At 30.2% G+C, this 110752-nt stretch overlaps 25 protein-coding genes across 25 annotated transcripts; 9 read left to right on the forward strand and 16 right to left on the reverse strand.

Annotated features, from left to right (window-relative positions):
- Window positions 1-492: 492 nt before the first annotated feature.
- On the reverse strand, window positions 493-1119 carry PGO_051830 (coatomer subunit zeta; the record flags this gene model as incomplete). Its single annotated transcript, XM_028686561.1, has 1 exon — window positions 493-1119. One exon carries the CDS (start codon window positions 1117-1119, stop codon window positions 493-495), a length of 627 nt encoding a protein of 208 aa, XP_028542362.1.
- A 1515-nt stretch (window positions 1120-2634) lies between these two features.
- On the forward strand, window positions 2635-3506 carry PGO_051840 (nuclear cap-binding protein; the record flags this gene model as incomplete). Its single annotated transcript, XM_028686562.1, has 2 exons — window positions 2635-2790; window positions 2952-3506. The coding sequence occupies 2 exons, from the start codon at window positions 2635-2637 to the stop codon at window positions 3504-3506; spliced, it is 711 nt and encodes a 236-aa protein (XP_028542363.1).
- A 947-nt stretch (window positions 3507-4453) lies between these two features.
- PGO_051850 (adenylate kinase 1) lies at window positions 4454-5134 on the reverse strand (the record flags this gene model as incomplete). The annotated part of the gene is made up of 1 exon (XM_028686563.1): window positions 4454-5134. The coding sequence occupies one exon, from the start codon at window positions 5132-5134 to the stop codon at window positions 4454-4456; it is 681 nt and encodes a 226-aa protein (XP_028542364.1).
- Window positions 5135-6247: 1113 nt separating this feature from the next.
- Window positions 6248-7681, reverse strand: PGO_051860 (hypothetical protein, conserved; the record flags this gene model as incomplete). Its single annotated transcript, XM_028686564.1, has 1 exon — window positions 6248-7681. One exon carries the CDS (start codon window positions 7679-7681, stop codon window positions 6248-6250), a length of 1434 nt encoding a protein of 477 aa, XP_028542365.1.
- A 1595-nt stretch (window positions 7682-9276) lies between these two features.
- PGO_051870 (hypothetical protein, conserved) lies at window positions 9277-11601 on the forward strand (the record flags this gene model as incomplete). The annotated part of the gene is made up of 1 exon (XM_028686565.1): window positions 9277-11601. One exon carries the CDS (start codon window positions 9277-9279, stop codon window positions 11599-11601), a length of 2325 nt encoding a protein of 774 aa, XP_028542366.1.
- A 1992-nt stretch (window positions 11602-13593) lies between these two features.
- PGO_051880 (60S ribosomal protein L15-1) lies at window positions 13594-14529 on the reverse strand (the record flags this gene model as incomplete). The annotated part of the gene is made up of 2 exons (XM_028686566.1): window positions 13594-14119; window positions 14438-14529. The coding sequence occupies 2 exons, from the start codon at window positions 14527-14529 to the stop codon at window positions 13594-13596; spliced, it is 618 nt and encodes a 205-aa protein (XP_028542367.1).
- Window positions 14530-19777: 5248 nt separating this feature from the next.
- On the reverse strand, window positions 19778-22486 carry PGO_051890 (RNA-binding protein; the record flags this gene model as incomplete). Its single annotated transcript, XM_028686567.1, has 7 exons — window positions 19778-19833; window positions 20033-20096; window positions 20256-20345; window positions 20515-20621; window positions 20825-20911; window positions 21155-21295; window positions 21553-22486. 7 exons carry the CDS (start codon window positions 22484-22486, stop codon window positions 19778-19780), a joined length of 1479 nt encoding a protein of 492 aa, XP_028542368.1.
- Window positions 22487-28373: 5887 nt separating this feature from the next.
- On the reverse strand, window positions 28374-29341 carry PGO_051900 (RAD protein; the record flags this gene model as incomplete). Its single annotated transcript, XM_028686568.1, has 2 exons — window positions 28374-28994; window positions 29234-29341. 2 exons carry the CDS (start codon window positions 29339-29341, stop codon window positions 28374-28376), a joined length of 729 nt encoding a protein of 242 aa, XP_028542369.1.
- Window positions 29342-33673: 4332 nt separating this feature from the next.
- On the reverse strand, window positions 33674-34773 carry PGO_051910 (RAD protein; the record flags this gene model as incomplete). Its single annotated transcript, XM_028686569.1, has 2 exons — window positions 33674-34288; window positions 34687-34773. The coding sequence occupies 2 exons, from the start codon at window positions 34771-34773 to the stop codon at window positions 33674-33676; spliced, it is 702 nt and encodes a 233-aa protein (XP_028542370.1).
- Window positions 34774-39819: 5046 nt separating this feature from the next.
- On the forward strand, window positions 39820-41271 carry PGO_051920 (RAD protein; the record flags this gene model as incomplete). Its single annotated transcript, XM_028686570.1, has 2 exons — window positions 39820-39891; window positions 40252-41271. The coding sequence occupies 2 exons, from the start codon at window positions 39820-39822 to the stop codon at window positions 41269-41271; spliced, it is 1092 nt and encodes a 363-aa protein (XP_028542371.1).
- A 3021-nt stretch (window positions 41272-44292) lies between these two features.
- PGO_051930 (RAD protein) lies at window positions 44293-45379 on the reverse strand (the record flags this gene model as incomplete). The annotated part of the gene is made up of 2 exons (XM_028686571.1): window positions 44293-45018; window positions 45272-45379. 2 exons carry the CDS (start codon window positions 45377-45379, stop codon window positions 44293-44295), a joined length of 834 nt encoding a protein of 277 aa, XP_028542372.1.
- A 2976-nt stretch (window positions 45380-48355) lies between these two features.
- On the reverse strand, window positions 48356-49368 carry PGO_051940 (RAD protein; the record flags this gene model as incomplete). The annotated part of the gene is made up of 2 exons (XM_028686572.1): window positions 48356-49096; window positions 49249-49368. The coding sequence occupies 2 exons, from the start codon at window positions 49366-49368 to the stop codon at window positions 48356-48358; spliced, it is 861 nt and encodes a 286-aa protein (XP_028542373.1).
- A 2441-nt stretch (window positions 49369-51809) lies between these two features.
- PGO_051950 (glutamyl-tRNA(Gln) amidotransferase subunit A) lies at window positions 51810-53909 on the forward strand (the record flags this gene model as incomplete). Its single annotated transcript, XM_028686573.1, has 1 exon — window positions 51810-53909. The coding sequence occupies one exon, from the start codon at window positions 51810-51812 to the stop codon at window positions 53907-53909; it is 2100 nt and encodes a 699-aa protein (XP_028542374.1).
- Window positions 53910-54356: 447 nt separating this feature from the next.
- On the reverse strand, window positions 54357-55013 carry PGO_051960 (hypothetical protein, conserved; the record flags this gene model as incomplete). Its single annotated transcript, XM_028686574.1, has 1 exon — window positions 54357-55013. One exon carries the CDS (start codon window positions 55011-55013, stop codon window positions 54357-54359), a length of 657 nt encoding a protein of 218 aa, XP_028542375.1.
- Window positions 55014-56277: 1264 nt separating this feature from the next.
- On the reverse strand, window positions 56278-60342 carry PGO_051970 (DNA helicase MCM9; the record flags this gene model as incomplete). The annotated part of the gene is made up of 1 exon (XM_028686575.1): window positions 56278-60342. One exon carries the CDS (start codon window positions 60340-60342, stop codon window positions 56278-56280), a length of 4065 nt encoding a protein of 1354 aa, XP_028542376.1.
- Window positions 60343-64274: 3932 nt separating this feature from the next.
- PGO_051980 (histone acetyltransferase) lies at window positions 64275-69002 on the forward strand (the record flags this gene model as incomplete). Its single annotated transcript, XM_028686576.1, has 4 exons — window positions 64275-64559; window positions 64792-68274; window positions 68712-68764; window positions 68963-69002. 4 exons carry the CDS (start codon window positions 64275-64277, stop codon window positions 69000-69002), a joined length of 3861 nt encoding a protein of 1286 aa, XP_028542377.1.
- Window positions 69003-70162: 1160 nt separating this feature from the next.
- PGO_051990 (repressor of RNA polymerase III transcription MAF1) lies at window positions 70163-70936 on the reverse strand (the record flags this gene model as incomplete). The annotated part of the gene is made up of 1 exon (XM_028686577.1): window positions 70163-70936. One exon carries the CDS (start codon window positions 70934-70936, stop codon window positions 70163-70165), a length of 774 nt encoding a protein of 257 aa, XP_028542378.1.
- Window positions 70937-74015: 3079 nt separating this feature from the next.
- PGO_052000 (prohibitin-like protein) lies at window positions 74016-74897 on the forward strand (the record flags this gene model as incomplete). The annotated part of the gene is made up of 1 exon (XM_028686578.1): window positions 74016-74897. One exon carries the CDS (start codon window positions 74016-74018, stop codon window positions 74895-74897), a length of 882 nt encoding a protein of 293 aa, XP_028542379.1.
- Window positions 74898-76288: 1391 nt separating this feature from the next.
- Window positions 76289-76552, reverse strand: PGO_052010 (hypothetical protein, conserved; the record flags this gene model as incomplete). The annotated part of the gene is made up of 1 exon (XM_028686579.1): window positions 76289-76552. One exon carries the CDS (start codon window positions 76550-76552, stop codon window positions 76289-76291), a length of 264 nt encoding a protein of 87 aa, XP_028542380.1.
- Window positions 76553-79052: 2500 nt separating this feature from the next.
- PGO_052020 (small GTP-binding protein sar1) lies at window positions 79053-80308 on the forward strand (the record flags this gene model as incomplete). Its single annotated transcript, XM_028686580.1, has 3 exons — window positions 79053-79069; window positions 79291-79352; window positions 79812-80308. 3 exons carry the CDS (start codon window positions 79053-79055, stop codon window positions 80306-80308), a joined length of 576 nt encoding a protein of 191 aa, XP_028542381.1.
- Window positions 80309-81661: 1353 nt separating this feature from the next.
- Window positions 81662-89494, reverse strand: PGO_052030 (hypothetical protein, conserved; the record flags this gene model as incomplete). Its single annotated transcript, XM_028686581.1, has 2 exons — window positions 81662-81712; window positions 81938-89494. 2 exons carry the CDS (start codon window positions 89492-89494, stop codon window positions 81662-81664), a joined length of 7608 nt encoding a protein of 2535 aa, XP_028542382.1.
- A 2831-nt stretch (window positions 89495-92325) lies between these two features.
- On the forward strand, window positions 92326-93447 carry PGO_052040 (hypothetical protein, conserved; the record flags this gene model as incomplete). Its single annotated transcript, XM_028686582.1, has 2 exons — window positions 92326-92845; window positions 93146-93447. 2 exons carry the CDS (start codon window positions 92326-92328, stop codon window positions 93445-93447), a joined length of 822 nt encoding a protein of 273 aa, XP_028542383.1.
- A 1227-nt stretch (window positions 93448-94674) lies between these two features.
- On the reverse strand, window positions 94675-96936 carry PGO_052050 (mRNA-binding protein PUF2; the record flags this gene model as incomplete). The annotated part of the gene is made up of 4 exons (XM_028686583.1): window positions 94675-94715; window positions 94973-95118; window positions 95370-95456; window positions 95648-96936. The coding sequence occupies 4 exons, from the start codon at window positions 96934-96936 to the stop codon at window positions 94675-94677; spliced, it is 1563 nt and encodes a 520-aa protein (XP_028542384.1).
- A 4179-nt stretch (window positions 96937-101115) lies between these two features.
- PGO_052060 (bifunctional dihydrofolate reductase-thymidylate synthase) lies at window positions 101116-103044 on the forward strand (the record flags this gene model as incomplete). Its single annotated transcript, XM_028686584.1, has 1 exon — window positions 101116-103044. The coding sequence occupies one exon, from the start codon at window positions 101116-101118 to the stop codon at window positions 103042-103044; it is 1929 nt and encodes a 642-aa protein (XP_028542385.1).
- A 1307-nt stretch (window positions 103045-104351) lies between these two features.
- PGO_052070 (hypothetical protein, conserved) lies at window positions 104352-106963 on the reverse strand (the record flags this gene model as incomplete). The annotated part of the gene is made up of 4 exons (XM_028686585.1): window positions 104352-104411; window positions 104606-104700; window positions 104814-104869; window positions 105093-106963. The coding sequence occupies 4 exons, from the start codon at window positions 106961-106963 to the stop codon at window positions 104352-104354; spliced, it is 2082 nt and encodes a 693-aa protein (XP_028542386.1).
- Window positions 106964-110752: the final 3789 nt, after the last annotated feature.

Consider the following 110752-nt stretch of genomic DNA (forward strand, 5'->3'; position numbering starts at 1 on the left):
TGTTTTTGCCTCGTCCTGTTTTTGCCGCGTCCTGTTTTTGCCTCGTCCTGTTTTTGCCTAGTCCTGTTTTCCTCTCGTTTTGTTTTTTTCTTTTTCTTAATAATTGTCAAATTAAGAGGAGAGATATGCATAAAATAACACGTGATGTGGGCGTTCACAGAATGGGAAAATGGGTAGGTGTGAAATGCACTTAAAATTTTTGGGTACTTGAAAAAAAAAAAAAAAAAAAAAAGGAGATATAATGGGAGCGAAAAATTTCTCCTATGTTGTTATTAATATGTTGAATATGCAGTATAAAGGTGGTTATACGTAAGCGTATTTATGTATGTACACTGCTGACATGAGTTACTTGTACACATGTACCATGCACATCCAGTGAGAAGTGAGTGAAGGTGACAGACGATTAGATTTATCTAATATGTATACACACACACATATATATATATATATATATACATAGATATATATATATATATATATATATGTATAGAACTAGGTCCCACTAAGCAAACTGCGAATTATGTTTTCTTTGGCCGAAGATATGGCCTGATTAAGAGGAGTGTGGTCCTGCAATTCTCCCTCATTCATGTAAAGTCTGTTGATAATTACATTTGGATTTGTCTCCATTATAATTCCACTGTCAGCTATTTCGTCTAAAATTAAATAAACAGAATCTAGTTTCTCGAGTAGTTGTTTTTTTCCAATTTGGTTATTGGTTACGCTATTGAGACATTGTTGAACCGTTTGCATTATTTCGTGTAAAATAATTTCGTTGTCAGTTTCGTCACCCACTATATATATATTAACATCATTTATTAATAAGTAGAGAATGATATATTTATTTAAGACTAATATTTCTGTTTCGCTTGAATTTCCACCAAGTTTTTTTGCTTTATCTGTTATGTCATTTTCAAATAATTTTTGATCTGTTACCGTTCGTAAATTGTTGTATGTATCTTCAAGGTGATAATTCATGGATTCTTTACTTGAACTTTTATGGATCATTTTATTTTCTCCCTTAAATGGAAACTTGTCATTGTAATATTTCACTGCTATTCTCTTTCCATCACTATCTAGGATTATTATTGCGTCTAGTTGCTTTATCGAAACTGTTTTCATCTTTTTTCTTCTTTTTGATGTATTCCTTCAGCACCCAAACAATGGATTTGTGAATGTCAAGGTGTGTCGATAATTAATCACTTGGTGTGTTGCGGAAATTATGCAGACAAAAAAAAGATAAAAAAAAATGGGAAAAAATGGAAAAAAATAGGAAAACAAAATTATCATAATCGCAGCAACTTGCGCACTGTACAATTGTGCCCTTCTACCGTTCAGCCAAAATGTGCCAAATTGGCGTGGTATATATAAAGTATTCTGTTTGGAAATGCAAAATATATGTACATATATGTGCATGTATATATTTTTTTATTTTCCTTTTTTTTTTTTTGTGCTGGATTAGCAAAATGGACATGCACAAGTTATCACTTTTATGCGTGCATCACATGTTCAAAATTTATGAACACGTAAGTCCCGTTCCTGCTTGGGCCTGATCACTGATTTGTGTGCCGACAAGCAGAATTGACGATTTGTGTTTTTTTTTTTTTTTCTTTTATTTCTCTTGCGAAAATGCAAAAATTTTGGAAGTTCAAATTCGTGTGAAGTCAAGTGTGCTACATAGAATAAAAGGGTGATGAGCATTTTTTTTTTTTTTTTTTTTTTTTTTTTTTTTCCCTATCTTTCGTAAATCAGTCAATCCGTCCATTTTATTTTGCTTGACTGTTTTTGCTTCATTTTTTTTGCGTATTTCACCCCCTTTACTATTTTTATAACCGTTCTTGTGATTTCTTTCGCACAATTTCAATCGTTTCAATTTTTGCAGAAACAAAATCGTTGACACACTTACTACTGTTTGGTGCATTACTAAACATGCTTGCTGAAAACAACTCTCTCTGTGAGTATTTTTTTAGGAAAAAAGGCCCTCCCATTTCAACCCTTGTGGGTCCGTTTCTTCTCTCAGTACGTGAATAATGAGGCAATTTTACTTCCTCCAACAGGGAGGGTGGAAAAAGAGAATATATTCTATCCTCGTCGTTCACTGAGAACATATACATATATATACATATATATATATAGATATATGCTAAGCTATAATTTCTCCATCTTTATCGTAATACAAGCCCGAGTCATTTTATATACAAAGTTTTTATCAGAAGAGGGAAATCTTTTTTTTTTTTTTTTTTTTTTTTTTTTTTTCTGTTGCATGATATATATTTCTCCTTTTTTCCTGTTTAAGTTTTTAATTTAAATAAAAAAAAAAAAAAAAAAAAAAACATGAAAGTAAGAAGAAATAAAAAAAAAGAAAAAAAAAGAAGTTAATTAAATCTCCTTTTTGTATATTCTACTGAACAGTAATTATCCCAGTTTCACAAATGTAGTTTTATTATTTTATTTTATTTTATTTTTTGGAAGAATTTCTTAACTATGAGCTAACATTTATTTCCAGTTTATTCCACTTGACATTGCAAATGTATTGGGTACCGTATCTAAGAGGTATTCAGATTATACGTATAATAATATCTGGTCTATTTTTGTAAAGGAGCGCATTTTTTTTTTTAAAAAAAAGCATAACAAAAGATGTCGCATTTATATGAAGAAGTGTATAAAAAGAGAAAGTATTACGACAGGGCTTTATGTAATGATTATGAGGACTGGTTAAATAAAATCCAATTTTCCAAAACTGTGTATATTGGGAATTTGTCAATTTACACAACGGAACAGCAGATTTATGAGGTAAGCAGGAAACAAATTGATCAATCGTAATTTTGTCTGACTTTGTCAGGCGAAAAGCAGTTCATTAAGGTAGCTCACGCTATATATAATAGCTCACAACATAAGAAACACGAATTTATTGAACTCACCTGAATCTTTCCACCTTTTATACATTATTGCAGCACATGTGTCAAGCAGGAAATGTAGAAGACATAATTATGGGATTACATAGAACAGAGAAATCTCCATGTGGTTTCTGTTTCGTTGTCTATAAAAGTAAAGAAGGATACAAACAAGCAGTTAACTTTTTGAACAATTCCATACTAGACGGAAGAATTATACGGGTAGATGAGGATCTGGGTATTATTGGAAGAAGAAAATATGGAAGGGGAAAAACTGGAGTGCAAAAGAGGGATGAAAGAAATAAATATTATGATGAGGATAGACCCAAAGTTCTCGATCAGTTAGCTGACAATCATTTAATTTCAAAAAAAAGAAAACTTAACAATGCTAATATGAATACTATCCCTACCTACTATGAAAGAAATGTCAAGCAGAGAACATTGTACAATAATTATGCACACTCAGGTGATTTCAGAAATAACAATGCAGTTAATTTAAAGCCCACCGTTAAATTATACCCGAATGTTCAGCATTTAATGACATATAATAGAAATAAAAATAATAGCGGACTGTATAATTTGCACCCCAAAATGGGGAAAAAGAGACGGTTGTAATTTTTTTTTTTTTTTTTTCCGCACCCTGATTTTGGCTGCTTTTGCAAATTTGGCTAGATCTTGGTTATAGCAGTAGTAGCAGTAGTAGAAGTAGTAGTGCTCTGCTGTTTTTCCGTATCCCCATGTGTGATACAAAATTTAAGAATTATTTCAATTTCTTTATGGGCATTCCGTTTTCGTTCTACTTGAATTCTTGCACTGCCATGGAGAGACAATTAGTCTTATTCAGTCTACCCATTTGTTGTTCTTATTCAATATGCATATACCTATGCTGCTTATTTATTCGTCTAATTAGTTTGTCTCATTTGTAACACTCCCCATGTTTGCGCCTTCATAATGCACGTCTCACGACGTATGCATATGTTAGGCCACATTTTTCTGCCCCCTTTTTTTTTATGTTTTTATATGTGTTTTTTTTTTTTTTTTTTTTTTTCTCCAAATTTGGCACTCAAAAATTTTACAGAATAGCATTCATTATGCAGTTTTTTTTTTTTTTTTAAAGCTTTATAAAATCGGAGTAAAAATTGCAAACAAGTAAAAAAACAAATATGCATATATGTGTATATATATATATATATATATACAGACATATAACAAAATTTGAAACTGCTTCCTCCCCTTTTTCCTATCGTACGATATATTTCATCCACAGATATTAGCCGTTTTCTCTCCTGCTGTTAAACAATTTTTAAAATGAAATGCATACAGAAAAAATCAGAGGGAATATACAAAAGCCGGGAAACGGCAAGGGGAGGGAGGGGCCAGCTGGGAAGGAAAAGCCATAGTCATACGTGTCACACCACCGTGCATACGGTCAAACGTACCATCAAACATACGATCACAAGTACGGTCAAACGTACCACCACACATACGACCACACGTACGGTCAAACGTACCACCCTCAGCGGGACCGAAGGAAGGGAAAGAGCGTAGCTCCTTCGGACAAACTAAAAATGTTTCACGATAGTGTTGTAAAAATTGTCGAAATCTTTTATGCCCCGCTTGATGTCAAAATGGAGGACGTTACAATTCAAATTTTTAAAAAAATTAATAATTGGTAAGTTAGTCGATTGGTATGAATCCAATCTGTGTGCAATAATTTCGTTATTATCATCACTTCTTTTGAGCAAATTTGCATTTCCATTACAAATTTTGCATTCTGTAGATGGCAAAATGGGAGGCATATCATAGTTATTGTCTCTTATATCAGCAACATTAAAATTGTTATTACATTGAGCACAAATTCTTCTCCCACTCAATTTTTTAATTAATATATGTTTTGGCAAATGTATGTTGACAAATAAATCAATATCTGTGATTTTCACTAATTCGCTGCTTTGATATATATTTCGTGGAAACCCATCCAATATGAACCCTTTAAAATTGTTATAACCTTTGATTATTGTTTTGTTTATTTCATCCTTTACAATATTTATGATTAAGTCATCGTTCACTAAATTTCCGCTCGTGACTATTTTCTTAACTTCTCTTCCCACACAGCTTTCTTTTTTTATTTCCTCTCTCAATATGTTTCCTATATTTATGTGCTTTAACTTTTCTTTTTTGGACAAAATTTCCGCAAAGGTTCCTTTACCGACTCCCGGTGCACCGAACAGAACGATTTTCATTTCCACATTTATTTGTTACCACGATTTTTGCCCCTTCTCCTGCTTAGCTGTTTTGCTGCTTAGCTGTTTTGCTGCTTAGCTGTTTTGCTTCTTAGCTATTTTGCTTCTTAGCTATTTTGCTGCTTAGCTATTTTGCTGCTTATCTGCTTCGCCAGTTTATGGGGGATATTCGTTTTGTGTGCCTTACATACTACTTCTCTCCTTTCGGATTGTTCGTATATTTCTGTAGGAACATTTCTGAACGGGAATTTATATTTGCGAAGTTTGAGATATGTCACAACTTTTTTCTCAGGCAAGGGGGAATGTTATCAAAGTTTCCATCTTCTGTATTTCCCCCATCCCCCATATATACATATTCATGTAAGTAGTTTTTCTTTTTTACCTCTTCAGGTATGAGCCACGAGTTGACACGATTACGTGTAAATTACATGAAAAATGATGCTCTACCCCACTTGTACATATATTACATATATATATATATGTATAAATACATACATGGAGAGATTTATTTATTTCAAAACTTGTGGGTGCATTCCTTCTGAAGTAGATTCGAACTAATTCATCGGGTTCCTTTGGTAATATAGAAAAAAAAAAAAGTGCTTCATGAGTACACCTCAAAAAAAAAAAAAAAAAAAAAAAAAAAAAAAAAAAAAAAAAAAAAAAAAAAAAAAAATTATAAAAAAAAAAAAAAAAAAAAAAAAAAAAAAAAAAAAAAAAAAAAAAAAAAAAAAAAAAAAAAAAAAAAAAAAACTCAAAACACATAACATAAAACACAGGGAAAATGTTCAGAACGATTTCACCATTTTTCACATAACTATTTCCAGAATTGTTTGTTCGTGTATATAAACTTATTATATTTATCTCTTTTTACGTTATCTCTTATGCGTATGAAAATTTCATATCTTAATTTTGTAGAAAAGTATAATTTAATGAGATCATTTTGGCAATTCAGCAGTAGGTGCACTAGATGATTTACATTGCTTTCCCATTTGGAAACTGGTCCTTTGTGTTCCGATATGTATACATAAATATATATATATATGTATGTATATTATTTTTTTTTTTTTTTCGCATACCCCCATACTTGTTACACATTCCCATTTCGGCCATCCGCTAATCGTACAAATAATCCGATATTAAATAGTTCATGTTTTTTCTGAACGACCTGAACAAGTCATAATTAATTCTCTGGAAAAGCTTTTTCGCGTAAAAGATGAAAATGTTAGTCTCCTTATCAATCAGTTTGTCATCATAGGAGGTGGTCATGGGTACAAAAAAAATGTTATAAAATGGATGAATTTTATTCTCATTGGCCATTTTTAACATAGTTAATAAATTCTCAAATGAGTTTAAACTGATGTTTGGTTTGGGAAGACAGTATTCGTGAAAGTGACTTTTGAAATTGTCTAAAAAAATTTTGTAAAATTGGTAGGCTTGCTCAAATGAGAAGAAAATGGGAATGTATTTTTTCCCGTCTTTCGTTTCTAGCTGTATGATGAGAGTATCTCGATCAATCAATTTATATTCTTTCGTCCCATCGTTCAGTTCCTTTAGACTTTGTCCATCTGCCCTCTGAAGCGTGTACGTCAAAAAAACGCTTGGATACAACTCAACCTGAACTTTTTTCTTTAAATTGTGTGGAAAAAATAACTCATAAAAACTCTTTTTAATCACAGATTTGTGGAGAATTATCTTATTAATATAGTATACAGGGGTGCCATAAAAAACCTTTTTATTTTTCAGCACATGTTGTAATTGGTTGTAGTGAGGTATTAAGACAAAATCGATTCGAGAACTGTGGGAATCTTTTAGCTGGAGAAAATATTTTAAGTTGGTTAATTTTATCTTGGTTCCAAAGAAAAGCTTATTATTTTTTTTTTCCTTTAGATTTTTATTATATAAATGTAAAATGTCATCTTTGTAAGCTTCAGCAGTTTTCAAATCAAAAAAAAAAATTCCAAAGGTGTTATAGTTGTGTACATTGTCTAAATTTATTTCTCTTCTTCTGTTTTGATTAAATTTTATCAATGGGAATAGTTCCTCTTTGTTATGGTCACTTTTTTCGAAAAATGTGTAGTCGTGTTGATTGTCCCCACAAGAGATAGAATGTTCCTCATGGGAATCGTTACGGTGATTGTAACTTGAATTCGTGTCAAGGTTAGGTTTTACATTAACCTTGTTTTCTCTTTTTTCATTTTTTTTTTTACTCTCCTTTTCATCCTTATTATAGTCTACATTAAACGACAAAATTGCCTCGTCAAATTCGTTGGTTACAACAAAAAGAGGAACATTTTCCAAATTTTTCATTTCATATTTATTCTCATTTTTTTTAAAAAAAAGAAAATTCAGTTTTCTTAATAATTTATATTTATATGAATTGTTTGTTATTTCACTTTGTATAGGGTTTATTACATGCACAGGTTGTTGTTTGTTCAATGTTACAATTTTCCTACCTTCCAAAAGTAAACTATGATTTGGTGACAAACTCAAGTAAAGAAAACTAATTAAAAAGTACAGTAGGAGTCTATTCAAATAGAGTAAATGCATTTTAATGCATAAAAATTACATTCCTTTTTTTTTTTCTTTTTTTTTTTTTTTTATCATGCCCCTCCAGGGACATTTGATGCGCCGTGTGTGTGTCAGTAGCTAGCAACGAGAGTGTGGAGGGGAGGAGTTGGCTCTGCTAGCATATATCCTATGATGTTTTCTTCACATTAGAAGTTATATCCCTTCACCGTTGAAGTTGTGCCTATTCAACAACCAGATAATTTATGAGAACCTCCCCCCCCCTCGTATCCGAATCTCCTGAAAGAGATAAAAGGTGAAGTGGAACACAGAAAAAACGTTACACGTTTGTGGAGTGGTTGCAGAAAGAGATCGTAAAATTGCGAAACCGTGCTTTAGTCATGTTGTGTGTAACTAGTGTTTTGTTTACTTTGTTCTTCACCCTTACTTGATTTTACTTCATTCTTCTCTATTGATTAACTTCTCTTTTTTTTTGTACACTTTTTTTGTTTCTGTTTTGTTTTGTTTTATTTTATTTATTTATTTTATTATTTTTTTTTTTTTGCTATCCTATTCATGCTTTCATACTTTTTTTTTTTTTTTTTTTTTTTCTTCCTGTTCATTTTTTCATACCTTTTTTTTTTTTTTTTTTTTTTTTTTTTTTTTTTTTTTTTTTTTTTTTTTTTTTTTTTTTTTTTTTTTTTTTTTTTTTTTTTTTTTTTTTTTTTTTTTTTTTTTTTTTTTTTTTTTTTTTTTTTTTTTTTTTGCTATCCTATTCATGCTTTCATACTTTTTTTTTTTTTTTTTTTTCTTCTTCCTGTTCATATTTTCATACCTTTTTTTTTTTTTTTTTTTTTTTTATTTTTTTTTATTTTTTTTTTTTTTTTTTTATTCTTTTTTTTTTTTTTTTTTTTTTTTTTTTTTTTTTTTTTTTTTTTTTTTTTTTTTTTTTTTTTTTTTTTTTTTTTTTTTTTTTTTTTTTTTTTGTTTTTTTTTTTTTTTTTTTTTTTTTTTTTCTTTTTCCTGTTCATATTTTCATACCTTTTTTTTTTTTTTTTTTTTTTCTAATCTGTTCATAATTTTTTTTACTTTTTCATACTCATAATTTTTTTTTTTTTTTTTTTTTCTCTATCCTATTCATAATTTTTTTTGTTTGTTTTTTATCTTTTGATTCTCTTACCCTTAGATTACCGTTTTTTTTTTTTTTTTTTTTTTTTTTTTTTTTTTTTTTTTGCCTTTTTAAATTTCCGGTGAAGTAACGCTTTTTAAACCAGAATTACACCTGAACTTTTCTCATTAATATTTTTTTTTTTTTTTTTTTTTTGTTATTTGACTTCTACATGACGTGCTTGTGTGAATAAATGCATACCTAAAACACACATGTAAATGTACACATTTATTTTTTTTTTTTTCACGCAAACATGTACCTTTTTCATCGTGAGATTTCCACACGACGTGATAAGTAACCGGTGTTCATTGAATTTCCACATGTGTAGAACTAACCTGATGAATTCCGAGTACGACTCGTTGCATAGTAATGTAACTCTTACCGAGAAGGAGGACACAGCATAACTAACATACTCTTCCTTCCATCCCTCTCATACATATAATCCTAATTACCTCATCACACTAAGCCCATGAGAGAGTTACCTCGTCCCTATCCCGAGCGCAATGGGAATAACAGCACACTGGAAAATCCACTTAACACACTAAGTAATATACAAATTGACAAATTTTATATTCAGAATATAAGATGGAACATAAAAAAAAAAGTAGATATGTTAATGCGTAAAATATTTCCCATAACGTTAAAAGAAGAGGAAAAAAGATTTAAAGTAATCATTGAAAAAAAAAAAAATTATGATAATTTCCGATGTCCTATATGTATGTTAATATTGTACAAACCAGTGAAAACAAAATGTAGTCATTTGTTTTGCAAGGAATGTATAGAACAAGTTTTAAAAAAATTTGATTATTGCCCAATGTGTAGGGAAAATATAAAAGAGTTCAAATTAGAACATGTACGAAATAGTTTCTTGGGGAATGAGTACACAAGTATAAAAATTAGATGTTGGAGTTGTAGCCAGATTACTGATATAAAGAATTATGAGACACATTTGCAAAATCATTTGAATAAAACAGAAGATGCAGTTATGTCTGTTCCTTACTGTTCCACTGTTCCTCCAAGTGGGAATAGCAGTACCTTACTAAGCACAAGCACAACAAGTGGTACTCTCATCGACAGTGCATTAGGCAGTATCTTGTGCTCAGGTAGAAATATTCAAGAAGATCTGACAACAACCCTTCTCATTCGTACATTGAGTCCGTTTTTTAATAAACGAATAAACGTACTAAATCGATGGAAATTTGTGAAAACTGTGATGGAGAATGAACTTAACATGGACATTCGCAGCCTGCATCTACTATACGGAAAAATAGCAAAAGACGAAGCACAAAATGGGAAGGATGCCAGAAATATAAACGTGAATGCAAGTGTGAGTGTGAATGTAAACACAAATACAAACTCAAGTAGAAGTAGAAGCAGGACTGTGGACCCACGTGAGTGCCACTTCGAAATAATGAGCATGGATGATATTACATTCGACACTTTCATACTTGTGCAAATAAAATGGGGAAAAAAAAAACAGACGTACGCATCTGAGAGAAGAGACAACGACAATATATGTGGCTCAAACTTATGCGCCCAATTTGGAGATCTCAAAGAAGATGAAGAAAATAAGAACAATTTCCACGAAAAGAGGGAGGGGTACTACAATGGACAATCAAGCAACAGTGGTAAAATACACATACTAGACAATTTCGAAGGATATCAAAAGAGGAAATTAAAAAAAAATAAAACAAACAGATATTTTTATGTCTTATGTGAGTATAATGCAAAGGGTTTGTTTTTTACCTTAATAAAAAATATCCCCATTTTTAAAAACATGAATATGGCAAAAAGTGTTATTTATAGGAGAAGAAAAATGTATGAACATGCGCAGAAAGAGGAAGAAAGTAAGGATCTTCACCCACCATATGATGAGTTAATTAACTTCTTAACAGAGTTAAACGAGAAAGTAAAAAGAAAAACGTATCATAAGTACTTTTATAATGCTATCCATTTATTTTACGAATTGTTAAATTCATATTCGAAGCATCAACTGTCTAACACAAATTTGGATGTAAAAAGGATCCATTTTAAAAATAATCAATTGGAAGACGTGGAATTTATGCTTCTACTTTTTTACTTGAAATATGAATACTCATTACCAAAACATGTTGATTACAGTGCTATGTATTACTGCACAAATTTTTTAGAGAAAATAATGAATTCTGAAAAAAAAGTTGATTATACCATATTCGTGACTAATATATATACATATAATCAGAATAATATAAGCACCCTGGATAAAAAACGATGGATAGATGACCAGCAAAACAAATCGAATTTGATTGTAAATGCTGCCAACTATTCATTAAGAAAGGCAGACGTCGATGTTCATTTTGTGCTTCGCGTGAAGAGAGGAAAAATAAATATTACTGAAAAAAAGCAACAACAAGAGTGTGTAAACGAGGGTGATATGGATGGTAAGAGTTGCAAGAATGGCAAGAATGGTGAACATGGCCAACATGGTGCTAACCAACGGACGAGTCAAATGAATGCAGAGTCTTTCCCTTGCAAAGTTAATTATAACTACTATGATTCTGTAAAAGATATATGCTATATTATGTTATCTTACACGCACATGGGATTTCAGTGGGAAGTTAACGAATCCTTGGATTTTTTAAAAACAAAAGATATCATTCCTAACAAAACGATGGATGTATTTTTTAGTATTGAAAAATTGATACTCTGCTTTTTCACTCTTCGAAATAAGAAGTATAATCCTTTATTTTGGAATTCCACTCATCTTCTTCAGTACCTTTTGCAATTTTGCATGGAATCATATATGGGAAAATAAAAAAAATATGTACATGTAAATACACAGGGATTGTGATAGAATCCATAGCACAGCAATGATTCATCAAGGAAGATTAACCTTCTCATTTATTGAGTTCGAGGATTTTCCCTCTTATAACAAAATCTCACCAAAAAAAAAATAAAAGCCACTTACAGCTACACATATTAGAAGCAACTGTGTTATCCTCTCTCTATGATACGCTCCACGTATTTCAAGTTCATTTGGAACCCATTATTTGAATCCGTAATTTTTGGAGGCCACTTAAAATCAGCCTTCTCTTTCCTTTTCTCAAAAATATGCATGAACATAGAAAATGTACTGTATTTATATATATATGTTCACATTTCGTAAGATGAGAAGAATACACTCCAATACAATAGTGTAGTGTAGGTGTCAAAAATGTACAAACCTTTTTCTATACATCGTTAGTGTATTCCTACATTTATGTTCGCACATGGTATTTTTTTTTTTTTTTTTTTTTTTTTTTTTTTTTTTTTTTTTTTTTTTTTTTTTTTTCTTTTTTTTTTTTTTTTTAGTTTGTTTTTTTTTTTTTTTTTTTTTTTTTTTTTTTTTTTTTTTTTTTTAGTTCTTTCATTTTCCATGCTGTTATACATACACGAGGAATGGGCAGTTTTTTATGATTGTCATTTGGTTTTCCAAATGGGTTAAAAAACAATCTACACCTTAACTACTCTTTTTTTTTTTTTTTTTTTTTTTTTTTAACATTCATTATGTTGACCATTTCGGTTGAACTTTTAAAATAGACAGTTGGATTTAATGTATTCCTTTGTTTTTCCTTTCACCCCCATTTGTTGATCATACACTCATTGGTGGGAACATCATTTTACACAATTCCTTTCATACACATGGGTAAAAAGCTGCATATCCAAGGGTTTTTCATTCTCTCCTGTGTAACACCTCTCATATAGAAGAAATTATATGAATGTCATATATAAGACAGAACCTTTTTATATCTACATTATTATCAATAGCTTTTAACTTACATGATCTCGTGTAGTTATTAACAATCCATGGCAAAAAAAAAAAAAAAAAAAAAAAAAATTGACCTCAATTTCTAAACTGCCAATTTGGTGAAAGCTTGAGAAGAAGGGGATTTTTTTTTTTTTTTTTTTTTTTCATTGCTACTTTCCATTTTTTAACTATACATAAAAACTTTTAACTTTTTCCTAATTGGCAAAAATTTGCAAACTTACGTGGCTCTAACGTGTTTACGCAGAAGGACAAAAAGTCGTTTTCCATTTTGGATACTCTTAAAATATATACATATATATATATATATATATTTTCTTTTTTATGCCATATTTTTTTTTTGATGGAGAATAGTATTTTTCAAGGTTTCTGCTCAGGCAAGTCATATGTACATAACAAAATAAGACATTTTACGTCCATATATAATACATACACATGTGCACGTAAATAAAAAGAAGTACATGTGTGGGCTTACATAAATGCATGCATATATGTATATATGTGTTATGCAGAACGCACATGTTGGAAGCATACACATGTCATTCCCGTTTGTTGCAATGTTATAAATTCCTTTCTAATTGCCACATAATTTCTCATGGGTTAAATTTGAAAAAAAAAAAAATAAATAATTAAAAAGGAGGAGCATGTATTATTTCTATTCTTGTTCTGAATCTGGATTAAAATGGGGTAGCTGTCGTCACTGCCATCGCCATTTTCATCATCATTATGACCATATATCAATGTCATCAGAAAAAGCTTTTTTTTTTTTTTTTTTTTTTTTTCTTCCCAACTGTTATGGGGCTCGTGGAGTGTTTTGTTTTTGCTACACACAAGGATAACGGCACGTTAATGGTGGTGCTCTTTCTCTCTATTTACTTCTTTCATTTTTCACTCCTGCTGTTTATACCCTCTACTGTTGCTTATACCTCTACTGCTGTTTATACCTCTACTGTTTTTTCATACACTCTATTTCTTTTCTTCCCTTACAGAAATTACTCACATTCATCTACATTTTTTGAGTTTAATTAACTGTCTTCTCTTCCAGTTTGCCCTGATTGAAGGTCTACTCTTAGCAGACAGATGACCTTTCACTCGTAATCCTCTATATTTCTTACCAGCAGATGTCAATCCTCTTAATTCTCTATGTTTATGTACAGGGTTGCAAATCCAATTAATTTTTGCATTATTTCGTATGGCCTTATGCATGGGATCAACTAGAATAACTTCATAATATTTATATACAGCATCTTGACCAACCCAATAGCTATTTAAAACTCGTAAATTTCCACAAATACTTTTTCCAACTTTTCCTTCAGCAACACTTTTTAAATTTCTCGTTGACTTTTGTTTGTGCACACCTTGATGTTTTGGTTTTCCATGTACTACACCTTTTCTAACTCTTTTCTTTCTATCACCTCTTCTAACTCTAACACGATATATTACAAATCCTTGTATTGCTTTATATCCTAACCTTTTGGCTTTATCGGGTCTACTGGGTTTCGACACTCGGTGCACTACTGGCAATTGCCTATCAATCGGGGAGGGGGAGAACACACACGCAAATACACAAATGAAGATGAAGTAGGTGAAAAAATGTGACAATCGTGAAATGTTAGGAGTTTACAGTTCAGTATCATGCATTCATTCAGATAATTCTACGCTAGTACAGGGTATAACATATCAAGTCCGATGAAAACTGCTAACACGTCATGTATGTCTCTCATGATCGAAAAGAGGAAAAAAATTTATATATGTACAAAGATGAATATATATTTCAATATATTTTCCTCTCCTTTTCTCATTATCAGCACATTCTTCTATATTTCACTTCGAATGGAATTTTTACCTGTATTCCCAAGTTCTAACCCGAAGCAAAAAATGCATGGCATCCGATTGTTTCTTCTTCCATATTTCTTGAATGTACTTATAAGCTCCCATTTTTTTTTTTTTTTTATTCCTTTACTGTTATGTTAGATGGTGTATCTGCAAAAGGATTTTATTTTGGAACGAATTTATATTTTAAGCAGAATTTGTGCTTTGCGAAGAATTTATATTTTGGCTCTTCTATTGGATCGTAAAAAAAAAAAAAAAAATGGCCGAAGTATTGATACAATTGTGTGAGCCAGCAAAAAGGCGAATGGGCAAAAATCTTTTACTTTTATCTTTATCTTTATCTTTACCTTTACCTTTAGCAGAGGAGAAGGTATATGGTTCATGCATGTATATTTATCTTTATTAGTATACAACAATGATCCTCTGAGAAAGTTGCTTTTTTTTTTTTTTTTTTTTTTTTTTCCTTTTTACCCTTACTCTTGTTTTTATTCTTGTTGTTTTTTTTTTTTTTTTTTTTTTTTCTTTATAATTTTTTTTTTTTTTTTTTTTTTTTTTTTTTTTTTTTTTTTTTTTTTTTTTTTTAATTATTTTTTTTTTTTTTTTTTTTATTCCTTATTTTTCTCTTTCGAGTTCTTTTTCTCCCGCTTTCCTTACTGCGCATATATATATGTATGCAAGTGGGGGAAGAATTTTTTATCTTTTTTATATTTATATAACTTTTTTTTTTTCGACCGTTGAGTTGGCAACTACTGGATTGGATAATATTAGATATGACGACGGGGACACGACCTGCACCCGAATCAACAGTTAATTTTTTTTAAGTGTTTACATAAATGTATTTACAATCCATAAATAATCATACCATATATCGTGTTATATTTTATACACATATAATATTATATGCGCTTCATAAATAGATATGTATAATATATATATAATGCATTAAGTAAAATAAAATATATGCCTTTTTTTTTATGCACAACACATAGTTATTTTGAACGATTTTTTTTTTTTTTTTTTGTTGTTTTTCCCATCAACCTTTGCTTCACTATATGAATTTAAAAACTAAAATTGAAAATGTACAAAAATATACACTTATGAAGATATTATTATATATATATAACCAACATTGTGTCATGTTCAGAATTAGGGGGAGTAAAAATGTATAACGACGGTGTAGTTATATATATTAAGAGAGATATGGCATTTATATATATATTTAAAAAAAAAAAAAAAAATTTACGTCACTCTGTGTCGTTTAAAAGGGTATATGTTTTTTCTCTGCATTCTTTTCCCTAGTTATATTTTTACTACACATAATAATATATATTATATTCATAATTCATACCTTAATACAGTACATTATATATCGTGTAAGCTTTTTTTTTTTTTTTTTTTTTATTGCCAAACTGCTTTCCATTGAATATATGGAATTGCACGGCTTTATGGGGACGCACTCAGTAGATATATGGATAGATAAAGAAAAAACATATAACTCCAACCGTATGTTCTCATAATATAATGACAAGAGGGACAAGGTCATGAAATGGGGATGAAGGAATTGAGCTACTTACAATCTTTTTTGAAATTTGTCCTCATCTTATCATTATCAATATGTTTTTCCTTTTTTGTAATATGCTAGTACGCTTTTTTTTTTTTTTTTTTTTTTTTTTTTACGCTTGTTATATATATACACTTTTTACCTTTTTATATGTACCAGTTGAGAGCCCTGCTTGTAAAGGTACATATTTCGGGGGGTATATACATATATATATATATATATATATATATATATGTGTATATATTTATATATCTACCTTACCTCCATCCCCTTATTCTAACTGAGATTTAGAATGTTTATTCAATTGCATGTAATATATAGGTGCTGATATCACTGGTTTCGTTGTTGAGAAAAATCTTTTTTTCATTTTTTCATTTTTTCATTTTTTCATTTTTTCATTTTTTTTTTTTCGTTCAATAATTGTACGAAATATTTCATTTATTTTCTGATTCATTAATTTTTTTTTTTTTTTCATGTTAAATGGCTTTCATAAGTAGTTCAGTTCTTATGCAGTTACTTTTTGAAAACCTGGTTTGACAAAAAAAAATAGAAAGAGATTGAAATTGAGGGGGTGGTGGGGGGGAGACTGTAAAATGGGATTATTCACACTTTTCATTAAGAACAAATAAAAATGCAGTATTCCAAATGTTGTGGATGTAATGTGTATTTAAACCTGTAACACAAACGTCTGGATATGGGTACACATCGACCATTTCGCGTGGTAATGTTGCTTTTCGTGCAACGAACAAATCTAACATGTATATATATATATATATATATACATATATATACTTGCACAAACACATGCACACTTAGAAGTCTGCATAAGTAAGCACAAATTCTATACACACAACACTATGTGCATATGCCATCTGCATATAATCACATTCATCATTAAAAAGGATTAAACTGTTTTTTCTCCCCTAAGAAAATAAACTCTTAACAGGGGAATACAAAAAAAAAAAGAAAAAAAAAAAAAAGAGTACCAATTAAAAAATTTATGTAGGCATGGATCATTATATATATATATATATATATATACGAATTAATACATTTATATGTATATTCCTAGTTTATTTTCTTTAATACACCATCGCATACAAATGCATAAGTATTGATTTGTATTTATATATATATGTAGATAAAACATGGGCTCCTTCTTCTCCCTTCTTTGCGTAATGTGAAGGAGAGGAAAATCATGTGAAGCCTTCTTCATACGTAGTGTTAGAATGTAGGTTCATGTTAAAACACCGCAGTGTGCAGAAGATATATATACTCTTTATATATATATATATATATATATGTATATACTTCTTGACCTTTCGAATTACTTGAACGAATTTCGAAAATGCAAAAATGTGTATTGATAAATACTACCAAAAAAAAAAAAAAGTTAAGGGGGAAGTGCATATTCTTGCAATATACACTACATAGAACTGGTATAGAATTACAATTCTTCCAAAAATAGACGCATCGTCCAATTTTGAAAAAATTGTGCACCTGTTAACAGGTTAGAACAGAGGCAAAGGGAGAATAAAGGAAAACAAAAAAGGGAAGAAAAGTATCTTGTAAAAAAAGAGCCAACATAGAAGATGTCTTCCCTTTCAAATGAACAAATTGAGACAATTTCTAAATTAAAAATGCACAAGGTGGAGGAAATAAAATCTTAAAAATGGAAAAAAACAACAGCAAAAAAAAAAGAAAAAAAAAAAAAAAATATATATATATGTATATAGGGAAATTGCTATAAAATAGCTCTGCTGTGCAAATCACAGCATTATGGAAAAAATGAATACAGGAAAATAAATGGTACCGGGCCGAAGGAAGGCCTAAAATAGAATTAATAAACAAATAAATAAAAGAATATATGTACATATATAATATAGGCTTCCCTTTCGACGTTGGCTCATTTTTTTATTCCCTTACTATTACGTCTTTCTTTCATTTATTTTATTTTATTTATTTATTTATTTTTTTTTTTTTATCTATCGACGTTCACAAATTCATTGATCATGCCTAATGCATTAAACAATGTTAAAAAAGAGAATGGTTTTAACTATATTTCTCTGCTTCTTTGCCGCTTTTATAAGAAGAACATAATCATTATACATTTTTAATAAAACGTTATAACGGGTTTGAACGTTACACTTTTGCAACTTCCCTTAATCTTTTGATTATGCTATGAATAACTGGACATGTGCAAAGATTAGCCAAAGAAAAGCAACAGTAAAAATGGTAGTAAAAATGGGAACAAAAATATAATTTTCAAAGAGCAACAAAATTAATAAAATAAAAAATATGGGGGGAATACAAGAACTCTTCCCCCACACAAGAAATACACATGATCTATAAACACATAGATGGGAGCAAACGACAGGGATAAGTGTCTATACAAATTGCATTAATTTAATCCATGTGTAATATAAGTTTGTTTGTTAACTTGGCAATTGCTGAATGGTGCATTTGCTACGTATATAATAAAAAAAAAAAAAAAAAAAAAAAAAAAAAAAAATTCACACACGAGTATGAATATGCACGTACTAATGATGTATAAATGCATGCATATATCCATACATACGAAGACAAGTGCATGCATACACACACAGACACTTTTTCATGTTTGGTCATGCTGCACTTGGCTATATATATATATATATATATATATAAACGTTGCTATACATGATGCCAACTCACTCCTAACCTTTATCCAACGGACGCGTACGTGTATAAATACATACACATGAAAACACATGCACGCATACACACATGAACACATAGATACAAAAAATGGGGAAATAATTAAAAAGCATCAAATGATTTAAAATTCGCAAAATTCAAAAGAAGGAAGAAAAATGTATTAATTCACATTAATAATGAGATCTTCAAAGGCATGTATGTGTAACTTGTTTGAATACAACTGGAAGTGAGTGCTCGGGGTAAATGAACATTCGTTAACTTTAATTTTTGAGCAGGTACGAAAAAATAAAATGAAAATGAAGGGAACATACAATTTTCTGCATTTGCAAGTATATACATATGTATACATGCATATATATACATATATACATATACACGGGGGTGTTTGCACATTTTACATACACCAAGCACATAAAGTTATCGATGGATGGCGCTATATACATGTTGGGATACTTCTACAACCTCATTCATATGTGTTCATATGTATGTGGAATATGAATGTTCATGTGCGTACATATAAGCACAGAGAGAATGAATACATACATACATGTCGTCCACAATGCTGTCACTTTAAATGTTATACTGAGACGTTTCAGAGCTCTCATGCCATTTATGCACATGTATCAGAAAATATAATCATATGTGTGAGATATGCACATTGTAAACAATATATGTGAAGATACATATATGCACAATACCTATATTAATATACGCAAATGCCAACATAAAATATACACTATATGCACTATCTATCTCTGACGTAGGTATTTATATTTAAATATATGTGATGTCTTAACTCATTGGGATGTGGGAATTCAAATTCAACATCATCACATTATTATAAAAAATTAAACATAACGATGAAATTATACAAAAATTGTGGCCACTAAAGCATGTATGAATGAATAATTTCTCTTTGCGAACATCGCACTACTATGGTGAGATATTCATATTCCACGATCTTCTAAATAACTGTAAAACAAGCACACATAACATATATATATATATATATATATATATATATATATATATATATGCATATACACACACAAAGAAGTATGAGAAGAAAACAACAATATTCCTCAAGTTATATACTTATTCTACAAATATCTTTATTTTCTGATTGTTCAACATGCCACCATCATAACGACCTACAATGAAAAAAAAAAAAAAAAAAAAAAAAAAAGGCATGGATGGATGAGTGGGGTAGACGGATGCGGAGGAGATATATAATTTCCAAGTATACACTTATATATAAACACAAGAACAAAAAGTACAAATCTTTCATATTCGCAATTTTTCCTAAAAAAATGCTTTTCTTTGGATAGTCTTATATTCTTAATTTATTACTAGCTGCTAGGGATGCTGATTCGAAATCTGGGAATGTTAGGCAAGCACAGCCTGAGTGTTCTCCCTGCAAAGTACAAAAAAAGATAAAAAAAAAAAAAAAAAAAAAACGAAAAAAATATGTACTAGCTATTTCACATGGAAAATAAAAAAAAAAAAAAAAAAAAAAAAAAAGAAGTAAATAACATATACACGTCGTTGCATAAATGCTAAAAAAGTATCGTACCTTGCTGGTTAACATAATGTCTGCTCGAAGAATATTTCCCATAAATCTGAACGTTTCCAAAATTTCTCTTGAATTTAAATTTTTCGGAATCTATAAAATCAGAATCAATGAATATTCGAGAGTTAGTATGCCCGTTTACACACATGTATGGACATGCACATAATGCATATGTATATACATAAAGAGTACATTCATTCGGGGAATATTATTGCACATGCGCGTTCAAAAGAGATACATGTAAATAATATGCAATACTAACATTTGTAACGATTATGTTGTGTGGCCTACTGTCATAGGACTGATTTGGCATTCTTCCCATTTTATCTTTGTACTTGTTGAACTTCATTTTGTCAACGTTTTGTTCATCTAAAAAAAAAAAAAAAAAAAAAAAAAAAAAAAAAAAAAAGGAAGTAAATACAGGAAAGAAAAAAGTATGACATGATAAACGTGGCAAAATGTACACAAAATGATATGATAATGTATAAACACGCGAAGTCTAATTAACTGCAATGTTTGGCCTAAACATGCAGAAAAACTTTCTACTTGCACAATAATGAAAATTTTCTTACACATTGGGTATTTCATATTTGGTACGTTGTTATCGTATTGAGAACTAGGAATGGGACCGTTCATGTTGCTATTCCACATATTCATGTCTGCGCAGGGGGAGGGGGAGGGGCAAAAAAACAAAAAATAAATAAAATAAATAAGATAAATAAAAACAAAAAATAAATAAAATAAATAAGATAAATAAAAATAAAAAATAAATAAACATTGCATAGTAAGGTTGCATTTTTTCCCTTAAAATACTCATTTTCGTAACAAAGTTTACAAGAGAGAAAAATAAAATTAAAAGTCTCATTCGCACGATTGAGCAATTTAAACCACTGTTGTATTACTTGGATCATTGGAAAATCCTCTTGGCTGAAAATACTTGGGAAAATTGCTGTCTTCAATGCTACTGGGATAATTCCCATACATTAGTTTATCCTCTACGTATTCGTTCATCCTCATTTCATTTGGGAGTGGCTTGGATAAAACTGCTATGTGGGGAACGGACGTACACTTTATATACAAACACACACACAATGTACACACAAAACATATACACAAGCGTGTGTACATAAAATGGATCAAATTTTTATGATGACACACCATGTGCTCATAAAAATGCACATCGCGGGAAAAATGTTAAGTAGAAAATATCCAGCAACATAGCAGAATGCAAAGGACCCACACATAAGAACAAAAAAAAAAAAAAAAAAAAAAAAGGGAGAGCGTGGAGAATTGTTTGTACCTGCATCTCCCTGGGGCTTATACACATAATAGTTTGGATTTGGAGGAAGTGACATATTTGCGTAATTTGGTTTGATGCTTGGGGGATGCGTGATATTTTTTGTGATGTTATTCTGATGTTGTTGCATGTCCATATATGAATAATCCGAGCTTTGATTCATGTAGCTGTTGGATATTAGTATATTTCTTTTATCAACGTTAATGTTAAGTGAATTAGTACTACTTTGATGATGTGGAGCCGATCTCAATGTAGGAGTTAGTGCATAATTTTCCTGTTCTATTATATTATTAATTTTATAATTCTTTTTAGAAGGGTTACTATAATATAAATTTGGTTGGAGGTTCGAATTCATGTGCATATTACTATTTGATATGCAGTTCATATTAACATTGGCTGTTTTTATACCTATGTTTGGGTTATGATTTGGTGGGTTTGGATTGTGAGAAGCACCATGTCTTGGATACATAGGAGTAATTAGGTTTGTCGTTTGTGAACTTAAATTATTGTTGTGATGATACGTAGGTTGACTCAAAATATGATGACTTGGATTGTGAACTGGGCCTGACATAGTGTTTGGCATTCCTCCAAGAGATGAACACGAGGTTAGTAACCCCATGTTCGTATTTTTTCTAAATTTCCAATTATCCGCATTTTCTTTTGTTATAGGAGGGGGTGGTGGTGGAGGAGGAGGGGGAGGAGGGCAAATGGGTAAAGAATTTGGAGTACTTGCAGGATTCTTTTTTGACATTTTCTTATTGTTCTTTTGATTATTCTTCGAAGATATGGATGCCTTTTTTTTTGCTTTTCTTAAAGAATTTTTTTTTCTATTTTTTTTCGCATTTCCTGATTTTTTTTCATTTTTCCCTCCACCCTTCTTTTCTTTGTTTGTGCCTTCAGTTTCTGCTTTTTCCAGGTCACCCTTGGGCGATTCCATTTCGCTTGCACTCTCGCATATATATCGGTATATATACGTATACGGGTATATATGTATATGTTTTTATGTATATGCAATTATGTATATGCAATTATGGATATGCATTTATGGATATTCACTTATGTATATTCACTTATGTATATTCACTTATGTATATTCACTTATGTATATGCCACTTATGGATAAGCATTTATGAATATGTGTATTGGTGGCGAAAAAGAAGGCACGAAGCAAACCAACAGAATTGTGTACCATATGGGGTTCAGGGAAGTATGCACAAAAATTTACATAATACTAATACGCGTAGTCAAAAATATAGTTTTTATAAAAAAAAAAAAAAAAAAAATGAAACAAAGTCAGGCAAAATGATGACATATAAAATTGTTATGTAATGAAATGTTACTAGGAATGCAGGAGGGGGAAGAGAGGGCTGTTAAAATTTTCTCACATCCGTTTGTATGCGTGCATAAAGTGTACATATATATATATATATATGTGTGAATCAATTTTTGCTCCGCTGAATTTCTCTTTCGTGAGGGTCACAATATGTAATAAAATAACAATTTTCGCCTTTTTCTTCTTCGAAAAGATATTGCTGCTTATCGCTGTTTCTCCTCACTTCTTATTACTACATGAGATTGCTTCTCCTACTTCCCGTTAATCATAAAATTCGGATGGGATTCACATTGAAATGTTTTTTTATAAAGTCCACTTCCACACTCTATGCCTTAAGTTTGTTCATAAATTAAAAACCTGTTTTATTTTATTCTATTCTGTTTTATTTTATTTGGTTTTCTTTTCTTTTCTTTTATTTCGTTTTACTTCGTTTTATTTTGTTTTATTTTGCTTTATTTTGCTTTATTTTGCTATATTTTGCTATATTTTGCTATATTTTGCTATATTTTGCTATATTTTGCTATATTTTGCTTTATTTTATTTAGTTTTTTTTTTTTTTTCTTCTGTGCGCATAAATTTTCACGCGTAGGTATTTGCCCCAACTCATTTAATATATATATCTCTTAAAAATTCAAGTAAAAAAAAAAAAAAAAAAATGTTGTATTACATGAAAAAAAAAAAAAAAAAAAAAAAAACATTGACGTACATTTCTCACCCACTTGCTATTTAAAAATTGAATTTAGAGTTGAATCTCCAGATCCTTCAAGTACACATGAGCGATTGATTAAAAAACAAATACATCACATATAATAAAAGCCATGTTACGTATAAACATATTAAAATATATATGCTATAACAAGAATGTGACATTTAAAAAATTACCACCGAGCTTGAGTCGTTGAAAACAAAATAAAACTATTACACACATCCATGTATACTTTTTTACACGTATAATTTTATTTTACAGTTTAGTGTAAATATTAAAAAAAAAAAAAAAAAAAAAATGTATGTGGTACTATTAAAAAAAGTTTAAATGTATGTCGTCAACCCGTACAAAGATTAGGAATGTCAGACAGTTCATCTTGGGGACCAAGTCTCAAGTACATTGTATTTGAACGTATACATATGTATGTATATATATGTATAATATATACATATTTATACCGCTGCCCATACTACTTCTATGAGCAGTTGCAAGTTTAAAATGGAATTTAAAAAAAAAAAAAAAAAAAAAAAAAAAGAGTGGAAGCATTTTTATTTGGCAACCGAAAGAGGTCAAAGAGAGAAAACATTTTTGTGATGCACACATACATACACATGTATGTGTTTATGTACTATTATTTATATGCTCATTTACATATACATGTAGCTAAGCGCACACAGTGGCATGCAAAAATAAACTATTGCTACATAAATGATTGCGAACGGTGGGACGTGGGGAAGCGTATGCACGTGGATGTGATATATACATAAAGACGAAAAATGAACGAAAAGGAAAAAAAAAAAAAAAAAAAAAAAAAAAAAAAAAAAAAAAAAAAAAAAAAAAAAAAAAAAAAAAAAAAAAAAAAAAACACAAAAAAGAAAGCACAAAATTGCAACACCACGGATATGTAGAAAGTGCATACATAGTTGTGGCATATGCAGGAGGGGATGGATAAAGTTCTTGTTTGTTTGTTTGTTCCGTGGCCTTTATCCGTTTGATGTATTTTCTGCTAATTAATCCTTTTTCTTTTTTACTTCATTCCTTTTTTGCTTCCTTTTTTTTTCTGTCAAAGGGAGATTACCAAATAATCAAACAATATCACAACGGCACATTCGACAACTCAAAGTACAAACACAAGAAATCCCCCAACGCAGCTATGAGTCTTTCATATGTTTATATATATATGTATATATTTATTTTTTTTTTTTTTTTTTTAATTAATTTTAAATGCATTTTAGAGCAATTAACCGGTCACATTACATTTATGTATTTAAACAAACTTGTGCGCTACGGCGTGCATGTGGTGATTTCCTTTTCTTCCATTTTTCCTCTCCATTTGTTATATTTTTTTTTTTTTTTTTCCATTTTGTCCTTTCCTCATATGAGCACTTTAAAATTTTTCAAATCCATGTCACACACACACTGAGGGCACACGATGGATTCCACGTAGAGGTGCATACCTGTCTCTATTATCTCACAAATAAAGACATGCATATAATAATTGTTACTTTTCTCCTTTTTTGATGCACTCCTAGGAGGGAAAGAAGAGAGACTGGTTTAGTAGTCCCTATGAGTTGTTCTCGCACCAAAGTGGCATCTCCCACAGTGTTTTTGTGTGTTCGTGTGTGTGGTTGTGTATGCTAAGGGCACATACAATAAATCCAGCTGCGTATGAACATATTTGTGCAGCTTTTTTTTTTTTTTTTTTTATCCCCCTTTTGCGCATCACTCGCTTGAATATCCAATAATATCTCTCATCTCAATCAATGCGTAAACTTCCGTTTCATCTCATTAATCTCCTCCTCTCGTTGTGTCTCACTTTGTGCTAAGAGCATCTTAGTATTCATCAGTTCTATTACAAGTTTGGAAATTTGTCTCTCGTATTTTTCCACATCTCCATACGACAAATTGTAAGCGTGATTATAGCCTTCTTTCTTCTGATTCATTTCGTTTATGTTAGTATTTATATTTTTTTTTTTTTAACTCTTCTTGAAAAGGAGACAGAAAAGGAAAAAAAAGAATGAGGAGAATTATTTTCTCTCTGTAAGTCACCCTGCGCACCCGTGTGTGCTTGTTTATAAAGATTTTGTACTCCATTCCCGTTTACCAATTCGATTGCCCCTTTTCGTGCACGGGTTCAACCTCTGATCGAGTATGTTACAAGCGTGCTGATCACCACTTTCTTCCCTGTAACCATCTTTTTTAAATGTATAAATTATTTCTTCAATAATATGATGTATATATTTCCATATCATTGAAGATGTTGTTTTTTGTGGATGACCTGTTCATGTTTTTATTTTCCCAATTTTGTGTTTTCTTATTTCCACAATGGATAGTAATACTACTACTACTACTGCTTCTCCTTTTATCATTTCGTGAATTTACATGATCATTGTTGGATGATAGTGTTCTTTTATATGTTAAAGATGTTTTATTGAGTTTATGATTTTCCTCATCCAAATATGCTGAATTTTTTTCCGTTGTAAGCTTTATACACAATTCATTTCATCTTGTACATAATTCCAGATGAAGTTGTAACAAAGATCACTGTCCTTCATGTATGTATATCCGTTCTTTCTTGATATTTCGTTCACTTTCATGACATATGTAGTCTAACCAACCACTAATGAATTTTCTCAAAAATTCCACCTTTTCTCTCACTCCTTCGTTTGTTGTGAAGGAATGGACAAATATTCTATCCCTATTATTCCACTCAGGTAAATGCATATTGGCTAGTTCCAACATAGGTAGCTTCTTATTTTTGTAATGTTCCATATCTTTATGGAGATAAGACAAATATTTATTCTTTTTCTGAAATTCTCGAATTTCATTCTTTTTTGAGATGTTATTATATTTGTACTGAATCAAGCAGGGGTACCCCCACCCATCTTGATGTGCTGTTTCATGTATTTCCAAAAAATTCTCGTAATTGCGTGTACAATTATACTTATTTATTATGTCACTAATTTGTACATCCAAATGGTGGTATCGCCCTTCCTATTCATGGGGCGATTCAGCACTGATGAAAAGTATCAATTTTTTAAGCTATTCCAGGGAAGATTCTAATTGTTCATGTCTTTCAGCATAATACTGAGCTCGATTATGCATAATTGTCAACTTAAGATGTTCTAATTCATCATTATCTTCTTCTTCTTCTTCTTCCCTTTTCCTATATTGCGAGTTATTTTTTATTGAAGGTTTTTTACACTGTGATGGGTTTTCGCTTCTTCTCGTCTTTTCCGACTCTTCCTCTCTCCTCTAGTGCATATTTTCATGGAACTGCAAACGATTTTCCCATTTTTTTTCTACACAGGAGTGACATACCACCCTTGCATGCTCGCTCTTCACTTCATTCCGTTCAGGAATATTTTTTTAATTTACTCACTGCTTCAAAGTTGAGTGCTTGGGTTTTCTTCTTATCCTCATATGTATTCTTCTTTTCTTCACAATTTTAGCGTAAAATATATAAGTGTTTATACTTTGAAAATTTTCAGAATTTTTTTATTTGTCTTGTCCATATTTTTAATGATCGATTGTGCATCCAATGTGGGAGAATTATTGCCCTTTTTATTTCCCTTCCCTATGAACTTTCTGAAAATAATATTTATTTGCACAGGTCTTATGGTATGAGTAGTATCTATCCGTGGTGACTTGCTTTTCCTCATTTATGTGTAGCATTGTATTTGTAATTTTTTTTGTCTTTTTCGAGAATTCTTGCCATACTATGCGAATTTTGAGAAGATATTTTAATCCCGTTTTGTTCTGACCTGTTAATGTGAAAAGGATTGAATTGTGATGAACCATTCATCCGTTTCATCTTTTTTCAAAGAATTATATATGTACCTTTTTAAGACAAAAATGGAGTCGTTCTAAGTGCAATTTAGTGGATCCATATGCTTTCCTTTAACATTCATCTGATTCATCTTTTCAAAACAGATGATGTTGTGCACGCTTCCTTTGTTCATGTTTATTCCATTTGGGCATTTTTTGTCACTCTTTTTTAGAATGAGAATTCAAATTGTATCTCTTAAAATTTGTCGCGTCGTTCAACCTCTTTTCTTTGCATTTCCATGTGCGTACCAACTCTGGGCTCGTTAGATGTCCACTACATCCACCCACCCTCAATTGGTTCGCTCCTCCCAACCAGTTCATCATTCCCAACATGACCAACTCCATTAGCAGAATTTTTCCTGTCCATGGATTTGCAACCGGCATGTGATAGTAGCGAAAACACAGTTGGTGCGTGAAAATTTCAAAGAAGTATTTATCAGAGTTGGAATAACATTGTGAAATTTTTCTCCATCTGCTGTACTCTCTAGATTTTCATGAAATATCTTCAAATGGACAATTCCATGATGCCTTGAATTTTTAGATATATCTAAGGATACATTATGTATCTGATTTGTTGTGCAGACAAATTGACTAAAATTAATTTGAGACTTTCCTATCAGATATTTTTTTATTTTCAATAATCGTATACAAAATGAAAAAAAAAATATATATTTTACTTTCAAATGAGTCTTTATGTTCTTTTTTTTTTTTTTTTTTTTTTTTTTTTTTTTTCAAGCACAGCACTTTTATTATTAAAGAAAGATAAGTTCCACTTTTTGTGTAACATTTTGTTAAGGATAAGAAAAAAAAAAAAAAAAAAGAATGTAAATGCGTGAGAAAAATAGAGGAAAAAAAGAGTGACTGAATAATTATCAATTCAAACAAACTCTCCAATGCAAGAATTATTGAGATAGACATATATATATTTTTTTAAACTTCCTTTGCTTTTTTATTGTATTAGTTTGGATAATCCTTTATAGCATTAGTTAGAGCCATAGTCCATATGAATTTCTGTTCTCGTAAATTTTCTTTCCATGTTCTTTTATACCTACCTAAGAATTTATATAAACTTATATTAAGTATTATTGATCTACACAAAAATCCTACAAACCTTTCTATAAAAAAATTATCCATTTTTCTAAAGTGATCGATAATTTCAACATAATATTTCTTCCAAATTTTCAATTGGATGTCATTTGGTATGCCATTTTCATTTGCTAATAAGGTAAATTTATTCCACATTCTTTTAGACAAATCTTTGAATAATTTTCTTTGATATCTATTATAGTGATAAAAAACAAACCTTGCCTTTTTCTTACTTACAAATAAGTCACATGATGAAAGAAATTTATTTACGTCATCAGTAGTTATTTCTTTTTTATTAGATGGATGATTTTGTAACTTTTTTAGGAATTTCTTATATTTGATAGTCTCATAAACATAATGATCGCACTCATGGTCTAATTTTATTCCTTCTGGAAAAGTCTCATTTGAAGCAGATACATCAGTTAGTATCCTTGGGCATGTTCTTAGCTCCACTTCTGGGTTCTTCTTTCCTTTGCATCTGAAATCGGAACCCTATAAAAATTGGCAAATTTAAATTGTTACATATGTTCGTGTATGTGAGTGCACTCCAGATAAAGCTACAGCAAGGACCAACACGTTCTGCATCCAGCAGATCATTCAAACACTTTGGATGTGAAAAAAGAAAAGAGACGAGACGGGACAGAACAAGACGGGCAGAACAAGACGAGACAGAACAAGACGGGGCAGAACAAGACGGAACAAAACGAAAACAAAGGGAGAAATTCATTTACACAATTCTTAAATAAAGATTTTTTCATTACTAATAAATTTATGACCAACAGTAGAACCAACAACTTGATGGAGAATCCAGGTAAAATGCGGTTTTCCAAAGAATACATTTTTTTTTTTTTTTTTTTTTTTTTAAATATTCATTACAAAAAGTAAAAATTTTCTGCTAGTACACTCTTTAGTAGAGAAAAAAAAAAAAAAAAAAAGAGAAACCTTTTATAAGCATGTTATTACAAATTTGTAAAAATTTTTGATGGTTTTATTTTTTGTTTTGGAACAAATTAGTTCTTCTTAGTAAAACAACGTAAAAAAAAAAGTATGTCGTGCGCGCAAAAAAAAAAAAAAAAAAAAAAGTCTACAAAATATTATGCAAAAAAGTAACAGAAGTTGCTATTTTATAACATATCTTCATAAATGCAAAAAGAAGAACACTCTCAATTATGCCTAAAAGTTCAATCGGGAAAGCAACTAATTTTTCCTGTGCAACAATAGAATATTATTTTTATAAAGATTATTAACTCGTGCAATTTTTTTGAACTTGAAAAAAAAGTTGCAACTAATAGATGATAACAATGCCTGAACGTCAGAAAAATCCTTGGGTTATATATAATATTAGGTGCACTAAGTGTATTAAGTTTTTATGCAGAATTAAGCAGAACAAATAGAATAAAAAGAAGTAACTGATAAAATAACTGGCATATATAGCAGCAAAATGAGTAACTGCACTTTTTGCCCATTTGAAAAAATTACAAATTTGTACCGATGCACTAAATTAGTTTAGTTAGGGCTTCTATATAAATACCATATATATAGTTTGTTACCCCTTTAGCACAGCTTTCTTTTTTTCTTTTTTTCTTTTTTTTTTTTTAGGTGCCAAAGCAGGTTCTTTTTTAATTTGTTCACATAAAAGTATACATATACATCCATACAGAATTCATACAATACTTGTACATGTATACGTGTGCATGCATTTAATGCACTGCTTAATCTTACAAGTGAACCTTACAACACTTCATAATAACCTTGGTACACTAACATATTTAATGCGTTTACCAAAAATGTGAAAAAATAAATTAAATAATAACGAATATTATACTATATTATGTTATATTGTATTGTATGGCATTATATTACATTATATTTATTTATTTTTTTTTTTTTTTACCTCATTTGGCAACTTTTCGCTGTTCCTTTTTGTCTGTCATAGTTTGTCGTTTCGTCGTGGTTGTGTTATGCCTCAGTTGCAGGATTAGAAACAGATCATCACCACCCATTAATTCAACAGAAGAGTTTTTTCCGAATGCCTATATACACATACACATGCATTCATTTATTTATTCATTCATATATTTATTCATATATTTAATCAATCATATATTTATTCATTTATTTATTCATTCATATATTTATTCATATATTTAATCAATCATATATTTATTCATTTATTTATTCATTCATATAATTATTAATCTATTTATTCATATATTTATTAATCTACTTATTCATATATTTATTAATCTATTTATTAATCTATTTATTAATCTATTTATTCATATATTTATTAATCTATTTATTAACCTATTTATTCATATATTTATTAATCTATTTATTAACCTATTTATTCATATATTTACTTAGTTTGTTTTAAAAAAACAATAAAAAAAGTGCAGCAAAATTTTGAGACAATTATTTCTTTCTTTTATTTTTTTCATAAATTCCTTTCCTTGCCCCTATGCTAAGAGAAAACTAAACGAAACTTACACAGGTTAATAAATAAGGGGAGAAAAATACAAAATAGATCAAGTGAAAATTTCTGCGTTTTTGTTCTTGTTCTGTGTGTGGAAAAAAAGTAGGGAGAAAATAAAAAAAAAAAAAAAAAAAAAAACCTACATGCATATAGAAAATATATGTATGTACATGTACATTTGTAAAAAAAAAAAAAAAAAAAAAAAGCGCTTTTTTCCTGACCTCCCCTCAAATGTGCATAATTTTTTTTTTTTTTTTCTTTTAATTCGAAATAAAATAAGATAATTTATTTCATGATCCTATTTGTACATATTTCGAAACACATGTTCAGTTTTTAATTACGTATATTATTATGTATGTTGTAAAATTGGTTCCTAACATGTATATAACATGTGTATACATACATGTGTGTTTGTATAAACACATATACGTGTTAACTCACGCGAAGTGTGTCGTTTTTATAACGATACAACTTATTTGAGTTATTTTATGTAAGTGATGGCTCTGCTACTCTCGTTCACAAATAAAAAGAGCTAATCATTATTGGATTCCCCCACTTTTGACATGTTTGCAAAGAATTAATTGTGTTTAACTTTAGTCACTGATGCAAACCTCTTTAGAGATTGCAAATGGAGACTTTTCAGTAAAAATTGATAAGATAAATATGAATCAAAAAAAAAAAAAAAAAAAAAAAGGGTGAAAAGGTGAAAAGGTGAAAAGGTGAAAAGGTGAAAAGGTGAAAAGGTGAAAAGGTGAAAAGGTGAAAAGGTGAAAAAGTGAAAAGGTGAAAAGGTGAAAAGGTGAAAAGGTGAAAAGGTGAAAAGGAGAAAAGAAGAAAAGAAGAAAAGAAAAGGCTTCATTAACACACGGATATTACAAATTGTCTATTTCTTTTCTGCTTCACCCTTTATCGGGTTTACATAACTTTTTGAGGTGTTACACGGGTTAGAACCAAATCAGAAAAAAAAACTAACTCGTGGGAAAATTTGCCATGTACAGCTTAGGTATGGCATAAATATTGTCAATTTATTAATAGCCGTATATTTTATATTACATGTATACAAGGATTCGATAGTTTTAAATAATTACAAAGGATAAGGAAAGGACTTATGTGATCCAATATTACTGCGTATGCGTGTATACATATATATATATATACATATATGCATTTGTATGTATCTATGCATGTATTTATGCAACACACACATGTGTAATGTATGTCTGCACACACGCATGGACTTAATATATATGATCTAATGTAGGCACCTCTATTTGCCTTATTGATAAGTATAAATTGAAATTCACACTTATTCATAATGAAAATTTACAATTTTCATTTAAATGAATTTCATAAAACTTTTGCACGCCTTATATACATATATTATACGTGCATGTGATGCACAAATATATTTGCACTTTCCCATTTATTTAGTGCATGAATAACAAAAAAAAAAAAAAAAAAAGTGTATTACACATTAAACAAAAAAGAGCAAATGACAAGAAGCACAGTGCTATACAAATTGTTTTATATGTGTGTGAACATCATACAAATACGGTAAAAATAATTCATACACATATATGATAAAAATTCTGTATTTTTTATTTTATTATGTTATTTTTTTTTTTTTTCATTTTCGTAATGTGTTGTAACCAAACATTTTTCAAGATGATATTCCAAATGATTTCCCAAATGATTTCCAAATGATATATTGTTTTAATAATAGAAAAAAAAATAAAAAATTAAGTGAAATTAAATAAATGTTGTATTTCAAATCTTGCGCAAACTGTGTTAGAAAATAAATTTCAAACATTAAATAATTTGTCTAAGTGTTTTGATGAGATGAGGAAAGATGTATAGCACGTTTGTAATGGGAGCTGAGAATTTTGTTGTATTTATTATATAATTATTATACAGTTATTACATAATTATTATTCGCAGTTTATCCCTATGATTTTTTTATATGTTCATTTACTCGTTTGTTTATCTACTCGTTTGTTTATCTACTCGTTCGTTCATCTACTTGTTTTTTGCTCATTTATTATTATTATTATATATATTTTTTTTTTTTCTCCTTATTCCCGTCCTACCTAAAAATTTGGCCATTTTATTTGTAAAGGTGAATAAATTAAAAACGAAGTATTCTAATGAGAACTCCTTATCAATTCGCTCTTCCGTCTGTGGCTATTTTTTTTTTTTTTTTTTTTTTTTGTCTCACTTATTTGTGCATTCATTGGGCTGCTAGTAGTTCTAAATACAGCTGAATCTGTAACTGATCAGGTCGCCAAATATTTAACTAATCAGGTCTCCAAATATTTAACTAATCAGGTCTCCAAATATTTAACTGATCAGGTCACCAAATATGTAACTAATCAGGTCGCCAAATATTTAACTAATCAGGTCGCCAAATATGTAACTGATCAGGTAGCCAAATCTGTAACTGATCAAGTAGCCAAATCTGTAACTAATCAGGTCGCCAAATCTGTAACTGATCAGGTAGCCAAATCTGTAACTGATCAGATAGCCAAATATGTAACTAATCACATTCTTCAACACGTAGCTGAGCACATCACTAAAATCATGACTGATATATAGCGTTGTTTAAATTGTCAATCAAAGAACTAAACAGCCCATCGTGCCTCTCTAAAAATAATAGATGATCACAGTTGTGCACTCATTGCGAGGTGCCCAATTTTTATCATACTGTGTTATAGTTATCTATTATGTTTTTCAAATTTTTTGTCCACTTTTTTTTATTTGCGTTTGTTAATTTATTAGAAGATCTTACAAAACTTGAAATGAATAACCTGAAAGTTAATTGTAACAATGATTTATCGTTAACCATGGAAAAGAAACGATTCTCAAAAGATTCATCTAAATTATCTATGTCCCGGGTAAGAGCTGAATGACATTCCATTAGAAATTGTAGTCTATCTTCATCGGACATTCCAATTTTTGCTGCTGATTTGGTAAAATTTAGCCATAATTTATTTATCATTTTATTATATTTACCCTTTTGGTAATCACTATAATAATAAAAAGCAATAAATGCTTTTTTTTTGTCTGCATAAATAAATCCTGCGTTATTGGTTAAATTGTCAATTTTTCTTTTTGACAATTTTTTATTAAGATCTTTCTGTTCGCATCCGAAAGGTAAAACTTTAGTACTCACATATGGCTCATAAGTATTTCCATTTTTACTTTTTTTAGTTATATCATCATTTACATATAACTTTAATTCGACTAATAATCTTGAATTTGTTTTTAATTGTAACTCTAACAACTCTCTTGATTGGGGAAATCTAACAATCTTCTAAAAATGATGTTTAAGCATGTATACGTATATATATATATATATATATATGTGCAAAATGATATATCCACGTTAGCACATGTATGTAGGTATATTTACACACCTCTGTGGGAAAAGCTGTGAGTGTTTGTTTGTCTACAAACAGTGGTAGTTCGTGTTACATAATTCAGTGCGTAAAACTAAGGAGATAGCAGTTGCGTGTAATTAAAATGTGGAAAAGTGGAAAAATGGGAAAAGGAAAAACGGGTAACAGCGGTAAAAAAAAAAATGTGTTTTATTTTATTTTATTTTATTTATTTTTTTCATATTTTCCTCTCTTCATATATTCCGCTCCTCATTTATTCCTCTTTTCCTCTCTTTCTCTCTTCCTTTTTTTTAATTTTTCGTGGAAAACTTACTAATAGTGTGAAGATTAAGAAAAAAGGCGACATCAAGATCATGTATCTTACAATATGTTGACTTTTCGAGTTTGCATTTTTTTTCATTTTTTTTTTTAAAAGCATAAGTTATGGGCTGGTTGTAAGTAATAAAATGTATATATATATATACATACATATATATGTATATATATATACATATTATTCCTACTGGTTTTTGTACAAGTTTGGAGGAGTGCGTAAGGAAAAATAGTTAGCACTGACTTGGGAGGGCTTGGGGGATATAAAGAATTTGCAATATGAAATATGAAATAAATGGATAGCCAAGTTAAAAAAATTATTATATATGCATGTATTCTTCGTTCCATATAAAATTCAGGAAAAGTTACATAAACTTATCCCTTTTAAAAATATGTAAAAAAAGAAAAAAAAAATAAAATAAAATAAAAAATAAATAAAAAAATTAAAAAATAAAAAAAAATAAATAATAAAAAAAATATACAAAGTGAATGAGTGGGAGAAAACAAATGAAACAAAATGAATGAAAAAAATGAAATGACAAATGAAATGAAAAAAGAAATGAAAAAAGAGATGACAAATGAAATGACAATGGAAATGAGAAAAGAGATGATACTGGAAATGAGAAAAGAGATGATAATGGAAATGAGAAAAGATATGCACCAACGAAATTCAACAAAGAAATTGACCTAAGGAGAAATGATCAAAGGAAAATGATCAAAGGAAATGATCAAAAGGAAGTGATCAAAAGAAATGATCAAATATAATAATATTCCAAACAAAAAGAACTAAAAAATAAACAAAAAAAAAAAAAGAAAAAAAAAAGTGGTAAAAATTAAATTGTTAAATCTAAATGGTAAATAAAGTAATGCAACAAATCAAAGCGGGTAACCTAAAGTGGTAAATAAAGCGACAAATCAAAGCGGGTAACCTAAAGTGGTAAATAAAGCGATAAATCAAAGCGGGTAACCTAAAGTGGTAAAAATGTTAAGATACTGTTTGAGCGAAGAAGGGGACACTGTACATAAAATTATTACCACACTTGTGCATTTCTAAAAAGTTGCAGAAAAAAAAAAAAAAAAAAAAAAAATTTTTTCGCCACCCTGAAATTTATGCAAGTGTTATATGTGTTAGTTAAGCAACTAATGTTCATGGAAAAAAAACAATGAACCAAAAAAAAAAAAAAAAAAAAAAAAAAAAAATACTGGAAATGAACAACACAAAAAGTCATCTGTATATATATGTATATACATATATATATATGTAGTATATTATATATATATATATATACATATTACGTAACCAATACTGGGTTCAAAAAAAACATCCAGAATGTAAAAATAATATAGTATATGAAAAAAAGCAGTGAATGTAGTGGTGGTGTTGGTGTATACATCTTTAATATTTCGTGTTTATTAATTCTTAAAACCTGATACAGCCTTTTAAGTGCTATCGCAAATATCATTAGAACTATGGAAAATGAATAATACATAAACATAAAATACTTAATGCAAATCAAAAACAAGTAAACGTTCAATTTGAAAGTAAAAAGGGTTAAAGAGCTGAGGCCTTTTTTTTTTTTTTTTTTTTTTTTTTCCTTTACACTTCTGCATGTTCGTTGCCCTTACCGGTTTTAGTTAAACATTATGATACCTTCTTAACACGCCAATGCATAAATGCACAAATTTTTTTGTTTTGGAAATGTTAAGATTCAAATGTGAGTGTAGTAGATTGCTTAACAAGATTCGAAACACTTTAATGGATCTTTTTGTTTTGAGTAAAACTACTTCTTCCCTTTTTTTTTCCCGTGTTCCAGATCGAATCAACATGTAACAAAATTGAATACATATATACATGTAAGAAAAAAAAGTAAAGGGATATTAATACATATTACCACAACGGAGGAATATTTTATCATGGAAAAAAGGAAAAAAAAAAAAAAAAAAGAAACTTTTATTTGCCTCTAGCCCCTACTTCACACGTCACCCCTTCCTCGTTAAAGCATAGCAAGAAAATTTCTACCATTCATTTAAAAGCAGCTCAAATAGAAGTGGAAGAGCAGCAAAAGTGCATCTAATGAGGTAGTAGTGTATATATATATGTATATATGTATATGTATATATGTATATGTATATATGTATATGTATATGTATATATGTATATATATATTGTGCACCATTCCAAGCATTTCTTCTGATCACACAAAACTACTGTGGAAAATTATTTTGTTTTCCAAATAAAAGATAGCATAACTGTCTCTGTCGATTGATAAAGCAAAAGCCAGCACTTATAAGGACAGTGAAGGTGCATGCATTTTATATAGATGCATGCATACCTGTGTAGATGTGCATGTACATGTAAATTTTGCTAGGCACGAGGATAATAAAGTGTTGTAGTTGATTTTCACGTTTGACCCATATTCAATATATTAAGTTGGGATGGTTAAGCTAAAGAGAATGGATGGGATAGACATAAAACAAGATTCGTATGTACTCTTCTCCCATGTCTGTGTGTCGTTACAAAAATGGGAAAAATAGAATATTCTCTTGCGGGGGTGTAACAAAAACGAAGAGACTGATTGATTGTGCAGCTACTTAGAAACACAGATGTAAATACAAAATAAAAAATCTTCGACTTTATAGTGATGTGAGAGAGAAATAGAAACGTAAACACGTGATAATATCTGATTTAATTCGGAAGGATTGTATTTCTAAAAGTTACTTTCATAATCATGGCTAAGTAGCGATGGAGTAGAAACTCCTAATTATGTCTTTAGAGAAATAACTTGATTTCATTGTTTTTATCACTTTTTTTTGTCACTTTTTATTGTCGCCTTTTTTTTGTCACCTTTTTTTATCACTTTTTTTTGTCACTTTTTTTTGTCACCTTTTTTTATCACCTTTTTTTATCACCTTTTTTTATCACCTTTTTTTATCACCTTTTTTTATTTTTTTTACGTATCACAACTTTGCAAAAATTGGCTTTTCTCTGTAAATACATTGATATACACATTGTGTGTTAGAGGTAAAATTAGTTCTTCTATTCACGAAGAACCTAGCTGTATTATTTTATGATAAAAAAAGAAACCCCAAAAAATATCAGAAAATGCAGTATGCTTAAAAACCATACACGCTTGTTTATGTATGCATATATATATGTAATGTATGTCAGAAAATTCTTGAACCGGTGAGTATGTTTCTATGTAAATGTGGGTGTAAGCGAATGCATGCGCATTGCCACAATTCTGAAGAACGATGTATCCAATTGTCATATGCGTGAAAATGTTCCATAATTGCTGAAAAAAAAAAAAAAAAAAAATGTCAAATAGAGTTGACGCATTTCTTCTTTAAAAAAGAACGGATTTTTCTTTTTTCAGTTCATTATTAATTTTAATTTTTATCATTAAATTTGGATTCTTAATTTGGATTCTTAATTTGGATTCTTAATTTGGATTCTTAACTTTAATTTCTAATTTTAATTCCTAATTTTAATTCTTAATTTTAATTCCTAATTTTAATTCTTAATTTTAATTCCTAATTTTAATTCTTAATTTTAATTCCTAATTTTAATTCTTAATTTTAATTCCTAATTTTAATTCATAATTTCTAACTTTTAACCTTTTTAATTTACTTTAGGGGGAAAAGATTAGTATTATTGTATACATTATCATCTGAGTCGTTTTCGATTTTACTATCATTTCGGATAAATTTATATTTATAAAATACTATTTTTATTTTTACATTTTTCCATTAAGTTAAATATTTTTAGTTTAAAAATATCACCTTTTTTTTTTTTTTTTTTTCTTATTTTTTTTCTTATTTTTTTTTTTTTTTTTTTTTTTTTTTTTTTTTTTTTTTTTTTTTTTTCCTGCTTTAGCCTGTTTTAGTAAATGCTTGGTGTTGCAGAGATGATATAGTACTAATTACTCTCATTTTTACATTTTTGAAAAAATTTCTCAAACAAGTGGTTCTTATTTATTTATTTTTTTTTTTTTGTAACTACATCGAAGTGAACCATTGGATGATGAATCAAATTACAATTCTCTGTCGTATGCCATATATGGGAACAAGATTCATGTATATGCGTATCCCCATGCACTTACAATTTCTTCCTGTTTTGTGTTAATCATACTGATTCGAAATGCTTGTTTAGTACATATCCGTATAAGTGTACATACGATACATTATATACTACACATACATACACATACATATGCACATATATACATATGTATACAATATATGTTGTATGTGTATCAACTTTGGAGAGCTCGGCACGAGTCGTGCACCTTTTGTTATAACTTCAAAACTTATCTTTTTGTTTAATTTTGATGCTTTTTTCTCAACTAGTTTCCTTTTTTTTTTTTTTTAATTATTTTTTTTTTCTTCATTCTGCAGCACACCAAGTTATTTAAAATAATTTAACTTGATGCAATGCCATTTAATGTTATTTGGCATTATTTTGCACAACAGAGCATTCTTCAGCATTGCTTCTATTCATTTTGTGTTATTTTATTTTATTTTTTTTTTATTTCTCATGACTTTGTGTCAATTTGTTTGTTCCTCCTCATCAGCGTGTACACCATTTTGTGTGAATTTTTTTTTTTTTTTTTTCTTTTGTCCTCAGTTCCATTTCTTTCGTTTTCTTTTTTTTTTATAATCTAACCAGAGAGACGAGTAAAAATGAGAAAAAAAAGCACTATTTACCAGCTCATAAAATATAAAGCACAAAACATTTTGGTCTCCTTATGAACACCTGTTCGTGTATAAAAACTAAGCATTAATATATTAGCAGAACCCATATCCAAAAATGTAAGACATATTCTGCATATGTATGTATGTATGCATCCATGTATTATGTAAGAAAGTGTGCCACTTTTGCGTAACATTTTAATGAATATCGTAAATAGATAATTTTACTAATGAAAAAATGAAAAAGTTAAATTCGTACAAAGTGTATACCGTGCGCATACCATGTATCAATCATTACAATTCATGTTTATTCGCTTTTATTCACGTTTATTCATTTTTATTCACTTTTATTCATTTTTATTCACTTTTATTCGCTTTTATTCATTTTTATTCATTTTTTTTTTTTTTTTTCCCCCTTCCACTAACTTAACAACTGAAGGGAAAGATGCTTAAATTAAAAATGTTCATACTAACAACACTCATATTCCTGTCAATCAACTCAAATATTCTGATATTAGTAAGAAATTATTACATTTTTAAGAGAGAATAGACCTATTACCCAATTGTTATAATTATTGCATAATTATTGCACAATTATTGCTATTATTATTACCCGTACTATTAGTACAATTATTATTTTTTTCTCCTTTCGATGCTCACTGTGAACAAATTGTATAGTTAATTCCTTACTTGCATATTTGTGTAAAAGGCTTCCCCTTTTATGAGACAAATTTTTACGGAGTTTTTTTTTTTTTTTTTTTTTTTTTTTTCAAAGCATGTACTACGTATATGCATATATACATGTATTAATACACATACTGAGATATACACACTGACACATCCATCCCCTTATTCACGTGCACCTACATATTCTTAGAACACTCTGTGGAAATCCAAACCCATCTCTTTTCCAAAACTGAAGATAGCAAGATGTTTGATAAATATATACGATTCATCATATATAAGAAAACTGCTTTTTGATAGTAACATTGGAGGAAATCAAAATTTGCAGCTTGGGTTAAACAGAAAGAAGAAAAAAGATGAAACGGGGGTACCAAAGAAGTATGAGAAATATACAGGACAAAGAGATAATAAATTGGAAGTGAAGAAGACTCTCAAGGATGTATTCAAAAAGTCTTTCACCATTAGAAGCAGAGATGATGAAACGAGAGGTTGGAGTAGTGCAGGAGGGACACGAAAAAATGAGAATCAAGTAGGAGCAAAAATGGAGGACAAAATTGAAACCCAAATGGAGGACAAAATGGAAACCCAAATGGAGGACAAAATGGAAACCCAAATGGAGGACAAAATGGAAACCCAAATGGAGAACAAAATTGAAACCCAAAGTGAAGACCAAAATGACTTCGAACAAAAACATGAAGACGAGCCACATTTATTTAAAAGAAAAATTCCATTTATCCCCAAATTTCCAATAGAATGTGAAGATTTGGGAAGTATGGAAAATGTAAACATAGATGAACTAATGAAACAGATTGATATTTTGCGTCTGATTTCAGTTAGTAAGAAAAAAGCTTGTGTTATTTTTTTTAGTCAACTTAAATATAAAAAGAAAATATTTCGTGACATGATAAATGAAATTTGGGAAAGATACAAAGAAACAGCATTAAAAATAAACGCACCAGAAGAAATTCAAATGGAGATTTGGACAAAATGTTATGATGAACTTATGGATGATATGGAATATATGGAGATAATTTCTAAACAACATTTTTATCCAATATTTAAAAAAGAAATAATAATGAGAAAAAGTTTTCTCGATTTTGTAAATCGTTTTAATATTTGGTGGGATGCAAGTATGAACAAAAAGAAAACCATCTGGGATGTCATTTTGAAAGAGAAAATTGAAAATTATAAATTACAAAAACTTCCTGAGTAGTAACCAAATTGGTTGACGAAACTGAGTGTCTTAAAAAAGTATTTTTTTTTTTTTTTTTTTTTTGAGAAGGGGGGTGAATAATGCCTGTCTATATTGGATTTTTTTCCGAGGTGTAACAATTGTATGTCTTTCTAGCTTTACATATTTTGTTTATACACTCCTGTGGTACCTCTGCTTCTTTCTCCAAATGCATGAGACAGGAAAAAAAAAAAAAAAATTCTAGAAAAAGAAGCTTTAAAAGAAAGGAAAAAAAAAAAAAATAAAATAAAAATTTATCACAGTGGTGTATATTACTTCCCCATCTGTTTACGACAAAAACATGGTGAGGAATGAAATAAAAATGTATTTTTATTTAATTATTTTGCATATTTATTAATATGTCTTCCGTCTTTTATATGAAAATGTACACATGATGTATCTGAACATGTACATATGGAAATGTATAAAAGTGTTCATTAGGGGTTCACAATACATATATATTATTACCCTATATGGAATATTGTCCCTCTTTTTTTTTTTTTTTTTTTTGGTTATAACAAAATTATTTAATTCATTTCATATATTATGGCATTAGTTTGTACTTGTGTAATCTACGTAATTTACACATCGTTTGATATCCAAAGTACTTTTTTTGTTTCAGCTTTTTTTTTTTTTTTTTTTTTTTTGTAAACATTACCTACAATTAGTGCTGGACCTATGTATACCTTCGTGATCTTCGATCTGTATTACGCGAGTTACATTTTGCAAACTTAGGGTTAATGAAAACTTACTTATGTGTTTTTGTCTCTTATGAATATGCATCGACATATGTATATATATATATATATATATATATATATATATATATATTTCCTCATATATGTTCATATATCCACCATGCTTTTTTGTTTTCAAAAAATAACGTTATAATGAGGAGATATATATATATGATCTATGTTAGTATGCACACACATCACTTAATATAGAATTCATAAACCGAACTTTATTTTATTTTTTAAATTTAAAAACATTACATTTTCATTTGTGTCAACACGTTCGCTTAATTTTGGCATTTTGACCACGTGGTTAAAGGGTAGTTCCATGCATACACGGAAGGGAAGGAGAAGAGAGAGAGAAAAAAATTTCTCCTTGCAAGTCACCCGCTCAAATTTCAAAGTTTAAAGTTCAAATTCTAAAGTTCTATTTTCTAATTGCCCTTCCAGGTTACTCTCTCCGTTTTCTTAACATTCAAGTAGCTAAAAATAAGTGCAGTGTGAACAAGCTGTGCATTTTTAGTTGACTATTGCAAAAATTCTGGAGTTTAAAAAAATGAAAGCTAAAGTTGAGAATTAAGTTTGTTGTGTGTTAAGCGAAAGACATACCAGAAATTAATTGTCTTCTTAAAATGGGGTGCGCACACATACACACATACACACACACATATATTTATATGTATTAAGTACACATTTGTTGAGCCTTCTCTCCTGTTCAACTCCGAAATAATTCACCATGCATGTGGAAGTAAAATTACCTTGCACTGTTGCACAATGAACGGACAACCAGAGCATAGAGTAATTAAAGCAAGCACTAAAAAGAGTAAGGAAAAAAAAAAAAAAAAAAAAAAAAAAAGAGGGCCATTTTTCTCGTTTTTTGATGAATTCCACATTTAAACAATTTTATAATTTGTAATGTTGTACAATTTGTGATGGCTTCAAATTTTCTTCTGACTCTCCACGACTCTCTCGTTGAATTTTCTTTTTTTTTTTGCACCTTTGAAACTTTTATTTGAGCACAAATAGGTGAAAACATTATGTTTGTGCAAATATACACAAGCAATCGATTTTCCTTGGAGTACAACATGGCTAGCAGTTTCAACACTTCCAACAGTTTGGCAATTCTAACGGTTCTATTTTACAGTAGACATATTTAAATACGCTTCTAGAACAAATGTCATTTTGAGTAGTAGGAGATTCGCACGCACGTACTTTCTGGACAAGGAAAAAAAAAAGAATTCGCTTCTCCCCATCAGTTTGCATGTGCAACACAATTTGAGTAGCATGTTTTGGGACTATGGAACTAGAAACACCACTTTATTATTTATTTTCAAATGCAAGAAATGAAAATATTTGTATCCTAAAAGGTGTTAGGGACACTGTAAATGAGTGCAGATATATATATATATATATATATACATGTATATTAGCACTGAGTACCATAGCTAACCACAATTGATTTTTTCTTCTATTAAATAGAAACACAAATATTTCAAATAAGAAAAAGTCTGTGCATAAAAACTATTGTCGGTATTGTAAAACTTAAGATGATAGAAGTTATTTAAAAATTGGCATAAAAGTGCATTGATTAGAGGTCATGTATAAATCAAATTAATAAGGAAAATAAATGTGTCTATACATGTCTACATACACATGTATATCTGTCTATGCATGCGCTTGTATTTTTTCCACACACGTATGTGTGTATTTGTTAAATATACATATGCATACGTATCAGTTTAAGGAGTTCTATTAGATACATTCCCCCACTTTATTCTGCCAAGTGTAGAAAATGCTCGATGCATGTATGAATATATAACCATACATAACTGTGTTTAAGGAATTATACAATATGTACCGTGTGGTGTTTCTTTACTCTTTCACATACTTCTGTTTTGAGGTTGCATGTAGGTTCTATAGCAATCCATACCAAACGGAGGGGAAGCGGAAGAAGGTAACGGAGAAGATATAAACATATAACAGTTCTTCAAATGTTGGTCACACAAACACACAAAAAAAAAATATAATAATGACAGAAATAATAGTAACAACAATAGTGACAGAAATAATAGTAACAACAATAGTGACAGAAATAATAGTAACAACAATAGTGACAGAAATAATTGTAACAACAATAGTGACAGAAATAATTGTAACAACAATAGCGACAGAAATAACTGTAACAACAATAGTGAAAGAAATAATTGTAACGATAATGGGAGTAATAAAATTTAGAGGCCACCTGAGGGAAAGGAAACCCAGGGAGACCCTACCCTAAGACATAATTATTGATTCTGTCCTGGAGAATTCTATTCCACTTGAGCTCCTTTTCAAACATGTCAGCAAACCATGAAGCCTCATGTGCAGCAAGAGTCCAATTAAAATGTAAGGTGAAAATTACTTTATTATCCATTAGCAATTTAAAATGCTTTTGAGATATGTTTTCAGCTACTTTTAGATCTCGTATAAGTTCATTTTCACACTGTGTCCAATATATATTTTGAAGTTCTTCAGGTAATCCATGTGTAGATGCTAGATTTAGAAAATTGTTCTTTAAATTTGCTAACATTTTATAGTATTTTCCTTTTAAATAATTAATATACGCATAAATTGCAGCATGTGCCCTTTTTTTGTTAATAACAAGCATACCACAGTATGCAATTCGTTTGTTTAATTCCTCCCTAGACACTTCTCTGATTGTATCTGGCTCGTAAATTTCTAGTGGTGTCTTCCCACCATTTGTATTGCTCCTTTCTGCATTGCAACATTCTGCATTGAAACATTCTGCATTGCAACATTCTGCACTGCTCCTTTCTGCATTGCTCCTTTCTGCACTGCTCCTTTCTGCATTACTTTCCCACTCATTTAAAAAAGTTTCTAAAAGTGTATTAGCAAAACTTGGAGAATTGAAATTACCGCTTTGTACTCTTCGATATTCCTCCTTGGGTTCAAGGTTTGAAGCTAGTGTTCTTCCTTTTGAGGTTCTCCATTTTTTCTGTGAAGGGAGTGTAAGTGTGTAATCGTCATAAAAAAATACCATTAGGCATTGTTATTGGTGCAGTGTATGCAATATGTCGTGTCATCTTGTATCTACATGTACATACACGACAAAATTTAGTTCATCCAAAGCGTGTAAATCTTCATGAGAAATGTGCATAAATTGTGCATGTGATTGTATGCACACGAATATGTGAAAAATAATACATGTACAAGTAGATGTAAATTACTTGGTTTAGCATGTTCTTTACCACTATGATGGGTCTCCATGGCAAAATGGCCAGAATTAGAAAAAGTAAGATGTAGATTGTGTGTCTCGAGAACTTGCTGAACGCCTTTAGATTTCCCTTCGTCAACATTTCTTCCGTAAACCAAAAATGTTTTCTTCCAAGAAGGTTAATATGATTTCTCAGCTTCTTTAGATTTCCCAGCTTCTTCCACTTTCTGTACTGCTTCTCCCTATGGGATATAAATTTCTACTATTTGAGATTTGAATGTTTCACGTCTAAGATGAGGTAGGGATGTGTTTGTTCTATTACGTGTATTTAATGGGAATGCAGCTGGCATTTCTATGAATCATGAAAGATAAGGGGAGCGCTCAAAATTGAGGGATACTAAAAAATGCATCAAACGGGTAGGCATAGGTGCAGATTCAGATGTAGTTCTAGATAGATGTGCGTGCAGGTTACTTAATATTTATGGCACCCGTTTCTCCCATAACATAGGGACGATACTTTTCGAAAGTTAGTTTATTCATCAAAAGGAGAAAGGATGTAGCAGCAAATCGAAAAAGGAGAACATGTGTGCAATCCTTGAAGGTGTACCACAACAAAATGAATGGGCACGATTAAAAAAAACTGTTAATTTGAAAAACAAGAAAACATGGGAAAATGTTATTAAATAATAATAAGTCAAATGAAGAAAAGAAGGGGGAGAGGGGGCGTAAAAAAAAAAAAAAAAAAAAAAAAAAAAAAAAAAAGAAAAAGAAAAAGAAAAAGAAAAAGAAAAAGAAAAAGAAAAAGAAAAAGAAAAAGAAAAAGAAAAAGAAAAAGAAAAAGAAAAAATATAAAGAAAAAATGTAAAGAAGGAACTATTTTTCAAGCATCCCAATTATGTAACTACTTAATTACATTTTTTTTTTTTTTTTTTTAAAATAGAAGAATTGTGCACTACTGAATAAAAAAGAGATTAACCTATAAGTGTAACGTCGACACGCTATTATGGATAAATGCAGAACAAGATTTTTTCTACCATCCCTCTGTTCAGTTTTTAAGGAGAAAAGAAGCTGAATAGTTAAATAAATAAAAAAATGGGAAAAGGCAGTAGATAGGGGTGTGGATGTTCTCATTGCAAGAAAAAATATGCTCATAAATGGTTGTAGAAGTATATATATATATATATATATATATATATATATATATACGTGCACATATAAGGCATAGATTTTTTTTTTTTTTTTTTTTTTTTTTTTTTTTTTCTCCTCTGCTACAAGCTCTTGACAATAAATACAACCACCGTTGCATAGATCATGTGCGTGTATGTTTCTATATAATTGCAAAACTAAACTTTACAAATATTCTTATGCACAAACCTTTGGCCACAAAAAAAAAAAAAAAAATTCTTAATAATGAGGATTTAAAAAAACATTAACTTTTGTTTTTTCACTTTTGTGTTCTACATTTTTTTTTTTTCTTTTTTTTATGCAATTAGTGAATTGTTCTATGATTTAGTATAAATGGCATTTTTTTTTTTTTTTCCCCCCTTTCTCTTTCTCTCTCTCTCTCTCTTAAACGCTTTGAAACACGTTTTAAAATGTATCAACGTTTTTATACCCTTTTGAAGAAATTACCGTTATAAAAAATACAAAGTTTTAAGAAAAGAAAATTCTATCATTTTTGCAAATGCAGATTGTTTCTTTTTAATCTGTTACACACATTGTTTTAGCTTGACATGAAAGCAGCGGCTACTTTGTTATATTTATTATTTTTTTAATTTATAACATCAATATAATCACACGAAAGCCGTTTAATTGAACTTATTTTTCTACTCTCTATTCTGTTACGCTCTATTTTGTTACGCTCAATTTTGCTAAGTTTCATTTTACTTAATTTTTTTGTAGTTGTGCCAAAATGAGGCATAAAAGCATGTGCATATTTCCCCTCCTCCCCCTTTTGTTCATTTTATTAAGGGGCTAGATTATTTTTTGTCACCCATACATTTACCTGATCCATCATCCCTCGGATTGTCCATAATTTTTAAAAATATGTAAATTTTTATCAGTTTTCTCCTTTTGTGTACATATAATATGAAATTACTTATTCAATGTTTTCTATGTTCAACATATTTTCTCTTCAATATAATGAGAAATTGGTCTAAAAAGTTTATTATGTCAATCTACTGATGGAAACGCTTCATTCGGCATATCATTGCTCAATTTTCTCACGAGGGTCCGTTATTTTGAATTTATCAAAATTTTCACATGTTCTGCTGTATCAGTGGGGTGTACACACATGTGCACATATATGTATACATATTTGCGAACTGTGCAGATGTAAAAGCATAAACAGTATCTATCCACTAGCATCAGTTCATCATTTGTTTTTTTTATTTTTTTTTCCAAGTTTCTCCCTACGCACATGTGAAAGAAAAACACAAATGGAAACACACCCAGTTGGAAAACCCCTACACCAGAGGAAGAAGAAATACTACCATTCTGCATGTTTAAATCAACCGTACTTGATTACTACTACTTCGGTCTAATGTTTAATGTTTATTGCATATATTTAATTGCTAATTTTTATGAAATGAAATTAACATAAATATGTCTTATTCCGTTTCGATTATAGACAAAATGGTGTAAAAATAAAAAAAATAAAATAAAATAAAACAATAAAGTAGGAAGAATTCGCAGTTGTAACAAATTATATTTGCAAAAAAAAAAAAAAAAAAAAAAATTACATAGGGATATACAGATAGGTGAGTATACAAAGAAAGCTGCAAAGAAGGTGATGCAAAGAAGGTGATGCAAAGAAGGTGATGCAAAGATTTAACATTCTTTTAGACCTCGTAAGAGAAATTAAACAATTTTTAATATATGTTTAATATATGTACATGGTGAAGAAATCATGGTTGTTCTTTTACATCATTTAGGGGTGGGGGAGGCATTCTCATGATATAAACATACTTTAGGTGATGATACCTTTTTCTTCTTGTTCATTTTATGATTTTTTTTTTTTTTTTTTTTTTTTTTTTTTTTTTTTTTTTTTTTTTTTTTTTTTTTTTTTGTTGCCCCCCGTTGGTTAATGTCTTTTCACTCTCACTTTGTTGTTCATATTTTATTTCTTAACTGAGGATGTTTTACTTTGAAGCTGACGTTTCGTTGAGCCCTGAGTCTGTCCAAGTTTCTGGGTCTTCATTTGTGTCTGTCCCTGCTTCTGCACATCTTCTGTTGCTTTTCTTTTGCAGTTTCTCGCTGCTTGAGTCAAAATTTGAAGCCACTTTTCCTGATTTTTTCGTATGGTTAGGTACCAGAACTCCTTACAACGTATGAGAAATTCTCGAAGGGACAAATAAAACACCCGCTTTTTGACAAAAAAGTAAAATGCCTTCACAGCAGTGTCATCCATATTTATGAGTTCATATGTAAGATCTTTTTCACAGTTCTCCCATATTTTTTTTCGTTCTTCTTCTGACATTCCATGTTTTAAAGCCAAGTCTTTAAACTGTTTCGACAAATCCTTAATCATATTTGTAAATGTCTTCTTTAGGTAATTATTATAATGGTAAAATAAAATATACGCTTTTTTATTGCTTACAAAAAATATGCACGAACTAATCATCTTATTTATTTCTTCTTCTGTCAACTCTCCAGAAAGTTCTTCATTCGAACATCCAAATGGAAGATTAAAATTTCTTCCACTGTATATTTTTTTGTCATTTTCATTTGTAGGAGTATCAGAAACTATTTGTGAAATTTTCTTTTTCATTTTAGTAGCCATTTGAGCTAACTTCCGGGGATGACTAATATTTAATTCGGGTTCCACTAATTTTCCACATTTTAAGAAATCAATTTTGTGCTAAAAATGGAGAAAAAAAAAAAAAAAAAAAAAACGTTATAACATTAGAAGTGTACAAAAGTGTGTGCATATTTGTCAATGGAAAATGTTCGTGTGCAAACGAAGGAACACCTGTCCCAAAATTTACACTTGATTTAAAAAATAGTTTTAACCTGCAATAGTACATCTAGTAAAATTATCAATAGTGTAAGAAAATTCTGTAATAGGTAGATTTGACCTTTTTGGTAATTCTGTTCTGTTTTTCTGCTTCTGTTGAGATGCTGATTTTCCATGTCTCTCCCCTTGTGTAACATTCTACCCCCACGCCCCCTTTATATGTATTATTACATGCACATGTATATAGCTGAAAAAATGTTTAAAGTAAATATTTGATTAAATTAACATGTCCATTATATCCAACCATGACAAGTTCTCTTTAGATCCGTTTTAATTCTGGTGAAAGGGAGATATAATATTTATCGACTATTTCATATACTTGTTTTGAAACAAATGTAGTAGGGAAAATATAATTTTTAAAAAAATTACACAAGGTGACATTAAAAAAAAAAAAAAAAAAAGTTAAAAATTTTGTGATAACAGTGCAACGTGGGAAAAAAAAAAAAAAAAAAAAAAAAAAAAAAAAAAAAAAAAAAAAAAAAAAAAAAAAAAATGGAGCTAAACCCTAAGAAGTGTTCTCCTAAATCTTTCAATAAAGGATGAAAATAAAAAAAAAAAAGTGCAAAATAAACAAAACAACTCCCCCTAAGTGGGAAAAGCAAAAATTTTAAACTAAAACTTTTTTTTTTTCTTTTTTTTCAAAGCGACATGCATTAGAGAGTGCTAACAGAACACATCGAAGGTGGCACGCATCGCAACCACAATGCATAAGATCATTTACAAGAATAAGTAAAACTTCCTACTGAACTGCTAATAGTGTTCTAAAAAAAAATTAAACGTTCACAGGTGAATCATACTAGAACATGCAGCCCTTCTTCCAATATTTAATTTTTTACTTTCTTGAGAAAAATGATTAATCAAGCATGTGAATAAATGAATTTATGGGCGAATAAATAATAAAAAGAATAATTAATAAATAAAGGGAAAAAAAAAAAAATAATTACTGTGCAAACAGATTGATAACAAACAAATTACTAAGCAGATAAATTACTGAACAAATAGATTGCTATCAAATAAATGAACAAATACATAATATCGAATGAATGAGCATCCCCTGCCCCCACCACAAAGCAGGACCTTTTTTTTTTTTTTTTTTTTTCTATTCCTTACAAAAAGAGCTACAATTATCGAGCACTTTTTAATAATTCATATCCAAATTTATCGATGGCGTATTGGGGAAAATGCCCACGGGCTTATTCACTCTCCCTTGTGAACAGAACAACTCACGTTGAGCAGATGATTTTCTCAATTTTGTAAGACGACAAGAAAGTTGGTATACACACATGCAGGCACAGATACATACATATATATATATATATGCATGCGTGCATGTTCCATGAGGTCACACACACGCTTTTACTAAATTTTGATAGAAGAATAAAAAACATTTCAATATACATTTTTTTATTCCTCACATAAGAGAAAGAGCGAAGTGATCTGAGAGAATTTCATCCTTTTGATGTGCCTTTTTCCATTGTACCATTTTCCAAAAGTGCATATTTTTAAACATGATACAAAACCTGATTAGGATTGATACAGCTATGGTTGCTCCTATATGAGTACCAAATGAACTGAGTGAGCTGAGACCAATTTGTGTTTCAAAAAATGGGGTGAAATACTTCTTCCCTTGCTCGGTGTGCATGCGATGGGTAGACCAACTTAGTTAACTCAGAAATTTGTGAAAATATATGTTCCTGTTTACTATAAATGGGGTTTCTCAAAAGTGAGAATACATACAAATATACAAACATACATATATGCAGCATAGGTAGGAGTAGATGCGCACCGCCTTCCACCATGCATCAGTTGTGTTGCTCTCGCACGTGTACTTGTAATGGTGGAAAAAAAAAAAAAAAAACGTTTTAAACGCTTAAAATGTTGGGTTAGTCACTCTACAAGTTTATCACTATATTACTAGATTTTTGTATTGGACTGAAATTTAACACGAAATTCTTTTAAGAATACTCCAAAATGTTATTGTAATATATATAATATAATAATGTTTCTCCTCTTCTGGTATTCCTTGAAAAATAGACCGTTTATATAACACACATAAAAGGAGAAGAGCCATGTAGAAAAAAAAAAAAAAAAAAAAAATTTTCGAATTTGTTTTTTACCTACACATGGATATTTCTTACCAACTAATATTAAAAAATGAAGAATAAAAATAACTGGATATAATAACTCAATAAACCAGAACGTGCATCAGGTATGTATATATAGATTTGGCTAAATTAAATGAGTGTGTTTCTTCTCCTTTGTTCTTTTTTTATAAAACTTTGGTGAGAGGCCAAAACATAGAGAAGAAATCACTGAAAAAAAAAAAAAAAAAAAATGTATACAGAATTTTATGGAAAAAATCTTAAATAATGATGCTTTAGTTCTCTTATTCCTTTTTCTGTTTTTTTTTTTTTTTTTTGCACAAAAAAGAAATAATTTCAAATAGTGAAAATGCCGAAGCAGAAAGTTGTGATAATCACGTTGTTTGATGAAGAAAAAATTCCATTGTGGTTATCTCCCCACTGAAATCGAATTTGAAATGTCCCACAGATTATAAATGGGTAATTACAAAATTGTGCTGTGGTCTTCCTCACGAGTAAGATTAAAACTTTTTTACATTTTTTTACTCTTTGTAATAGATAAGGTCATTTTTAAGAACTTTCCAAAAATTTACGCTATCAAATTGAAGGATGATAAGAGAGGCATATTCAAAAAAAAATTATCCAATGGAAGAAAATACACACATAAATGTAAGAAGTTGATAAGGGCCAAATCTTCATTTTACATTTTGGGCAAATGCGAATATTCCAATATGAACGGCAAGGGGAAAAAAAAAAAAAAATGCACACACATTATTAGATCTCTTAAAAATAGCTCGACAGAGTTAAACACTTCCGAGATATACAAAATAAGAGAAGAAATACTATCCAAAAAAGACATAAAAGATGTTCTTGAAAGGAACATTATTAACAAAGTTTCAAATGAAAATATAAACAAGTACAACAGCTTTTCCTACATATACAGCATTGATGAAATATATGAACAAGTCAGAAAATTATATAAAATTTATGATCAGTGTAAAAATTTGGATAAGCTACCAAAATTATTTGGACTTCCTATCATTTTAAAAGATAATATAGTGACAAGAAATATACATACATCAGCTAGTAGTGACATTTTAGAAAATTATAAACCATCGTATGATAGTACAGTTGTAAAAAAGTTGAATCAACATGGAGCTATCATTTTAGGGAAGACTCATTTGGATCAATTTGCAATGGGCTCCTGCACAGGTGGTAAGGTAAAAAATCCATTTAATGAAAATGCTCTGTCATGTGGTGGATCATCTAGTGGATCAGCAAGTTGTGTAGGATCAAGAATTATTAACTGTTCAGTTAATACAGACACAGGAGGATCAATTAGAACTCCAGCAGCATTATGTGCATGTATAGGGTTAAAACCAACTTATGGAAGAATAAGTAGATATGGAATTATACCATATAATGAAGAAACAGATGTTGTAGGTTTGATAGTTAACAATGTGTATGATTGTAGTATACTATTAGATGCTTTATGCGGATGGGATAAGAATGATTTAACAAGTTTAAAAAAAAAAAAAAAAAAATTTCACTTCAAGTTAAGAAAGTATGCATTATCAGAAAAATTTATTAGTGGGCAATATCCCTTGAGAAATTTCAAATTTGGTTATCTAAGTAAGGAACTTTTAAAATATTATTTTGTGGATGATAATGTGTGTAAGAATTATGAACAGGTCATGCAACATATCGAACAAATGGGGGGAATTTTAATAAATACAAATATCTTTAAATTAATTGATTACACTTATTTATATTATATGTATTCTATGACCATTGCAAATAGTAACCTTTCCAGGATTAATGGAATTAATTACAACATCCCTAACTCAAATGGTACAATTAATTTTGTAAGACAATTAAGATCAAATTTGATAAATGAAAATGTGCACTCTAGGATTATTGGAGGGTCCATAATCTCATCATGTTTTCAGAAAGGGAATATAAGAAATCTTTTTTTAAGTGCCAAGAGAAGATTAAAGCATAGCATTCAGAAAATATTTCATGAGGTAACTTATGTTTTACTACCCTCTCTGCCAAAGTCTAACAATTTGATTACTCATGGAGTTACGGCTTGTGAATACAACACAAGAATTCATTCACGTAGCAAAATGGAGATGAAAAAGGATTCTTCAAGTATCCATAAGAAAAACATGAATGAAAAAAACAGGGATGAGAAAAACGTGAATGAAAAAAACAGGGATGAGAAAAACGTGAATGCAAAAAACAGGGATGAGAAAAGCGCGAATGCGAAAAACAGGGATGAGAAAAACATCTTACATGCACAAAATCATGTTCAAGGTATCCCATATCAGTACAACAACTACATGAAGGAAATTTTTTCAGTCGTTGCGTCCATCACAGGTTACCCTAGTATTGTAATTCCAACAGGGGAATTTACAGAACACTATAATGAGCCCAAATCTTTTCAAGTGCTGAGCAAGAATTTGAACGAGGCTGGCTTATTGAAGGTTGCCTTGGCATACAAGAGCAAATTTCATGTTGATGAAAAAATATTGCAGAATTTGGGCAGATCCAAAAATGAAACTAAACGGGGATGATGTGAAGCAATGATAAATTTATGGATAGGTGTAGTTAATGTTTCTGCATCAAAGGAACAAAAAAAAAAAAAAAAAAAAAAAAAAAAGTGAATCTTCCACTCTCCTTCCTTACCCAAATCGCTTAACTGGTGAAAAACATGTGGAGAAAACAAAACATATGTTGCAAATTATATATTAACAATAAACAGTGTTTATGCTTGTCCAATTATGGTATGTAAAAACCCCCCACACACCCTCCACGAATTTTGACCTCTTCCAAAGGTTACATATCATGTATGTACATATATTTCCAAGATGGAATTTCTTAACTTTCAAACTTCTTCGTGCACACACACAATTTTACATTTTTGACAAATTAGATTTCTAGCTTTAGAGTTATGCAAGGGGTGGTTACATATATATCCTCCTTGTCAAGTTGGGAACAATCAGATATGCAATCACAGATGACTAGAACAGTTCTTCCTCTTCCTCTTTAAGAACGAGAAAGTTGTTTGTGTCCACAGTGGGTGCACAAAATTTTTCATCATTGACTCTTGCCGATTCGTCATTTTGTGAATTGATCAAATTTTCCTCATCATGGACAGATAGATAATTCTGATGTTTCTTAGAGGAAGGGTTGCACAACAGGTCCTCCAATTTTAGCGTATCACAATTGAGTGAAGAGGATGCGTGTTTTTGATTTGGATCCATGCTTTCCTTGTTCATATCAGAGATTCCTATAGTTTTTCCTTTCTTATTATTTCTCATTTCTCGAATTTTGTTTTTTTTGATTTGTCTTTTAGTTTTTTTTTTTAAGCTTTTTTTTTCCATATATTCAATTTTTTCCCTTCTCTTACTTTGAAATATTTGATTTTGTGTATATTCTTTCCATTTTTTTTCAAGTAACTCTAATCTTTCATTTTCTTGATTTCTTTGTTTGCGATAAAGATCAAAATAGTCACTTCCTGCACCTGCACTACTACCCCAAACATTTGGAACTTTTTCCACTTTTATTTTCCCCTTTTCCTTTTCTTTCTCGTTTTTCTCGTCCTCATGTTTAACAGGTATTTTTATTATCCGTCCATCGGACAGCATAATTTCATCATCTAGCACTTTTATATCCATTCTTTTCTTATTTTTAGTCTCATTAATTTGTTCTCCTTTTATCTACGTTTCCTACATGTATGTATATGTATATATATATATATATGTATACTTCGCCTATTTTTTCAAAAACGGAAGGTTTTTTACTAAGTTTCGAAAAAAGTATGATTTCTTTACTCGTTCGCATTTCCACATGTCAGATTTTAAACGTATATTTTATTATTCCCCCACATCCACACTCTGCACAGTTGTTTATTCGAAACAGGAGATACATAAGTTCGTCCAAGTTTTTCACTTAAGCTTGTGCATATATATATATATATGTATAAGTATACATATATATCTCTGTATATGTTCATATATATGTGCATTTTTGCATTGAAACCCCCAATTTGTGGTGACAGAAAATGGAGAGAAAATTATATCCCAAAATTTCTGTGCAGAAAAAGTGATGCTTACGCCTAATACCCATTTTCCCTCTGCCTCCTTTCGTAAAACTCCTGTTTTTGCCCTCAAAAAGGAATTAAAAGATGGGCAAATGTTAGGGGTAAATATTATGGCCAAAAAATTAGGGGAAAAAATAAGGTCACCCAATTATATAACCTTTCCATAAAGCCGTCTCTGTTAAAGGGGTGGGGAAAAAAAAATATTCCTTTTTTCCAACTTATTTAATAGTGCCAAGTGTAATATAACGAAAGGAAAGTTATTTTTGCAACTGATTCATGTTTCCCAAAAGTAAACAACTTCGACAAACACTTGCCTCAAGTGCAGGATGCAAAAACAAAGTGACAATTGAGAAAAAATAATGTTTAAGATGTTAATTAAAAAAAAAAAAGAATTAGGAAATGAGGAGAGGTGCAAATGAGAAATACAAATGTCATGATTAAATTCGACATTTAGAGATTTCAAGTAAAAATTGACAATGCAGGAGGGGAAATAAATAAAAAAAATAAAATAAAATAAAAAAAAAAAAAAAAAAAAAAAAAAAAGGGTGGATGCCGTACAGGTAAAATCTCATCATCATCATTCCCGTTTTGTTGCTTGCGTTTCAAAATAGAGAGCAATAATTTGTCAAATTATAAAATGGAACGAAAATACGCAGAAAAGGAGAAAAAAAAAAAAAAAAAAAAAGTCCAAATGTTTTGAAGTGACACAGAAAAGTCTAGCTTTTTCGCCAAGTGTAACCGGGGGCCCCCCCCCCCCCCCCCAGGTGTCTTCTGACGCACCTAACACAGACGAGCAGATTCTGTATGTGTCTTTGCATATTTTTTTTCGCCTGACCAAATCAGTGAAGCACCATTTTGTGTATAACCCCATCATCCCGCTCTGTTAAATTGAGTTTCTCTAAAAGTAGTTTTTTAAAATAATTGTACAGGGACTCATAGAACAAAACATCATCCAAAGAATAGAAGGTTTTATGCATATTGTTATAAAAAACCAAGGAATCATTTAAATTGTCAAATATTCCTGTCCTTGCTATAAGTACATTATTGGAATTTGTTTTAACAGCAATTTTATATCCACGCAAACTTAGCTCTGATAATAGTATGATATTTATAACATCATCAGATGAGACATTGTCATTGTACATCATTTTAGAATGTGCTTCACTTAACCTGATTAAACTTTCTAATGTTCTTATGGTTGTTCCATTATCTCCATTATTATGTTTTCTTAACATGGAATAATAACTAATTAATATCAATTTAGAATTCTTATTAAAATACGGAAAACAGTTATTTTTCACATGATGAATATATTCCCTTAGTTTCTCGCTAGACCAAATAATTTTTCCATTTTCAGTGTTTTTGAATTCATTTTTTTTTTTTACCCATTTTATCTGATCTGTGGAATTTGTAATGATAAATTTTCTTGGATCCACATCTACATTTGGTATATTACAATAATGGCTAGATAATTTAGAACAGTTATTTACTACTCCTCCATCACCAGCAAGTGAATAAACATCTACGTCTACTTCTTCACCACTTATTCCTGTAATCTCAGATCCTTCCTTCATCAATGGATCAACCCTTTCAGAATCATTTCCACTCGAAAAAAAACTTGTGTTCATATCTTGTGCTAAAACATAATCAGCAATTTTGGAATCAATTTCACTATTGTCCTCTGTTATTACAACCATGTCGAATCGGCTCAGCAAAGCATAGGAAAGATTAATGATAAGGGCCTTATTATCACAAGAAGCCAAATTTCCTTTAACAGTTTTATGCAACTCAAAATTAGATGCACCAATAATAGTGCATCTACAATTTAACTTATCCACTATTCCACCTTTCGCTACCGAAATTGTTAATTGTTCCATTGCCTCATGAATAGCATTTTTATTCTCATTTTTCATTAAACAAAATTCATCAATACAACAAACCCCATTATCAGCTAAAACTAAAGCTCCACTTTCCAACATAAAATTATTTCCTTCTTTTATCGCTGCACATGTCAATCCAGCAGTTGTACAAAACATACCTGATACGTTCATACAAATATAGCTTATTTTTTGTACCTCTTTCAATAACTGTGATTTTCCCGTTCCTGGATCTCCAACAAGCAGCAAATGGCACAAAGTTCTTTTGTTGCAACTGTCAGATGAAAAATTCCTTCTTCCTTTCCTATTCTTGTGTTTTCTTCTTTTCTCGCTACCATATTTTCCTCTTCCCTCCATCTCAACCTCAGCATATTTACCCCGCCCCTGATGCTGCTCTTGTTCTGCTACTTCTTGTTCTGCTACTTCTTGTTCTGCTACTTCTTGTTCTGCTACTTCTTGTTCTACTACTCCTTCCTCTGCTACTCCTTCCTCTGCTACTCCTTCCTCTACTACTCCTTCCTCTACTACTCCCTCCTCTGCTACTTCCTCACCATCGCTTGGTCCCAACTTCGAATCCAACCTTTCACTGCCCCTACTGAAATACTTCTTCCATCTGTTATTTTGATTGTAAAAAGAATCCTGCTCAGTCATTCTGTTTCCACCGATTAATACTAAAAGTACAGATATCTTGGGTAACTTACTATTGTATAAATTCGGGCATAAGCTATCGCATATGTACCTCTTGCCCTCTAGTTTATTATTTTTAAAGAGAAGCCAATACTTTTCAAATAAATTTTTTTCTTGCCCATTTGCATCCGTATAGATAGTGTTCGTCTTAGATTTATTTCTGTTTTTACTTATTTTGCAAGAGTGTAAAGAAGCTTTTTCAAACGATTTGCATGGAAGTGATTCATCATCATTCGGTACAGACACCTCTTGCTGTTGTCTCTCCTCCCGATTTGCAAAAGGATATTGTCGAGTTCCAATATGCTGTAATGGTTTTAAAGGATTTTCTTTTTCATCATATATTATGGGATCCCCTGTGTAGTTATTCACATCCGATTTGTGGGATATATTCTTCGAAGAATTATTATTATTTCGATTGGTCATTGCATCACAGACATTTCTCTTACTTGCTAAATTGTTTATACATTTGGAAAATTCATCATCTAGGGATATTTCTTTGCATTTAGAAACTTCTAATTCTTTAACTTCTATATTGTTTGCTTCAATAAATAATTCAGAATCACATCTAATATCTTTGTACAATTTTTTCCATCTTCGTAAAATAATTCCATTTATAATAACTTTCTTTCCAGGGTGATATTTTCCAGCTAAATTTTCCAAAAGAACAACTGTAATAGAATATGGGATATTTGTTTTACTTGATTCTTTTATTTTTATTTCCTGATAATCTACTCTTTTCACTTCACTTTCTAAAAACTCGAAATTTGTCCCATTGCACTTTTTTTCTATGTATGGATTCTTATTATGACAATTATTGCTATGTATGCTTCCATTTTGTTTAGCATTTCGTTTGTTTATATTACGTTTTAAGTTATAATTATTAGGATAATTTGTAAAGTTCTGTTTATTATCATTCTTAGTATCACTTTTAATATAAAGTAGTTGTTCTTCACATCTAAATTCCTGTACCATATCTTCCTTCATACATTTCCTTTTCAGAATTGTTTCCTTGCTTCTTACTTCACTTAGTAAATCATTTCTATAGCAAGGTGGTATATTCGTGTTTATCTGAGAATTTTGGCACTTAAATACAGTTTGGGTATTATAATACAATTCAGGAATCGCTTTTTTTTTAATTATGTTATCACATTTCATACATCTATATTTTTTACACTCCTCTAATATTTTTTTTTCTCCCACCCTTGTTATTATCCCTTCTGTGCTTACAAATTTCCCAATATGTTTACTTCTTATTTCCTGCAAACAATTGATATGCATATCTTGTAGATATGGAACGTTCACCACACGGCACATAATTTTTATATTCTGCTTTTCGAAAATCATTTTAAAGCAATTGTTTATTTTTATTTTTGTATTTACATCTTTTAAAAAAGCGCACCTCCTGTATGAATACAAAATCCCTTTTATCAAACAAGCACTATACAAATCAATTTCTTCCATAATTTTTCTTTCTTTATTGAAATCATAATCTATAAAATCGTACAACCAAGAGTCCTCTTCGCTTGTACTACCCTTTTTTCGTTCCTTGTCGCTAGTTATATCTGATTCTTCTGACTGGTCAGAATTTATACTGTCTTTTTCTTCCATACTTTCACTGCCACGGAAACGCCATTCTTTTTCGACATGCTCCTTTTCAGCTTCTTCTGATTCTCCCGCTTCTCCCACTCCTTCACCTTCCTCCACTTCTCCCATTTCTCCCACTTTGTTGTAAAAGCACTTCTTCGCGAGTATGCTATTCTGCTGAACACAACTAGGGCTTGCCCTCTGTAAACAAACAGAATTTTCCCCTTTCGTCCTAGAATCTGATTCTCCATTGTCGATATCACTGCTAGAGGAATGGATATATCCATTCACACCATCAATGTGTTTTATATCCTTTTTGATTTCCTTACTAGAAAGAAATTCAAAATAACAACTCAGAAAGATAAGTCGGAAAAAAAAAGGAATAGAATAATTGTTCATAACATCAATAAATTTGTGAAAATTATTTTGCATGTAATATATTAATTTGTTTTCCCCATATTCAATTGCATCATATGTATCAAAATAAAAATTGTATATATTTTCATTGATTCCCTGTTCACTATTTTGAACGTGCGAAAATTGGGTGTCCTCTATTTTACTAATATAGCTAAGTGCTATTTTTTTTACTTGTTCATAATACTTTCTATTTTTCAAAAACAGTTTAATTATTATCTTATGGAAGAATTTCACATTTTTTATATTCTCATCTGTATTCATAAAACTGCATTCTTCCTCACTACTACCATCATAATCAGTGTCACTGAAAATACTCGATTCAGAGCTTGACAGTGGCATTTGCTCAACCTAGATAATAAAATTCACCAAAATGATAAATTGAGTACTTTTTCAACAACATGCACATTTTACACTTTTACCACATTGAAGGCATGAGAGCGGCACTTTCCAGACAATATATTTATCCATGCATATGTGCAACACAAAAATGTATTTAAAAAGGGAGAAAAATCAAAAAAAATATATATGTACAATCAGAGAAGACATTATCATATTAAAATCACGATAATGAATACTAAGTTAAGGACAATTTTTTTTTTTTATTCAAACGAGTTTTAATGTTCACAAAAAAAAAAAATATATATATATATATATATATATATATATATATATATATAAATGTAATAATAATTCTGTGTAAGTCATGCGTCATAAAATAATTAATTTAAGACAGTAATTTACAAAATTGACATTTAAATAATTAAAAAGAAGAATAAAAAAAAAAAAAAAAAAAAAAAAAAGTATACACAAAAGAAAACCTGTGTGGGGGAGGTTACAACTGTTTTATATGTAAAAAAGAGTTTGCTTAAGTTAGTTCCCTTTTTTTTTCTCTTTTCCATTTTTACATTATTTCATGTCCGCTTCCGTTTGTTGTTAAGAATACGTACACATTTTGAAGTCGAAAAAGTAAAAATGTAACGGTGCAGCTTTATAAATTATTAACTGACAGGTAAAAAAGGAGAGAAAAAAAAAAAAATACTGTTCACCACTTTTTTTTTTTTTTTTTTTTTCAATTTATGCTGCTCATATTTTGTTCTGTCTTTATACTTTTTCTAATTTTCTCTCCATTACAGAAAATACACATAATGCACTAAAAATGCGTTGTATATATTTTGTTTTTGTCTTCATATAAAAAACGTCAAAACTAGACAACTTTCCCAAAAGTGACATGGAATAATTAACAAAATTACAAATTGAATGCCAAATGAGATTCATTCTTTTTTTATTAACTGTTCAGGCAAAAAAAAAAAAAAAAAAAAAAAAAAAAAAAAAACTAGAAATTTCAAAATATCTAGTAGCGTTAAAATTGCTACATAAAGAAAACCATTTAGATTTAGTAAATTTTTTTTTTTTTTTTTTTGCGTAATTTTCATTGCAAAGAAGAAAATGGTTATCCAAAATTGCTATGGCAGTAAAAATTAGGCTTTTTGCATTTCAAAATGTTTTGTGCCTTTTTGTTCACTTTTTTCAGTGAAACTTAATTTGCCCTACACTTATATTTAAAATATATGTACTAATAAGAAGGTTTCCAAAGCAGTAATTATTTTGTGCACAAAATATTACATTCCTCAATGGAGAGAAAAATACTTTTGTGTATATTTTTATCCAAATGCTCATACGATGTGTAACATTTGAGTAAAATATATACGAAATGGAAACAACCAGGCCCAAAGTAATGGGGGAGAGAGAGGCGCCATTATTTAAAGAAGGTATTTAAATACAAACCTATATACTTACCTACCTGTATATATATATATATATATACATATATAACATTTTTTTTAAAATACCAAAGTGTTTTATTTTTTTGTCGTAAGCTAAATATAAGCCTTTTGCTTTGTTTAATTTTTCCGTGTTTGTTATTGCAGTTTTCTTCTTCATTTTCTTGGTAAAATTATTACTTCATTTTTTTTTTTTTTTTTATTTTTTTTTTTTACTCTCTAAAATGCGTTTAAATAAGAAACATATCTTTGCGCTGAAAAATATTTGCCAAATGCTCGTTATTGTATTTCTTTTTATCAAGCACAGTTAAATAGTAACCATGTGACAACTTCGTGCTTTTTTGCTTTATTTTACTTTACCTTGTTTAATACATTTTGTTTGCTTTGTTTCATTTTGTTTACCTTGTTACTCCATTTGATTTACCTCATTTTATTTATTTTTGTTCTCCCTTCACTTGCAACACTTTTTGAAAATAATTTTTTTATTTTTCCAGTAAGAACATTGCAAATTAAAGATCCCTTATTTTCACCAAACGGTTTGAACTTCTTGCCGTGCACTGGTGTAATTTTTTTTTTTTTTTTAATTTGTGCTGTGTTTTCATTCTTGTGTGCTCAAAAATACGTCTACACATTTCTAAGGATATATAATACGTCCTCAGGAATGTGTGTACGCAAAAAGTTATGTGTGAACATTTTTAACAAAACAACCACAAAAACATGCGATTGCTTTTGCGTTATGTAACTTCTATGTAAAGGCAAGGAGAGGACTGGAAGAGAGGAGTGCCATGTATCCTACTACACATTTAACAACTGCATACATATGTATTAATGTGCACACGAACATTCCTGCCATTACGTACACATATGCATGTACATATGTATATACATATATATATATATATATATATTTATACTTATTCGTATGTGTGTTTTTACCCGCCTGTTAGTTCAACACATGCCCTCTCCGTGCTTTGTTGTGTCAAAGCATGAGATCACAATATATCCATTAATTTTTTAGTGCATATGATGAAAAAGAGACATAATCAGAAAAGAAGCAAGATTGACAAAATGTGTTCTGTTAAAATATAAGCAATTCATGTAATATACACAAAGAATCAACGTAGCAAAACCTTTGTAAAGGGAAAAAAAATAATAAAATAAAAACAAAAACCCACCATTAACACTAAACACTACCACTAATATTATTACCACAAACACAGACTCAATTAAACACTGTTTAAGGACAAATGTTTTGAAAAAAAAAAAAAAAAATGCAGCATTTTGCATATGAAACCAACTGTTCGAAGCATTACTCTCTTCACGACATGAAGAATGAACAGATTAACGATAAAGTTACATGTGCACAATAACATGTTCTGATACCCATAATGGACTAGCCGAATATGCTACACATTGCATGCAAATGTGTAATATGTATGCATCCTTACAATTATGTAAATATACATAAGTACACCCATGTGGAAGTATACATATATATAAGTATATACTTGTGTAAGTACACACATGTATATCTTTATAGGCACGTGAACTCGCTAGCCACTCCGTGTAAACTATAAGAATTCACTACACCTAAAAAGCCTCCGAAAATTCACAGTTATGCAAAAGAACACTTATTTTTTTTCGTATATTATTATGAGAATAAAAAGAAAAAAAATGGTAAAATAATTGTGCACTACTTTTGTATACCATTATGATTTGCAGTAACTTCAGCTGTAAATAAGAGATGTGCATTTTTGGGAGTGCATCTGTGCATCAGAAGCGGCTCTCCATATTGTTTGCAAAAGTTTGTGTAATTTTGAGCTTTGAATAAACAATTTCTTGGTTTCACAAATGTTACAGACATGTAAAGCATATCAAAAAAAAAAAAACAGCACCAATAGTAGTAGCAACAGCAACAGCAGCAACAACAGCAGCAACAGTAACGAAAAAAAAAAAAGAAACTAGAAAATTGTGGGAATATGTATATCACCCTTTCCGGCCTTCCCCTTATATATGCATTCACACCTATTTTTAAATTATTCTTGCAATATATAATTCACGCACTGTTCTTGAAAACAAAAAAAAAAAAAAAATAAAAAAAAGGATAAATGTTATTTGACATTTTCTTCTATTTGCTTAAATTAAAAAGGAGAGAGAAATATATTGATATTAATTATTTTGTTTTATTTTCATACCCATAAAATTATGCACATTCATTCATGCACTAACATAGATAACTAACATAAAAATTTTGCAACTACATTTTGTGTAAACATGTATATTTGCATATATATGTGTATGCCACACATAAATGCACAAACTTCAACTTGAGATCACAAAAATATCAAATGCATATGAATACTTGCAATATGTAGCAATGTCATAAAGCAGAAAAAAAAAAAAAAAAAAAAAAAACATCACTAAACAAAACGATTTGAAAAAAAGGCAACCTATATATTTTAGCACTATATATAGATATACACAATTACGATGAAAACCAAGTGCAGTAGCAAACTATCCATAGATAATGCAGAAGAGAGCAAAAATGAAGAACTCGATAGAGAATATTACAATTGCATAAAAAATTGTGCTGCAGATTTGCAGAACTTGTCTTTAAACTTTTTCCCGTCTATTAATGCTTACACATGTATTCCAAAAATAAATGCCATTAGCTCAATAACCTTTCATCCGTGTATTTCAAGCAGAGATTATTTTAACAACACACATTCCTTTAAGCCTTTATTTACCCATCACTTTTTTAGTGACAGTGAGCAGGTTAGCAAATGTTGTAATATGAATAATTTATTGATTTATGCGGATGAATAAATATGTACACAAGTTCTGTGATCGTGCATGTACTTTGAACATGTGTGGATATATACTTATGTATGAAGTTTGCACAATTTCTGCTTTTTTGCATGTCTATCATAGAAGATATTGCCATTTTATCAATTTCGAAATGGCAATTTTTTTTTTTTTTTTTTTTTTTCTCCCCTTTCCATTTTAGGTGATCGGTTTTGACAGCTTAAAAATAGATTTCTACTACACATGTGATAATTACGAAGTTTTCATGAAATTAAATGGATCAATAAGTGACCAGTATGAAAATTCACATTACATTATGCTCATGCTTTTACAAAGTTTGTACATCACAACTCCATACCCAGGTGGGTTTATCGAAACAGAAGAGGAATTTTTACAAATTCTTAGAAGAAATGAAGAACGATATGATTCACGTGAACAAGATGAAGAAAATGAAATTCTAGATCCAAACCAAGGAAAGGAAAAAAGTAGGGAAGTAACTTCAAATGAGATTGATATGATAATTCAACATAGAACTTATAAACCTCCCGGTTTTATTATATATGAGAAAAGGCTTAGTGATGATATATTTTTGCAAATTAGAAAATGTGGATTTTCATCAAAATATTTTAAATTAGAAAGCCTTAAAAATTTCGAAGATGAAGGTGAAGAAGAGGAAGGAGAAGGAGAAGACAATGTGGGAGTAGAATATACGGGTGAAGATGGATATGAGAATAACTTAATCAATTTTGTACAGAATAGGAACAATAACTTGATGGAAAATAAAATCAAAATTGTTAAGGATGAAGTGGATGAAAATATGACAATAAATGATACTTGTGTGTGTAAAAAAGGGGAAAATTCAGCTGTGGTAAAAACAGATCTATTTAGAATTGGTGCTACAGAAGGAGGAGGAGAAGAAGAAGAAGAAGAAGAAGAAGAAGAAGAAGAGGAAAAAGAAGAAGAGGAAAAAGAAGAAGAGGAAAAAGAAGAAGAGGAAAAAGAAGAAAAAGAGGTGGAAGCAGATGCTGATGCAGATGGAGAAGGTGCCACACCTCATCTAAGTCATATTAAAAACGAGACAATATTAGACCAAACATACAATGAAAGTAGGAGTGGGAAAAAGGACCCAGGTTCGTCAAACTTTATGAACGGGGATGATATTAACTTCACTGGGAGCATGTCAAACGAATCTAGCAATGAAATTAAAAGAAAAAGGAAGGATTCAAATATTTATATTACTGATTCGAATGTGTGTGATAATGAAGAATTATTAACAAACAGTGAAAAAATAAAAAAAGAAAGTAAATCAAAAGAAGCTTTTCCAAGTAACGAAACTAATGGAATAGATTATGATAACAATTACCCTTTTGTGGAGACAAAGAAGAATAAAAAGGATTTAATAAAATATGTTACAGAGAAAGATATGTCTAAATTATATCGTGAATATTTACAAGTTGTGAAGGTGAAAGGGAAAAGTAGCAATACCTTTAGAGGTAACCCGAGTGCATCTACTTCTGCTAAGAAAAGGGAAGATAGTAAAAATTATTCTGAATGTGCTCATTTGCAGATAGAGAAAAACTTACCTGCAGGAGAGACTGTTCCTCTTCATATTCTGGAGGAAGAGGAAAGTGCAGCAAACAAATCGGGAGAAGCACAACTCACGGAGCCACATCTCACAGAAACACATCTCACAGAGGCACAACTCACAGAGACACAACTCACAGAGACACAACTCACAGAGACACATCTCACGGAAGCTCCTCCATCTGAAGCACGTCGATCGAATGAACATAACAAGAAAGAAATAAACAAAAGAAAGGGGAAAAAAAACGCGAGAATGGAAGCACGGGCAGCTCAATATGATTATACAATAAAGAGTAATTTTGAATTGTTACATAGAAAAGTGGAATGGTTTTATCATTGGTTCATTGAAAGTGCATCTAACATTGAGTATGATTATCGATGGAGTGTCATATTACCATACATAGTGTTCAAATATGATGATGAAAAAAGGTTTAGAGAAAATAAGTTTATTGAAAATTTAAACGCTGAGTTGGTTAGGAGCAGAAATTCTAATGTTAATCTTCTTCCTAGTGTTAAGTTGGATATGTCATCCACCCCATGTAATACTTCAAACGTTGATGATGTGATGAACAATATTGTCGATAAAGAATTGGAAGCAGTTGAAAGGACAAAATCAAAAAGGAGTTTAGAACCCATGATAGAAAAAAATCAGGGACATAAGAAAAGAAAAAAAACACGTCATATTATTCCTCCTGGGGGAGAAGTTACTCCTGAAGAGCACGAACATGAACGTAAACATGAACATGAACATGAACGTAAACATGAACGTGAACGTAAACATGAACATGAACATGAACGTGAACAAGTGCATGATGAAGTTAGCAAAAAGGAAGACCATTTGGTGCATGAAGAGGTGAAGATGAATCATGAACAAGACGAAGTTATGATAAAGAAGGAAATCCAAGAGGAGAAAAAAAGAAAAAGGAAAAAAAATTCAAGAGAAGTTCCTAAAAATAATGAAAGTTTCCCCACTGAAAAAGAGATCAACAATGTAAAATCATTAATTGACAAAAATGAATATGTTCTTACGAGCGAAGTAGTGATTACAGCAATTGAAAATACACTTAAAGATTTAAGAGGCAAAGAAGAGGAAGATTATTACTTGTTTCATAAAAATCATGATGTTGTTTATTTGTATTCAGATTTGCCGAGTGCAGCAGAGGACACGGGAGCGGAAGAAATGGCAGCATCAAAAATGGCAGCATCAAAAATGGTTGCATCAAAAATGGTTGCAGCAGAAAAATACCAAGGGAAACAAATGAAAGCAGAAATTTTTCACACAACGGACGAATTTAGGGGTAGAAAAAAAGGAAAAGGGAGAAAAGCATCTCAAACAGAACGAAGGAAAGAAATTCATGTTAAGGTGGAAGAAGAAGAGTTATTGAATGAAAATGAAAAGATAGAAGAGAGAAAAAAAGAAAACAAGAAATATAAAAAGGAAAAAGACTCTATGTACTATTTTTACCTATTCGGATTAGCTACTACGTATACTTTTTTTACATTTCAATTTGATAGAAATAGGATTTCCCAATTTTTAATATTTCCACCTATGCAAAGCAAAGGATTAGGAATGAAAGTTTTAGAAAAAATATATCATTTATCTATTGTCAATTCAAATGTAAGAGAAATTACAGTTGAAGACCCAGCTGTTTCTTTTACTCAATTAAGAGATATTATCACCATTAAAATGTGTATCGATTTAAGAATTTTGAGTCCAACTATATTATATCCAGATGAATATTTAAAAACAAAAAATATTGACAAGGAATATGTAGAACTAGATAAAAAAAAATTTATGAAGGTTTGTAAAGAGACACATAAACAGATTACAAGAATGATTGAGACTTTGTTATTAGCTGGAGTTTTGCCTCACCCAGCACCTTGTTATGTTGATACTAGTGATGAAAAAAACATGGGGCTCCGGAAAAGGGAGAAAAAAATTGAAAACGTCGATTCTGTAAATTCCATGGAGTATTTCGAATCGTCTGATATGTGCAAAGATGTGCGAATCAAGATTAAAAGGAGAATAAAAAATGATTACATAGGGAACTTAATTAACAAAAACATGAATTGCATGGCTAGCGATGTGTTCCAGGATTATGTATGCGCAAAAAGAGGGGGAAAAAAATGAGAAAAAGAATGAGAAAAAGAATGAGAATAATAATGAGAAATAGAAAAATAATGATAAGAATGAGAAAAAGAATGAGAATAATAATGAGAAAAAGAACAATAATGATAAGAATGAGAAAAAGAATGAGAATAATAATGAGAAAAAGAACAATAATGATAAGAAGAATAAGAATAAGAACAATCATGATAAGAAGAAATAATAGCATAACACCAAAAGAGCGAACATCGTCATGCTTGTGCATCTGTGATCGTCAGTTTATAAACGTGAAATTCATTCACCTAACTGTTGCAAGGATGTGATGTGTGTGTGTGTGTGTTTTTGCGTGTACGGATGAATATCTCTCCATCCATCTATCAAATCACTACATCAATTTGTTTATTTCATTACTTTTTTCCACCATTTTTCAGGTTAAGGAGGAGCTCTACAAACTTTGGAAAAAGCAGTGCAAGGTTTATTACAGGTGAATGCACAAGAAAAAAAAAAAAAAAAAAAAGGAACTTCATAAAGTATATATATATATATATATATATATATATATACCACAGAGTTTAATGCGTAGAGATATTGTAAACGAAAATTTCTTACACCTCTTCAAGACATACATAAGAGAGCCCCTTATGCACATTCATACCATTGTATATTTTTTGAGGAGTGTTAGGTGTAGATTAGTAGTAACATATGCGTTACCTTGTTCTTAATTCAACCAAAAGATTTCACATCTCTATGTCAATTGGTTAATTGATCAATCCTCCTATCTATTTACCATGTCATGTCGTGTACTTTTTTTTTTTTTTTTTTTTTTTTATTTCGTCCTACATTTACCCTCCATTTTGTTAACCTGTAGGACTATCAAAAAATTGAGATCTCTATATCCCATATAACAAGACATGGAAATACAAAAAAGAAAAAAATATATAAATCCTTGAAGAATGTTTTTTCCTTTTTTTTTTTTTTTAATCTAACTTTGATCGCCATTTCATTTCTTGTCAATTAATCCAAAGTTATATAATAATTTTGTAAAAGTGGTGCACACGTAAAAGAAGATAAAAAAAAAAAAAAAAAAAAAAAAAACAAGCTGTGCTGAATTAAATCGTTCTGCAAGCATAATTAGAAGAGGTACATACTTATATATATGTAACAAGATGAATGTGAGACGGAGATAAAAGCAATAGTACTGCTAAATTCCTACAATGAACCAAAAAAAAATAAAATAAAATAAAATAAAATAAAAAATAATGAAAAAATTGTAGAAAAATGAATAAATTGCAGAAAAATGAATAAATTGCAGAAAAATGAATAAATTGCAGAAAAATGAATAAATTGCAGAAAAATGAATAAATTGCAGAAAAATGAATAAATTGCAGAAAAATGAATAAATTGCAGAAAAATGAATAAATTGCAGAAAAATGAATAAATTGCAGAAAGGTGAAAAAATAATGAATTCGTCTTCTCAACCTGTCAGCTCCTATTCGTAACTTTACAAGCTAAGAACATTTACTCCGTTCATTTAATTTTTTAAATATGTCTCCTCGCCCATGCATCTGTGTTGTATACATATGCATGTTGTTTTCTAGTGATGGTGGAGGCACTTGGTGTCCCACCAGCAGCTGGCAGAAGCTACTACAGGAGTACATAAACATTAATATGTACCTGAAGAAGTGGAAAAAGACATGCAGAAGTAGACAAAGAAATGCAGAAGTAGACAAAGAAATGCAGAAGTAGACAAAGAAATGCAGAAGCAGACAAAGAAATGCAGAAGCAGACAAAGACAGACACAAGGAGGACTGATATTTTGGGGAGAGAGACAAATGGCATTTGCTGAGGCATGGCTGACACATGATCTTGAGAGTCCCCCGAGTCAGGAAGATGAATTTTCTTCGTCATATTCATTCTGATTATTGATGGAAGGATCATCCTGAATAGCTAAAAATATATTGTTAAAGTCTTCATCGTTTTGATGTTTATACTTTGGCTTTGTTATGCAAGAAATAAATAAAATTCTTTTATTTTTTTTTGCAAAAAAAAAATAATTAAAACTTGAAATACTTTCCTTATCAACATAAGGATCATTATCTGTGTCGTTCAAATATGTGTATACATCACAATATTTAAAATCAATTAACTCTTTTAATATTTTCCATGTTCTTTTATTAAAACCGTGATATATGTTTTCAATAACATAAAACAAGTTATAGTTAATATTATCTATAACCGTGTTCATATTTTTTATATGTTTTAAATTGGAGTTATTTAAATATTTAAATTCATAATCTGGGAAAACATAATTTAATATATTGATAATATTTGACAATATGGATTTTTTTTCCTTTGTGTTCATAACATCCGGTACTTTTCCTCTATTTATATTCCTTTTCTTACTACTTTCTGTGATGTGTGTTTTACTTACATTGGTGTTACATAAAGATGAACTTATTATATTACAACGTTCACCAACTTCTTTACTATTATTCTCCACCGCAGGTTCATCACAAATGCTTAAGTTATAACTTTTTGGTGATTTATCAGCTTCTTCAAACAACTCAATCTTTGCTTCAATAAATCTGTCGTGTGCTTCTAACCTTTCTAAAATTAAATTTATATCATTCAAGTTTGCAATGTCTAAATTAATCATTTTGCATTCAGTCTATAGCTAGTGGTTGTGGTCTATGTGGATTCTCCTCCTTCCCTTTTGAAAATTGGGGGTCTATCCCTGGAAGTAACTAAAAAGGTTTGACACTTCCTGTCTGTCTTAAAACGAGTGGGCTGGCATCCCTTGCATCACACATAGCACGACAAATGGGATGCAATTTAACCAGACGTATTTTTAAATTTAGATATAAAATTTTTACTATAAATATTGAGAACATGCACGAAGGGCAAATCTGCGAATATGGATAAACTTAAAATAAAAAAAAAAAAAAAAAAAAGGGGCGGAGGTTTAGACCTCTTGTTGTATTCCCTCTTACACTCGTGAACAAGGAACGAAGACAGGAGGGAGGTTAAATCAAAAGGATAATGTTCTCAAATTGACAGAATGGTAAAAAAAAAAAAAAAGAATAACAAGAAAAGAAAAGAAAAGAAAAGAAAAAAATAAACTATTAAGTGAAACGAAATAAAACAATCAAAGGGGGAATATGCGAGACATAATTATTGTATGCGTATAAACTTGCATGTCATAATTGGTCCCTCCCCTTGAGAGATTTAAAAAAAAAAAAGAAAAAAAAAAAAAATCAGTTGAATAAAACTGCAACTTCATGTTGCCAAATTATGTAAATGGATAAGCTAATGGTATGTAATCGTACATACACACATTTGCATATACAAACAGGCACATCCACGTGTGTATATATAAAACACGTACATGAATATATGCATATACAAACAGGCACATCCACGTGTGTATATATAAAACACGTACATGAATATATGCATATACAAACAGGCACATCCACGTGTGTATATATAAAACACGTACATGAATATATGCATATACAAACAGGCACATCCACGTGTGTATATATAAAACACGTACATGAATATATGCATATATAAACACGCACACTTACAATTGAACTTTCACGTACATTTCTATCTCTTCACAATGTAATACACTAGAACAAACATGCGTGTGGAGTTGCATGATTTTAAATTGATTAATAAATGAAAACATGGCAGTCTATTTTTTTTTTTTTTTCTTTCCTTTTTTTTTTTTTTTTTTTGGGCTTCATTCTCCCATCTCATAAGAAAAAGAATAAGGTGTATACAGAGATGAGCATTTTTCTCGTGTGAACAAAAATGTACATGTATACCAATGTGAAAAAAAAAAAAAAATTCTAAAAAGGCACACGAAAAATGGGCAGCAACGATTTGCGCTTGGAAAGAGAGAAAGCAAAAATGAGAGAAAATGAGGGAAAATGAGAGAAAATGAGGGAAAATGAGGGAAAATGAGGGAAAATGAGGGAAAATGAGGGAAAATGAGGGAAAATGAGAGAAAATGAGGGAAAATGCGAGGAGAAAACGAGGGAAAATGCGAGGAGAAAACGAGGGAAAATGCGAGGAGAAAACGAGGATAAAAGCAGCTTCGTGTGCTTTATCGTTGCTTAAATCTATTGCATTCACCAAATGTACTTGTTAGAGGAAATACTCACATTCATATGCATTGACATATGGATGTATATATTATCAAAAAGGTACACGCACACATATAAAAAGAATGGTTATGATTTTCCAAGTTATATTGCCCGAATTTACTGAAATGTCACGCAAAATAAAAAAAAAAAAAAAAAAAAAAAAAATGCAAACAGAAAGTTGAATAATCAATTGCAACCCTCTCGAGAATGTACAATTTAATTGCAACAAGGTCATTTAAAAATTAATTTTTTGTGTACAAAAAGAGGGATGTGTATGCCTTTTTTCCACTTTTCCATTTTTCCACTTCTTCATTTTTGCACGTATAACCATATAATACCCTTGAACAGTATAAATGTCTACACACACAACCATTTGATTTGGCTAAAAATTCGCATGTTCATTGATATCACACAGTGTTGTCAAATAAGTTACTGGTGTGCAGGAACTCAAAGAGGAAAAATCAAAAGGACACAAGAAACAGAGAATTTAAAAACATTAGCATTAATTCTAAAAAGTAAAATACAAAAATTTTATCTCGAACATATCTGTTCAGAGTGTACAGGTGTATTCACTGTAACACACACATTTTGATATGTGTCAATAAAAGCCATATATTTGTAAGAAAACCTAAGAACGGAAAGAAAGGGTGAATAACGAGTAGAGAATGAGACGACTCTCCTCCATTTTCCATCACCACCATAACCTTTCTTCTGTTGCAAAGAGTAGGAAAAAAGAAAAAAAAAAAAAAAACATGCCGAGAAAATATCCTAATAAACAAATGAACATGCCAAAAATGAGAAACACCAAAATGAGAAACACCAAAATGAGAAACACCAAAATGAGAAACCCAAAATGAGAAATCCAAAATGAGAAACACCCAAATGAGAAATCCAAAATGAGAAACACCAAAATGAGAAATCCAAAAATGAACGAGTGGCAAATTCAACATGTGCGCAGGACAGGTATATGCGAAGGTATGCACAAACTTGAACAACATTAAAGGCGAGAGTGAGAAAAAAAAAAAAAATAAAAAGGCTCTAAAATTTTTGCAATGAATAAAAATGTTCTTATATCACTGAATAATCATTTTCCTATCTTTAATAAAATATCATACCCACTCTTCCTTCTTGTATAAAAAAAAAAAAAAAAAAAAAAAAAAAAAGCAGTGATGACAATTACAAATTCGAAAAAGAAAATTTAATTTTGACTCTATTTTATTTTATTATTATTTTTTTTTTTTATTATTGTATATGGTAAAAACACATCAGTTTAAAAAAGAAAAAAAAAAAAGGTTTTCTAGAATGGATGAAACGAGACATTAATTAATATAGTAATAACTAAATCATCCAAGGTGATTCCAAATTGTGTAACCTGACACAATGTATATGTCGGGATGTGAAACGCAGACTTATCCCTAATATTATATATATATATATATATATATATGCAACACATGCAACATCGACGTGTAATGAAACTCCCCTGAACCCCTCAAAATCCTCTAACACACCCAAAGACTCGCGTTCTTGTCCCCATAAGAATACTCCACATTAATTGAGATTAACCGCTTTGAATCAAAAATGAGAAGGAATTTTTTTTTTGTAAAAAATTATTCGAAATGTAAGAAAGAAGGGAATCTTAAAATGAGGAGGAAATGTTATATACACAATTTAGCAGAATTTATAAACATCAAAAAAGTGGATAAGGAAAAGAAACAATACTTCATGTCATATAATAATAATGGAATTAATAAAATCGAAAGTCAAATGCAAAGACGTGTTAACATTCCACACGTTGATTTTGAGAAAAAGAATGATGGTGATAATGATGAGACCTTGTACAGTAACATTAACATGGCATCGTATCACAATGAAATGATACAACCGTGTGATGAAATAAAATTTGGACGTATGAAAAGTTTCAAATTGTTAGGTTTATGTTTAATCATGTCCCTATTTTTTTATTGCACACTTAAAAAAGTACCTGAAGGGTATATCTGTTTGGTACAGAATAAAAAGGATTATACTGTGTTGCCTTATATTTATGACGATCTGATGACATTTTTTTATAATCCCTTAAAATATAAAGTAATCATAATGAGAGTTACTCCAATTCAGAAGAAGTTTACACGTATATATGAAACATTGGATAAAAAACAAGTTAGAGTAAAATTACAAGTTAAAATGAAACCTAAAATTCCTTTTATTATTGAAATTTTTAGCTCCTTCGGGGACAATTATAGCACGAATTATATTGAAAGAGAGATGAATTTAGATATTATGAATGTTGTGAAAAATTATAACTTAGCTACATTAACTCAGTCAAGTAAAGAATTAAATAAAACAACTCATGACACAGTAGATGATGCAGTTGATCAAATAATGGATAGATTTTATGATTGTTCAATTTTTCATAAAATAATTCTCTTGGATGTGTCTATCCTTTTTGAACGGGCCGAATAGGAGAAAGACACATGGTGTAATATATATATGTGAGACCATATTGATATCATTTTTTCCATGGTCATATCAAATGGGAGGAATCATTCACTCTTGCAAAATTGATGATGTTTAATTTGTATGCACCCTTCGAACGGATGTGTGTATGCATATATCTGTATGCATACGTGTATTCCTACCCCTATTTCTACTTCTATTCCTATTTCTACGTCTATTCCTATTTCTACTTCTATTCCTATTTCTACTTCTATTCCTATTTCTACGTCTATTCCTATTTCTACTTCTATTCCTATTTCTACTTCTATTCCTATTTCTACTTCTATTCCTATTTCTACTTCTATTCCTATTTCTACTTCTATTCCTATTTCTACTTCTATTCATATTATTTTATTTTTTTTTTTTTTTTTTTGTATGAAGACTAAATTTGCTTATGTTAAGATGAATCATCACGTCAAACTTGATCATCCTGTCTTGTGTAACCATTATGTCCTCGCGTCAGCCGTTTGCATTGTCCTATTCGTTCATGTTTTTCCACGCACACACATACACTACTCTCTTGTTTGTTCTGATGGGTTGTATATATTTGATTACACACATTATTTACGCCTTCTCATAAACCCCATCGAATGTTAAGCAAATGGAGAATTTTTATCGAACCCTAACACTCATACATTAAAAGGAACCTTCATATTGTGTATACAAATTAAATTTTTATATTTCAACAAGAAGTTCCTAAAGAATATCAGGATTCACGATATTTGCACTTTTTGGATCAATGCAAATGTGTAACTATGCTTCCTCATTAATTCGGGTGTAATATACAGAAAAATAAGAAAAAAAAAAAAAAAAAATCCTACATTTTTCTGAATCTTAAAATGTTACTTAAAACAAACTGTCATAATTTACACTTCAAATTTTTTGCTTACTGGACATGGGAATATTCCTGTCACATGGTAGTAAAAGTTAAATAATCATTTTGTATAAAATTATTGGACCGTGTAAAAATTAAATAGTAACTTTACGTCACATTATTGAGACGTGTGAAAAAAAAAATTAAATAATTGGGGCTATTACTTCGAATGTTTTTTTTTTTTTTTTTTTTTTTTTTTCCTCCTTGCTGCTCAACAATTTATCTCTTTTTTTTTTTTTTTTTTTTTTTTTTTTTTTTAATTTTCACCTGACCTGTGGTATGTTCAGGCAAATTTAAGTTTTCCGCGATTAAACGTTTCAAAAAAAAAAAAAAAAAAACCTATCAACATATAATCATGTGAACACATGAACACAACTGTTCTTGTCCATATAGGTTCAAATAATTATATATTTTATATATATATATATATATATATATATATATGTTTCTTCCCCACGTCTCCTCCTTCCTTGTAAAAAACTTTTCACCTGTACGTATTACTACCTCGTCGAACTTCTAAAAGTAAGGGACCACAAATTACGCCCTGCTGCTGCAACTTTTGATGTGCATTGTCACAATAAGGGAAGTTATTGGATTTCCAACATCTGCAAATAGATACTTTTTTGGATTTTTTTAAAGGAGGGTATATAGTTTCAACATGCACTGCTTTTAAATTTCGTGTGTTTAAAATATCTCCTTTTTTTCTAAAAATGTTTATTTGTTTTTCCTTTATTAATAAATTTCCCATTTTCTCATCCTTTTTTTTTTTTTTTTTTTTTTTTTAATAAGCACGAAAAGGTGAGCTTCACTATGTCACTATACTTTGGTTCTTCACTACACTTCTCTACTTCGCTTCCTCACTTTTTTTTTTTTTTTTTTAATTTAACTTGTAAATACTACTTGCTTTGTATTGATTAAAATCTATGTGTCCCCATGGAGGTGCACAATGAACAATAAAATGAAACACTTTAATTACGTTTTCATCTTTTTACGCTTGTAAAAAAACTGTCAAATGGAAGAAAAAAAAAAAAAAAGTTCTCTTTTTTCCTGATTTTTAATAATTCTACATATAATGCTATTATGTCTTCTTTTTTCCTTGTCCATACCTCTCCGTGTCCATGTGTGTAAGCGGTGTGTATCTTTTTCTTCCCAAGTTAAAAAGTTTCTTATCCTAGTTTGGTAAAAATTTTCTCTTTTGTAACAAAGAAAAATCTATCACAACATAACACACTGGTGTATGTAAAACAAAAAATATTTAGAATCTCAAACTCTGGCAGATTAAAAAAAAGATTTGGAAATTAATCAAAATGGGATTAAAAAAAAAAAAAAAAGGACAGATGGAAGAGGAGCAGGAGTTAGAGATATACATATATATATATATATATATATATATATATATATATAAAATAATAATAACTCTGCTCTTAACTCAGGAATTATTTACATATACAAATTTTATTATTTCACACTGCAAAATTATATGTAGTGGCTTTGGCTTTGTTTTTTCATTTTTTCGTTTTGCTACGGTGCAAAAGTAAATAAAATATAAAAAAAATTGGAACAAATGGAACTATACATACTATATGTATATATATATATATATATATATATAGTGTGAGAATTGCACAATTTTCTCATCCCTTAAGAGGTGCATACAAATTCTCTTACTATTTTAAGTGAATTTTTCTAGGTTATACAAATGAAGGTTTATTAACAGGAGTGAGTTAAAACTTCAGATACTGATGAAAGTGTAACAAAAAAAAAAAAAAAAAAAAAAAGAGGATAAAAAAGAGGATAAAAAATACTGTATGCGTAAAGCAAAATAAACATTTGACATATACATATATGTAAAATAAAATAAAAATACCCAATATACATGTGTATGATGATGCACATTAGTGTGTATACATTTACATCAGGTATGGGAAAAGGAATAAAAGGTGTATAATGCCGTTCCAAGTTGGAGGGATATGGTAAATATATTATACATTTACATAAAGTTCTGTTTATGCAAAAGGAGAAAATTAATGACCTAACATGATATAACGTATATATATATATATATATATGTCAGAAAGGGTTGGAGAAAAAAAAAAAAAAAAGTTTTACATACATACGATAAATACACACGTACGTACTGGTTTGTTATATACTCATTTAGTATGCATAAATTAAACTAAGATTTTTTTTTCCAAAATATTATTTCCCCTTTGAAAAAGAAAAAAGAAAAAAAGAAAAAAAACTTGTAGGTAAATGCTTTTTTGCTTTACATTGAAAAATGTAAAAAGTGAAGATAAACGAAAAACAAAAAAAAGGGAAAAGTTATGAGAAAAAAAAATAAAATAAAACGCGAATATATTTAATACATAAAACATACACACACATATAGCATAAAAGTACAATATGGCACACGTAAAATTTATGTTTGCAGCGTGTTTACTAAAAGGCATTTAATTATGCAGTTATTACGCAACAAAAACATTCAATACAATACTCGTATACATATTATATACATATATATAATATACATGTAAGATAAATACTTTCGTGAACCAGAAACGTAACAATTTCTCTTTTTTTTCTATTCATAAATGTACCTCCCCACCACCACCATATACTCTCATTGTATTGTTGCTCTGCATTATGTAATTACGCATACGTTATATGTATATAATAAACCATGCGAATGTGTTTTTTTCTTTTTTAATCATAAAAAATAAAGCCGCTGGTGTGAATTTTCGAAGTTCATCTTTTGAAGCAGTACATGTACGTATATAATACATATATATTTATACATTCCCACTTACATCTGTAATGTATATATATTCACACTTCTCTATATGTATTTGTATGTATATATATATATTATGCACTTATATATATATAACATGATGGGTATTCTGCACTTTTAAATTTAGCTTTTTTTTTACTTTTAAAATTTCACTTCTGCAGTGTGGCCAAATAAAAGTTTTCGTTCTTTGTGTTTTTTTGTTTTTCCTTTTCTCTGTATTTCAGCTTTTCTGTTTTTCTCCTTTTCTGCTTTTCTCCCTTTCTGCCTTTTTGTTTATATATATAAATATATATATAAAGCAGATACATATGTAGAGAGAGTGGGAAAAAATTAAATTTTATTTTTTTTTAGTGAAAATAAAATACATGTGTTATGTAAGGCAAAAAAATAAAACAAAAACAAAATAAAAGAAACGCAACAGATTAAGGAGTAACACATTTGATGACAGTAACTAAAAATGTTTATTATAAATTGGTTAGTGTAGGAAAATGAGGCAAACAAAAAAAAAAAAAAAAAAAAAAAAAAGCACATATATATATATATATAAAAACATGAAACATTTTCAACTGCACACTGCGTGTTCATTTGTCCATGAGAAAAGATACATTTTTCTATAGAATATTTATATGCATTTTGTACATGGGATAATTTTACTTACATTATATATGCCTTTTTTTTTAAAAAAACTTTTTTAGGTTTAGAGATATATTGGCTCACTTGGGCCTATCACAAAAGAGCGCAAGGATATTATTTTTAGGTATCACTCCGCTTTTGTGTTCTTACATATGTGTATATATATGTATATATACACTGGTTTGTTATGTGAATGTAAAGTTTAATGCGAAATGGATATGACATTTTGTATGATTACAGCTGAACAATGCAACACATATAGTTGTATAGATTTAATGCAGAAAAACGAATGATGAGTAATAGAGGGGTAGTAAAACATGGTAGAGTATAATAAGGAGTGGGAGGATCTACTTTCACCATTCCACGTTTGCACCCATTGAAAAGTTTCAACAGTTTAAGCAGTTTCATAGGTTTATGCATTTTACTTGTGAGAGGGAATAGCGATGAAGCAGATGTAGACCCATTTATTCTTCCGAGACATCTCCACTTTTGCACTCGTTCATATTTCCATTCATCCACGTGTCTATTCATGCATTTACATCTGCACATTGTCATGTCCACTCCCTTTCCCCTCTTTGACTAGGTCTGGACAATGCTGGAAAAACAACACTGCTGCACATGCTAAAAGATGACAGAGTTGCGCAGCATGTTCCCACATTGCATCCACATTCGGAAGAATTAGTGGTAGGAAAAATAAGATTTAAAACTTTTGATTTGGGTGGACATGAAACAGCAAGGAGGATATGGAGAGACTATTTTGCAGCAGTAGATGCTGTAGTATTTATGATTGACACAACTGATAGGTCTAGATTTAGTGAAGCGAGAGAGGAATTAAAGCATCTTTTGGAAACAGAAGAATTAAGTAATGTTCCATTTGTGGTTTTGGGAAATAAAATTGATAAACCAGATGCAGCTAGTGAAGATGAATTAAGACAACATTTAAATTTATTTTCGAATTTAACAGTTCATAATGCGAAGGGAAATTCTGGAGTTAGACCAGTTGAGTTATTTATGTGTAGTGTCATAAGAAGGATGGGTTATGCAGCAGCTTTCAAATGGATATCACAGTTTTTAACATGATGTTTTTTTTTTTTTTTTTTTTTTTTTTGACATATAGGATCAGATTTGTGGAGACAGGTTAGGTGCTCCAAAAAAATTAGTAAAATATATACTATACAGTGTATCATCACACACATATTACACGCACACACACACACACACCCTTTGTTTGAAAGTGTATTTTTCTTGTATGTATATTTTTTTTTTTTTTTTTTACGTGTATTCTGTACATGTGTTTATACATGTTTTTATCCAAGTGTATATCTATATGTGCCCCTTCATGCATACAATCTGTGCTTTTTATTTTGAAACTACTTTGTTACATATTTATTTACATGTTCATTTATATGCACATCCATCCCATGTGTTTATGTGTACAGAAATGAAGGGTTTAAAATACAGTATGAAAAAAAAAAAAAAAAAAAAAAAAAAAAAGTTTTTTTTTTTTTTTTTTTTTTTTTTTTTTTTTTTTTTTTTTTTTTTTTTTTTTTTTTTTTTTTTTTTTTTTTTTAACAAAGAATCTTTGTCTAATTTATTTAAAAACGAAGAATATATTTCCAATTTGGGGTTTTATCTATATGTATACATATGTATATATATAAATACATATATATGTACACGTGCTTGTATAACGTGCAAAGCGCAAATATAAAAATTTTTGAATTGAATTGATTTTAAATTTTAATTTTTAACAAATGAAACAAGTTTTTAAGTGTGTAAAATTGCATAAACGATAAATGTAAAATGGAAAACGCCACCACCACAAAAACCCACGTGTACATGTATGTATACATATATTAGTGGATTATGTTTTGTTTCCAGATGGAGAAGTTTCCTCACAGGATGTGCAGACATAAGATAGTTACTGAGGATATGATGGAAAAGGGAACATGTCCTTTTAAGTGTGTGCAAGTGTGACAATAAAGGGATTATATATAAATGTATCTACAAAATGTGTCAAAAAATGGATGTACGGGTAAATATATCACACTACTACATTTGCAAATGCGTGAGTGGTAGAAATCATTCAAAATATAACTACATATGTTAAAGCATATATTTTACAGACATACATGCTATGCTTACGCATTTATGCGTGGACAAGGAATTAAGGAAATTTCAGGAAGAAACAAATAAGAATAAAAATGTTATATCTTTTTTATTTTTTTTTATTTTTTTGAGTAAGTAGGGGCGGAGGGGAGCTACAACAGGATGTAACAGCTAGCTAAACTAGCTATATATTTTTTTGATACATTTTGTCTTGAAAGAAAAAAAAAAAAAAAAAAAAAAAAAATATTTGTCCATAAGATATAACCTTTTTCTCCCTCTTTTAAACATTGCTATCATTTTTCTTTCTCATAAATAAAGAGTAAACTAGTTATGGAAAATAGCCTTTTTTCTGTTTTTAAGAGTTTTCATCATTTCCTGCACGAAAAAAAAAAAAAAAAAAAAAAAAAAAAATCCTTAACGTGTGAAATATATAAAAAAAAAATCTGAACGGTGCATGTGAATTAGAAGATATATCAAACACACACATATATATATGTATACACATTTGTGTTCGAATGTGTATGATACATTTCTTTCGCTTTTTTTTTTTTTTTTTTTTTTTTTTTTTTATATGAACAGAATTTGAAGAAGGTCAATTACCATGTAATCCTGCTTAGGCTCGTAACTTTGTGCGTCACTAGGCCACAATTTATAAAGTTTGTTCAGTAAAGAGTAGTCTATTTTATATCCACCTTTAAAACCACCTAGAGCTGCAGAATTATTTTGTCTTGTATCCCCTTGGTTTATATACTTATTCAAAGAGGTGCTCCCATCCTCCTCTGTTTGAATCCTCACCATATTAAAATATTCATGATATATATATTGGTGCATATCAAAATTTTTCAAATTATGAAATTCGACTGAGTTATAAATGTCTGATAATTTTTTGTTGTAAAATCCTATTACATGATTTTTAAAGCAGGTTATAGGTGTGCACTGAAAATTTTCTTCATTCACTTTTATTTCATTCTTCATATACTTTGGTATAGGAATATAGTACTCATTATGCATCATATGTTGAAAAGTTTTGTATGTAATGTCCTTACTAATGAAGAGCAGCTTTCGTTTTTTAAATCGGTCCAACAATTCATCGTAATTTGGCACAATGTCTTCCCCCCATTTGCTATTTTCTGTGAGCTTATCACTTTTGCTTTGTTCTTCACGGGTCATATCATTACCCCTGCTTTGTTCCTCGAAAATTTCATCATTACCCCTGCTTTGTTCCTCGTAAGTCTCATCATTACCCCTGCTTTGTTCCTCGTAAGTCTCATCATCACTTCTTCTTCCACTTCGCCTGGGATTAGTCACACGGATATCACAAACATGAGCATTATGTCGGAGCCTCACGAATGGATCTTCTTCCTCCCAGAGTGAATTCCAACAAGTGTGCCAATGCAATTGGAGTACAGATTTTCTATCATTTAAGTTTTTTTCATCCTCATTATTTTTATCTGGACACTCCTTTTCAGTTAAAGAATAGGGAGCATCCATTGTATGTGCACTTTTTTTGCCCTTTATATTCTTATAAATAAAAGGCACATGGTCATACAGGTAAAATTTTTTAATTTCATTCCTCACTACAATGTTGTTGTTGAAGAAGGATACAACATCAAAAAGAAATTCATATGAATTTATATATGTGTTGTATTGGAGTTTATTGTTCAAGTCATTGTCATATAGACAAAAACATATCGGTGCATCGTAAAAAAAAAAATTTTTTACAGGAATGCATTTGTTCAGTTCTTTGGGGATATTTGCACAAAGTTTCCTTATCCTCTTTTCATCCTTTCCATTTCTTATCCTCTTTTCATCCTTTCCATTTCTTATCCTCTTTTCATCCTTTCCATTTCTTATCCTCTTTTCATCCTTTCCATTTCTTATCCTCTTTTCATCCTTTCCATTTCTTATCCTCTTTTCATCCTTTCCATTTCTTATCCTCTTTGCTTTTTCTTTTTTTTTTTTTTTTTTTCCCCCTCCCTTATTTTTTTTTATCAATTCTGCTCTTTTCATGACATTTAATATGTAGTAAACCCCCATTGTGTTGTATATGCCGAATAGTTCTTTCATATTATATGCGTTTCTTAAAATTGATAAACTGTATATTCGTTTCTCCAATTCTTCCTTTTCTCGCGATAAATTCTTCATCTTTCTAGACCCTCCTTCTTTGCATAGTGTAGCTTCCTCATGGTTTATTAGTAGATCTTCAGGTGCAGGTTGTTCTGCATCATAGAAATTGTAGAATTCCTCTATTTTTTCTGTTACACTGTTTTGCATAAAAATTTGAACCGAGTTCATAAAACTTGAACTATTCCGTAATTCATCTTGTTGATAATCAACATATGCTTGATCCTGTTTACTTACATTTTGCAGTGTATCAAATGTATGAGTTTCATTTGAAGGCAAACAATTTATTTTATCAAACTCATGGTGGTAATTTTGATTAATTTCGGGGGAAAACTTTATCTGTATATCTCTTCTTTTACTACCATTGTTATGTCGTGATAAATCCTTCACTTCTTCATATTTGTGTGATATAATATTTCCATTTTTACACATTGTTGTTATTCCAGCTCGTCCAACAAAATTGATTAGCATTTTTTCTTTTTTGTTTACCATATTTAGAAGTAATTTTAAAAAATCAGAATTCGAGGGACGGTAAAAATCCTTAGCATAGTCCTTATCGATGTCTTTATGGGTACAGTATTCATCCCTTTCTTCCACATTTACATTTTCATTATACATATCGTTTGTCCTGTTGATATTTTCTCCCTTGGTTAACTTCGCCCGTTTTAAAATTCTACTTGGCTGGAAATTAGGAGAATAAGTTACATACGGATAACTGTCCTGTATAAATTTGTTTTTCATTTCATTGCTCAATCCATAAGCTGAATATTTCAAATCAGCCAATGTTTGTACATAGAAAAAATTATTAAAATGGAAGGTACAAAAGGAATATTTATTTTCTTTAAAAAATGCTCTGTTCAAATACTTTAAATTTACATAACTACAAGTGGGGGTTAAATTGGTTTGTATGACATCGTACTTAAATTCTTTCTTTATATTATATTTTGCAAATAGCTCATAAATATTATGTTTCGAACATAGTATCTCACTGTTTCGACATTGAGATGATATAACCTTTTTATTTTTTTTACTCTTCGCCTTCTTCCTGCAATCATTAATTACATTTTTTGAGGATTTTTTATCCACGTTTTTTATACATTTCTTCATGTATTCAATTATCAAATCTGCTTGTTTCTTTTCATGTCTGCATGTATGTCCACATCTTCCAACAAGTCCAATTCTACCACCTTTGTCGACCTTTCCTTCTTTAGATGTGAATATTGTTTTCAATTTTCTCCCCCTTGCCTGTTCAGGTAAATCTTTTTCTTCTTCTACAGATGGGTAGACAAATTCGCCAGAGGATATTCCATCTGCCGAGGCAGCCACATTCGCAGCATCTACCTGGTCAGCCACATTCGCAGCATCTACCTGGTCAGCCACATTCGCAGCATCTACCGGGTCAGCCACTTCTGAACTTACGTTTTGACTAGCCCTTTTTTCACTTTGGTCATATGGTCCACTTCTGTCGCAATTGGAAATGGGATCATTTAAGACATGCCTTCCGTTTTTTTCAACTGCCTGTGATGAACATTTAACCTCAGAGGGAAATTTATCAAAGATAGGATCATCTCTCATCATAATTTTGGACTGATCTAACAAAGTGGAGAAATTTCCTTCCCCTTCTTGCGTATGGAAGGTTGATCTTGAGAGAGGAAATGTTGCAGGTAAATAGCTATCACAGTGTGTGCTTGTAGAATTTTTTATATCTTTTATTTCTTTTGTTTCATACTGAACACGGTAAGGCATTCCATACAAATCTACATTTGGTGAGGAATTAAATGTAAGTAGTTCTTCTTCCATCTGAAGACATCTCCTAATTTTGAAAGCAAGATTTTTACTTAAGTGGAAATTTTTCAAAGTTCCTATTTTTATGGCATTTTTATTATTCTGAACAATCAGAACTTTATCTCGATACATTAGTTTAAATATATGGGATAAAAATTCATAAGTGACATTGGCAAATGGCGACCTCGTATTCTTTAGCATGTCGCAGTTATCTTTATTTAGATCTAAAAGACTATTCGATTTTATAGCCTTAGGAATAGTAGTACCACCAAAATTGTCTTCTCCATCTTGTTCTGTACCCATAATGGATTCATTTTGTTGGTGATCATTTTTTTTTCTTCTTCTTTTTTCTTCGTCTTTATCTTCATCTTCTCGACGTTTAACATCATTTGACACAAGTCCTTCCAATTCCTCAAAATTAAGAATGTTAAATTCTTCATCCTCTGGATCATCTTTGTAGTCATGTGGACTTTCATATAATACCGGTACATTATCAGAATTAGGTTGTTCTTCCCAATTTTCTCCCAGCTCTTTCTCACATTGATTTTGGAACATGTTTATTTCTTGTTGCTCCATTTTACCATCATCTGGTTTTGCTCCACCACCCGATCTTTCTCCATCACTCACCCTTGCTTCATCACTCGCCCTTGCTTCATCAATGGTTACATTTTGAACTATATCTACAAGCATTCCAAGTAACGAATATGCATTCTCATTTCGATATGTTCTTGTTGTGTAGGATTTATTTATGGGTATCCAGTCCTTAAAATATTTCTGGTCTATGTTCTTTACACACAGATTAAGAGGAGTGCAAAAAATTTGTCCGGCAGAATTAATGTGCAAGACGAATTGAACATAATCAAATTTTATTCCTACAATTTCTTGTCTCTTATGAAAAAATTCCTTCCTTTTTTTCTTTATAAAATATTTCAATGTTTTTGTACTTTTTTCATCAAAATAGTAATGTTTTTCCAGATGAGTGTTGAGAAGGTCTCCTTCCCTTCTTCTCCCAGCGCATTGTTCCTTTTCGTATGATTTTTCTTCATTTTGTTTGTTACAATATAAAACTGGGATACATAACTGTATAAATTTCATTCCATATAATCCAAAAAATAAATTATACATATTTGTGTTTATCGAATTGTACTTTCCACTGTCTGTTATCAGCTTTATGGATTCTGTTTTGTTCTTTTGCATTGAATTGAATTTTGACATGTCTAAAACCATTGAATCCTGTACGAACATTTTCACTGTTTTGTAGCTAAATATGTGATTAAACGATATGTCTTTTCGTATGTACATCTCGTTTGCATGTAACTCCTTTTCAACATCTTCTTTTTCTCTAACCGTCTTAGATTCACCAATCAGTTGTCTATCTTGTATCTGGTTATTTTCTCCTACCATAGTTTGATTTTTCTCATTCGGTAGAAATACAGAATTCTTAAAGTCAGCATTCCTTTCTTCAGCTGCGAACGAACCCAAAATGGATTCATCATGTTCTTTTTTTACCTCACTACTAGAGGAGGGAATGGGTTCTGGCACATCGACAGATGTAAAAGGATTATAACTATGAATGCTGATCTTGTGTTCATCTGTTATGTTAACATCCTGTACATTTTCTGATCCGACCTTAAAAATGTAATTATAAGCATAAGATGAAGACTCATTCGTGTATGTCTGCATACCTAAATCTTTGTATGTCGTAAAATTATCATAAATTAAAATTTTTCTAATGTACACAAAATGTTCATAGTAAGAAAATGTAACTAAATTGTATGCAGTCTTCTGTTCATATTGATTTTTTCCATTTGGATTTATACTAATCCATTCAATGTGTCTAAAATGTGATTCTGAAAATTCAGAAATATTCAATGGAAAAATAAATAATGGTTCATATTGACTTCGTATATCCCACAGTTCTATAACATTGAAACCTGAATTAACAGATGCAATAATGAAAGGAAAATCTGGATTTTTTTCTATAGCTGTATAACCTCTATTAAAGTGAGATCTAGTATTATCTTCATGATAAACATTCATGCCATTTTCTTTCAATTGTGGTGGCATTTCTTTTAAATATAATTCACGTGCACTCTGTCCAATTTTTTTTTTTTTCACTTTTCTAACACCAGAGTTACTGATGTTAAATTTAGACATTACCTTTTCTCTCTTATCAAAAATATACATATTTCGACAACCTAACAAAATAGTGTTGTCATCATGTAAATAACATAAGCATAAAGCTGTGTCGTTCTTTTTGAATATACTTCCTCTCTTTTTCAAATCAAGAATTTCTATTAAGTTTGTATTCATGTCATATGAATATATGCAATTATAATTTCCCAATATGCTGCATTTTCCATATGACCATGCGCTTGGGCAAATTTGTAAAAGTCGATCAAACAATTGAATATCTTTGAGTATTCTTATTTTGTAATTCAGAACGTGGAACGTATCGTCCTCTCTTTGATTTGCATAATTCATATTCATGTTAGTTTCTTCGCTCCTATGATGCAACTGCTTTGTCCAATCAGTATGCTTGTCACTTTTGCAACACATCATACCACATGTGGTGCATTCCTCATTCAACATTACATCTGCATAGAACCTATTTCCTGTTTGGCTAATCCCTCTAGCTCGTTGATTCCAATCCCAGTTAAATATTTCCCCCGAGGCATACTCCACTTTACAAATAAACAAGCCTACATCATTCCTAGCATATACTATAGATTCATTAATGTTGTTGTTATCAGTTTTTATTTCTTTTATCTTCAGATATTTACTAACAACAATGGATTCTTTTTGATACACTTCTGTAAAATTTCTATTTAGCTTATACAAGAGATGATTATTTTCAAGCTTATAAATATTTTTGTAAAGCCGATTCTTGTTGTATTCCTTGGCTAATTTTATTTTCTCTGCATATTTATAATATGTAGGTAATAATCCCCTTTCATTTGCATCATAATTTCCCGTAGACAAATTCGCAGGCACAATGGTAATCTCGTTGTTGAAGTTTAATTTGAGATTCATGGGAAGGTATTCACTGTTTCCCGTGTATCTGTCACCATTTGGGGCATTGTATCTGTCACTATTTTTGGCATTGAATCTGTCACTATTTTTGGCATTGAATCTGTCACTATTTTTGGCACTGAATCTGCTTGGATACTGGGGGAGAGAGGCTCCTTCTTGTGTGCTACCATTTTCATACACGCTGTCATCATCATACACATACTCATCTATTTGAACCTCCATCAGCTTTATTTCGTTGTTATAGAACCCACCTGGCATCACTAAAACGGGACACTTGATATTGAAATTCAAATCGTAAGTATATCTGTTATCTAGGTGCATGTTTTTATCAATGTAAAATATGGAGAGTGTATTAACTACATCTAGTGATGCACGAACTTTGATGTTATCATGTCGTATTTCTTTTTCATACGTACGAGAATTCTGCAAAAATTCATAGCAACTTTTAGTGGCCCTTTTCCTAAGGATGCTCAAGTGCTTATTCGTATGGTTTCTATTACCTACCTTCCCATTATTGCAATTGAAACAATTCTCTTCTTTCTTGCACATATTCTTATCAATAAATGAGCTCTTCTTCCTCCCCTTGCCATTCGAACCCGTATGGTTCCTTTTTTCATCTAGCAAATCACGTTTTTTCACCACTCCACCAGTTCTGTCTTCATAGTCCAGAAACACATTCACCAAATCGTCAGCGGCATCGTCAGCAGCATCGTCAGCAGCATCGTCAGCGGCATCGTCAGCGGCATCGTCAGCGGCATCGTCAGCGGCATCGTCAGCAGCATCGTCAGCGGCATCGTCAGCAGCATCGTCAGCAGCATCGTCAGCAGCATCCACATCAACATCCATATCAACATCATCATCCGCATCAACATCCATATCAACATCCACATCAGCATCGTCTTCCAAGTTCTGCCTTTCATTTTTTCCATCCTTATCTTGCTTCTGTTGTGTGGATAATCCCACCACGTGATATACCTTATCGTTCGCGTGAAAATTTTTAATTTCGTTTAATATGTTAGAATTTAGAGAATCATATATCATATGGGGTGTTTCCACAGGCCTACAATTCAAAGAATGCAATTTGATTCGACCTTCTCCCTCTTTCTCGTGTTCTTCTAATTTAAGTGGTTTCAATGTTACACCTATTGTGTTGGGTTGACCATAAATCTTGATTTTCTGTAATGGGTAGAAGTATATGTTCAGTTTTTCTTCCATTTCTGTATGTGTTTTTAAAAATACAGGTATTATTATGTGTATATGTCACATGTATTCTCATGAGGAAAAGATTTATTAGAGTCATGAATCTTTTTTTTAATGTGCTCCTTTAGCACCTTCCCATCTGTTTGGTGGACTACTTTGCGTTTTTAACTCGGTTCCCAAATATTAAAAATGGACATATATATATATACATACATACATACGTAAGAACATAATTTATCCCTAAATGGTGCATAGTGTCTGCCTCCCCTTGCCCAAGTGTTCTAACACACACACAAAAAAGATTTTTTTTTTTTTTTTTTTTTTTCCCCACGCCACCTTTTCTATATTGAGCAACAAGCAGCTAAAACTCTGTTTAGATTGTTCTCCCTATTTTTTTTTTTTTTTTTTTCATCATATTATTATTACATGACGAAAAAGTAAGAAATAAATTTTTCAATAATTTAAAAGGAATATTTTCATTTTATTTATTTCTTATTATTTTGTTATTTTCAACATGGTTTATGCTTAATATGCTTTAAACTGGTTCTTTTCTTTCTTAAAAAGGTTCTTTCCGTTTTAAAAAATGTTCTTAAATTATTACAAAAAGGGGAAAAAAAAAAAAAAAGATAGCATTTTTATTTCATTTTATCTGAACGTTCAGGTGCTTATGCCCCAAGGAAATGCATATGCTGAGGCAAATAAAAAAAAAAATAAAAATAAAATGTATAGTATAAAATAAAACCACATCAGAAAAAGGGAGAAAAAAAGAAACAAAAATTAAATAAAATCAAGGATATAGAAGAAAAAAAAAAAAAGAAAAGAACGGTTCTACCGAAAATGTACATTTCTAATAATATAAATGAGAAACATATCTGAAGAGGGAAAAGTATATATCTATATGAATGTAATATCTATATAAAATATATGTATTCATTCGTGTTATTTCAGGATTTTTAGAAAAAGCTACCCAAAATTGTTGTGTACAGATACAAATTGCAAACAAACCTTCAAGTGTTTTTTTTTTTTTTTTTTTTTTTTTTTAGGAACTCCAATTAAATAAATAAGAAAAAAGGTACGATGAAGTAGGACATGTATTTTTAAAAAGATTTACACATGCTTGAAAATATAAATCAGTCCCATTTTTTGTCCATGTTATTAAAAAAAAAAAAAAAAAAAAAGGATTTTGTGGCATATTTCATTTGTTCTTATAACATGTGTGTAATGAGAAAAATAATGTACAACATCAAATTCCTATTGTCCAAACATTTTTTTTTTTTTTTTTTTTTTTTTTTTAAGAAATACTTTAAATGCTCATTTGATTTTTGGTGTTCTTTGGACATTCAAATTGAAACTACCAACCAGCTTATGATAAGAGACCAAAATGGTTTGTATAGCGCCTTTCTAAAATGGGAAATTTATAACCGACATGAATGTGGAAAGTCGAAATCACTTAGGGGCTTATGAATTCGCTAATTTAAAAAAATAAAATAATAAAATAAAATAATAAAACAAAAAAGAAAAATTGCATAGGGAAAATATGACCACGTCTTTAGCGTAAATATAAACTTTTCTTTCATATTGCATTACGAATGACTTTTGTGCAAGCAGCATAGAGTTACATGTGAGGGGAAAAGACAAGGTTTAAAAGATATTTTCCCCTGAACATGCTTTATTCGTGGAAATTCTTTTTTTTTTTTTATTTTCCTTCATTATGATAAAATCACGATTGGGAAAATGTTAAGAGGATAATTCCTTTGTTTCTTCTCCCTCTATCTACCCCTTTCCTTGATTTCTTTGAACTTTCTCTGAGATAATAAAATTGGCCATACAAATCATTCACTCATGTGTTGAAGTCATTACTTGTTGATTTTATTTTATCCTATTTTTACTAAATCGTAAAACGAAAAGAAAATTGACGCGTACCCTGAAGATGGGAATTTGGGTAATAATCATGAGAAATGACATAAATATGAACATGTTCATACATAAACTTGTATATGTATAATCGCATATTAACTATGCAAATGTATATATATATATATATATATATATATATATAAATATATATTGATACATGAGCAATTTTTAATCCCAACTAGCCATGGATGTAACTTTTATTATTGATTTGAACCAAAGGGTTATATAAGGTAAGATGGGGAAAAATAAAACGAGGTTATCCTTTTAATTGTACACCTTTTGATAATTCAGAAAAAATAATTTTTCATCTGCATGTTTTGAGCAAATTTGATTTTTATTAGACATGAAAGACAACCCCAAAATGGCCTCCATCAAAATATAATATGCTTATCCTACAAATGTGATGTTACTAATGTGTAGGTTTTTTTTTTTTTTTTTTTTTTTTTTTACTTTTATTGTAGTGAACATTTTTTTTTGAGCAGGTAGGAAAAAAAAAAAAAAAAAAAAAAAAAAAAAAAAAAAAAAACCTACACATTAGTAACTTCGTAGGGCTATTTTCTCACTCTTTAAATTTTGAAAATGTCGAAATTTTGCTATAATAAAACAATTTTCAATGATAAAGAAAATTTTTTTACAAATGTGTTAGTGTAATTGTATGTGTGTAAGAAAGTACGTATATATATGTACATACATGTAACATACACATATTTAGGAGCACATTTCTTGGATTTATAAATTTTTTCATCTTACAAGCACACACATTTATGTTATTCTTCTCATAAATCTGTGAGGTTATTTCCATAAAGAAATTGCACACAAATTGGCTATTCCACATGTGCCAAAGGGAAAAAAAAAAAAAAGGAGAAGGAGAAGGAAAATATAAGATTTGTCCATAGAAAAGACTACTTCAAATTTTAAAACGAACGATAATGAGTTTTTCATGTGTTTTTCTTTTTTTCTTTATGTGGATACTTGCCACATTAGTGGGATATGACCAACCTGGATTATTGTTCAGACTTGTGAAATGTAATATTCGTGTTACTAAGAATAAGAAGAGAAGACAGAAGACGGGCGATAGGTTCATGTCACAGGATCTTGGGGGATATGAGCAAAATGAAGTAGACAAATTTAGCGTAATCGAAAAGGAAAATGAACTAGGCCAAATCGAAGAGGAAAATGAACTAGGCCAAATCGAAGAGGAAAATGAACAAAGCCAAATCGAAGAGGAAAATGAACAAAGCCAAATCGAAAAGGAAAATGAAATAATGAGAAATAATATCCTAAGAGAAGAAGTTCTAAGTGATATTTCACCACACACTGTGGATATGCTATTTTCACAAAATGGGAATATAGACAATTCCTCATTTGACACGGTTTCAAATCAGTATACGTTTTTTGAAACACCTAATGATAGGTTAGTCAATCAAAAGGATTCTTTAAGTACACTAGGTAAGTGTGTGAATATATTTTTTTTTTTTTTTTTTTGTTGACACCTGACAAGAACAGAGAGGGGGGAGCGAAAGGGTTTTACACATACACATGCATATACATACGAGAATGTGTTCATACGTGTTGGTTCTTGTATGTACTACCATGTCTACTTGCATGCACACATATTCTGACATATGAGATTCTTCTGAAAAGGAGGGCATAATGGCCGTATCATCTGTAAAAAAATAAATTAGTAAATATATATATTTCACATTCGGATTGAAACCATGGATATATGTTCATAACTTCTATCTATAGGTCAACAAAATTTACTACAAAATAAGCAGAATTGGAATCAAATGCCTGATATAGCTATTTCCTGCAGAGAAACCGGATGCCCTCAATCCTATAAGATGTGTGTACCGTTCTTTTATGATTCTGCTAATTTCCAAGGAAAAAGGCTTTTGGAAATAATTCATAACTCCGATGAACTTGTAAAAAATGGACTAAAGTTTGCAAACCAAAATATTATAGATGATGAAAGAAAATACATTCTTTTATATTCTTGTATTTGTAAAAAGTACACCCCAGATGGTTTATGTGATCAATCCGTTGAATGAATAGAATTTTTAGCTCCATTATATTCCAAAATGAAGAAAAAAAAAAAAAAAAAAAAAAACAATATAATCTCAGCAAAAAATGGTGCGTGATCGAGGAAGCATGATCATCCTTAATCCTTCCATTTTTTTTTTTTTTTTTATTTCTCATTTGAACGGAATACTTTCCATCTTTGTGGAGGTTTTTAATATTGAGTGTTCATTGGTTACACACCCCTTATCAATTTTGTTCGTAGTAAAAATGCTTTGTGTGAGCTCTTACTTATATTCCTGTTTGCACTTGCGTAAGTTTGATCCACAAATACTTTTTTCTCCTCACAGAATAAATGGTGAAAGATTATGCACACGAATCTATCGCTTACTTAAGGAACCTCCACTTGGTTCAGCTCATCTAGGTGAAAATCAATTTCACACACATGCATGTGCATGAAACTTTGCACATGGACGTGTCCACATATGTACTTTATGCTGATGTGTATATGTGCATACATATAAATATGCATATGGATATGTATAGGTATATATAAATATAGATAGATATATAATTTTTTTCTTTTACCTTCTCTTTTTTCTCCTCTTTTTTCTCCTTTTTTTCCTCCTTTTTTTTTTTTCTTTTGTACCCCCTTTGTGGGCGCTTCTGCACATGTTTGAACAACTTGAAAGAACAAGGGAAAAAAAGTGCTTTAAATTCCACTTTGAAAATGTGGAAATGGTTGAGCCAAGGTTGTGGAAATTCTAACGGGTGTTCATCCACATGGAGATTTAAAAAATGATAGATGCAAAACTTACAAATGTATAGTTGCAAGATGTATAACTAATGATGTAAAAAAAAAAAAATGAATACGCAAAAATGGGAAAATCTTTTATGAAGAATACAATGTTGTGAGGATGCCATTTCGGTTAAGATGTTAACACAAAAAAAAGAAAGGGAGAAACGGAGAAAGAAAGAAGAACCGAAAAAAAAAATCTGTAATAAGCTGATACAGAACCAAAACTTGGGAAGTTAAAAAGCACGTAAAGGACACACCCAGTTTGATGAAAAGAGAAAATGTTGCTATGAGACACACTCAAAAAAGCACGCATTAATCCTATAACATTTGGGAAACGCACACATTAACTGGGTTGTTATATATACATGTTTGCATAAAAAAATTGCACCTCAAAAATTTTGACGCATGAAGTAAGGCTTTCCTCTGTTCAGGTCCAACATAGATAAACGAATTATATATCTTATGCTTCTAAGTTGCTTATAGTTCTCAAAATGTATTTACCTGGAAATGCAAAAGGGGAGAGGGAGGGTGTGGGAGTGAAGCGCATGTGTTATACATATGTATAATTATATAGATGTAAATATGTAATATCGTCAGAATTATTCTTCTCTCATTTGAAAAAAAAAAAAAAAATATAAATAATAAAATAAAATAAAACAAAGGTTCTTTGCAGGTACATTTCTACCTCTTAAGACATGTGCTCGCGAAAAAAAAAAAAAAAAAAACTAAAAAAGAGAGTAAGAAGAAAAAGAACTTACCATACGTTTCTTCTTTCAACTTGTCAACATTTTCAACAATCATCTTAACAATTAAATTTCTTTCTTTTTGTCTACACGTGGTCAAAAGTTTCTGCATCATGAAATTTCCGTAACAGTCTTTGCAAATATTTATGATGTTATCATTCCTGTGGAGGATGTGCAATGAGGGGGTAGAAAAAAAAAAAAAAAAAAAAAAAAAAAAATGAACCAAAATGAACCAAAATAAACCAAAATGAACCAAAATGAACCAAAATGAACCAAAATTTGTTTATTCACGTATTTGTCATGTTCACATATTCATTTATTTATTTTTCCAAATGCCAAAATGAAACAAGTCTACATCCATCAACATCTTTCCCAAATCTCAAACTCAGCAATGCTGCGCTAAGCCACTTACCCGTTCGAAATGTCATTCACAATTTTCTTGATAATTTTCTTCTTATACTTGTATTCCTTTTTTAGTAAAATTTTCTCTATTATGTTGCTGCAGTGAAGGGGAAAAGAGGGGAGAGGAAAAAAAAAAAAAAAAAAAAAAAAAATGTTTACTTGGTGGCAGTATATATATGTCTAGTTCACCATCACGGTTTGCATCTGGGTAGAAGGGAAAAACGTTGTTCATATAGACACCCGTTTATGGAACCCTCTACACACCCGCTTATATACACCCATTCTCACCATGCATACTTGTGAGACGACAATTTGTAAATGTCGCTCACAATTTCATCAGTAATGATGAATCTGATTGTATCGTCAGAATATTCGAAACATTTTTGGATGACGTAATTTCCATATCTGTTTTTTATCAAGTGAATTTTTTTAATTATTTTTTCATTTAATCTTTTAATTTGGTGAGCATTTCCAACTTCATAAATGCGTTGAACGATTCGACATCCATATGAATGGGAACTTAAAAAAGGTAAATATTCTTCAATGATGGTTATAATAGTATCTATATTCCTAGATGGTAAGACTTCAATACACTTTTGTATTACATGATTTCCATTTTGATGGCAGATGTATGTAATTAAATCATTTTGTAATTCTTTAAAAATTTTGCATTTATATTCATCACATAAGGATTCTAACGATTTCTGAATTAGTCTACATCCATATGTGTGCAATGTTAAAAAACTTGTATGTCTCAGAAATTCATCCGTAAATCTTTTCTTGTAATTTTCATCCTTTAAATCGAACACGCTCTGTGCTACATAACTTCCATACACATCTGGACATAATGATCTTGCATCTAGTAGGAGTGAATCTAATATTATTCTCTTTTCTTCTGTGTCTTCATTTACTTTTAGTTTCTTTATAACATATTCGCACCCATTTTTATGGAAACATAGAAAGAGAATGTCATTCATTACTTGCTTCATATCTACCTCTTCACCTTCTCTTTTCCCTACCTCAATTGGGGGTTGTCCTTGATCCCATTTTTCTTCCTTCAAAAAAGGGGTTCTACAAATAGCTTTTTCACCCCATCTTTCTTCGCTACCCAATGAGTAACCACGCTCTTTTGAATCCACTCCTTCTATGTTCCGTTCTATGAGATTTACTTCTTCAGTATTTCCTTGTGATACCTTTCCATTTGATACGACTCCAGTTAGTGAGCCCTCAATTGGTGAGCCTCCATTTGGTGCAAGGGTTGAATCCAAGATGTGCTCTTCATCAGGTACAAGCTTTTCCAAATTTTTTTCTTCTACACAACACTCCAATTGGTACGGTTTAGTCATATGCTCTTCTCCTCTTTCGTCATTTTCAACCAAAAATGAGAAATGTTCCTGCATGCATGCTGTAGAAAGGTTAATCATCTTTCTGTTGGTAGATTTATATAATCTGTCATAAGCAGTAGAATAAGAATTCAGTTTTCTCAAATAATTAAATTGGTCTTTTAAAGGGAAATCAATCATCGAATTAATTAAGTCATCATTCAAAAGGGGTTCATTAAGATACTCAGAATCCATCCTCTCGTAGAGTACAAAAAAAAAGAGAGGAAAGAAAAGAAAAAAAAAAAAAAAAAAAAAAGCAAACACGGGGCAAAACAGAGAAAAAACACAAGGCAAAAAAGAGGAAAGCACAGAGCAAAACAAAGCAAAACAAAGCAAAACAAAAAAAAAGAAACTACTTTTCATGTACACAAAATTGGACTAACAATTCAGATTAAACCTGAAACTAGAAAGAAGTGTAAAAAGCAGGTCAGTTGATGTGACCAGGTGGACAATATCTCTTGAGTTTACTCCTCCCAAAGTAAAAATTCACACTTGCATGTGTGTGTACATATATATAAGTGTGTATATATAGATCGAGAGACAACTGTCTGCATAGTTCTACTTGAATATTTTCATTGTTGTAGGGTCATATTCTCATTGTGTGTGCAGTGTGAAAAGCAATCAACAGGTCGTGGGACGAGGAGAAAAAAAAAAAAAAAAAACATTCAACATGACAAAAGGGTGATATGTGAGATGGGCAATGTGTCAGATGGGGAAAGTGTCAAATAGGGAAAGTGTCAAATAGGGAAAGTGCCATATGGATAAACAAAATGTATAGTTATACATACCTCCCCCTCCAGCATATACTCTTAAAAAAAAAACTTTTTAAAGGAAATTAACTTTTAAGCAATGATATTGAGAAACCTTTCAATTATATTTCAACATTTGTTATTCGTTGACAATGCGTAGCATAATGCAAAGTGGCAATTGGATACATGCACATGTGTTTACTTTCTGTATAAGTACATATATGTATATTTATATATATGTATATTCATATATATGTATATTTATATATATGTGTATTTATATATATATGTGTATTTATATATATATGTGTATTTATATATATGTGTATTTATATATATATGTGTATTTATATATATATGTGTATATATGTTATGTATATGTATACATCCGTTCGCACATCCAAACGAATGAACACTTTACTCCTATAAATAAATTACTTTGCCCACAGGTTCGAAGAAAAAACAACATGAAGAAAGAGTAACTTTTGAGACACATCTGACATTTTCTTTTGTCAAAAGGGCATGCAATATTTCTTTTTTTTTTTTTTTTTTTTTTTTTTTTTTTTTGCTCTTGTTATTTTTGCTTCATTTTGATATCTTTCCAACAATTTAATGATTTTTTGTCAATGTTTTTATATCTCACCAGCATTTTGATTATTTTTTGTCTACATTTTGATGTATTTTTTCCACTTTTTGGTGGCACTTTTTTTTTCACCTGGAAAGAGTAAATTGACCCCCTCGTTCACCTCTTCACAATTTCAATGTGCAGAGAAAATGACATGGACGACAGAGAGAAAAGGGACTTTACTGCTGCTTCTCCTGATAACATCAACTTTCTCGTTTTGGATTAATCGCATGCACAAAAAAAAAAAAAAAAAAAAAAAAAAAAGCAAAACAAAACAATGCATCCCATGTATTGATTTCCCTTTCTTGCTCTATAAGCACATTTTCAGGATCAGTTTTTCGAAAGGGAAGAAAACAGGAACAAATGTTGTGCTGAAAAAATCTCTTTGAATGAACTCTATCAGAATAAGTATATGTTCAGTGATTTACCATTTAAAAGGAGGCAGTTTTTTTTTTTTTTTTTTTTTTTTTCCGTCTTTCTTTTTCAATTTTCTTTCTGTTACACTTTTGTTGCATTTCTGCCTTTTTTTCCATTCCTTTTCTATTTTTTTTTTTTTTTTTTTTTTTTTTTTCTTCTTCCCCCCTCTCCCATTTCTGAATCGCAACCCTGTCAATAGGAAGTTGCCACCAGATGACCTCCTTTTCTTGTGAACATAATTTTTTTTTTTTTTTTCTCATTTTTCAATTTCAAAAATAAATGTGCATATTGGGCTGTGGAATAGGTGAAAATAAAAGAAAATAAAACGAAGAAAAGAAAGCAAAATGAGGAGAAGGAAAAATATGGCTCGATTTCTCATTGATTGGAAGTGCTTCCTATTTTTGCTCTGATCTTACGTGAATTTACAAATGTGTATGTCGTGTTCATATGTCAATTCATTAACTCTGACATTTACCCTTCATGTTGTGTATAACACATGTAAATTATATAATTCATGGAAAGTATAAAACATAAACAATTCCCTTTTATTTTATAACTTATCCCCACGACAATGAATCCACTAGTTCGGGTTATGTCCCCCCACCCCCGCTCTTCCCCTTTTACATTTTTATTTTGTACATTATCTTACTCCAATTATTTTTTGCTCCACCTCTTTTTTCCGTCTTGGATCCTCAAACTCAGGCTCATAACATGGTTCCCTTTTTTTTTTTTTTTTTATGCAAAAATGTGTATGCATCGAGAGGGAAATTAAAACAGGAGCACGCTTCATGTTGAAGTTGGCACTTCCAGTTAACGTCCATGCTTCAAGCTAAAGTTGGAACTGTCATTGAATTTTTTTTTTTTTTTTTTTTTTTTTCCTTTAAATTTTTTGGAAATAAATAAGGGAAAAAATCCACTAATAATGTTATGAAGTTTTGTCTAAGGGGGTACAAAATTTTTTTTTGAAACACTCTTTCCCTTTCATCACTGTATCAAGTTCCTATATCTACACTCTTCAAAAGAGAGAACCGAGGGGTGAAGGTCAACACTCGATTCCTTTCATATAAATGTGAAAAAAATAAGTATCTTAAGGGAAGACAAGAAAAGAAAACCTTTAAAAAAATATATATAAATGGGCACAACAACAAAAAAGGGAAGTATTCAAAATGGATTAAATAATACACCCAATTTTATAACTCTCCTCTTTCTCTTTCTTTGTGAGATCCTATTTTTTCGTTATTTTCCACTAATTTATAGAGATTACACAAACATACACACCTTTTTCACCCATAGTGTATGTTTGAAGCTGATCATGGGTTATGGCTCTTATATTGTGCTTTGTATAACCTTAGCTTTTAACATACCTTTTCATATCTTTCTTAAGAAACTAGTTCATTAGAGGAAGTATAAAAAAAATACACACTTTGCAATACGGCACATCATGCTAATTGTTTAATAAACAGTACATGGAAAAAAAAAAAAAAAAAAAAAAAAAAAAAAAAAAAAAAAAAAAAAAAAAAAAAGAGAGTTAGCGAGCGAATGGACTATAGGGATATAATGCATGTGCAGAAAAAGGTGCAAATTGGCAAAAAAAAAAAAAAAAAAAACCATAAATATCGTCAAATAAACACTTTGATATATTCGTCAAGTTCTCATGAGGAATGTTCCTTTTTTTTTTTTTTTTTAAACACATAAACCCAAAAAAGCACTTTTTAGAATTTATGTTCACTCCCCTTTCAGACCCTTGCATTGAAAAAAAAAATAAAATATAAAAATACACAATTTTAGTAAATTTTCACGTTTAACACATTTACAATTTTGCATTTTTGACATGAACCAGAAAACACCCCGTTTTTTTTTTTTTTTTTGATGATTATTCTTTTCATTGCACTTTACCATCATAATTGGAAAGTATGATATTGCTATCTTCCACAAACAAACAAACAGAATAATAAGCATACAGACGTAATCATTGGCACGAGGCGAAAGCACCGAAAAATGGTCTACACTTATGTGCATATATATACATATACATGTGTACCACTTTCGAATTAATAATGTAAATCATTGCCATGTAGTAACCTCTCTTGATTTGGACAAATTCACTTCATTGCAGCTGGAAAAATCCATAAACATTTTTATTAACGTCAAACGTAATCTCATTAAGTAAAAAGTTCAATGAAGGGGGGGGGGAAAGGTAACGAGACGTCTGACAATTTTGAGAAGTAAATTATTTCCTCATTTAAATGAATGACAGAAAGTGAAATCCGAAGATTCGTACATGCTACTCCTTTAGACTGCACGTTTTAATTGGACATTGTTTACAGTCACTTTTTTTTTTTTTTTTTTTTTTTTTTGTTTGTCCTTTCCTATGTGTCGAAATTGCATTGTTTGTGATATATCTCCCCTTTGCTTTGTATTCCAATCTGACATTTTACCCATGCACATATATGCAAAAAAGTGGGTACTGAAAAAGAGTTAAAGTAAAAATATAATAAAAGAGGTGTAAGCATAAATACTGCCTCAGAGCAAAAACTACACAATTGTAAGAAACGCAGAAAGTATTGATCCATCCTAAAATCGATGAAGGACCTTTCAGATATTTTCGATATTTATGCGATCTGTGCATGCTGTAAGGTTTCTGCCCCCCCTAATGAAGCAAAAAAAAAAAATGAGGTCTTCAGCGATAGAACATTTAAGGGAATTGGGAACAATGGGACATTGCCATGGAAGTGCAATACAATCGACATGAAGTACTTCAGCTCAGTCACAACCTATGTGGATGAATCCAAGTATGTGAATATGAAAAGGAAGAGAGAAAGGTACCTTCAAAAGGAAGCATCCACTGTTGCTATGGAGGATGGTAACAATAGCAGTAATGACATTTGGAATGATAAGAAGACATTCGATTTTCAGATGCAACTGCAAAACATTGTCGTCATGGGGAGAAGCAGCTGGGATAGTATCCCAAAGCAGTTCAAGCCATTGCCAAACCGAATTAATGTTGTTTTGTCTAAGACATTAAAATATGAACATGTTCAGGAAAAAATTTACATAATTAGTAGTATAGATGAACTTCTGCTGCTTTTAAGGAAACTCAATTATTATAAATGTTTCATAATTGGAGGTGCACAAGTATACAAAGAATGTTTAAATCGAAATATAATTAAGCAAATTTATTTCACAAGAATCAACAACTCCTATGAGTGTAATGTTTTATTTCCAGATATTGACAGAGAGAAGTTTCGAGTAACATCCGTTAGTGAGGTATACAACTGCAAGGGGACAACTCTAGATTTTGTGATTTACAGCAAGGTTGAAGGAAGCAATAACAAAATTGCTATTCATGGGGGTTCTGCCAGTAGCAATGGGGAACGTTGTAAGATACCCAGTTGTGGCAGTGAGAAGTGCAACAAACTTAGTCATTCTGAATTGACCAAGGGGAAGTGGCACGAATGGCGTAAAAAAGGAAACAATGGCGATGAGGAAGCGAGTGGAGATTGTGATGGTAATGGAGGTAGCGATGACGACTGTGATGAGGAGTGGGATGATGATGATGATGTGTACTTTCGCTTTAACAAGAAGGCGGGAGAGAAGAATACAGAGCATCTAAATGACTTTGAAATTTATAAGAGCCTGAAAATTAAAGAGCACCCGGAGTACCAATACTTAAGCATTATTTATGATGTTATTATGAATGGAAACAAACAAGGGGATAGAACAGGCGTGGGAGTTTTGAGCAAATTTGGGTATATGATGAAATTCAATTTAAACGAATATTTTCCCTTACTGACAACAAAGAAATTATTTCTAAGAGGAATAATTGAAGAATTATTATGGTTCATTCGAGGAGAAACAAATGGAAATACACTTTTAAATAAAAACGTAAGAATATGGGAAGCAAATGGAACGAGGGAATTTTTGGATAATAGAAAATTATTTGATAGAGAAGTAAATGATTTAGGGCCTATTTATGGTTTTCAGTGGAGACACTTTGGTGCTGAATATACAAATATGCATGATAATTATAAAGACAAAGGAGTTGATCAATTAAAAAATGTGATTGATTTAATAAAGAATGAACCAACTAGTAGGAGAATTATTTTGTGTGCATGGAATGTAAAAGATTTAGATAAAATGGCATTACCACCTTGTCATATTTTATGCCAATTTTATGTTTTTGATGGTAAATTATCATGTATTATGTATCAAAGATCCTGTGATTTGGGTTTAGGAGTTCCCTTTAACATTGCCTCTTATTCCATTTTCACACATATGATTGCACAGGTATGTAATTTGCAACCTGCACAGTTCATACACATTTTGGGAAATGCTCATGTGTATAATAACCACGTAGACAGCTTAAAAACACAATTAAACAGAATACCGTATCCATTCCCAACACTTAAATTAAATCCAGACATAAAAAATATTGAAGATTTTACAATTTCAGATTTTACCATTGAGAATTATGTACATCATGACAAAATTTCCATGGACATGGCTGCATAGTTGCGTGCACGCAGAGAAAAAAAAAAAAAAAAAAAAAAAAACTGCCTGAACATGGAATAACATTTTGATCATTTCATCCTTTTTTTTTTTTTTTTTTTTTTTTTTTTTTTAATCATTAATTTTAATTATCCCCCACCCCCTACCCCATCTTGATATGTGTTTTTCCTAAATTAGCAATTTGTTTGCTCTATCTCTCTTTATTCCTTTTTTGGGGATGCGGTAGGGACCAAAGAATAATGTTCATTTTGAGTTTCACCCCTGTCCAAAAAAAAAAAAAAAAAAAAAAAAAAAAAATTGGCTATTTATCAAGTGCGAATACATAAAAGCGAACTAGTTACACAACTGTTGAAAAAAAGAAAACACACACACACCAACGCACAAGGGTAAGAAATCTTCCCAAACAAATTTTTTGCCATGGCGAAATAAGAAGTTTAAGGTGAATTAAGGTGAAGCCCTTGTGTTGAATTAGGATTTATGTTTTGTCGTTCTTGGGAGAGGTGTACATTTTTAATATATATGGGGGGGGGGTACCTCCATCATTGCCTGAGGTTGCCTTGATTTCATGTATTTTTATTTGTTTATTTATTTATCCATTTATATTACTTTTTTTTTTTTTTTTTTTTTTTTTTTTTACCCCAACACATGGATCGTTACTAAATGGGCACTTCCCATTACTTCACGTATAGCTACTTAGAACAGTTTGTCAGACGTAGTCCTACACATGTCACGGAGGAGATGCGTACGGCACAACAACAATCCTGTTGTTGGTAAATTCATTTTCTCATATATTTGAAAAAAAAATGCAAAGTTCAGAAATGCATGATGATATAATGGTGAGAGTAAATTCGAATTCTGGTTTTTTTTTTTTTTTTTTTTCATTTGTTTTTTTATCTATATATGTGCCTACACATGTGCCTATTTATTTCTTTTCCTTTTTTTTTTTTTTTTTTTTTGCCTCCCCCCCTTGGTTGAGATCAGCACTTTTTGAGTGTTATCAAATGTGTACACATGTTCATTTGCAAGCACATATAAACGAACATGTAGTTAAATATGAGTGCAAAAATAAACACACCGAATAAGCAACTTGGTGAAGCAACAACGCAAGGAAAATCACACCGCTCAACATTAAAACAGTGTTGAGTACAAAAAAAAAAAAAAAAAAAAAATATAAAAATAATTGAAAATAGCAAAAAAGGGGTAATATTGCAATTGAACAAAAACATTTCAATCGTTTTGATATGGAGGGCATAATTCTGCATGTATACACACATTTATATGTGTTGTTCTTATTAGTATTCCATTTTAATTTAGTTCTTTACATCCACCACGTCATCGGCTTTTTCTTCTTCTGGGTAGAAATATTCATCCTAGGACAGGGAGGAATACAAGAAAAAATAAAAAAATAAAAAAATAAAAATTCGAATGTGAGTACAAATCAGAGTGCCAAGACGAATGGACGGTTTGCAATTTTGCATTGTGGGAAATGAACAAATCTATTAACGAAAAACACGCAACCATGTTGTTTTCCATCCATTCAAAAACGTGATGTAAGAAGAATTACCATTTCTACTTGCTTGTGTGCATTCAATTCGCTTATATGCTTCTCTATGTCTAGAAGTCTTTGGGACATATTTTTTATTACTTCGTTGATGTCATCTGTGGGAAAAAAGCAATGGAAATCATTAACAGATGGGTCTCAAGTGTGTATAGAATAATTCAAGTGAGGACTTTCACCCTCGCTAGATAATTTTTTTTTTTTTTTTTTTTACATGACTGCTTCCTCTCCGCAAGGTCTGTTAAAGATGTAAAAGCGATTTTCAGTTCCCTAAGAATTACAAAAATTTTGAAATACACACAAAGGTTGAAATGGAGCAATTGGTGTAGTAAGATCCATGTGGGAGAAGATGATAATGGAAACTTCTCTCAATTACACGCAACAACAGATGAGATCTGTCAGATGCAAAGTTGTACAGTTCCACCAAGCGTGATATTTCTAAACCGCCCGTGCACTCTGGGAGTGGTAGTGGTGGTGATGGGGGTCCCCTTACGTGTGCTGCAAATCGCAAATCTGTTTCAACATGTTGAGTTCATTCTGAAGGTACTTGTTTTTTTTGAGAAAATCCATTTTGATTTTATTTTCGCTGTGCTGTGGAAGAACTTCTTCTTCGTTAGTTTCTTTATTAATATTTTTTTTAATTTCCTGTTCCTTCATTTTTAAATCATCCAATTTTTCTTTGGCTTCTTGTATGAGCTTCTGTTTGTCATCCATATTCGAGTTCTTTGTGTCTTTTTCACTTGTCGCACTGTTAACCTTATTTTCATCTTGTATATCCATAATAGCATGTGTAACAACGACACATCGAATATACAGAAGTAAAATGTATGGTACTTCTTTAATGCTGGCTAACTCTAACCACTGCTGTATTTGGAGTTTCATTTCTTTTTCTGTGGTGTTAAAATTCATACCTCTGTCTTTACATATTTCTATTAATGTGTTTTTTTTTAGATTATCTACGCCTTCATATATCAGTTCTCTGTCTTCTCTTTGTAATCGCAAAAAATGATGTCTCAATTGTAACACAACATGGTAATGTATTCCATATGGTTTGAGTCCCAGCAAATGACAAATAGTTTGTAATGTCTTGAGGTTCATTTGATCAAGTACAAAATCTTCTTTAAATATTTTTGCTATTTTTAATGTATCTGCTACGCTCAAAAATGGGTTTATATCTTTTTCATCTTTATTAATTAATTGTTGATGAAATTTGATTAATATTTGTTTTTTTTTTTCTGAATCGATTCCTATATTTTCATTTAGTTGTTTTTCTTTCTCTTCAATTAACTGTTGCAAAAATTTGGCTAGCTGCTGTTTTGCATACAAATTTTTTTTTATATTCATAAAATTATCATCATTATTTTTAAAAGTGGAAGGTAATAAATTGGGATATATTTTTAAAAATAAAGGAAGTAAAAATTCAGCAAATGGAACAATTATAAAAAAAGAAAATGGAATCAATTTAAACATATCATTCATTGTTCTGATTAGTAATTTATATTCTGAATAAGACAATCTATGTCCTTTTAATCTTTTTATAATTAAATTTTTCGAAATTTTCATATTCGTTAGGAAAAGAAGCACTCCTGTTTTTACCCACACTACTGTATGCTTTATATTCTTTTTCAAATCACTATAATATACTTTTAACATAGATGGTTGTAAAATGATAATTTTCATTTGTTTTCCAAATTTTTTAAAAAAAGAAAAAATTAATTTCATTCCATTAGCTCCTTTGCTGCACATTCTTATTATTTTCCCTTCTTCCTTTTCAGCCGTTTTTATTTTTTTCTTCTTCATCATTTGTATCATGTTTACATGTTCTTCTTTCATGCAGCTAACACCGTTCGTGTGGTGAGTGCCATTTGTAGGTGAGTCGACACCTTTGGAAAATTTTCCATTTGTATTTTCCATTTCATCATTGTGATTAGTTCTATTGTGTTGGGAAAAGCATGTACTTTCTTCATTTGTATGTGTCTGTGAGTCATTTCTTATATCTTTATCGGTTTGTACCTTTGTAGTGAATATTTTTTTTCTTACATTTTTTGTATCAAAATGAATTTTTTCTTTTCTTGAGAAGAACTTATTGGCTACGTCTAAAACTTTTCTCTCTTGGAACCCATGGTAATGGTGGTCAAAAGATCCATATCTGGTGTTCCTTATCCTTTGAACTTCACTTGTTTCATATTTCCATTTATGCAAATTTGTATTTACAAATATGGAAATTTGCTTACCTCGTACATCATAGGGTCTGTCATTAATACATTTTCCAGCCTTGAAACAGCTGAAGAAATTCTTTTTAAAATAAGCTTGCTCATTTGTTGTGATGAGTCTATAAATTACTCTGTTCGATCGTAGTTTCATTTTTTCCAAACCTCACAACCTGTGTTCATGCAAATTTATATATTTTAGCTTTTTTTTTTTTTTTTTTTTTTTTTTTCTTTTTTTCCTTATTTTTTTTTTTTTTTTTTTTTTGTTTTTATAAGAAGCAGGAAAATAGAAAAAAAAAAAAAAAAAAAAAAAAAAAAAATCAAAACAAATGCAAAGCAAAAACAAAAAGAAGAAATTTATGGAAATTGAAATGGTTTTTAGATTAAATTTGGAATGCCGTAAGTTTTTTACGGATGAATTTTTTTTAATTTTATTTTTTTTTTTTTTTTTTTTTTTTTTTTTTTTTTTTTTTCCTCTCTGCCTAAGTTTTTATTTATTTTCCTTTCGGTTTTATAAGAAGCAGGAAAATAAAAAAAAAAAAAAAAAAAAAAAAAAAAAGATCAATACAATGCAGTGTCATACACAGAAAGATGAATTATATGGAACTTGAAATGTGTTTAGGATTAACTTGGCATTGCTGTACGTTTTATACGACTGAATTTGTATTTTTAATTTTTCTTTCTTTTTTTAGGGTTATGGGGAAATGATATCACATCTGGTTGCATTTTTTTAAAAAATATTTTCACTCCTCTTTTTCGCTTCTCTTTTTCGCTTCTCTTTTTCGCTTCTCTTTTGTGCTCCTCTTTTTTGCTCCTCTTTTTCGCTTAATTCAATGACTTACGTTGCTATTTTCTAATTCTTTTTCTCTCTCCTTATATCTCTTATTCTATAATACACATTTTCGCTGAGTGGAAGATTTACTTGACTCTTATGTTTTTGTATGTCTCGATGTTGAGAATATTATCCTTGCTTCATATTATGTGTCAGAATGCTTGGGCACATATTCGTTGGGCAAATTCAGGGGTGCAGTGGTGAAATGGTGAGACCACTTAGAAATGACTAAGCAGATTAGAAATGACTAAGCAGCTTAGTGGTGAACTGGAGAGACCACTTAGAAGTGAAGTTGCAAAATTCATTTTCTAAATGCATCCACGCAATCGCACATTGGCGACGTGATATAAATGGACGAAAAGAATAGCTCCATTTGGAAGTTCATGTAACTGTCCACTTTTACCAAATGATTTTTTAACAATATTGGACAGGGAGTGGTGGTAAAGATATATTTGTTGTTTGGATGTATGTGCATATACATGTGCTACCTCTTATGTTACGAGAGTACTTATTTGCACACACAGATTTATAACCCCATTTGTGGGATCACACAAAATTTATGTAAAGACTAAAATGGAAAATATGTTCTGTAATTGTATATGTATGCCATATATATATATATATATATATATATATATACATATTTTTTCCGTTTTGAATAAAAACAATAATTTTAATTCAAAAGGATGCCATATGCGCGATGGGGCTACAAATTGGGGTTTCTCTCAAATCCACTTGGAGGTGGAGGTGCAGCAAAAAAGGGTTGTGAAATGGGGATGGAAAAAAAATAAAAAATAAAACAATAAAAAGGGGAAAAAATAAAACACAATAAAAAAGGGAAAAAATAAAACAATAAAAAGGGGAAAAAATAAAACAATAAAAAGGGGAAAAAATAAAACAATAAAAAGGGGAAAAAATAAAACACAATAAAAAAGGGAAAAACGTAAAAAAAATGAAAAAGTAAAAACGTAAAAAAAATGAAAAAGTAAAAACGTAAAAAAAATGAAAAAGTAAAAACGTAAAAAAAATGAGAAAATAAAAAAATGAAAACATATAGCTGAACTAAAATCTTATGATAGGATGACATATAGAAAACGCCGTGGAAAAAAAAAAAAAAAAAAGAGTTTAAGAAAAATAAAACATACGTGTATACACTCTAAAGCATGGAACTTGTTTACTCTTGTATACATGTAAATGATGCATATGTTATATATATATATATATATATATATATATGATGGCACAGCGTTTCATGTATTATAGTAACGTTGGTAGTTTTTTTTTTAAAAGAAAGAAAATACAGAAAAATAAGGTAAAATAAAATCGAAATAAACTCTACGAGGAAGATAGCACTTTTTTTATCAGGACTGTGTTACCCACCCTCTACAAAAATCACAACTACTGAATTAAAGAATATATAATAAAAAAAAAAAAAAAAAAAAAAAAAAACACACACAGTGCATAAAATATAAAAGGGGAAGGGTATCTCACAGCAAATGATAATTAAGAACACAGCTACATGTCGAGAGAAGAGATAAGGCCCATATGAGTTTTTTTATTTTATTTTATTTTTTTTTTCCATCCTCTTTTTCTTTTTCTACTTCTCCTTCTTCTTTGTTCTTAGCACTAAAAAAAGAAACAATAAATAAAAACAAATAACAATTTTTTGCATAAAAATACAGAACCACAAGTACATGAGGGGAGATAAAAAAAAAAAAAAAAATTTTTTTTTTTTTCCTGTCCCACACCTCTTAATTTACATATTCGCACGAATGTAAAAGAGGAGCGAAGGGCAGAAATATCGTATGAAAACAGTACGATATATATATATATATATATATATATATATATATATATATATAAATAATATATTCATAAACGTGCTTGTGTTTAAAATATACATTCACAAACACATACAGACGTTATGAACACACAGGATTGTGAGAATAAAAAAAAAAAAAAAATTCTTTCACAACAAGAACCCCAAAAGAGTGCAAGCCTTTTTATTTTGCATTAGCACCCATGAAAATTTTGGGCTGACCAAAAAAAAAAACTTGACACTCTCCCCTCCTTTATGGCCAACTTTAGCCATTACTATAACACCACCTGACTCTGTAGCACCTTGTGTTTTAGTATCTGCATCTTATTTTGTGTGGTAGCATGTATCGTTTTTCCATTTCATTCCCTCATAATTTGTTATTTCCATCTCGCGTGCCTTATTTTGCTATTCCACTCGATTTTGTGTACGTGTATGTGTGTTTTTTTTTTTTTTTTTTTTTTTTTTTTTTCCCCTAATTTCCTTCCCTTTTTTTTTTTTTTTTTTTTTTTTCCTTTTTTTTCCTTTTCCTTTTTTTTTTTTTTTTTTTTTGTTGTTCCGAAAACTTGTGAAAACACACATGAGCATAAATTAAAATGGACTAGATTTATGTAAGTCCATAAATAGCTTCTGCACATTTTCGCTCAACGGAAAATTCAATCTGGAGAAGCGAATGTAGAGGTTTTAGGAGAACTGTTGGGTGAAGCAATTTTTGCAGCGTGAAGCTGGACAGGTAGTACCAGAAGGGATTACACTAACCTCTTCATCCTCGTTAGTTATGCCAATATCGTGTATTGCAACAACTGTGCATGTATCCCATATACAAGGGAGAGTAACTAGCGCACCTGTATTTTATTTGCTCCCCTAAGAAATGCCCTTCATTTAGAACTGCTATGTAAACATTTTCCCCCGTGTCATGTATTTGCATATCAAATAATTTGCAACAAACCAAGATTCCATGCAATTCCACCTTTGTACGTCTTCTCACTTGAGTGAAATGCATTTCTAAATGAAGTTATAGACGTTGCACCCGGTGATAGCTTTATTTACACTCTTATTGTAAGCAGTGCTAGTGACAGTGGCAGTATTATTATTTTTTATCTAATTTTATTATTTTTTAATATATTTGTTTATCATTTTTTAATATATTTTTTTATCATTTTTTAATATATTTGTTTATCATTTTTTAATATATTTGTTTATCCTTTTTTAATTTATTTGTTTATCCTTTTTTAATATATTTGTTTATCCTTTTTTAATTTATTTGTTTATCATTTTTTAATATATTTGTTTAT

The sequence above is a fragment of the Plasmodium gonderi genome (assembly GCF_002157705.1).
Source record: "Plasmodium gonderi DNA, contig: Chr05, whole genome shotgun sequence".
Lineage (NCBI taxonomy): Eukaryota > Apicomplexa > Aconoidasida > Haemosporida > Plasmodiidae > Plasmodium > Plasmodium gonderi.